Source organism: Apodemus sylvaticus, chromosome 23, assembly GCF_947179515.1.
Source record: "Apodemus sylvaticus chromosome 23, mApoSyl1.1, whole genome shotgun sequence".
NCBI classification, from domain to species: domain Eukaryota; kingdom Metazoa; phylum Chordata; class Mammalia; order Rodentia; family Muridae; genus Apodemus; species Apodemus sylvaticus.
The window spans coordinates 9318211-9448438 of NC_067494.1; the positions used below are offsets into that span (position 1 = coordinate 9318211).

A 130228-nucleotide genomic window follows, 5' to 3' on the forward strand; every position below is an offset into this window, starting at 1 on the left:
CTCTGAAACTGTAAGATAGCCCCTTAAATGTTTTCCTTTGTAAGAGTTGCCATAGTAATATTGTCTTTTCTCAGCAACCTTAAGTGAGATAGAAGTTAGGACTGGGGTACTGCTGTGATAGGTCCGACCATACTTTTTGTATGGATTTTGGGACTTAGGGTTAGGAAAGCAGTGGAATGCTCTAAGGGAGGCTTATTGGACCATACTAGTAGGAACATGGGAAACAGGAGTGCTGAGGGTAATTTGAAATGGCAGTGCCTGGCTCAAGAGGTCTCAAAGGATTTTAGTATGTTGACTAGAAAAACTTTAAGCCAGCCCCAATTAAATATTCTCTTTTATTTAAGAGTTGCCATGGTCACGGTGTCTCCTCAAAGCAATCAAACCCTAAGGCATCATCATCATCATCATCATCGTCGTCGTCATCGTTGTCATCATTTCAGTGTTTATGTTTAATTATGTGTATGTGTACATATGAACATAAGCATATGACAAGTGTATGCAGGAGCCCATAGAAGCCAGAAGGAGATGTTGAGTCCCCCAGAGCTGGAGTTACAGAGACCATTGTCAGTTGCCTGATATGTATGCTGGAACCAAACCTGGGTCTCCTGGAAGAGTATCAACCACTCTTCACCCCTTGGCCACCTCTGTAGCCTTTACTTACATTATTGAAGGCAATTTCTTTTTTTCCCCATTTTTTTGTAAGGCTTTTATTTCTAAAAGTCAACTGATTATAGTTGTTACCACAACTACAAAATACCATCGCAATAATATCCTAAATCCAATACTTGATACAATAACTGGACATTATGGCTTCTCCATGATGACAATTAAAATCGGCAAACATGGCAGAGGTTTTTAGAACCCAGAAGCCTGCAAGACCTCAAGCCACATGCCGAATTCTTATGTATTAAAATTCAGTTGCTCCTCATTTAAAAGGCACAGTTTGATACAGGCTCAATCTTTCCTATCTCACTTCTGAGATATCACTAGCCAAGAGATCTTACAAATGCTATCAAATCCTTTTGAATTTATCTGTAAAGGTTGGTCACATAGAGAGGATATTTTCTGCAGGGAGTTTGAAAGTGAACTCCATCTAAAGAAAACATCTAACCTGTTCTTGGCTATATGTAAAATCCCCGAAAGGATATTAGAAAGTATTACTGACTTTGCAAAATTCTAGAAGATTCTACTTCAACCAACAAGAAACTTGAATTTCAAAATTTAGAACAACAGTAACAAGAAAAAAACCATTAATAATAAACCAAGACACATCCACAGATATTGTCTTAGGTTTCTATTGCTATGATAAACACCATGATAAAAAGCAGCTTGGGAGGAAAGGGTTTGTTGCATCTTACAGTTGTAGTCTATGGTAAAGAAGAGTCAGTGCAGGGACTCAAGGTCTTGTCTACGGACCATCTGATGGAAACATTTTCTCAACTAACATTCCTTTCCCCCATATAAGCCTAGTTTGTGTCAAGTTGGGAGAAAATTAAGCAGCACAACTGTCAACTTGACATGACAGTAATACCAACACAACATAAAACACAGCCCGACTCTTAAAAATTCCCACAGTTTTAAAAAATCCCAATGGCTTAAACGTTGAAGGTCTCTTTACAAGTCCAAAGTCTCCCGCGTGTAAGCTCCTAGAAAATAAAAAGCTAGTTAAATTTTTTCTTATAATGGAAAGGGAAAACCAGGGCATAGTTACAATCAGGTTCAAGCAAACCCAAAATCTAACACAATAAAGAGCTGAGTGTCTGTTGTCTGGAGCTCCAAAGCCTTGCACAACTCCACTTCTTTGGCTCCGCCATTCACAGAACACAGAGCACATCTTACGGGCTCAGGCAGGCTCTACTGGGTAACTGCTGCTATCCTTGGGGCTCCCACCCCAGTCCTGCATCTTCCATAAGCTGGAGTCTTTAGAGGCTACACCAGTGCCTTCCTGGCTCCTCTGTCAGGATTCCGACCTGGCCACATGATGCTAAGCCTCAGCTTTTCTCCATGATCCTTCCAATCCCAGGATTCCACTGTAACTGAGGCTACACCTTCCCCAGCCGATGTCCTTCTCCAGCATTTCAAAGTGCCTTATCTGATCTCTATAACCCTCAACCTTACAGCTCTGCTGCTATGAAAAGCCAGGAACATGAGGAGACATGTATAAATTATTATTTATTTATTTATTTAGTTATTTAGTTAGTTAGTTTGGTTTTTTGGATTTGTTTTTTTTTTTTTTTTTTTTTTTTTTCTTCGAGACAGGGTTTCTCTGCATAGCCCTGGCTGTCCTAGAACTCACTCTGTAAACCAGGCTGGCCTTGAACTCCGCCTGCCTCTGTCTCCCAGAGTGCTGGGATTACAGGCATGCACCACCACCACCGGGTGACATGTATACATTATGAACTTCTGCCCACTTGAGATACAGGCTTGGCCCCCTCTGAACTAAAATGTGGGGAGAATGTAAGTTACTATGAAGGGAACCTGTGAAAAACCAACACGTGCTCGTTGTTTTTTTGTGAATATGATGCAATCTATCTGCAAAGAAGGAATCTCAAGAATTTGGCCTGTTGGCAAGTTTGTGAGGCATTTTTTTGATTAATGATTGATGTGGGGTGGTGCCATATCTGGGCAGATGGTCTTGAGTGTATAAACAAAAGATAAAGAGACAGGCCAGTAAGCAATACTCCTCCTGGGCCTCTGTTTCAGTTCCTGTCCTGATTTCCCTTAAGGATTGACTGTAAATTGTAAGATGGAATTAACCTTTTTCTCCCCGGGTTGTTTTTTAATGTGGTGCTTATCACTGTGATCAAAACAAAACAGGGCACCTACGTTCTAGATAACCAGTTAAAGGATGCAGGGAGTGTTTGATGGCAGAAGGCATCATTTTGATCCTATAATGAATGGATCTAAAAGAAAATGTCAGTGCCAGGTGTAGGAGTTATGGGTCAGGGAGGCTCCGAAGGCTCCTTCCCCCAAATGCAGGCCTTTGTAATTTTATTTGATTGTCCACTGGAATTAGATGAGAAGATCCTATTACCAGAAATAACAGACATCTTTAATATAAGTAATCCAAGCCGTAAATGAGCTAGATATTTCCTTTCTGTTAGATGGCTTTCAAAGTGTTTGACGGTAATATGTTGCTTGCAGGTGGGGAGGGTTTCAGGGAGGCAGATACTATCATACCCAGCTCTGAACACTGTGGACTACAATAACCACCTGCCAGGCAAATGTGCCCACGGATGCAGTAGTGACACAGTTATCACGGCAGCAATTAACTACTCTCTGATTTGTTCCCGATTTGTCCCTGATTTGACCCTGATTACGACCCGCACCACAAGGAGTCCATGCTTCTAGGCTGCAAACCCAGTCAAGAACTCATGACTAAAGAGATCTTAGGCTCTAGGGGGAAATCAACTATTATTCCTTAGCTAAGTTGGTGTAGCATCCAAGTCCCTTACAAATCTGCATTTATACCTGCGAGCAAAAGCGTTTCTCAGCCTTCATCAGAGAAGCCTCTGAAGGCAGTGAATGGAGGAGAAGGTGGAGACCCATGGCTGCACATTGATGCCACCTCTTGGTGTCAACGCTCAGGGAACATTACAAAGCAGGCACACCATTTGAGCCCGAAGACAGAGAGAAGCGTTGTGCAGTGCCATCTGCTAAGCATCACATGGTGTGGCAATCGGGAACTCATACTAGATTTGCTCATTGGGTCTGGACAAGTCAAGCCCAGCCAATGGTCAGTCGTAGGTTGGGAAGGAGCTTCTAGGGTTGTCATGTTACTGATAAGCTATCAGCAGCTAATGGATTCTGGGACAGAGGGAGGCATAATAGCTAGCAGTGTGCCTGCTGATGAGTCCAGCAGGCTCTAATGGACAGTTCCAAACCTATGGTCATACAGACAGCCCTTGTTAAACTCTAGGATATAAAACAAGGCAACCTGTCTGGAGAAAAAAAAAAAAACGACAAAATGTCATGAATATGAATAAAAAGAGACTTTGTCAAGAAAAAAGTGACTAACAATAATGAATGTAGGTACGAGTGTATTGGGGGTGTGGACAATAACCAAAATGCACTATATGAATGTATAAAATTGTCAAGGGACAGAATTTATTAATTTAAAAGTATGCAAGCCCTGGGTTTGATGATTTCAATAGGATCTTCCACTTCCGAAAAGTATTCCTTTCATTTTGGCAGTTAATGATCCTGATTCCACAGATAGGGCTTGAGTAGAAGAAGGTGGTAGGTGTGCAACAGGCCAAGGAAATGATGGAAAATAATCAGACACCCACAGAGCCAAAAAGGAAACTTGGCTTTTGTGATATAGATGTTTTGCTTGGGAGAGTGACTTGATTAACAAAAGACAGACTTGATGTGGTTCTAGGCGCTATTCTTAACATCTCAGAGCATTTGTATAGCAAAGCATATATTTTTTTCATATTTATCCTCCCTGTGTTATAGTCTCACACGTTTACCCAGAGCAGTGCTTTCCATGGGGTGTACTCCAGCTCCAAGCATTTTAAATAATCTTAATATTAGAGAGAAGTTCTCAGAGTTTGTTTGACAAGGCAAGCAGTGCTTATGGGACTAGTATTCCACAATACTCATTTTAAGATTCACTGACTTTCATGTCATCAAAACATGAAGATTTGAGCTGGGTGGTGGTGGCACATGCCTTTGATCCCAGCACCTGGGAGGCAGAGGCACGGGGATTTCTGAGTTCGAGGCCAACCTGGTCTACAGAGTAAGTTCCAGGACAGCGGAAACCCTGTTTCGAAACAAACAAACAAACAAAAACAAAACTTGAAGATTTGACTATGACTTTTGACTCCACTGTTATTTAGTTTTTTTCATTGACCTTAACCTTTATCTCACGACAGAGTAAACATAATGTGAAGCCCCAGGCTATATAGATTAGACAACAGACCTATATTGCAGTGTTCTGTTACATTCAGATGAGCCTATGGGGACCATTTCTACTCAAACCACCACAAGAACCTTTTAGTTGATTGATTAAAATAGGATTGGATTGGGGAATTAGAAGACTTGGGTTCCAGGTCTAATTCTGGTGTGTAATAAACAGGCAATACTGAGAAAGTAAATCACATCATTTAAACAACCAGAGCTTTAATGTGCTCTCTTGAGAGAAGACGAATACAATAATTATAAGGGACATGTTGTACAAGCTAGTTTTGTGTGTCAACTTGACACAATGATGTCTGATGTTATCATAGAGAAAGGAGCCTCCCTTGAGGAAATCCCTCCATGAGATCCATCTGTGGGGCATTTTCTCAATTAGTGATCAAGGATGGGAGGGCCCATTGTGGGTGGTGCTTCCCTGGGTTGGTAGTCCTGGGTTCAATAAGAAAACAGCCTAAGCAAGTCAGTAAGTAACATCCCTCCATGGTCTCTGCATCAACTCCTGCTTCCTGATCTGCTTGAGTTCCGGTCCTGACTTCCTTTGGTGATGAACAGCAATGTGGAAATGTAAGCTGAATAAACCCTTTCCTCTCCAACTTGCTTCTTGGTCATGATGCTTGTGCAGGAATAGAAACCCTGACTAAGACAACAAATGCTATTTCTAAGTACTTAAACTGAATCCAATGACTTACACTTACTACACTGTAGCTGTCCAGCGGCCATGGAGAACTGGTTACCTGAAAGGGGGGCTGGAGATGAAACGGACCGGTTGTGAGAGAAGGATGAAGTTGAGGCGAAGGTTCTGATCAAGGCTCAAAGTTTAATTCTGCAGCTCCAGTTTATAAAGAGAAGACCACAAAACCCATCCTTTGTTTCATCTGGATTATGTTGCAAAGCAAGCTCAGCGGGCAGTCTTCTAAATTCCTGTAGGAAATTGCAGTTGTGGCAAGCACCCAAGGTCTGATCCTCCTGCTTGAGGGAGGGGAAGGACACACTAAGCACTCACTTCCTAATTGAGCAAACATCCTTAAAGATGTCCTTAAGTTTGAAATCATACAACATGTATGAAAACATTTCTTCAGGTGGAAGAAGACCACCAGCATAGAGTCATCAAATCCTTCATGACAAGCGGGGCTGAGCAACCTCCAGCGGCGAGCCATGAGTATTCCTTTATCAGTCAGGTCAGCTTAGAGTGAGGGAACTGGCTTGGATCTGGGAACAGGGAGCTTCCTTTAACTGGAACTAAAGGAGGCCAAGAATTGAACTACATAGATGCTGAAGCCATTAGAGGCCCCGTGATGGCAAAAGAATACAGAGTAGGGAAGAAAACATCGAAGACTCAACTTCTCTAGCTCACAGTTGTTGAATCCAGCCTTAGCATCATGAAGCAAGTCTGTGACTCATTCTCATCTGCATTCATAGTAGCCCGGTGGGTAACGCAGGAGACTTAATAAAAACTTGGTCCAGTCCAACTTCTTTTTTTTTTTTTTTGACAGAGATTTTTTTTTGTTATTGTTGTTGTTTTAAAGATTTATTATTATATGTAAGTATACTGTAGCTGTCTTTAGACACTCCGGAAGAGGGAGTCAGATCTCATTACAGATGTGGTTGCTGGGATTTGAACTCAGGACCTCAGTGCTCTTAGCCCTTGTGCCATCTCTTCAGCCCCCAACTTCTTACTTGAAAAGCTGCTTAATACCATGGTAGTGGCTATTCCTGGCTGTCAACTTGACTATATCTGAAATGAACTACAATCCAGAATTGGAAGGCTCACCTGTGATCCAGATCTTGAGGCTGGGAGACACAAGTTTCTGACCTGGCTCTTTGCATGGAGATTTTGAGGCCTGGTGGCTATGAATCCCAGGGGAGAGTAAGACAAGGAGATATCTGAGTTCAAGGTCATCTGGAACAAACCAAGTCCCAGATCCAGTCATGGTACACACCTTTAATGTGGGCCACACCTTCTGCTGGAAACCTACATAAGGATGTTGGAAGAAGGAAGACTTTCTCTTCTTTACCTCCTTGCCTTGTGGGACCGAGCAACTGCTAGATCCTTGGACTGCCATCCACAGCTGCTGCTGACCATTGTTGGGGAGTTGGACTCCAGACTGTAAGTCATCAGCAAATTCCCTTACTATATAGATACTACCCATACGTTCTGTGATCCTAGAAAATTCTGACTAATCCAATACCATATAATGCGAAAAGCAGTAAAGACATAGTGTCTTAGTCTATCAATGTGAAGAGACACTATGACCAAGGCAACTCTTATCAAAGAAACATGTAAGTGTATGAACTTAAGTATATTTTTGGAGGTTAGTCTATTATCATCATGCTTAGGACCACAGTAGCATGCAGGCACACACAGTACTGGGGAAGAAGCTTTGGAGAGTTTTATATCCTGATCCACAGCTAGGAATGTATCTATCCCTCTATCTATCTATCTATCTATCTATCTATCTATCTATCTATCTATCTATCAAGACAGGGAGAGGAGAGACTGGGCTTTTGAAACCTCAAATCCCACCCTCAAGGGACACATTTTCTCCAACAAGACTATACCTCTTAATTCTTCTGATTCCTTGAAATAGCACCACTCTTTGGTAACTAAGCATTCAAGTATATGAAACCACCACACATACTATTTTGTTGTTTGCTTTAAAATAACTCAAACTGTAGACATTATAAAATGTAAGACACTCCTCTCATAATTAAAATTTTTCTAGTAGTTTCAGAATTTCTATTCTAATCAAACATATTTTGATTACTTAATGTCTATTCTGTGTGTGTGTGTGTGTGTGTGTGTGTGTGTGTGTGTTGGGGGTGGGTCTTATGTATGTATGAGTGCATGGGCCCTTGGAGGCCAGAGGAGGGAATGAGGTCCCTGGAGCTGGAATTGCTGGTAGCAGTCCCGAGCAGCCTGACAGAGGTGCTGAGATCTGAGCTTTCTCTGCAACATGTGCCCATAACTGCTGAGCTGTCTCCAGCCCTCAAGCACCTTAGTAAATGTACTAGTTTTCAACTGCAGCATGAACTCTGTCTGAATGTAGAAACTCCCTGCACAGGGCTTCTTGTCAGTCTCTAGAAGATTTAGAAAGGAGGGTTTGGCAAACCACCCTGGTTAACGTGGTATAAGATCCTGCCTGAAAGCACAGACAGAAACAAAACCCAGAAAGCAACCGAGCTAGGGTGGAGCTGGGCTGGTGTGAAGCCCTGGGTTCAGTTCCCAGCAGTTTGTAAATTCGGGGACACATGAGCTAATCCTGGTGCTCTGGAGATAAGAAGTAACACAAGTTCCTGCCACAGACAAAAACAAAACAAATGATTAGCTTTTTATAAGTTTGATTAATACACTATTCTTGCTATCTACATATCCTGATTAGTATATATTATTACTTCTAAGGCTGTAAAGACCAGCTGTCCGCAATGTCCGAGAAATGGACTTTATCCTGTGGGCAATACTGTTAGACACAGTTTTTTCCCCTTCAGTTAACCAATCACTACAGAGCTCTGCTTTTCTCTTGGATTTAAAAGTCAGCCACAGCTGAGGCAGTCAGGACAGTTCCTATTTCCCTCCCTAGAGGGAAAAGAGGAAAGAGCCTTATTTTCCGGCTAAACAGGTTTACACAACTCCGGGAACAATGGATTCCAGGCTAGCTTTAGCCACGGAGGAGCCCGTTAAGAAGGACAGTCTCAAGAAATACAAGATCCTTTGTGTGGTAAGTACAGCTGTTAAATTTAGTCTTACAAGCTTGGTGGCAGATGTGAAGGGCTGGCCTCCCTACGCAGGTTCGATCGTGTTGCTATTTGGTTAGAATGTTAAGTAATTGTGTCCAGCACTTGGTTTGTTTGTGTTGCTATTTGGTTAGAATGTTAAGTAATTGTGTCCAGCACTAGGGTCGTTTGTGTTGCTTTTTAGGTTAGAATGTTAAATTATTGCATCTGGCATTTCTGACAGAAATCTGAGACCATGCTGGACTGATTTTTGTTTTGCCACATGTTTATAATTAGAGCTCAAGCCATTTTTGAATGGTACAAATATCATACGAGCAAGAATTTAGCTTAACACATCTCTCTTAAGGAATTGTTAATCTTTATCAACATTTCATTGTTTATTTTCCGTGTGGAGATTATTTCTTTTGCTTTCTTCCTCACTGTCATCTTTTAATCTGATTTTTATCTTCCCTGACCCAAAATATAATATTAAAAAGCTCCTGGCTTTTATTAACCTGTTTTTTTTTTGTTTGTTTGGTTTTTTTTCTTGTTTTTTGTTTTGTTTTGTTTTGTTTTCCGAGACAGGGTTTCTCTGTATAGCCCTGGCTGTCCTGGAACTCACTCTGTAGACCAGGCTGGCCTCGAACTCAGAAATCCACCTGTCTCTGCCTCCCAGAGTGCTGGGATTACAGGTATGTGCCACCACTGCCCGGCTATTAACCTGCTTTTATCACTCATCATCAAACTTTGGAGAAGTGGGGACTCTGTCCAGCACCCTGCTTTCTCGTGGCCCATCTAAATGTGTACGCTGTCCATCCGTGTCCTCCCCCCCCCCCACCACCATAATGAAGTAAGTGTTCTTTAGCAACTAATCCACCTCCTCCCTCCATGTTTCCAATTTGAAAGTCCCTAACAATATGGATGTTGTTGAGGGTTTTATCTTATCTCTTTCTTTCTATCCCTTTTTCTTTCTCTCTTTCTTTTGTTCTTTCTTTCTCTTTCTTTCTTTCTTTCTTTCTTTCTTTCTTTCTTTCTTTCTTTCTTTCTTTCTTTCTTTCTTTCTTTCTTTCATATTCTCTCCCCTTGTTTCCTGGACCATCTTGAAATGCTCATTTCTAAGACTTAGGTGCTTTTTGGCTGTTGTATCTTTTTCCTCATTGAATGTCACTCGAGGCATCGCCCCACTTCTATCTTATCCAGTGATCTTCTCTTTAGGCAATCTGTGTGTTCTCATGAGAAGTTAATTGATACCTTCTCCCCCAACCCAAGTCACCATTTCCCACTTCTCTTTGGATGTACTCACCCAGCACCTCAAGTCAAAACCTAATGCAGTTTGTTTTTTTTTTAACCACATCTACCTGGCTGCAGCTTCCCTCAGACTCCTCCAGGTTAGCATAGTTGTTGGTCTCCTTTCTGTTTTCCCTAACAAAGGTCAAGCAATGCATGGCCATGACCCATGACTATGTAAACCCTCAGTAGATCCTCAGGCGAAGATCCTCAGTTTATCTTTGCAGGATTACAGGGACCTTGCAGCATTCTTCCTCTTAGCTTCATCTCAGTTTGTCACTCAAAGAATCAAACCCCCCGGGGGGCTAAATTCTGGGTCCTTAATGTATTTTTAGATTATTCTTTTCTTTTTCTTGCTGAGGCACCTGTGCATCAGCACACAACCTTAGGTGCCCCCCCCACCCCCCCACCCCAGACAGGGTTTCTCTGTATAGCCCAAGAACTTATTCTGTAGACCAGGCTGGCCTTGAACCCAGAAGTCTGTCTACTTCTGCCTCCCATGTGCTGGGATTAAAGGCTTGTGCCACCACTGCTCAGCATAAGTTTAGCAGTGCTTTCTTTCTTTCCACAGGACGCTTCTCTTTTTCTTTTGAGACACTGGGTTTCAATGGGGCCTGGGGCTTGCTTATTAGCATATTCCTGCCAGCCCCTGGAGCCTTGGGGATGTGTATGAGCCTTCTGCTGTGCACATGACCAGACTCCACCCTGATAATTTGGATTCTGGGAATTGAACTCAGGTCCTTGTGTTTATAACATAAACTCTGAACAGAAGAAGTTATCTCTCCGGCCTGAGGATATATATATTAAAATCTTTTGTTTCGAGACATTTTCCCAGTGTAGCCCTGATAGCCATGGAATATTCTTTGTAGACCAGACTGGCCTTGAAATCAAAGATCATCCTGCCTCCACATCCTGAGTACTGGAATTAAAGATTTGGGCCACCTACTGTTCTTAAGTAGTTTACACTCAATTGCCTCTCGCTGAGCAAATGTACCTTCCAAGTTCTCCCTGTTGTTACTGGGATGCAGTGTGAAACTTCATGGGAAAAGAAATGTTTTAATATCGTATTAATGTGTTTCCTTGGGCACTGTATTAACTTTTATGGTAAAGTTAATGCATCTTTTTTTTTCATTTGATTTTCAAAATGCAAACTCAGTCAATAGTTCGTGCAATTGTTTATGTAAGCGTTTTTGGTAACTGCATTTATTTGTTCTTTTTGCAAGGTTTGTCGTTTGCTTTTAAATTATAACCAGATTTATTTTATCTTCAAGAAGTAATTTGAACTCATGACTGAGCATTATTTAAAAAAATTTAAATTTATAGTTAATGCGAGGGGGTGGGGGGGTGGGGTGGGGTGTACTCATGTGCCTTAGCACATATCAGAAGTCTGAAAACAGAACACTTGGGGAGGGGGGTTGCTTTCAATTTTCACTCTGTGGGACTCAGGGATCAAACTCAGGTCACCAGGCTTGGCAGCAAGCACCTTTATGCACTGAACTATCTTATTGGACTCTGTCACATTCTGTATGGCATGGACAGCCCCACTAGCCCGTTCTTATCACTTGAACTCATGGCTTAGGTAAAAGAGAGAATGTAGCCACATCACTGTTTAACCTGATTGAAGCTCAGAGTCTCCTGTGCTGCACAGCTTTGCCAGCAGGGGTGATCCCAGGGAATTCAACACTCTCCGATAAAGAAGCTCCCAGATTATGTGAAGTTCAGGAACTAAAGAGCAAAGGAAACCCTTTCAGTTAATGACTGAACGTTGACATGTTTTAGCTATTTTCCTTGTCCTTGGGTAACTAGCAATGAGGCAATTGAGGATTTCACAGATCTACAGGATGCTGGAGTGAGTATATTCATTCAAATATTCTCCAAGGGAATGTCTAGTAAGAAAAAAAAAGGTGAAGATAAAGGTTTGTAGTTGCAGTGGTTTCAATGACTGCTTTCAATCAGTCTGGAGTGTTAAACTTAACATATTTGAGATATGAAAGTATTTGAATCTGGGCATCTATAGTAAACGACCTACAGAACATTTTCTCATGGGATTAGGATGCATCTCAGTTATTAGAAGACTTGTCTAGCACTCGTGAAGTCCTGGATTTGATCTCCAGGCATGGAGGCAGGATGGGTGAGAGTTTAAGATTATCCTTGACAAGATAGCAAGTTGGAGGCTAGCCTAGGCTACATGGAAACTTATTTCAGAAGCAGATATGAATAGAAACAAATAATTATTCTCCACATTTCTTTGGTTTTTTTTGACCACTAAATACTATAACATGCTTTTGTCGGTATTGAGTCTGATACCTTTGGTAATTAGCATGCTGCCACTACTGCGAATTGATTGCAGTCTAGAGGAAAGGTATGTATCTGTCATTTTGTTTCTTATTTTTAGACAACCACAGAGATGGATTTCTCCTTTCTGTAATAGGTTCTTCTTGCTTTGTTGGTGATTGTGTCGCTTGGATTAGGCCTGGGACTTGGACTCAGGAAACCTGAAGATCAAGGTACATTCCCGGGCATCTTTTTTTTTCCAAAGTACATTTTTTCCAAAATACGTTCATTCTTTTCATTCTGTGGTATTTAGCATGGGCAGCCCATTATTAATTGTGGAGCCCAATCTCATCCCTTCCAAACCGTGCCCCCCAAACCAGTCTCCTCTTCTGGCTTTAACTCCTTGTAACCTGTCTGTTATCAAGCCCCCCCCCCCCCACCTCCCTAACGATTGACGTTATTGATTGTTCACAGACCTTCCTCTTTTACCCTGACACACAGAAAGGAAAACCAGAAGTCCAGAGGAGGGGAACTAATTGCAGACTTCCTGTCCCAGGTCCTAGAGCAGCTAGACACATCTGATGGCTCCGTCCAGCCTCTTGACCCTCAAAGTCTTTGTTGCTATGGCTACCTCCTGTGCCTCTATAGCATATTAACACTGTCACATCTTTCACACCCCACTCTATGGTTAATCAATGCTAAATTCCTAAAAGGTAGACCATAATAAAACCTTCATTTTTTCCTATAAGAAGCAAAGAAAAATAGGAGATATATACTCTTAAGATTATAAGATCATATTCCCTTTGTTTTATCCTACTGGTATGGATAGCAAATATACCATTTATAAGTAATCATATAAGCATTTTGCATAGTTTAAAATTTTTTTCTTTGATTTATTATCATGCATATGTGCAGTGTATATGTGTGTGTGTGTGTCTGTCTGTCTGTCTGTCTGTGGGTCTGTGTGTGTGTGTGTGTGTGTGTGTGTGTGTGTGTGTGTGTGTGTACAAGAATCTGGGGAGTTGGTTTTCTCATTCATTATGGGTTTCTGGGACTCAACTTAGGTTGCTAGGCTCATATGAGAAACCCTTTAACATTCTGAACCAAGTTACTTCTATATTTCTTAGTAGATTGTGTTGGTAAAGTCTGACGTCTGTTTTTAACTTACTTGATGTCCCTCTCAATGTGACTGATACATTTCACTGAGAAAGGATTTAGCATCTCTGTACCATGGAGGTTCCTAGGGAGGTTAGCTGACAATTCCCCAGTCACGTTTCCATTTGGGAATTGACACGTAATTCCTCCACGTAACACGGGAACACAGAGATTAAAAAAATAAAAGTTGCCAGACGGTGGTGGCGCACACCTTTAACTTGGGAGGCAGAGGCAGGTGGATTTCTGAGTTCGAGGCCAGCCTGGTCTACAGAGTGAGTTCCAAGACAGCCAGGGCTATGCAGAGAAACCCCGTCTCAAAAAGTTAACATTAACTGGAAAGTTCCTGTCATCTTGTGGTCACCAGACTGCTATGTGTCTGGGTCTCTGGGTGTGTGTGTGGCTGTTCTTGGCTGGAGTAGGCAAGCTTTTTCAGTGGTATCATGATGTGGTTGATACACACAAATGGGCTTTAGTTCATGAAGATTTTATCCTCCAAATTGTATAGATTATTGTCTGGGTGAGTGAAATCCCCCATTGTCTCAGCATTTTGATCCTTGACTTCCTCGTACCTCCTGCCAGGGTTCCTGAGCCCTGCCTCCTTATTCTCTTCCCTTCAGCACAGGTGCTCAGCTCTCCCGCCAGCATCTCACGCTCCCTTTCCAGTCAGGGACCCTTTGACCTCGTTCATTCTTTTCATTCTGTGGTATTTAGCATGGGCAGCCCATTATTAATTGTGGAGCCCAATCTCATCTCTTGCTAAACCCAAATCCTGAACAACTTTAACCATTCTCTGCTCCATGTAATCTTTACTCATTTGCAATGCAAATCGGCAATGTGTGGGCTTTTAAACCGTTTATGTATTCTTAAAACTTACTGTCATTGTCATATGTGCATTTTAAATTATTTTTTTAAGTACTCAATGAAAACTGAACATCGACTTGTGTTCTGTGTTTTCTAACTAGGGTGTAGTGGTGAAGTAGACAGACCAAGGTCCTTTTAAGAGTGTACATTTCTAGGTTGAGGATGTAGTCCTGTTGGTACAGTTGGTTTAGTACTTGCCTAGCATGCATGAACAGCTCAGTGGTTGGTACTAAGGACCCCATGAACTGGATGTGGTGGAGCACACCCATAGTCCCAGTGCCGAGAAGGGAGCAGGCAGGGGATCAGAAGCTGAAAGCCATCATCAGCCACATGGTATTGGAGGAGCAAGGGGGTTCAAGGAAAAATAATGAGGGAAACCAAAAAGAAGAAAATATGTGTCAGGTAGTGCCATACCCATGTGTATATGGGTAACATATATTGAATTCACTGGACTATTAAAAATATGAAGCAAGAACAAGAAGTTGGGGTGGGAGATGGACCTGTGGAAGTGGTCATGGAGAAGACATGAAGTTAGTATGATCAAAATACATTGTGTGCATGTATGAAATTCTCAAAATATTAAAACCAGTATCTGTAGTTTATTTCTCTTTTCTGAACTTTAGGCTCAGCATCCAGACTCCCTAGTAGGTAGCTATTCACTCAGATATAGAGAAGCACTGAGAGCTTATATTTGAAATCCTTGCCCCCCATATTAGGAGTCATTCTTAACTTATTCCTCCTTTTCTAGTCCTCATAACAAGCGTCTCTGAAATGCACCTTATGTTGTCGAGCTACATTTGTGGACACTGCTGTTGTCTTCCTTTAGACTCTCATCTTTCTGTTTGTTGTTTTGGGTTAAAATCCCTGACTGGTTAGGCAAGTTTCCATCCAGTACTCACTTTGTCTTCTGGAGGGAGTTTCTATTTGGTTTTTATTTGGATTTGGTTTTTCGAGACAGGGTTTCTCTGTGTAGTCCTGGCTGTCCTGGAACTCACTCTGTAGACCAGGCTGGCCTCGAACTCTGAAATCTGCCTGCCCTCTCCCTCCCGAGTGCTGGGATTAAAGTCGAGCACCACCACTGCCCTGGCTGGAGTGAGTTTCTAAAATGCAAATCTACGTTGCTAATGTTGTGTGTGTGTATGTGTGTGTGTGTGTATGTGTGTGTACTCTAATGACTTACCCTTAGCACAATTGGGCCTCAAGCCTCTTAGCAGGGCATAAGAACACCTGTCCTCACACCTTTGAAAGCTAACTTTCCAAACTACTCATTTTGCTAATTTGCAAAAGCCCCGCCTCTTTCCTGAGACTCAGTCGAGTCACCTAGCTCCTTAGTCTAGGCTAACTACTTCTCTGAGTCTCACCCCCTGGGGATGAAACACCGGCCAGCTTCTAAGTGTGGCTGTCCTTTGTCTTCCCTGTGACAGGCAGCTGCAGGAAAAAGTGCTTTGACTCTTCACATAGAGGACTGGAGGGCTGCCGCTGTGACTCAGGATGCACGGGCCGAGGAGACTGCTGCTGGGATTTTGAAGATACTTGTGTGAAATCAAGTAAGGGTTCTGACAACCTTTCACTAGCATGTTAGTTATTCTGACGTCATTCCAATATCACAGCCTTCTGCTGTATGTTAGTTTCCTGGGCTAATGTAATAAAGTACCATAATCTAGATGGCTTTAAAAACAAAACAACAAACAACAAGCTGAAGTCTTTATTTTTTCTGGAGGCTAGAAACCCAACATCTAAATGCTTGCAGCATTTTGGCTGAGAAAGGAGTTTCAACCTCTTTTCTAGGGTCTGGTTTGTCACTGGCAAGCTTTGACATTCTTTGACTGGCAGTATCAGAGTCACATGATCTACGTTTCTTAGACATAGCCTTCCTCTGCCTTTACTGTCACATAATCTGTATCTCTTCACATAGTCTTCCTTCACCTTCTCTGTCACATGATCATAGAAATTAAGTCTCCATTAAATCTCAGGACTGCACGTTCTGCACATAGCATCTGTTCTGGAAATCTACACAAGGTTAATTATTGTCATTTCCCCCTTCTCAGTAAACACAGGGGCCCACACTGCAGTCATAACTGTATAGGAAATGAAACTGTAGACAATGACCTGGTTTCTATGGGGATTCTTGGATACTATTACTTCTGTAACCTCTGTTGTTCCTTGTTCTAGACAAGGCTGGGCAAGGTTTGGGCTCTTGATTAAATTCATATTGTCAGTGATGCTTTGACATGTAGAATTTAGGAAAATAGGACCAGGATCCAGAACATCTGCAAAACAGAGTACAAGTTCAACTTCAGAAGCCCCATTACTCTCCGCTACCCATACAAGGAGAGTAGAGTTGTAGCTTTTTGTTTTATTTTGTACTATGTATTTCCTTTCATTAAATCTGATAAATCAAAAGTTTGACTGTATCATAATAACACAGGGAGAAACATGGCATTGGTAGTCTTTGTATGCTGCTCCTAAGTGCTCAGAACTGCATTGCATGGTTTTTCAGCACAAATATGGACGTGCAATTCATTCCGTTGTGGGGAGAACAGACTGGAGACAGCCCTCTGTTCCTGTGCGGATGACTGTCTACAGAAGAAGGACTGCTGCACTAACTACAAGACTGTGTGCCAAGGTAAGCAGAGACTGTTGGTGCATTTGTCTCTAGGGATTCACTGAAACTCATAGGGCTTCACTGGAATTTTGTAGAGCTATCCTGAGCTACAAAGATTTTAAAAGAGAAAGAGAGAGAAACAGAACATTTAGCTATTACTCCATGTACAGGGAAAAATGGAATGTTTCTAGTGTGAGATGAAATGTGGTTTAGAAAGGAAGTTTATTTCATAAAGAGATAGAAGAGCTTTGTACACTTGTCACTATGTATGCAGCAAGGGTTTTCCAACCCAGTGATGGCGCTATGTGCACGTGTGGTTTTAGACACTAGTTGGAAGTTCCCAAAGTTAAAGCACGTGGAGAAGCTTTTATAATAGAGGTATTAAATAAAAGATCTGTGTCCTGAGTACTCTACAGACTGAGAACTCTTACAGACTTACTGCAGATGCAATGTCCCAACACAATCCTGTGACTCTGGCTACACCAGATGCTTCATAAAGATTTGATATTGTTCCTATTTGCTAATGCTTCAGCATATGTGATGATTTATGAAAACAGCATGTTACATGAGAATTGAACTTCTTTATGTTCCGCTTCCTGTCCCCGTCACTCCACGCTTAAAATTGAGGTTTAAGCATGCTAGTGAAATTAAATTGGATTCTAATAATTCTAATTTTGAAATAAGAGACAGAAGTTCACATATAAATGTTGCTAGAGCTGGGTTCTCTTAATCTAGAAATGGTAGACATGAGAACAGACCTTCATAGTTTCAAGAGATTGAATGCTTGGTCCCCTAATTGGAGGTGTTGTCTGGGGAGCTTCCGGAGGTGTGGCCTCGTGCAGGAAGAGTTTCCCTGTGGGTGGGCTTTCAGAGTTAAAAGCCCTTTACTACTTCCAGTTTGCTCTCTCTGTTCTGCATGTAAGGTTAAGGATGTGAGCTTTCAGCCTTCTGGCTGCCACACCACTTGTAAGCCTTCCTGCCACAACACATTCATATCCTTCTGGAACTTTAAGCTCAAATAAATTGTTTCTTCTGTAAGGTGTCTTCATTATAGGTCTGACCAACTGCAAGAAAGAAAAGCTGTTCTACCAGAGAGGTTCCCGTAGAGATCTTTTATGCAAACAAGGGATTTCAAGTGGTAGAGTGCCCTGGTCCCCTCTGTCTCATGTCTTAGTTCAGTTGTAGGCTGCTTATAGGTCGGCAGTAGCTATTGTGACAGGGTAGGTTTCAAGAGACATCTTTTGCTTCTCCATGAGTAGGGTGTATTTGTAACTCTTATATGCTTAGCATAGGGGAATCGGGCATTCCTTGGGTCCTTAATTAAGTCCCTAAGTCCACAAGTCCATGAGTTTTCTATGAAAGTGAAAGGGGGATTGGCTACTTCCCAGCGTATGATCATTTTCTTTGTTTGTGTGACTCTTAACTGTCTCAGAAACATTACTCTATGGTCTAGGAGTAAAGAATATCTTCTGTATTGATATATATGAGTCATAGATATTTCATATTTTTATATGAAAAATAATTAAAGATAATTAGAACCAAGCTTCCTGGGAAATAGCCTGAGATAGTAACAGTTTCCAAATACTTAATAGTAACTACTGAGCCATAATTTTTTTTCCTGAGTATTTAGAAAGCCAAATGTGATTTGTAGTTCGCTTAGCTTTCTAAATCCACTGACCATATTTTTCTTATCCTTGTATACTCCTTTCTTTTGCCCCAGTTTTGTAACTTCAGTATTTTATCTGAAGACTTGTGCTGAGGTCATGTAAATTTTCATCTGAGTTCATTGCTTGGCTGTACCGTGAGAAGCGGTTGTTTAGTCTGGTAGGCTAACCAATCAATCACTTTTTTATTTCCAAATTAAGTGTAATGCTTTCTCACTGTAAAGATACAGTTTTTTAGATTTAAATAGTTTTCAGAGAGTACTTTGTAGGAAGTTTGAATGATTTTTGAAGTAAGAACTTGCTGGAGGTTTTTATATCTTGGCAAATTTAGAAAGCTTGAAAAATTTCGATCAGCAGGGCAGTGGTGACACACGCTTGTAATCCCACTCTGGGAGGCAGAGGCAGGTGGATTTCTGAGTCCAGCCTGGTCTATAGAGTGAGTTCCAGGACAGCCAGGGCTACACAGAGAAACCCTGTCTCGAAAAAACCAAATTCAAGAAACCAAAGAAAAGAAAAAATAATTTCGATGAAGAAGAGGCAGAGAGAGGCACCTTGTGTTTCCCTCACGTCTGCCCACCACCTAGATGCAGCACATCATTTCACGGCCAATCCTTGCTGACAAAGCATAATTTTTGTAAAGGTAGCATGACTTGCAGATAAATGCAGCGAAGGCAAGGCAAAGGTAAACTGACTCAGTAAGATAAGCAGCTAGATTGTAAACCTGCGTCAGGAAGAAGAGCGTCAGGATGGAAGGAGTGTTGAAATAAAATGGCTGACTTTGTAGCCTCTGCGGGCTTGACATTACCTGTCCTCCTGCACTCTACTCTTGCTGTTAGGAAGAATTCAACCCTGTGTATCTCTACTTCTCTACTAGGAACTGTTATCTTGAGTTGTGAAAGGAGTAGGTGAGATAGATCCTGTTTATCTGGGCAATTGAGTCTGGCCTCTTAGATGATTCACAGTAGGACATAGCCATGGAGTCTAGGACCATGATCTGCATTATATTTTTCTTTCTTCTTAAGATTTTTTTTATTTATACAAGTACACTGTAGCTGTCTTCAGACACGTGGTTGCTGGGAATTGAACTCAGGACCTTTGGAAGAGCAGTCAGTGCTCTTAACTTCTCAGTCCCTTTTCTTCTTCTTCTTCTTCTTCTTCTTCTTCTTCTTCTTCTTCTTCTTCTTCTTCTTCTTCTTCTTCTTCTTCTTCTTTCTTCTTCTTCTTCTTTTATCGAGACAGAGTTTCTCTGTGTAGCCCTGGCTGTCCTGGAACTCACTCTGTAGACCAGGCTGGCCTCGAACTCAGAAATCCGCCTGCCTCTGCCTCCCAGAGTGCTGGGATTACAGGCGTGCGCCACCACTGCCCAGCCCCTTTTCTTCTTAAAATTGTTTTGTGTGTAGAAGTGTTTGCCTGCACATATGTCTGTGTCTGTTCTCCACGGATCTAGAAGAGGGTACCAGATCTGAGACTGGAATTAAAGATAGTTTGAACCTCCATGTAGGTACTGGGAATTAAAGTCTGGTCCAGTTAAGAGCCAGAGAGTGCTCCAAACTGCTGAGCCATCTCTACAACATTGTATTTTTTCTATTTTTTTAAACAAAAAATATACATTTTTTTTCTTGACATCTTCCTTGTCTCTGTCTTTGTCTCTTTCCTCCCTCTGAAAGATTATTTCAAAGCTGGCATTAGCATCACAGCATTGGAACATTTTCACTATGTGTCTAAAAAAACAAAGATTTAATACTATCCATAAGTGTAATTGAAATATTCAATCTTTGTTTCATAATAGTTTTTAAAAGATTGAAGCAAAATCCAAATAAATGCTTGTTATTATGACTGACTCATGCATTTCAAGTCTTATAAAAAAAAAAAACTGTTCTCCCTTTTTGTGCCTCTGACATTTTATATTCTGGAGAAATGGGGTCATTTGTTCTAGAGAGTTTCCTAGTTTGGTTTTGCTGATGGAACGAATGCTTTGTGACTTAAGTAATCTACCATTCCATAAATTTCCAGAAATTTAGTCGTTAAAGCCAGAGGATTGTTGAAACTGCTATTGATTGATTGTTTGATCTCTATCATGATGCACACCATGCCTGCTTGTATCTAGGGTGGGAGGTGTCATCAGGAGTTGCACGGGGTCACCAGTGTCTTCCCTCAGTTCTTCTTTGTCAGTTAGTTGCAGTGTTAAGATTCTTCAGTGTTTTACATTTGATACCAACCATTCCAGTAAGCCATTTCTTTTTTTCATGGTTTTCTTCCTCTTTAGGTTTTATTAAATCTATTGTTACTACAGCCATTATGAAAATATGAGGACATGAGAAAAACAAACATTAATGAGGAAATAATATTCTTTTGCTTAAGGATTCTGCTTTTTTTTGTTGGTTTGTTTTGTTTTGTTTGTTTGCTTTTCTGGATGGAATGGTGTCCCTTCCTGGCACTTAGCAGTGCAGATCACTGATCTCAAAGATTTTAGAACCCACTGCCCTTGTCACTACATGAGAGAGATAGAGCATGCTATGCCCTAGAAGTTAGTCATCAGTCATCAGTGTCAGTGAGAAGACACACCCAGATAAACCCTTGCTTCTCTCTGTATGTGGCACAGCTGTCTTAAACTGTATGATCTGCTTTGCAGGAGAAATCGCATGGGTGACAGAAGACTGTGCCTCATCCCAGGAGCCCCAGTGTCCAGAAGGGTGAGCCTAAATGACATGGGACTTCATCTTCCTTTAATAGCAGCAGGCACATATTGATGTAAGGGAGGAGGCCAAGGAGAATTTCCACACAATCCTCTCAAAATATAATTTGTAACAGAAGTTCAGACTCCTTGTGGATTCGCAGTCAACAGGCACTCAATTGCTTAGTTGATGATAAATTACTCTTGTGTATTATTTGATTATATCTATTGATAGTGTCAGGAGTAAGTTCTCCCCGGTGTAAAGGGTCTCAAGTTGTGCTGGTCATTGTTTAGCCGTTCCCTCAATCTCTGCTCCATCTTTATCCTTGTACATCTCGTGGACAGGACACATTTTGGGTTAAGGGTTTCTGTGGGCAGGTGGAAGTCCTGCCTGGCTGCAGGAGGTGACCACTTCAGGCTCCATATTCCCAATTGCTGGAGTCTCAGCTAGAGTCACCCCCATAGACTCCCAGGATCCCCCAACCGATCCCCATTCTCCCAACCCTCTCTCTCCCGGCCCCTCCCAACCCTTTCTCTTCCAGCCCCTCCCAACCCTTTCTCTCTCCCAGCCCCTCCCAACCCTCTCTCTCCCAGCCCCTCCCAACCCTTTCTCTCTCCCAGCCCCTCCCAACCCTCTCTCTCCCGCCCCCTCCCAACCCTCTCTCCCCCGCCCCCTCCCAACCCTCTCTCCCCCGCCCCCTCCCAACCCTCTCTCTCCCAGCCCCTCCCAACCCTCTCTCTCCCAGCCCCTCCCAACCCTCTCTCTCCAGGCCCCTCCCAACACGTGCTCTCTACAGTCTTTTGCTCTCCATCCCCTCTTCCCCCCAGACGACTATTTTCTTTCCTCTTCTGAGTGAGATTCAAGCATCTTCCCTTGGGACCTCCTTGCTTGCCACTTGGCTTCTTTGGGTCTGTGGATTGTAGCGCGGTTATCCTGTACCTCATGGCTGATGTCCAGTTGTGAGAACATACCATATGTGTCTTTCTGGGTCTGGGTTACATCACTTCGAACATATGTGTTGGCATATAGCAACGTTCCCAGGGCATTCCCTATGGGTAGCATTGGAGTGCAGACTAAATTTACTCCAGCTGGGACTCTTTTCAGTCAGTTAACATCCTTACAGTTAACACATCTTCCAGCTGAGTGGAGGGAAAGAAATCAGGGAAAGAAATGCTCCGTGTGACCATTGCTCTCATTATGCCTGAAGACATGTCCTCTGTCACCTCCCCATCAGGGTGACCTTCCTTTCCTCCTTGTGGTCACTACCCTCACTGGGCCCAGCACTTAGAGGATGGCGTGGGGGTGATAAAAGCTGAAAAAAGAATATTTGGCCTAAGAATCATCATCTTAAAAGAGCATAATTTCATTAGGAAAAATGTTTACCGAGCCAGGCACCCTGGTATATGCCAGGATAAGGAGTCCCAGCTACTTGGGAGACTGAGGCAGGAGGATCGCTTGAGCCAAGGAGCTGGATGGGAGACAGTTGAAGCAACATAGAGAGTTGTCTTCTTTCCTTCCTTCCTTCCTTCCTTCCTTCCTTCCTTCCTTTCTTCTTTTTCTTTCTTTTTTAAAGTGTGTCTTATTTTTTTAAAAGATTTATTTATTAATTATATATTTTATGTAAATACACTGTAGCTGTCTTCAGACACCCCAGAAGAGGGCATCAGAAATCATTATGGATGGTTGTGAACCACCATGTGGTTGCTAGGATTTGAACTCAGGACCTTCGGAAGAGCAGCCGCTGCGCCATCACTCCACCCAAAGTGTGTCATATAAAATTACAGCTCTTGAGACGGAGATCTTGGAAATAAAAGGGCTGAGTTGATAGTTATTAGATCAGAAAGACCAGGTTCTAAAATAATAACCCAGAATATTTAGCAGTAAAATTAGGTAGAAGTTTGGCAATCTTCACTGTCTCAGAGAAGAAGGCATGGCATTTGTAATTATACATACATATATATAGTTATATGTCTATTTAATTTATATCTAAATGACACAGATATATGGAGGAGACAGGGATAGGATCTCAGTTAATTTTATAAAATGTTTTTTAAGAATATAAATTTACCTAATGTAGTTGGAATGTATTCTTTTGGGTGTGCAAAGGTCCTGTGTGCTCATATCACTAGGGAAACCAGGAGTGTTAGACACACAGGGGCGAAGGCTGGGAGTGGATTTTGTTTTTGTTTTTTTTGTTTTTTGTTTTTTAGATTTGTTTTTTTTTTTTTCGAGACAGAATTTCTCTGTATAGCCCTGGCTGTCCTGGAACTCACTCTGTAGACCAGGCTGCCCTCAAACTCAGAAATCCGCCTGCCTCTGCCTCCCAGAGTGCTGGGATTACAGGCGTGCACCACCACTGCCCAGCTTGGGAGTGGATTTTGTTAATGACCTGGTGATCGCTTTTGCCATCTGTGGAGGCAGATCTTGCCTAGCTTTTACTATAAGAGTAGACCTCATCCAAATCTACCAGAATGTTTAAGCCACACTCTCCCTGCCTGGGTCCCAGTTCATAGAATCCATCCCCAGGGGGACTGTCCCATGAACTTTAGCCTGCTGACCTCTGTGCTAGATACCACTCTATTCTAATCCCTTTAGCTATAGAACCCATGCACACAGTTATATGTTGTGCCTTGTAAAGGAATTGAAACATTAAGCTTTATTGTGCACCTGGAATGATTGTTGCCGGACATGTTTTTTCCAAATTGTCCCTGTTGTAAATATGTTGACAGTGACCCATCTGGCACCACACTTCCCTAGTCTGATCCAGGTTGACAAAGTTGATCTGAACTCATTCTCAACTCTTCAGGGATTGCTTCCCTGCAGGGTCTCCTCATCCCTTTACCCCCCACCTTGTCTCTTTCACACCTGTTAATCTCCCCCCTTCTTTAACAGTCTCCATCCCTCTGCCCCACCCCACTTTCACATCTTTTCTCCTGAATGTACCTGACCCAGTGAGTGCCATTGGCCTGTGGGTAGGATCCTTCTACAAGAGCATTAGTCCTCAACCATGGGTCTGCCTCTGCAGAAAACACCCCTCTTTCCCCACCAACCAGTATCTGCAAGTATCCTCAGGGAAGGAATGAGGCCCCCCCGTCAGCAGCTTGCCCTCCAGGCCAGGGTGTGGTTAGGGCCTGTCCTGTGAAGATTTTGTGGAGGTAACCATGGCTGCTCTGAGTTTAAGATTGCAACCATCAGGCCTGGAAGTCAGTGTTTTATACTCACACATGCATGCATGCACACATATGCACACACACATGTATACATACACACGCACACATATGCACACACATATACATACACACATACACACATGTACACACACACACATATTTGTGTACATACATATTTATATATATGTACACAAATTCACACCTCTGGCCCCCAGCTCCAGCTGGCCTTGAGCTCACTATGTAGCTAAGGATGGCTTTGAACTTTCTACCTTCACCTCCTGAGCACTGAAACTGTGGGACACTTATAAGGCACAGACTATTATTACCCCAATAGTTTTTATACCATTTTAATAACGTGCAAGTAATAAGGTCAGTTCTGGGTTCTGGAACAATGAGATGATAAACACAAAAGGTCCTGTGATCTCTGTTTCTAGGGGCTTATCAGGATGACTAAGATGACTGAGCCTACTCCCCTGTCCTAAACTAAAGTCAAATTCTTGCCTGAAGCCTACTTCTTCATTCTTGCCCAGAATCAGATTCCTGCCTGAGTTTACTTCCACATCCTGGTCCAATGTCAAATTCCTGCCAAGTCTCTAAAAGAGGCCCCCAAAACTTCTGCATTGTATACCCTGCCACCCTTGGCTCTCTCTTGCACTAACACTGTTAGGACAGTGTTTTTGAGACTCACATGTTTTTGTAGGAATCCGATATCCCTATTCTCTTATGCAATTTTTAATGGTCCTTGAGCAATCACACCTCCTGGAAAGCCTGCACTTGAAGGCTTATGAAGAATCTGGCGTCCTTCTGTGTGCTCATCTCTGTTCTGAGGTTCGGCCCTCGGCCTGTGCAGGTCATCTCTGGAGTTCATTTCCTAGGCCTGCAGCTCCTTTTTCTGCCTTTACACTCAGCATCTGGTACAAAATCTTACTTGGAAATTTGTTGTTAATTACTCTGCTATAAATAGGTATTTGAAGCAGCCAAACAAACCGTTGTTCTAGATCCCCCTTCATGATTTTCTTCTACACTGTGGGGGTAATGGCCATATTGGTAACTTTCCTAGCTTCACTCAGCCACGTTGACGATGAAGCAGAAGCAGTTTCCTTACCTCCATGGCACCCACAGTCAGACTTGATTTCTGTCATATTTGGGTAATTCATTAGATTTTTAAGGATTTACTCTAACCAACTTTAAAAAGTATGCCTTTGTTAAATGAAATGGAATATATAGCTGCTTGTTCACAGATGTGGAAATTGCTTCCTTATACCTGTTTTTAAAGTGATATAATGAAAAACAAATATACTGTGTTCACAGTTGTTATTCATGACAAACCTACACCCAAAAAAACACCCAAATGCCTGTCAACCAGGAGCAGGACTGAGTTGTGATTCATTCATGCACGATAAACTAAACAAGCATTTCAAACCGCATTTTAAATCTTGAGGCAGATTAAATCTCAAATACTATAAATGCCAAGCAAAAGACCCTAGAGCCCACACAATATATCCTATGATTTAATTTATATGCAAATTCAGAATCAAAGTAGGGACAATTGTTCTTTTTTTAAAAAAAATATTTACTTTATGGAAGTACACTGTCACTGTCTTCAGACACACCAGAAGAGGGGTCAGGTCCCATTACAGATGGTTGTGAGCCACCATGTGACTTCTGATCACTCCAGCCCCACTTGCTCCAGCCCAAAGATTTATTTATTATATGTAAGTACACTGTAGCCATCTTCAGACACACCAGAAGAGGGTGTCAGATTTCATTATGGATTGTTGTGAGCCATGATGTGGTTGCTGGGATTTGAACTCATGACCTTCAGAAGAGTCAGTGCTCTTAACCGCTGAGCCACCTCTCTAGCCCTGAAACAATTGTTCTTAAAAGTCAAGATACTGCTCATTTTAAATTCTGTTGGAGATGGGATTTGCTGAAGTCAGTAATGAGAAGGAATCAGCATCTTATTCTCAGTGATGGCTACAGGCAGAGTTTGGCTAATAAAAATTTACCAAGGTGTGCATCTGTCACACGTGAGCACAAATATTAGGCAAGCAAAAGACAAAAAGTGAAAATAAATAACAACTTTCAAAAATATAGCCTATGGCTGTAACTCCAAAATCACTGCCCATCATTTATATTAAATAGTGATCTAAAAGAGCTTTAAGGTTTGTGGATTCAAGTTAATATTCTAAGATATGACTACAAAGTAAAAAAGAAATTAAGCTTTAGAGTAAGAAACATACCACAAACTATGTCACCAGAAACCAAATCTATGTCATGGGAACATTCAAAAGATGGCTTGACCTGGGACCATTTTCTTTCTTTATTATTATTATTATATTATTATTATTATTAGTTTTTTGGATTTGTTTTTTTTTTTTTTCAAGACAGGGTTTCTCTGTGTAGCCCTGGCTGTCCTGGAACTCAGAAATCCACCTGCCTCTGCCTCCCAGAGTGCTGGGATTATAGGCGTGCACCACCACTGCCCTGCTGTTTTTTTGGATGGGACCATTTTCTTATCGCAGTTTTAAACATGGTTAAGTAGGCACCAAGGTCAGGAATAAAGTTTCTGTTTTCCATTTCCAGGTTTGACCTGCCGCCAGTTATCTTGTTCTCCATGGACGGCTTTAGAGCGGAGTATTTACAAACGTGGAGTACGCTGTTACCCAACATCAACAAACTGAGTGAGTGTGAACACAAGGAGCCTGCTGTGCCTTTCTCTGAAAGAGGGATTTCCCCCAACAGCATCTGTGACTTGTCTTAGCCCCAGGTCTTCTCAAGATCTTCATGGCTTAGCCCTGTTGTCCATTTTTCTAGGGAAAATTTTCCTACTTGATCAATATCCTTGACCTTTTCTTAAGTGGGGTGCTCATGGGTTTGTTTATTTTGAGGGGTTCCATCCTAGAGTGCAACTTCTGAACTATGGGAATGGGTTATGTAAAACAACTCAAAGGTGGCATTTGTCAAAATTGGGTTCTGAGTTCTCAACAAAGTTGTTGGGTATATTTGCCATCTACTGATGTTCTACTAGAGGCTCTGATCTTCAGGCTCCAGATTGTGTAGAAAGCAACTCCGCCTCTCACTCCACGAGAGCTCAGGTTGGTAAGTCCTTTCCAGGTGGATAGGATCACTGTCGGATCATTGTAATGCTTTAAGTTGTGATACATACTGTTCTCATCATCACCTTTATTACAGCGTGATGCTTCGGGGTTAGGACACTTGGGCCTTCCTGAAACTCAACAGGATTGTAATAAAAGCTGGATGCCTGACATCACAGGCTGAGAGCAAACTCAGGAGGCTCCTAGCATTGGCTGCTCTGCATTTCCTGTCTTTTCATTACCTCCTGCCCAGACTCGTGTATATTACAAAATCCTCAAATTCAATCATGGTTTTATTGGTTGCTTCTTTTGATTCTTCAAATTATTGGTAAATGGCTCCTTACATTTGGGTAAGCCGATTGACTTTCCCAAGTCTTGGTTTCTTTGGTAAAATGAAAAGATTCGAGGATTTCTTCAGTTAACCTCATGCCTAGATGACAAGGAAAGGCAGCCCACGTTCCTGCAACAGTGGCCCCACAACTCCAGACATTTCCCCTCTTTTGCATCTTTGGCAAGAGAGACTGAGAACTTTCCAAGTGTGGAGTGTGCCACTCTCTGCCGAGCACCTTAGGTCTGGAGAGTGAACTGACCTCTCTGTTTTTAACCTCATTATTTAAAGTTTTTGGTAACATGGCTGTGGAAGCCTGTGTTCAAAAGGGAGAGGTTAATAGGAGGCCAGACTGAATTTGTTTTCAAGGGAAGTCCCTTCATATTTTTATCCCATTGAGAACTGGAAATGCCATTGACAAATATTGACAAATTACCTTTCTGGTTTCTGCTTAAAAGACATTTTTTTCTTTTTTTTGGTTTTTTGGGTTTGGTTTTTTTTAAGACAGGGTTTCTCTGTAGCCCTGGCTGTTCTGGAACTCACTCTGTAGACCAGGCTGGCCTCAAACTCAGTAATCCGCCTGCCTCTGCCTCCCAAGTGCTGGGATTACAGGTGTGCACCACCGCCGCCCGGCCTTAAACCACATTTTTAGCCATTTGCATGCCATCGTGAGAGTCAGTGCATTAAAACCTTACTACTTAAGTCTGTCAACCCAATGACCTCCTTGCTAGTTTCCAGGTAACTGGAGTATGAGGGTTTGGAACTGAAATACCCCTACCTCACAGGCTTATGTTTTGAACACCTGGTTCTCAGCTGATAGCTTTATTGCAGGATGTTTGGAAACTTTTGCAAAACCTTTAGAACCTACCTGGAAAAAGCAAGTAAGCAGATCCTTGGAGTATTGTTCTTGGTTTCTTCTTGTCACTTCATGTCTGACAGAAGAAGGAGAATTTCATCTGTTATACACTCTTGTATGTTCTGCTCAGCCTCACAGAACTCAGTAACCAAGGACTGAATCCCAAACCATCGAAACACATAAGCCATGCTAAATCCTGTTTTCCTTGTTTATCCAGACTCTGGTCACACTGACAGAAAGCTAAGTAATCTATGGATTAAGAACAGTAATAACCAAACAGGATGTGCATTAGAGTAGCCTTCCGGTGAAATAGGCATCACTCTTTTTTTTTTTTAAAGATTTACTTATTATTATATGTAAGTACACTGTAGCTGTCTTCAGACACTCCAGAAGAGGGAGTCAGATCTCATTACGGAGGGTTGTGAGCTACCATGTGGTTGTCGGGATTTGAACTCAGGACCTTCAGAAGAGTTGTCAATACTCTTAACCACTGAGCCATCTCTCCAGACCCAAGGCATCACTCTTAAGGAAGTCTAACTACCTGTCTCTAGTGTCCCATCAAGCTACCAAGGGTGAGCTATGATAGTTGTGGAAACTGAGTGTGATCTCAAACCACACAGCCGTGAGACCTATCAATACTTAGTGAATGAGAATATGGCTGCCGCACACATACTGCAATAGGCTTGTTGCGGTATTTCGTCTTAGTGTGCAAGTCTGTTAATGTTGACTGCCTAGAGACAAGACTTGGGACCTCCCAGTGAGATGCAACGGATCTGGCCTGGCTTGCAACCACCTCCCTGGAACGTTAGGTGGCAAAGGGAGTCTAAAATAAGTATCAAGCAGACAGTAACATAAATTTCTTTTGTAGGATTATTTTTTGGAGATATAGGGCTGTCAGTTACAAATAGTAAGCCTCTTCAGTTCTCTGTAGCAGGCCAGTTTCTCTCTGCCTTGTACTGTACTTCGATAAGAACACTTCGCACTAGATCTACCCTCACTGGCATATGAGGCAGTATTGTCTGTGAGTGCAGTGTTTATAGTGGACCTGAATGCACCCACTTCACATGACAAATTTTGTATATACTGATTCACAATTCAATAGCTTCTTCAATCTTGTCTGTGTTCTTAAATATAAATTAAGTCTCATAGTTAACATAGACTTGATTTTTAATATCCATTCCACATCTTAATATTTTTAAGATGTTTTTATCTTATGATTATAGCCATCTATTTTACAATAACAAATTTCACTGTGTACAGAACTTGACACTTTCCCCCTCAACGCAGTCACAATTTCTACCTGTGTATATTATGTACCCATCATCATATTTAGTTACACTATTGTTTTAGATCTTGTTATGGATGGTTGTGAGCCACCATGTGGTTGCTGGGATTTGAACCCAACTGAGTCATCTCTCCAGCCCCATACACTGTTGTTTTATTTTCTATGTTTATGTTGGAATTAAATGTGATTTACTACCACTTGCAGAGAGTTAAGACAGTCTGAATTTGTACCTTTGCCCATGGGCTTCCTGACTTCCTTAGGTGATTCATCTCTGTATCCTTTACAAGACAATCTGGTGCTAATTGTTGGTATTCTGTCTAAGCTCCACCCCACACCTACTTGGAAATAGCCAGGTATGCCCCACCCCAGAGATCTGGCCCACTATAAGAGGGGCTACTTGCCCCTCCTCTCTCTTTTTGCTCTCTGCTCTCCCACATACTCTCACCTCTCTGCCCCTTGGGCTCTTCCCCCCCCCCCCCCCACGTGGTCATGGCCGGCCTCCCCTCTCTTCTCTCTCTCTCTCTCTCTCTCTCTCTCTCCCACTAACTCCCATCCCCTGCTCTGAATAAACTCTATTCTATACCATGCCTGTGTGTGTTGTGGTCCCTCAGGGAGAAGAGGTGCCTGGACAGGGGCCTGCCTGGGCATCCCCTTCCCCCACACCGCCGTGCCACACTCCCTTAAGCCCCATCCTCTCTTTTTAAGCCCCTTTACTAATGAACTCAGGCTCCTGTAGAATCCTGTCTCCCCCTTTCTACCTTCTGTCTTGCCTCTCTATCTTTCCCTTCCTCTTTTCTTCATCATCTCAGAGAGGAAGTTGTTTGGTAGGTTTTTTAATCTTTCTTTTAGCACTTTGAGTTCATCATTTTACCCACTTCTGATATTTTTTAAGGGGGAGGGGAATCTACTTACAGTCCTACAGAGTCCTCTACTGATGCTTTCATTGTTATCTCTTGATAATTTTATTGCACATATAATGGTAGGTTTGCTTGCTTGGTTTCATGTCTTTTGGGTATCTGTAGATGTTCTGGCATTGGATGTGTATCGCCTTTCCCAGATCTGAATGTTTTAGCTTTTATTTCTTTGAATGAAATTTTAGGTTCCTCTTTCTCCTTTTCCTCCAGAAATCCCATAATGTGTGTATATTGGTCCACTTGATGTATTATAAGACTCTTCATCTGTATGTTCTCTTTGTCATTATTTCTATATTTTGTTCTTCTGTAAGAATAATTTCCAGTGAAATCCTTGATTTTTCTGACCTTTTCCTCTTGATCTAGTCTCAACTTGAGGAGATCTGGTGAAATCTTCACTGAAGCTATTGCAGTCTTTGGTGCCATGAGTTCTTTTTGGAAAATTTGAAATGCCTGTCCATCTATTTTATGGAATTCTGGTTTTGTATGTGTATCAGTAATGAGCCTCTTTGCAGTACCTATTTTTAACTCTCTCTGTTAGATAAATCATACTTTGCTGCTTAATTAAGGCAAGTTTCTGAAAATTTGTCTTGTTTTCTTGTTGTCTTCATTGTTCCTTTACTAATTATAGACTTCATTCATGTCTAGTATTAGACAAGACAGTCACTTCGCTTAGTCATGGTCTATTGGCCTTATATATATAAAAAAAAGAAAGTTACCAATTAGACTGATTATATAGCTAGAGATCTCTTAAAATCTCATGGTAGGTTCAACTTTTTAATTTTTTCTTAGGGTATGTGCAAGTATGAAATATATGTCAGATATCATCCAAACAAACAAGACCAAGGCACAGGCAGAGTTTCATCATCGTTAGACAGTTCTCTAACTTTCTGACTCCAGAGAATAAGTTCGACTCCTTGACTCTTTGCTTGTTTTCCTAGTGATGATGGAGAGGCGGTGGTGGCATGCTGATTGGTGTACTAGATACATCTTTTAGCTTATATACTCAGTTGTCAGATCTCAGTTGTCAACTTGATGACCCATCTGGGAGATAGGTCTGTAGGGATGCTTCTGGGGGATTCTCTTGATCAGGTGGGAAGACCTATACAAAAATGGTAGGAATATTCCCTGAGGTAGAATCCTGGACTGAATGAAAAGAAAAAAAACCTAGAGGAGCAAACGCATTCACTGTCCTCTGTTTCTTAACTTTGAATTCAATGTGACCAAGTGCCTGAAACTCTTGTGGTTTTGAATTTCCTACAACAAAGGGCTGGGAGCCAAAATAAATCTCCTTTCCTTTAAGCTGCTTCTGTTGGTATGTTGTTTCCATGTCAGGAAAAGTAACTTAGTGGGCAACACAGAGGCCATTCCTTTGCAGAAACCCTGAAAAGGCAGTGGATTAGATGTAATCCAGGGGGATCCCTGAACTGGGGTCCACTCCTTGTTTACTCACACTGGGCTTAGCAGGAGGAACCCGATGAAGGTGAATGTGCACAGACTGGTTCATCCTTCCTACTTCCTTTGCTTCCTGGGGAATTAGAATATGCTGGGTTGTCACCTCAGCCCTTCAAAACCGGTGAGAGGAAAGTTTGCCACTTGGATTCTAACTGGGAAGTTGAGCCATTAGATGTATGCTCTAATTCTCTTCCTTCCTGGGGAAAGCTGGGTCCCAGCAGATCGAGTGAGATACAGAACTATGCTGGGTGAGAAGGAATTGTGGCAGTTACCACGTGGCTGTGCCTGCCTTTGCCTCTGAAGAGGGTTCTGGAGTTCCCTCACAAGGGGCTGATGCGCCTGTTGCTACTGAATGACTTCACCTGTGATGGGACGAAGAACAGCATGACTTCCTACACCCTCAGCTTCCTAGCATCAACCTCTCTTTAATCTATTCTCTGTGTGCTATGAGCTTAGGCACACAACTTGGAGGATCAACACCCCACGGACCTTACGGGTTCCACTGAGTTCTGGATAGAAAACAGGTTAGCCAGTCTTCTCAGAAGGTATAAGCGGGGATTGTCAACAATGAAAAAGAAGGCACCATCTTGAGTCTGTGGGTATTGCTGAGCTGTTTGTGTGTCACCACTTTGTGGCAAGGTCTTGATCATAGTAATGTTTAGAAGCTCCCAGCTGCTCCTTAGGTAGTTCTCTGTCCTTGCGGTCCTGGAGACTGTAAGCCTGCGTATACATTCTTATCCTGTTTGCATTTTTGTGCTCATGTGTAGAAGCCAGAAGCTGATACCAGGTAATGCTCCTCAATCATTCCGTCTTATTTTCTGACAGAGGGTCTCAAGCTGAAGCTGGAGCACATCAGTTCACCAAGGCTAGCTGGCAGGTCCCCTCCAAGGATCTTCCCAACTTGCCCTCCCCAGGCATGGGGTTAAAGATAGATGCACACAACCGCGCCCCACTTTTATGTGGGTGCTGGAGATCCAAACTCCCATTTCTCAAGCTCAGGAAGCTAATTCGGCCATCTGCCCTCGATTTTTGTTTCTCTGAAGATGTTTTCTATAAATTACGTATACGAAATATGAGGCAATGTTAGAGAGTATGTAGTCAAAACGAAACCTTGCCCTGATTGATAGCCTTCCTTTTCCTGCAGAAGCAAGCCATCATCATGTCCCACTAGAGGCTTTCTGTTGGATCTAGATTAAACTTAAGTTCCTATTTAGATTCAGAAGAAACACACTTGCAGGGAATCCATGCTTTCTGCAGGCTGTCCTCTAGTGACACAAAGCAATAGCCCTAGTCTGAAGACAGTTGCAGGTGGGTCCTGGTTCGGGTGGGGGCTGCTCAGTTACACTTCATTCATACCCAGTAGCTCCCGGCATTTGCAAACGTGAGTCCTCCTACCCACTTTCTAAGGAAATAACACAAACTGACTCTTCATTCCTGTTCATTGAATACATTCTTTTCTCCCATGCCATTCTTTAAATGGTAAAAGCAGATTGAAGGGGGCTTAAAAAGGGAGAGTATAGGGGGTTAGGTGAGTGTGGCTAGGCGGCGTGGGGGAAGATGTCCAGGCGGGCCCTTGCCTGGGCACCTCTGCCCCTGAGGGACCACACACACACAGGCATAGTATAGAATAGAGTTTATTCAGAGTAGGGGATGGGAGTTAGTGGTAGAGAGGGAGAGAGAGAGAGAGAAAGAGAGAGAGGAGAGAGAGTAGAGAAGTGGAGTGGAGGCCGGCCATGACCACGTGGAGAGGGGGGAAGAGCCCCAGGGGCAGAGAGGTGAGAGTATGTGGGAGAGCAGAGAACAAAGAGAGAGAGGAGGGGCAAGTAGCCCCTCTTATAGTGGGCCAGATCTCTGGGGCGGGGCATTCCTGGCTATTGCCAGGTAGGTGTGGGGTGGAGCTTAGACAGAACCCCAACACAGATTAAATCTCATTTTACCATAGAACTTCATGGTAATTTGAGTTTATAATGTCTGAAGCAGGAGACACCTCCACCTCTCCTCTTTGCAATGTGGACTGTACACAGTGGACTCTGGAGATTCTGAAGGGGGAAATCTCTGAATCCTAACAATGGCTGGGAAGTAGAACAAACTCCAGTCTGTTTAGGAGAATGTTGTTTTCAGCTACAGAGTGTGCGACATTTTGGCTCTCGTTGGCTTTCACGTTGTGTATTAACTTAAGTAGGATCTATAATGGGAGAGTGGGCTTTGGGAGTGAGAGGTCGTGAGACCTGGGTGTGGAAACACACCTTTGTCTTCCCTGCTGCACAGGAAATGCCACTGTGCCCCAGCGGTCCTGACCTCTCTCGGGGTTATTGCTCACACTGAAAACAGAAGAACAATGAAGGGCAATCAGTGCCACACTCTGTGAAAAACACCTAACAGGAAGCTTCACAGTTCAGATGGAAACTGACCCAAAAATAACAAGGTGCGGAGTGAACTCACTTGGAGAATTTTTCCAGGTGGCACAGGTTTTTGCAGTTGTGCACTTCAAGTGCCTTTTGAGCTGTGAAGGAGGAGGGCTCTGATGACCTTTGTTATGCCGAAGAATATTTTAAATGTAGGACCTGGCAGCCAAGAGCCAAATTCTGCAGAGGAATTGTTATGGTGATTATCAGACTGGAAGAGAGGAACTAAAAGGAAGCACTGCCAGCTTTATCTTAAAGCTCTGCAAAATGGGGCTCCTCAGCCAACTCTGCCTCTAATGCCTCTGATGCTGTATAGGCTAAGAATTGGATTATTTTTAATGAGTTTTAAATGATTCAAAAGAGGAGAAAATCTATGGCATACATAATTATATAAAATTCAAATTTCGATGTCTACTGGTAACATTAATTGTATCTCAGTGGCATTCCTTGTGCATGGATTACCTGTGGTGTGTTTGTGCAAAGAATAGAGGTTGGTTGCTGCAGCAGAAACCACACGGCCTTGCAAAGTCTAACAGCACTGCCTCCTGGCTCATTCCAGGAAAAAAGCCCATCTGACTCCTAGAAATGGACTATTTATTATTTATAGTAAAAGTTATAGTAAAGTTTCAGGGTCAGAATTCCACCCTCTTTCCATCTTTAATCCCTTTTTCAGTTTCTTGGAAACTTGTTGGTATTTAGTTATACATAGGAAACACCTCGCTAACGTCTTCTTACTCTATTTTTTTTTTTTTTTTTACAGAAACATGTGGACTCCATTCCCAATACATGAGAGCAGTGTATCCCACCAAAACCTTCCCAAATCATTATACCATTGTCACGGTAAGTCCTTGGACCCATGGGAGATTGACAGACCACAGGCAGGGAACTGACTCTACACAGACAGGCACACATTGAGCAAGAACTGGGCAAGCTTGTGCTACACACTTCATAAGTGCACAACTGAGCCCAGGCTACAAAGGCATGGCTCAGTGTTCCCCATCCATTAACCACACATGCTTTGCGTTAGGCTAACTCACCTTTGTGAGATCAAAGCAACCTCTGCACTGTGAGCATCCTCCTGGACTTTTAGATTGCCCTTTCCTTCACTGGAAGTCAGCTGGGAGATAAGGCACTCTGTAAACACTGATACGTCCATGTGGAAAATATTATATATTATGTTAAATTATATATTTTATAACATTATATATATACATATATATACATATTTCTTTGACTAGTTTTACTTAACAAAATTTTGTTTCATAAATGGAATCATTCTAGTGACTTTTTAAAAAAAAAGATGGGTAACAAACAGGTTATTAAGTATGCAAGAGTTGTTGGTTTTTTTGTGTGTGTGTGTTATATAGTATGTTAGTTATTTTGTTCATTGCTAGAACATACCAGACAGAAAGCCATTTAAGCTAGAAAGGAAGTTCTCTGCTTATTCCGGAGTATAATGTGATGGGATCCATTCTGTCACAATGGTTGGATCTGGAGCTGGAGGCTGCTTGGTCATGCTCATGTGTAGTCAGGAAACAGAGAGACAGGGAGAGGGAGAGGGAAGGAGAGGGAGAGAGAGAGAGAGAGAGAGAGAACAGGAAGTAGGACAGGGCTGTAAAACTCCATGCCCTGGTGAGATGGTCGGCTGGTAAAGTTCTATGTTCATGACTCACATAATGAAAGGAGAGAAAGGAGCCTTCAAAGTTGCCCTCTGACCTCCCTGTGCTTGCTGAAGCCTGTACATAACCCACGACACATGTACGTGCACAGAAAGTAAATTTATAAACAAACAAACCAGGCCTGTCCCAGTGACCTATATCCCACTTCTTCTGTCCAGGCTCTACCTTCTAAAGCAGTGATTCTCACGCTGTGGTTTTCGAGCCCTTTGGGGACCACATATCAAATATCCTGCATAAAAGATTCTTACATTGCAACTCGTAGCAGAAGCAAAGTTACAGTTATGAAGTAGCAATGAAATAATTTTAAGCTCTATAGTTGCCACCACACCACACGAGGAACTGTCCTAAAGGGTTGCAGCATTAGGAAGGTTGAGAACTATGGATCTAAAGGGTCTACACTCTCCTAGAAAAGTACTCTCAGCCAGGAACCAAACAGTGTCAAACCACTGAGCTTCTGGGGGGACATTTAACAGTGTAAGCACAACAGGAAGTCAGTACAAACCATCTGCTGCTACCCCCAGCTGAAGCCAAGATATACGTCGGATAAGAATCTATGTCTTCCTGATAGCTTCAGGTGTGTAACATGAAAAGTGTACCAGTCTTCCTAGGTATCAGTAGAGATCTGTGGCTATTGCAGCCTGCCTATATTGTACTAAAGCATACTTCATAATCTTATTTTTGTAATAAAAATTCCAGGGCTTGTATCCAGAGTCACACGGCATCATTGACAATAACATGTATGACGTGTACCTCAACAAGAATTTTTCACTTTCTTCAGTGGAGAAAAGCAATCCCGCCTGGTGGGGTGGGCAGCCGGTATGTAGCGGTCTCACCTCGACTCCAAGCCTGCTTCCACTTGACAATGCCTTAGTCTTCTCAGTCCACCCGAGTTTCCCGACATTCACGTAGTTTCTAATGCCTGAAGATGTGAAGGTTTTACTACTATTTATTTATTATAACTATTTGAATTTTTACAAACATTTGTAGTTGTTTACTCAGGTAGTTTTGTGTTGAAATTTGGTCTTGTATTCATAAATGGACCAATACTCAACTTTTGTCAAAAAGATATCTAATTTCCCCCATACTGTTCTTCAGTTTCTTCGAAAGTGAAGAATTATGCAATCCTATCAGTGTGGGAGAAACAATGAACTGTTACTGCCTTACTACATGTTTTATTGTTGACGGAGATTGACCAATCATAGATTTTAATTTACTGTAAAAACAAGAACAAATAGAAAAACAAGTCAAAATAGTTGTTAGCAGGATAGTGTTAGCAGGATAGTATGTGTTTGCTCTTAAGCAATTATCATGTTGTCTTTCACTCTATAGATTTGGCTAACGGCAATGTATCAAGGTTTAAAAGCTGCCTGCTACTACTGGCCAGGATCAGATGTGGCTGTCAACGGCTCCTTCCCTACCATCTACAGGAATTACAGCAAGTAGGGAACGTTTCTTTCCAGAAGGCTCCATCTGTAGGGCCGCTTTCCTTATTTATTTGTTTGTTTAAAGACTGATTTGTGTGTGTTTGTATATGTATGTGCATATGTGTGCATGTGTATGTGTTGGTGTGTGTGTGCATGTGTATGTATTGGTGTGTGTGTGTGTGTGTGTGTGTGTGTGTGTGTGTGTGTGTGTGTGTGTGTATGTACTGTCCTCAAGTGCACCATGCAACATATGAAGAAGTCCGAGGACACATTTTGAGGGGCAGTTCTCCTCGTTCATATGGGTTCTGGATTAAGCTTGGTGGCATGCACTGTAGCTGCTGTCCTAGTTTTTGTTACTGTGGTTAAGCAACTTATGGGAGAAAGGTATTTAAGGTTGCCTTTCTGTGTCACTGAGACACAGCACAGAGGCAGGAGAAGCAGGAGACAGCTGACCACATCACATCTAGAGTGCAGAGATCAGCATGAATGGATGCCCGTGCATGCACTCACCCGTCTGCTTGTGATGATCTTGACTTCCCCATACTCAGTCCAGGAGGCATGGCCTGAGGACTCTTAGTCCTTTACCCGGCGTGTCTGTCAGTCCATTCTTTTGACTGTCACAGAAGACACAGTCTGAGGTTTTTTTTTTTTTTTTGAAGACAGGGCTTCTCTGTGTAGCTTTAGCTATTCTAGGACTTGACCTGTAGACCAGGTTGGCCGTGAACTCTCAGACATTTGCTTGCCTCTGCCTCCTTGCCTGTATTACTGGGGCTCCTCTCTCCACAACATTCTGTTTCTTCTCTCCTGTGATTTATTCTTAATCGTAGGTCAGAAAGGTAACTTTGCCAGTCAGCCCAGTTACAGCACTCCTTCGCATCAAGTATTTCAATGGCTTCTGGCACGCATGCTCTGTACATAGCAGAACCATGGAGGGGCGCTGATGCTGCTTTGCCTGCCTGCCTAGGGGTAGCCCCAACCACAGTGTCACCTTAAACCAATTAATAGTCAAGATGATGCTTGACTATTATTTAGTCAAATAGATATACTTAGAGACCAACCTGATACAGACAATTTCTTAATTGAGGTCTTGCTCAAGTGATCCCATGGGACAAGTTAACATATGAAGCCAGCCATCAGCCTACATCAGCCGGAGTGAAAGACTTCAAGGCCTGTCACTCTCTGATCAAACTATTTCAGAAAGAAAGTACACTGTTTGCCAAAAGACAACCAACACGCGGGAATGCATAATGAGTAAAAGTCAAGAGTTATCCACTTAACTTGTTGATAATCAACAGTTTTCCTTTTAGCTGTGCAAAGTTAAAGGAGAAATGAGTAAAAAGGAAAGAAAGCAACATTTTTGGAAGAGACATGTTTGTAGAAAGTCATCACATCATATGATGACAGTGCAGCCCATTGAGTGTGCCACGCCCCTTCCGGTAGAGTGTGCCACACCTCTTTCACTGTTTTGATCCTGTACTACAGAATGGATGCAGGACGCATCAACTCCTCTCTCTAGTGAAGAGTATGTTGGGTTTATTTGATTAATTTTTTTCAAAACTTTTTGTTTCAGTTCTGTCCCATATGAACAGAGGATTTCAACACTGTTACAGTGGCTGGACCTGCCCAAAACTGAACGGTGAGTGACAGCTCTGTCTGAGAGTACTCCATTGTGATAAATATATAAAACGTGTATATGTGTATGTATATGGGCGAGATTGCAACCTTCTGTACTACCACTGGTGAAAAAATAGACAAAGAAAAACCATTGGAATTACCTCTTTGTCCTGTCTGTCTTCCCAACTTCCTTTTTTCCTTCCTTCCTTTCTGCCTCCCTCCATCCCTCTCTCTGTCTCCCTTCCCTTCATGTCTGTCTGTCTGTCTGTCTGTCTTTTTTCCCTCTTATTTCCCCTGCCCTCTGCTCCCAACCACTTCTGGTAGTTTGAGCGACTTGGTTATATAGCCCTGCTAGCCTGAAATTCACTGCATAGACCAGGCTGCTGTGAACTTCTTGCAATCCTCCTGCCTCAGTTCCCTGCCTCGGCTTACTGACTGCCGAGACTGTAGGCGTGATAGACACTTCTAGAAATGTCCTTCTCACTGAAACCTTCCCCAAGGCTGACTAACTCATTAGCACTTTGTGGAGCATCGGGCCGGTTCAGAGCCAAATTACAATTTATTCTAAGCCATGTGCAGCCCTCTGAGTAGCCATCCTTTATCCAGGTCTATGCCAGACCTAACATCCAGTGACTAACAAGTAAAAAAATATTGAACTATATCAACATAACAAAACCCTAGTTTCTAACCATTGAAGAGCTAAGAATACTACCAGATAGTTTCTGGGGCTGAGAGCAGAGTTATCCCCGTTTTTGCTGTAATTCTCCTCTGATGCTCACACACAATGTATTTGGAAGTGCCTGATTTCTGACTTCCTCTGTTCTGTTACTGTAAGAGCTCCATGAATCTGCTTTTGTGTTGGAATATAGAATTTGGGGTAAACAAAATCCGAGGCTGTGGCCAGTCGCATCTGGCTCCACAGTAAATTCTATTCTCCTGGAGGTGAGAGTTGTGTTTGGAGTTGACACAGGCATGTGTCACTAAACCAGCTATTGCTACTGATTTCTAATGGGCACCACCTGAGAGCAGGTGCTGAGGGGGTGAGGCTTGTTAACCTCCACAGCAGAGATGGAGTCAGTCCCCCATTAGAGAGGCAGATAACACAACCATATTGAACTGGGGCAGAAATGACAGAGGCCCTGGCTCTTGTTTCTGATGATAGTCCAGGCTGAAGGAGACAGAGCCACAGATTAGTCAGAGCTGACTGAGAGCATCAGGTAAACTTCACATGATGATAGAAGAAGCAGACACAGAACAGAGAGTCAGCCAAAGGCAAGACACCAGGAAGTGGAAAGGGCTGGCCCATTAAGAGAGGTCTTAGCTACAAAAGCAAGCCGTTTCACAACTGAGCCACAGTAGTGCTTTTATCTGGGAAGGTCTTATTTATGTTCCTTTAGGAGTCTCATCTCTAGCCTCTAGCCTGGATAAGGAGGCAGATAAGGAGACTCATCTCTAGCCTCTAGCCTGCATAAGGAGGCAGAGGGGGCAGGGACAGCCAGCATGCTTATGAGCGACAAAAGCACGACTCTGTTTGTAGGTTTATCCCAAATTATTAATGTCTTCCTTTGTTTCCATTTTAACCTGCAGACCCAGTTTTTATACCATATATGTAGAAGAACCTGATTCTGCAGGGCATTCGTTCGGACCAGTCAGTGCTGGAGTAAGATGGGGTTTCCTTGCTGTTTCTGTTTGCTTGTTTGTTTGTTTGTTTCTCAACAGATGGAAAATCTTCTAGGCCTAACCTACAGAGTAAAACAGGATTTTAAAAATCTCTCTAAGTCATTAAAAGTCTAAGATCAACATTTCCGTTTAATCTTCTAGTTGTTAAACCTTCTAGGAAGGAGAACTGCCTAATTAACCACATCTTAATTCCTTCGATTGGCAACCCCAGGAGGACTTTGAGGAGGCACTGTTAATTCTCATACTGAAAACTCAAGGCTACATACTGCATGTCCACTCAGCCCTGTCACAGGGACATTTTAAGTGAAGTCACCTGCCAATCTCTGTGGTGTGTCCTGGGTGCCTACCGTACACACCACCACACCCCAGTGAGGTTCCCAAGTACCTCAGGCACTGGAGCGGCTGCTGGGATCAATTTCTTCATTAGCATGGCCACTCTCGTGCAACTTTTCCACACGAGTATTGTCTTTAATTAAATACTATTTTCAACCCACAAAGGCATTTTCTGCCTTTTAAACCCCACTGAAGTCTCTTCTAATTCCCACATTGGCCATAATGTAAAAGCTCCCAGGAGTGAGATGTCCCAGGAATCTCACTTAACAGTTGCCTTCCACAGCAACGGGAGCACACTTGTCTGCAGATCCTTTTGTTGCTATTTACCAGTGAAATTTCTTCCTTCTTTTTTTTTAAACCCAAACTTATTCCTAATACAAGCAAGGCCCTACTCAGTTCTCACACACTCTGTGGGCCTCTTCAGCCTCCTGGTACCATTCTGATTTTAATCTGAAATGTTACACTTATTCTCCTGGCTAGAGGGTGAAGAACTCATTACGAAAGACACTTAGTATCTATTGTCTAGTTTAACTGTTGTCTACATTTATAGGAGGAACCCTGTCTCTACAATTACATACTTTTTCCCTTTCTTTTCTGTGATCTAATTTTAAAGGTATGTGGTTTTAGGTTTGATGAGTAATTATGAAAAATGCTGCAGAACCTGAGCGCTGAGAGGTGTATATGAGATCTTGTTCCAGTAGATGGGATTGTGGTCTGCTGGGAAAGGGATTGTGGTTTGCTGGGAGAGTGTTGTAGTCAGGGTTCTCTGGAGGACCAGAGTGAAAGAGATGAGGATTATGCACACACAAGGAGAATCTATTAAGCAGGTTTTAAAATAGTAATGACAGCCAACTCATCCCCGCAATAATGCAAACACAATGGTTGCTCTATCCTTGAGGCTGGGTGCCTCAGTCATTGGAATATTCCCATAATGGGTCTCTTGCTGGGGAGCAGCATCTACCAGCTGCTCGGTTTATGGGATGGGATGCCTCAGTAGTCTCCTGGAGGAGGCTAGTGTCTGGAGCTCAGAAAGTCAGAAAAAACATGAAGGTAAAACCATTCCTTGTAGCAGCAAGGAGGGTTAAGCAAGCAAATGTAAGCTAATGTTCCTCCTGAAATGACCCCCCTCCTTTTGTCTGGCCAGCCACCAGTCAAGGTGGGCCTTCCCACATCTGTCAGGACAATCCCTCAAGTTGGGACTTCCTTTGTGAAGAAAGTTCTAATTTGTGTCAAGATGACATTAAAACCAACTGTGTTAGAAATTCTCCAATGAGTAACAAAAAGGAAACAGAATTTGTGAACGGCCAGTAAAGTGCGTATGTACTACAGGACAACACAGAAGGGCCACAAACAGATAGATTACTGGCCCCTTCCACAGCAGACATAATGATATACTAGGTAACCATTGTTGGGAAATACTTACTCTGTGTTGACTATACTCTTTGAAGTGCTGTGTGCATAGTATTTTGAACCCCTGACTAGGGCACTGGGAACCAGAGAGAAGGCTACAAAAAAAATCCTATCGCCTAATCATGTAGATCTCTGCAGGCCATAAAAAACGGTCAACAGGAAGCATTGGGGGCATTGTTATTAGGCAAGTGGAATGGCTGGTCCTGTGTGTATTTAGAGATCATTTTTATTGGGCACAAGAAGGAGGGAGAAACATTGATCTCTGCAATAGTCTACTAGAGAGGGTGGACTGGGATCTGGGATGAGTCCAGCATCAAGAGTGGAAGGAAGTGTGGTGTTGAGATTGAATCACAGGATAGATGTGGCGTGACACGTGTGAGGTAGGTGGGGGCGGAAGAGCCATGGCGCGTCTCTGCCTTCTGCCATCTGCAAAGAGGTGAGTGAGGAGGCGCCATCGACGTTAGTAGGCCCGATACAGGGGTTGGTTTGGGGAGATGCTCTTTATCCAATTGATGTAATCGTGGTGTCCAAATGGAGGTGTTTCCAAATGGTAATTGAATATATACGGAAAGCTGGGAGCAGGGAATCGGACACACATATGCACAGAAGAAGACACATTGTGAGGGAGTGAAGAGGAATGGAGAAGAGAGATTAGGACAAAGCCTGCAGTAAGACTCAGGGCAAACAGGGATAGTTGGAAGGCTTTGCATTTTTATTATTATCCTTATCAATATTTGAAATCACATTTTAGTTCAAAGTTCCCAAAATTTGTAAGCTAAAAGCACAAAAGCTATTTTAGTGTGCTTTGGCCCATGCAATAAGTTAAGCGTTTATTAATTTGTTCTAGATTTTTCACTCACCAAATCCCATCTTTCTTGGCTATAGAAAAGAGGTTCTGGAAGGCCTAATATGCTAGGTAGCTCTAGGGTTGGAAAAGATGATACCATAGAACAGAAGACTATCTTGAAAGACTAAAGGAAGTAAGGAGTTAACACCATGTAACTTTTTTTTTTTTTTTTTTTTTTTTGCTAATTTTTTAAATGTAACAAAGCCTTTAAGAATAAGATTTAACTAATAAGTAGTGGAATGTTACACTTGATTGAGCTGTGTGAAATTATGATTTGGAGGCTGCTGGGATTTGGCCAGTGAGGAAGGAGTCTACAAACTTCCTTTCCCTTTCTTACCCCTTCTCCACTCTACTCTCCCCTCCCTGTCCCTCTTCCTTTCCTCCCTCCCTCTTGTCTTTTCTCTCCTCCCTCTTGTCTTCCCCCTCCTCCCTCTTGTCTTCCCCTCCTCCCTCTTAAGGGAGGATGTGGAAATCTTTTGTGTGTGTGTGTGAAGACAGTGAATCTGAAGACAGTGACAGTGTACCCACATACATGAAATACATAGTTTTTAAAAAATACGAGTCAGTAACATGATAAGTTTCTTTGCAAGTAATATTTTCATAGGAATAGAATTATTTGGTTGTGGAATGTGCTTCCTTTTCCCTCCTCCCTCTTGTCTTCCCCCTCCTCCCTCTTCTTTCGTCCTCTTCCCTTCCCTTTCCCCTGGTTCTTCTCTTTCCTTACCCACCCTGGTGGTCTGTTCTTCCTCCCTCCTCCTCTCCTTTCCCCTTCTCTTCTTTCTTCACTCTACTCCTCTTCCTCCTTCTCCTCCTCCTCCTCCTCTGTCCCCCTCTCTCTGTCTCTGTTTCTCTTACCATGTCACTAAAAAGAAAACACTTAAAAATTACAACTTTGAAATTTCACCAAAGTTTAAGTCATTTCAATGTGTAATATTGATAAAGAAAAGTCACTGAACGCAGAGACTGTAAACAGTTAAAGAGACTGAACCCCAGTTCACTAGTCAGAGACAAGCAATGTTTATATAACTTGATTTATCTCTGTTAGCTTCTTGCCCATTTGTTTTCATTCAGAAAGGGTGATATAAGGTTGTGTAATATGAATGGTTGAGTTTACAATTCAATTTTCTTTGTTAATGTTAACATGCTATTTGAACCTTTTCCTATGCTTTTCTTCTCTATAAAAATGTTTTACGGACAGGGAGAACAGGTCAGCTTGCCTGGCATGTTTGTGGCTGTGAACATGGGGTCTAGCAGCAGCAGCAGCAACAACACACACACACACAAAAGATTTCCACATCCATCTTAAAAGTTTTGCCTAATTTATTTTTCTTAGAATTAAAATTGCAAGTCAGAGGCTCTTCCAGAGTTCAATTCCCAGCAACCACATGGTGGCTCACAACCACCTGTAGTGGGCATCCGATGGCTTCTTCTGGTGTATCTGAAGACAGTGACAGTGTACCCACATACATGAAATACATAGTTTTTAAAAAATACGAGTCAGTAACATGATAAGTTTCTTTGCAAGTAATATTTTCATAGGAATAGAATTATTTGGTTGTGGAATGTGCTTCCTTTTAACTGTCTACTATCACATGATCTTTCAGAATGTGTGCAATTCTTTGGCTCCTTTAGAATTCTGAGACTCATGTCTCTACCATCAGGTATTCTTAGAAGAATATCTATGGTTGAATGGTGTTTGTTGATTGATACTCTGATATCTTTCATATCTTATAACTGTCTGGTCAGACTTTCTTTATAGAAAACGTGGTTCAACTCAAATTTTTTTGTTATTTATAGACATTAAGAACATTTGTCTGTGTTAATTCTCCTAACATAGATGCTGTCTCTGTTGTTTTACAAATCCAACAATTTTAGCAAAGGAAATGTTTGATTTTTTTTTCTTTTGCTTGATTGGCTATTTGTTTAGTGAGCTGAAACAACTTAATGAACGATTTTAACACCCAGTTCTTTCTCTCTTAGGTAATTAAGGGCTTGCAGTTAGTCGACAATGCTTTTGGAATGTTGATGGAGGGGCTGAAACAGAGGAATCTACACAACTGTGTCAATATAATCGTTCTGGCTGATCATGGTATGGCGGTGTTTTTTTGTTTGTTTGTTTGTTTGTTTGTTTGTTTTTTTGGTTTTTTGGATTTGGTTTTTTTCGAGACAGGGTTTCCTGGCTGTCTTGGAACTAACTCTGTAGACCAGGCTGGCCTTGAACTCAGAAATCCACCTGCCTCTGCCACCCAAGTTCTGGGATTACAGGTGTGCACCACCACTGCCCGGCTTCATGCACATTTTATTAAAAGGAGGTGTTAAAAGTAAACTTTTAAAAGACTTAATTAACCAGTTCTAGAGAACATGGTGCTCATGAACTTCAAATGTACCTTCAGATGAAAATATCTTTAATCCATCGGTATTAAACGAATGATCATTTATGGTCCCTGCTGAGTTTCACTCCATAGCTCTTCTCTTTTCCTACGTCCATTTTCAAGTTCTACCATTTAAAGAATAATAACAATGAATTAAATTTCACAGATTTTCAGTTTGCCTGTGTTTGAGATTTGTAACATCTCCTATTTGACAATATCAAACATAAGACAATTGTTATCCTTTATACACACCCAACGAGGTCTTTATTTTATAATTCAGGAATGGACCAGATCTCCTGTGACAGAGTGGAATACATGACAGACTATTTTCCTGAAGTAAACTTCTATATGTATCAAGGACCTGCCCCCCGAATCAGGACCAAGAATATACCTCAGGACTTCTTCACTTGTAAGTGTGAAGGAGGCAGGGGGAGACATTGAAGAAGTAGCCATGGCTACCACATTCCGAGACCATGTTGAGACTATAGCCTTTGTCTATTTGGGGAAACCACACAGAAGCACACAAGAAATCCTGCTTTCTCAAGCCACTAGGCTAAAGCTATATTGTATTCCAAGCTTTAATTCTTAAGTAATTCCTTGATTTAAATAATTTTTATTCAATTCTTCAAGATGACAGCTATAGGTAAATAAATGTGTGGGTCAAAATTGCTATAATTATGCACATGTTTTGGTTGTGATTTATGTGTAATGTGATTTATCTTTCTGTTTTGAAACAGTTAATTCTGAAGAAATTGTAAGGAACCTCAGTGTAAGTCCAATTTAGAACATTTCACAACATATTTCTATGTTTACGATCTATTAATGAATTAATATTGTTTTTAAAATACAGTGACAGATATATTCTTATTGCTTGGAATTTATGAGTTTATTATTGGTAGGAATGACACTAAATTATTAGTATGAGTGGCAAGTAGTCAGGAAAAAACCTGTAAGATGGAGCAAACTATTGAGGATGAACACAGAATACACAGTGGTTAATAGGTTAATTTACCCATTGTAAATGCAATGAGGTGCTAGCACAGAAATCCTTTATACATAAACAATCTCACCCCCTACGGGTGGAGTGGTGAACTTCATACATTCTGTGCTCTCACACGGCATGTACAATAAATACTTCCTTTCCTCTTTTTTTTTTTTTTTTTTTTTTTTTTTTTTTTTTGGTTTTAGTTTTGATTTTTTGAGACAGGGTTTCTCTGTAGCCTTGGCTGTCCTGGAACTCACTCTGTAGACCAGGCTGGCCTCGACCTCAGAAATCCGCCTGCCTCTGCCTCCCAAGTGCTGGGATTAAAGGTGTGCGCCACCACCCGGCTCCTTTCCTCTTTCATTGATAATTTCTCCTTATTCTCCCATTCTGATATTTCTTTTAGATGAACTCTTGATTGATTTTTTTTGGTATAATTAAACTAATTTATATATGTGTCCATATCTACTAACATAATATAAACTTAATTTATATATCTACTAACATATATCAATCTCACTTTAACTCTACATATGCTTCATTTTCTAATTTAAAAAGGGGGAGGAGAAATTTGTGGAGGTTTCAGATGAATACCCAAGAATAAAAACATAAGAAAGACATCAAACTTAAATCAAAATTTAAGTTTCATTGTAATGATTGTAGTAATGATAACTATGATTATTATATTTGGCCATGTGGCCAAAGAGGGTTAGATTTCTAGTTAATTAGCTAATCTTAAAGCTACCTATTTTGAAATTTTATTTATTTTTAATTTATGGTATGTTTCCTTTGAATGAGTTGATGTGCCCATGTGTTTTTTAGTACCCCGAGGAAGCCACAAGAGGGTATGGGAACTAGAGTTATGGGTGGTTGTGAGCCACCATTTTGGAGCTGGGAACTGAACCAAGGTCCTTGACAGGCACAGCAAGTGCTTGTCACCACCTGAGGCGTCACCGCTCTTGCCGGAATCCACTTACTTCTAAAACTCGCTTAAGTACTTGCCTTAAGAAGAAATTTTAAAAGGTAGTCTGCTCATTTGATGTGTCATGGGAGAAATACTTGCATGTTTTTTCAGTGCCGAAAACCTGATCAACACTTCAAACCGTACTTGACTCCCGATTTGCCGAAACGACTGCACTACGCCAAAAATGTCAGGATTGAGAAAGCTCATCTAATGGTGGACCGGCAATGGCTGGCTTTCAGGTTAGTGTCTGCTCATAGGCTCCCAGCAGACGCCTCTGGCTGTGGGCTTCTTAAGCTCCTCCCCCAGCCCCTGCTGTCAGGGGTTCTGACCCTGGCATTTCTCCCTTAATGCTAACTCAGGACTTCTTTGCTGGTGGTATTCCTGTTAGGTAGTTGCTGTTACTGTTTCATAATACATACAGATGGAAAGATGGAAGAAGGTTGGGAATTCTTATCGCTACTCATATATATGATGAGTACACCGTAGCTGTCTTCAGACACACCAGAAGAGGGTGTCAGATCTCATTATGGATGGTTGTGAGCCACCATGTGGTTGCTGGGACTTGAACTCAGGACCTTCGGAAGAGCAGTCAGTGCTCTTACCCGCTGTACCATCTTACTAGCCCCCCTTGTTTTGTTTTTTGAGATAAAAGTCTTACTATGTAGTCCTGGCTGGCCTCAAACTCATCATGGAGACCAGGCGCAGGAAGAGAAATGGGGGGGGGGGGCTAGTAGGGTGGCGGGGGTGTTAACTGAATTTAGTCTAACCTGGAAATGCACAGCTTGACCAGACACATGCAGTTCCCCAACTTGTCACCAGATGGCACTAGTCTCTCTTTGAGTCTGTCTTCAACTTTAGAAAACTATGTTCTGTAAAACGATTTCCTGACAATATGAGCAGCAAATTAAACTACTATTAATCATAAGATTTAAGTAATGCATCTAACATATGCATCTAAATGGAGGCATTGTATTCAAGTATTACTATTCAAAGAAGTTTGGAGGCATTTGATACTGAATGATCTAAGTGGGTCCAGGCACCTGAATACCAGGTAGAGAGTCATAGTTCTATTGGCTTTGCACCCTTTTCAAAAGCTAGCAGCAGCCAGGCAGCGGTGGTGTGGCAAACACTTTTAATCCCAGCACTCAGCAGAGGCAGGAAGATCTCTATAAATTCAAAGCCAACCTGCTCTATGCTATGAGTTCTGGGATAGCCAAGGCTACATAGAGAAACCCTGTCTTGAAAAACAAAACCAAACAAAATGAACAAGAACAAAAACTTGCAGCAATGTCTAGCTAGCACCACCCTGTGAGTTTAGGGTTCAGTTGCCCAAGTAGCTACTTAAGGGAGTTGGAAAAAAAACCCTTAAAACCTCTAATCTTTTGCCTATCAAATGCTTTTCCTTTGTTGAGTAAACTTTATTAGCAACTGTATGTGCACGGTGTGTAATGCATTTGGATGCATGTTGTCTTTTATCCAGTTGTGTGTGTGTGTGTGTGTGTGTGTGTTTATCCAGGATCAGAGGCAGGGTAGAAGATCTAGATTGTGATTAAATAATTTCTACACCTATCACTGAGGACTTTTGGAGAGCATGAATGTCAGCTTTTTTTCTGTTACAATGGCAGCTGTCAAATACACACCAGCACCTGTCTAAGAACTAGAGATAAATAGGTGTGTCCTGAGGCTATGTGATGAGGCAGGTATAATTAGTGTAACTCCTGTTAGAACCAAGCACAAGATTTTTAGATACAAAAGTGACGGGTCATGCAGGTGTCCATGTCAGGGAACACAGGAGAAGTCTTCTGGATGCATGGCTTTTGACTTGAGTTCACAAGACTCTCAGAGTCAGGGTGAGTTGGGCGGAGTGTTGTGCATGGGAAATCTCCCACGTGCTGCCGGGCACTACTATACAAGGCTCTAGGAGTAGAAATCAAGTCCTTCTGTCTGAGCAAGACATAGTGGGCCCACTCTCTTTGCTGGGAAACGTCACTTGCTGAGCCCTGTGTAATATAAGATGGACTTCTTCAGCTCTGTACAGATGAGGGCAGAGAAGAGATTTCTGTATGGGAGAAGACCCCAGTCATCACTGGGGGGTTCTATTGCCTCAGAACCATGGAAGAAGCTGCTCTCTGCAAGGATGGCTTATCTGTCATGACTAAGGGCTGTGACTGACCTCGAAGAGAGAAGATCACTGATAGGTCCCGGGTGGCTTGAGGTGGCTGCAGTGAGGTTCATATTTCCTGCTATTAGGAGCAGAATAGTCTAGCAAGAGACAGGTTGGTGTCTTAGAAGTATATATAGTGTATTCAATGTTATGGCATTCACAGGGAAGTTGTGGAGTTTGGGGTTGTTGACGTTAGTTATGCAATGTATTGATTAGTTATACAATGTATTGCTTAGCTATGCAATGTATTGGCAAGACAAAATTATGGTTAATTTATGACTTGGATTTTCTAGAATAGTCTTGGTTCCTGTATTTTTTCTTCACTGTCATATATACATACATGGAATGTGTGTGCTATGTGAGAAGATTCTGGAGTTCTGAAAACAGAGTGATTGATTCAGGAACTTGTTCAGGTCAGAGTAGGTAAGGATGCAGCAAGGATGATGGCATAGGAGAGGACCAGAAGGAAAGAGATTAGTGAGGAGCAGGACAAGAGAAGTCTCCTCATGCTCCTGTGTTACCCAGCATGCTCCTGTGTTACCCATCATGCTCCTGTGTTACCCATCATGCTCCTGTGTTACCCATCATGCTCCTGTGTTACCCATCATGCTCCTGTGTTACCCAGCATACCATGCAGAGACTTGGATTTCAGCTGGGCTAATTAGGCAGGGAGGGGACAAGAGCAAAAGCATCCATCTTGTTCTTGGAAGTCACGCCAACCAACACAGCTCCCATCGCCTCATCTCTCCCAAAGGGCAGCTCGAGGTTTCCAGAGCCAGACTAGTGGTTAGGAGACAAGAATGCAATCATGCAGGAATAGAGCTGTTCCGAGAACTTTTTCTCTTTTACTTCTGAATGAAAGTTCACATACGTTATATAGGTTATTCTTTAAATGATCTCAGGAGATGGAGGCACACACACACACACACACATACACACACACACACGCACACACCCACCAATTCCATTTTTACCAAAATCTCATTTCGGAAGACCTTTTCATGTCATTGTTCCCAGAGCACTCTAGCTTCCAGCCTAGGATTAAAAACTCAATTATCTTTAGTCAAATAATTCCACTATCCCTGGGACACAATATCTGGGCAATCAGAATAAGACTGTTTTTATAGCCTTCACATATACTATCAATCCGTTTTATTGGAATTAAGGTAAGCATGTGAAGCCACATCCTACAGGAAGTCCAGTTTACGCACCTAGCCAGCCACTCCTCTGCTGCCCCATCCCAGACATTTGTTAGTTTACTTTCTTCTCTCCCGTGACGGTTGAACTGAGCGTTCACTAGTCAACATGCTGACACATTTCTATATAAACCGAGTGACAGCTGTGAATTTTCAAGCTGTCAGATGCTCTTTTTGAGATTTACTTTTTTATTTTACGTATGCTGGTGTGTTTTGCCTCCATTTCCGCCTTGCACCATGTGCATGCAATACCTTCAACGTCCAAAAGAGGGGGCCCGATGCCCTGGGACTGGAGTTACAGACAGTGGGTGAGACACAGTGTCGCTTATGCGTTTGAGCCCAGGCGGAGCAGCCAGTGATTTCAACGCAATCACTCTTAGCCACAGAGTCAGGTTTTTAAGCCATTAAAGTACTGCCTTGTCTTTAGGGTCAGCGGTTAACATAGGATGAGTATCTCCCTCTCCTCCTCTTCTTCATCCCCCTCCCTATTTATTCTGTTTGTGTGTTTGCCCCTGTGGGCACAGGGACAGGGAGTAGATGAGAGAAACCTTCCAAAGGCATCTTTTGGAAATTAACATTTTCTTCTCTTCAGCAGCAAAATTTGAACCAGTTTAATAAAGCCTTAAGTTCATTTATCACTACTTTTGTCTGACCAACTGTACATAAAATTCATAGCGAGAATTTCAAATACTTTTTAAAAAAGATTTATTTATTTTATGTATTTGAGTACACTGTAGCTGTTTTCAGACACATCAGAAGAGGGCATCAGATCTCATTACAAATGGTTGTGAGCTGGGAATCGAACTCAGGACCTCTAGTAGAATAATCAGCACTCTTAACCATGCAGTCAATGGAGGAAATCCCAGATTTGCTGAAATATACATTGAATTTACAGAGTATATCGTCTTATGGTTACTCCCAAGTAAACCTTGATCATGGTTTCTTTTTTTCTTTTTAAGATTTATTTATTTTATATGAGTACACTGTTGCTCTCTTCACACACACCAGAAGAGGGCACCGGATCCCACTACAGATGGTTGTGGGCCACCATGTGGTTGACAGGAATTGAACTCAGGACCTCTGGAAGAGCAGTCAGTGCTCTTAATCCCTGAGCCATGTCCCCATTCCATTCATGGTTTCTTAATATTCCCGTAGACTTCTCTACTGTAGAACAGGAGTTAATATTTCCTCAAGTTTCAAAGCCTTATTGCTAAATTATTGAATTCTCAATTATATTGAGCTGGGTGGGCAAAAGTGAGTTGGAAGATGAAATCTTGCAAACTGTTTACTATATTACATGTTTTGTGTTTGTATTATGTGTGTGATTGGACACACGTGCCATGGCATGTGTGTGGAGGTAGAGGATGGTTTTCATGAATCGGTGACTGCCCTGAGTTCAGGCTGAGTGTCAAGTGCCACTATCTTCTGAGCTGTCTCTGCCCACCCTGAAGGTGAAACATTTGAATCCATTCACATTACTTCTTCCTTTGCCAATGTCCCAGAGCCAACCATCTTTGAATTCTCTTTGTAAAAGCCAAAATTCTAGTTCTTTCTAATAATGTTGTGGATATTATTAAAAATGAGTCAGCATATCCTGTTTTTGTGCTGGTACTGGCAGGTCACAACACTATGCCCAAACGGGGTCCCTCTGGCTCTGTCCCACATTCCAGTAACCAAATTGAACCGCCAACCTCACGATATCACTATACCCGGTAACCTGGTAAAATCAAAACTTTTCTTTTCCCCAGAGACAGGGTTTCTCTGTGTAGACCTGGCTGTCCTGGAACTCACTCTGTAGACCAGGTTGGTCTAAAATTTAAACTCTTAAAGCTTCTAGTTAACCAATCAGATTTATGTATCAATAAAATCGCAGTTTATGAGCCGTCAATACAATAATTTCAGAGCCAGTAATGAGAAAAGATAATGATAATGATAATGATGAAAGCTTTATCCCATTATTCTAACCTTATGATATAGCTTCCTGTGGCTAGTTCAAACCGCTTTTGTTCATTCATGTACACCTCCACTCTCCTATTCCTCTTCTCCTTGTCTCTGTCTTAGCTCCGCCCCCTTTCCCCTGTCCAATCACAGGCCTCCTCTGTACTTACATAACTGGACAGGGAAAATCCTGTCTCACATACACACACCACACACACACACACACACACACACACACACACACACACACACACGAGAGAGAGAGAGAGAGAGAGAGAGAGACAGAGACAGAGACAGAGACAGAGACAGAGACAGAGATGCCAGAAAAGTAACTTCAAAAACAGTTATTTAAATCTAAGTCTAAAGCTTGACTTAGGATAACACCTCCTGTACGCAGTTAAAGGCCAGTGTATAACAATGTTGCCTTTTCGCAGGAGCAACGGGAGTTCTGGCTGTGCAGGAGGAACACACGGTTACGACAATGAATTCAAGAGCATGGAGGTAACTTGGTGCAGCTAAACAGAAACAAGTCAACAGAGAGAGAGGCGGTGACTGAAGCAGTTGGCCTTTGTGCTTTGGCATGGTGGGCGAAGGGCTGTGGGGCACGGAGAAAAAGCAGGGCAGAGTAGCCGCTGCTGGGAAGTCTTTGCCGTAGGTGCCTTTGAGGGTGGTATGCAATTTTAACTAGTGTGAAAGAACTGGAGATTCCAGGGCGACAGACATTCAAGCAGAGATTTGAAGATGCGGCAAATAATTTCTCCAATACCGAGAAACAATGAGTGTCCCATGCAGAAGTAATAGCCAATATAGAGACCCTAGTTTGGAGTTCATCATCTCTTGGGGGACAGAAGAGCCTTGGCAAGCTACCAGAGGGTGTTCAACCATGGCTGTTGCTGATTCGGAAGGAGAAAGCCAGAGAATAGCTGGGCCCACAAGTCTGAAGTGTGTATTAAATATGAAACAAGAGACGTTGAATGGCAGTTAAGAGACTATGCTGGAAATAAACTCAAGTCTCAGGCATAGACACTGTTTAAAATGGAGAGGACAAGGTTCTGTGTTTGGGGGGTGGAGCACAGATGCAGAAAAGACCTGGGCAGGGCTTCTTTACTTGAGGAAGCTGTGGAGGAAACAGCTGCAACCAAAGAGACATAGAAGTCGGTGATAGTGAGGAAGGAAGTTTGGAGCTCCTGAGCCCAGGAAAGGCACCCTGGAGAGGGAGCCACGGGAGAGAGAGCTTAACTAGCTCACAGTCCTCCTCCAGAGCAAAGCCTGGTGGCTTCTGCAACCCGCTTCTCCCACCTTTAAAAAATCAGTTTCTCCTACCTTTAAAAAATCTTTCTGGCTATGCCATTAACCAAAAAGAACTCTGTGTTTGTTCGTTTAGCTGTTTGCAGTCTTAAATTAGGAGATCTGTTAATTAATGTCAGGTTAAAACTGATGGACTAGATATGAATCAAATGCTTAGGTCTCTCTATCCCACAAGTAATTAAGAGCTGCCAGAGAAATAGAGGAGTTAGGAACTTAATCAGTGTTTAATGCTCAAGACATCAACCTTTCCCCTCATGCATTACCATCTGTTAAGACAGAGGCAAATACATTTTGGATCCCAGTTGATGTGTGATCGGTACAGGTCACAGGTGGAAACTATTTTAAAACACATTTCTCATCCCTAGAAGAAATTCTCCAATAGGCCTAAGGAACAAATAGGAGGTTGTCCCAGAATGGAAATGTGTGTCTCTTCCTAAACTCTGTGAGTCAAATGTCATTTATTAATATCATTCTTACCACACAGGCAATCTTTTTGGCACATGGACCTAGCTTTAAAGAGAAGACTGTTGTCGAACCATTTGAAAATATTGAAGTCTATAATCTACTGTGTGGTGAGTATGTTTAAGTCAGCTCACAGCAAAAGTATGGAGTCTGCAGGAGACTTCTAAGTTGTAACTGGGGATAAATGGAAGGCTAGGTGCTATATTAAGAAGATTGGAAGTCTCCAAGCCGTGGTCCTAGCACATGGGAGGCAGAGGCAGGTAGATTTCTGAGTTCGAGACCTGCCTGGTCTACAGAGTGAGTTCCAGGACAGCCAGGACTACACAGAGAAACCCTGTCTCAAACAAACAAACAAACAAACAAACAAACAAACAAACAAGTACTGACTGCTCTTCCAGATGACCCTGGTTCAATTCCCAGCATCCATATGGCAGCGCACAACTGTAACTCCAAGATCTGACAACCTCAGACAGACAAAAGACAGAAAAAAGCTTCATTCAGAGTTTTTCAGTCACATGTGTGATACCTTTTGTTTTACAATGATAAATTTTGTATTCTAGGAAACCAAGATATTTTAAAAAATATTTTAGTTATTATATAATAATTTAATAAAATTTAGAAAATCAAAATAACAGTTCTAATTTTTTAAAAGATAAGTACATTTAAGTCCAAGGAGATATCTCGGTCAGTAGGTTGCTTTCTGTATAAACATAGACACCTGAGTGGGGATCTTGAGTAGCTATGCTAAAGCCTTCTGTTATAGTTACTGATGGAACAGAGTCAGGCACATCCCTGGGATTCACTGGCCAGCCCGTAAGGCCAATTGATTCGGCCTCATTGAGAGACAGTGTCTCAAAAAAAGAGGTTCTTTGAAAGAGGTTGAAGAAGAAACCCGGTATCATTTTCTGGTCTCCACATGCACACACATACATGAGTACCTACATGCACAATGTGCATACATGCATGTGTGTGTGTGCACACACAGACACATGCATACACAAATACACACACACACACACAAAGTCAGCTTAAAAATGTTTTCACATAATTGAGAAGAGAAGTCGTCTGGAACTGAAGAAGATGATAAAGTCGTATTTAGACAGAAACTTGCTACTACACTAAGTGTCAAAAAAACTTTACAGAATTAGTGTTTCAGGAACCAGATCTTCCATATGCTTGGTTTAGTCTACCATATCAAGAGATCATTCACTTAGACAATCCAGGGAGGAAGCTGCAATTTCACTGTCAGTCAGAGGTACAGACTATGATTTTCTTAATCTTTTTTTATTTGTTTGTTTGTTTTTTGGATTTGGTTTTTTCAAGACAGGGTTTCTCTGTATAGCCCTGGCTGTCTTGGAACTCACTCTGTAGACCAGGCTGGCCTTGAACTCAGAAATGCGCCTGCCTCTGCCTCCCAGAGTGCTGGGACTACAGGCGTGTGCCACCACTGCCCAGCAATTTTCTTAATCTTGCTACTGGCTTGTCATAACCGAATATGAATTAGGAGAACAAAAAGTCACTGTTTGAAGGATGGTGGGGTCAAATAGCTCAGCAGTTTGAGGTGATGTCAGCCCTGCAACATATGTGGTATAAGGAGAAAATGAGAACAGTCCCACCAATTGTCCTCTGATACCACATGCATGATGCGCCACAGGTACGTCTCTACCATCACAGTACATAAATGAATACTATATACATATATACATACATACTGTAATAAAACCTTAAAAAGAATTTGTTCTCCTAACAACTTAAATTCTTTTAAGAAAATTATTATTATGTGTAAGTACACTGTAGCTGTCTTCAGACACCCCAGAAGAGGGCATCAGATCTCATTATAGATGGTTGTGAGCTACCATGTAGTTGCTGGGATTTGGACTCAGGACCTTTGGAAGAGCAGTCTCTTACCCGCTGAGCCATCTCTCCAGCCCCCCAGCAACTTGACTCTCATAGCTCGACCCGTGTCAGGGATTCTGGCCTTGTTGAGATGGTTAGACTGGATAGGACCTGTCTTAGGGTTTTATTGCTGTGAACAGACACCATGACCATGCAAGCCTTACAAAGGACAACATTTAATTGGAGCTGGCTTACAGGTTCAGAGAATCAGTCCATTATCATCAAGGCAGGAACATGGCAGAGTTCAGGCAGGCATGGTGCAGGCAGAGCTGAGAGGTCTACATCTTCATCTGAAGACTGCAAGCAGAAGACTGGCCTCCACGCAGCTAGAATGAGGGTCTTAAAGCCCACACCCACAGTGACACACCTACTCCAACAAGCCCATGCCCTGGGCCAAGCATATACAAGCCATCACAGGACCCAAGGAGGTCTTAGGTGGTATTATGTCACAGGAGTGAGCCTAAGGTTAGTAGTACTGGATGCTCTACAGAAAATCCAAATTTCTCTGGCAGCCCAGAGAGAGACTGTGTGTACTCTGGGTGAGGTCTTGCTCTGTCTAGGATGCAATGAGTGAACTTTGTTTCTCCAGTGTCAGTTGTCTGCTGCTGAGGGTTCCTTTGCTCTACCCAGATGGAAATCCTGGGCAGGAAGGAGCTCTTCAAACACTGGCTTCTGGTTCTACCATTGAGGAGAGCAGCCACAGTAGCAGTTAAGTCAAAACAGAGGCTAGTGGCGCCCTCTGGTGTTTCAGTCTGCACATAGGCCTTGGGCCCCAAGCCTTAGGGATGATGCTACAGTCCTCAACCAGGCGTTTGAGAGCCTCTGATGTGAGATGCGACAGCCCCCTGAGCTCACTTGTTGACCAGGGCCCCGTGCTCTCTTCTCCCGCTCCATACAGCTGCCTGTCTTTCTCCAGTATTGCGTCTCTACTCTCACCACGTGTGTCTTTTCCTGTTTCCACTACTGCTTCTTCAGCTCAGTTGGTGGCCGACTCCCCAGGACTGGTTCCCGGCGTCTCCCCCCAGCCCCCTTGAGGCGGTCACAGCCTGGTTTGTGGACTGCTCCCTTCCATTCTGTTGTCTCTAGAATTTTCCTGTCTCCGCAGCTGTTTTCTTTGTTCTACTAGCTTAACCTGCGATTGTGACAAAGGACCTACAAAAACATTCATGCGAGACAAGCCTTTCCATTGGGCCTGAATCTGTAACATTAGGCGAGACAGTGCAGGAGGAGAGTTCCCAGACCATTCTCTGAGTGGCCTGCAGATTGTTTGGACCAATCATTTGACTCTTAGCATCAATCACAATTTTTTAAAGACTTATTTACTTATTTTATGTATACGAGAGATTATTTATCTATTAAAGATTTATTATTATGGGGCCGGACAGATGGCTCAGAGGTTAAGGGCACTGACTGCTCTTCTGAAGGTCCTGAGTTCAACTCCCAGCAACCACATGGTGACTCACAACCATCTGTAATGAGATCTGACTGAAGACAGATCTGAAGACAGTGTACTCATATAAATAATAAATCTTTAAAAAAAAGATTTATTATTATATGTAAGTACACTGTAGCTATCTTCAGACCCACCAGAAGAGGGCGCTGGATCTCATTACAGATGGTTGTGAGCCACCATGTGGTTGCTGAGATTTGAACTCAGGACCTTTGGAGGAGCAGTCAGTACTCTTAACCGCTGAGCCATGTCTTCAGCCGCACCAATCAAAATTTTTGAGGCTAGTGTTTCTTACCAATCGTGGACCTAGTCACGGCATTCTCCCTGTTAGGTAGCAAGGGAAGTAGCACCTCTGACGCAGGTGTGGATGACGCAGGATGAGCTACAGTTCAGGGGGGGGTTTGACTACACAAAGTCCATTAGGAAGTATTTTCAAACAGCCCAACAGTCCATCCCAAGTCCTTGTTTACTTAGATGAAAATGAAGTATTTATTATCAATAATAATAGTGATTTTTAATAGATTTTAACAGATTTGACAGTCGATGCCTGCCCAGTGTCTCAAGATGGTTAGCCCTTATATGTCTTACCATAACTAGGCCTGAGAAAGAGTCCCTCTTCAGCGAAAAGTGCTAGTTAGGCATAGTTTCAAATTCCTGTTACCATTTGGAACTTCTAAAAAAATTGATGCCTGTAAAATATTTGATATAATTTGACTTTATAGGAAAAATAGAAAATGTTTTGTAAATAAGGAATGGAATTTACTGGTTTAATGTTTTTATTATGGTGTGTCTGTGTGTGTGTGTGTGTGTGTGTGGTGTGTATATGTGTGTCTAACTGGAGTCATAGGCATCTAGAAACAGAGATATGGATGCTGAAAATTAAATTAGGGTCTTCTGCAAGAACAACAAATGCTTCTAACCACTGAGCCATCTCTCCAGCCCAAAGAACATGGTTTTTACAAGTATTGTGTTTTACACCTTTTAATCCCAGCACTAGGGAGGCAGAGGCAGGTGGATCTCTGGAGTTCCAGGCTACCCTGGTCTAGATGACCAATTCTACGCCAGCCAGGACTACATACTTAGCGAGCAAAATAATCATTTAAGAAATGAAGCTTTTCTCTAGAGAAATAGAAGTTCATGCAGATTCATCATGCGGATGGTCCCAGGGTAGACAGACAAGAGGCTGGGGACTTTGGGAAATGAGAGTCACATCTGGAAACAAAACTACAGGCGAAAGAATTGATAGCAGGTATTACACTGTGGGTGGTTTTGTCCCCCACATCCCACAAAGGTGTTCTTGCCTTCCATTTCCGAACTATATTGAACTTATTTTTTTTTTTAACAGATCTTCTGCACATTCAACCAGCACCAAACAATGGTTCTCACGGCAGTCTGAATCATCTTCTGAAGGCACCGTTTTACGAGCCATCACACGCAGGAGAATTGTCAACGGCTGCTGGCTGTGGCTTTACTACTTCAGTGCCTCAAGACACACTAGGATGTTCGTGCGCCCTGCTACAGGCCGTGAGTAACAATTTCATGTCTTTATGAGAACGTAAAGGTGCCATCTTTCTTACTGAGTAATCGTATATAATTTCTCTGAACTACCAGGAAGTGAGAGATTATGATGTATACACTGTGTGAGTAAGTGTGTGTGTGTGTTGAACTTTCTCTAACCATTCAAATATCTTGGTTGGTGCTCTTTAAGTTCGCTTTTAAACCCCTGTCTTACAGTAACATCAGATGATTGTCATCAGCTACTTAGAAAAGAGCGGGGAGGGGTTATAATCTGGCTTTAGGCACACCCTATAGTGTATGTGCTGTGTGGCCACTTTTATTAAACAATGGTGTAGACTCTAGCAGGAAGCGTGTGAACACCACAAAAATGGCAGTGCGTGTTGAGTCAGTCTGATTAGCAGATTAAGCTCTGGGCCGAGTTCAGATCCCAGGAGACCTTTGGTAAGGCTAAGCTTCTGTGCTAGGAAGAGACAAGGGCAGAGAATCAGAAGAGGAACTTAGAGTAGAAGTGGGTACACTTAGGAATAGTTCCTTACTGCTGTGGGTGAAGACTTGAAAGGACAAAGTCCAGTAGAGCTTCCATATCCTCATGGGCCTTGTAGGCGTGTGGCGCCCGTCTCTGTTCATGTAACCTCAGAGTTCCTATATTCTGTTCCAGATCACCTCAATACAGCTGCCATAAAAATCACTAATAATCTACAACGGCGACTCTCTCCACACTGGAGAGATAAGGGGAGGCCAAGAGAAGTATGATGCACTATTCAAGGTCTTATAGGCCTAATCTATCTGACTACAATCCCATTGTCCCACTCTGTAAAGAACACCTCTTGCTGCTCAAAATGTGGTCTCAGTACTAGCATATATGTCTCTTCTAAGTCAGAAAGGCGTGCATAATCTCAGACCATTCCCGAGGCTTGCTCAGTCAGAATATGAATTTTAACAAGTCCTTAAGGAAACTATATTCACAGAAAAGTTTGAGGAGCATTGGGATTCAGTCGTCCAGGTGTGGTCAAGATGCTTGTTCCCAATATCCCAACAATATCTCTGCAAACACACACATACACACACATACACACACACACACACACACACACACATACACACACATACACACTCACACACACATATACAAATATACATACACACTCACACATACACATACACACACACATATGCAAACACAAAAACACACACACACACACACACAACAGGGCAGAAATTCCTCTGTGTGCTATTTTTTTTTAACACTGACTTATCAGTTCCCTTCTCTCTCTCTTGCAGCCTGCTCAAGAGGAGCAAGCCAACCAAATGCTGAATCTCACCGAAGAGCAGGGTAAGTCAGTAGGTGAAGGTGAGAGCTCACCGTACACAACACCACCCTTTGGAGATTTCCCAGACTGGACTCTTGAGGACTTTTTAATGTTGATTTTATGGACAATGTAAAGGAGGACAGAACCAGCCAACACAGACTCCCAAGAGCAGAGTCGCTAGCATGGAGCCACAAGGTTCCCTTTCAGCGCTGGGTCTCATGCGTGTCTGCCTGTCCCTGTCTAAGGTGTGAACAGATGGAAATGCTGGGCCTGTACCTGACCGCTGTGGCTGTCCTGCTGTCTAACCTGGGGCCGACCATTTCCATTCACTGCCTCCATCTCTCCATCTGCAGTACTCAGACCCACCTCATGCAGTTGTAAAGATTTACAAAATGTCCGTAGAGAGATTTTACACGTGTTTCCCTGCATGAGTCGTACCTTTATGTGTTATTTTATAAGTATTCTTGTATTGAACTCAGGATGCCTCAGTTGAACCTTTTGTAACATAGGAATCCAGGCATCCTTAATATCTATAGAGGATTATTCTTGGACCTCTTGTGGATACCCGGCATCTGAGCATGCTGAAGTCCCTTGTCTAAATAGTTTTATGTGCGTGTGACATCTATGTCCTCCCATAAACCTTAAACCATTTTAAAATTACTTATAATATCCAATACAATATAAATGATGTAAGAACGGTGCTAATAGTACATTGTTTGGGGATAAATGATAAGAAAAAACTTGCATATGCTCAGTTCAAATTTATTTACATATAAATACATTATATATATATGTATATATATATTGGATATTTTCAAGCTGTCTTGATTGAATTATATTAACAACATATAAATACAAACACATAAATAGAAATATATGATACAGATAGGTGGGTAGGTAGGTAGGTAGATACATAGATAGGTAGACAGATGCTAGAAGTCACCAACTCCTGCCCAGACAGATAATGGTGACAGCCACAGAAATTTACTTCACAGAGTTCTGGAAACTGAGTCCAAAGTCAGATGCCACGCCAGCAGATTTCCCGCTGTCTCATTTTAACCTTGGAGAGCAGACATCAATAAATATCTCTCTGGGGTCTCACCTCTAAGGCTCAAATCCTGTTTATGAGGATTTCACTTCATGACCTAAATCATCTCTTAAGGGTATCCCTCCAAACACCTCACCCTGAGGTTCAGGATTTCAGTATGACGTTGGAAAGGTATAAACTTTCAGACGAAAGCAGACATTTTTTGTTTGTTTCTTTGTTTTTCAAGACAGGGTTTCTCTGTGTAGCCCTGGCTGTCCTGGAACTCATTGTAGACCAGGCTGGCCTCAAACTCAACTCAAACTCAGAAATCCTCCTGCCTCTGCCTCCCAAGTGCTGGGATTACAGGCGTGTGCCACCTCTGCCCGGCTTGAGTCTTTTTTTTTCTTTTCTTTTAAGCTATATCTTGAGAGCTTTTAAATAATAAAGAGCTATAGAGAAGGCAGACTTCAGATCTTTGCTTAGCCCCTGGGTTGGCCAGGCTGAACTTTAGTTTTGTGGTGGGCATCATGAGATAATAACCTATCTCCCAGGGTTGTTGTAAAATGTTAATCCAAATTCCTGACATATAATACATACTCAGACTAGTGGTGGTTACCGATCTTACTAATTTCAAAAATGTTTTGTGTTATTTCAATTTTAGTCGCAGCAACGGAGAAAATAAATTTGCCATTTGGGAGGCCCAGGGTCGTACAGAAGAACAAAGAGCACTGCCTCCTTTACCACAGGGAATACATCAGTGGGTTTGGAAAAGCCATGAAGATGCCCATGTGGAGTTCATACACTGTTCCCAAGCCGGTAAGCTCAGTGAGCGGTGCACAGCAGAAAGATTCTGATCCTGGGCACCATAGGGGTTGAATTCTGTTTTACTGAAGAGTTCCCAACGCGAGTGTGAACTCCTGTCCCTTATAAGGAAATGCTACAGTTCGGATAGAAAGGCCTTTGTAGGTGGAAACAGAGAGGGAAGGCATTGTGTTGTGCCTGGAGAAACTGGAAATAACAATTTACGCCAGTCTGCTAATGTAAGCTCTTTTGTAATTCTGTTAGTATTACTCAAAAAAAACCTCCCAAGGTCATAACAATGTAAGTGCAAAATATGGATTTGCCATTCATAGTTAGGACCTATACGTCAAGCAGTAAGAAGAGGATGATACTGCCCCTCCATCTTCCTGGAGTATACGGCGGCAGCTGTATCTTGAAGGCGATGGTGACTTAGAAAGTTTCTTGCTGTGATTATTTAATGAGCATGTTTCTGTGTGCTGTTAGCTATGAAAGGTACAGTGTGAACATGACCCAATCCTTCTTTGAAGGATCTAACACTCTATAATTTTCTCCATTTCCTGAAGTGGAGAATTTGCTATGTAAATCTCCTTCCTTGTTCACTATCTGGCAAACTCCCAGTTGTCCAATTGGTACAAAATGGTTTACCCATCATAAAGAAAATACTAGATCCCTGGCTCACACTGTACACAAAGCTAACATGCTGATTGACTTACAGTTCTAAATACAAATGGCAAATCCACACTTCTCCTCGCATGTATTTTTATGACCTTGGGGCTTCTTGGAACAATACTAACAAAATTACAAAAGAGCTTAACTAGACTACATTAATGCTAATGTGTGTTGAAAGGAACATCATAGATTAGTAATTTGCATTGCATATAGAAACAAATGATGGATATCACGAATAGTGATTAGGATCTAAGACAGATAATCAGCCTCTATACAGAAACAACAGAGTGACAGATGAACAGGAAGAATGACTCATTAGTCATTAGCAATTCAGTCTCATTAGCAACTAGGGAACTGTAGAGGGAAGCAGAATCTACCACTATCTATCCATCCGTGACTTTGGGGAAGGCAGAGTTTTATTCGAGTCTGCAGGACAATAATGACACTACCTGAATACTGCTAACTAAATGATATGGATCTGGTGAATTAGTCTCAACATTTACCATACATACACTCAACATAAGGACAAAGCTATATATTACCAAGCAGAAGAATGACTAAATAACCAGGAAGCATTAAAGTGGAAAAATCATGACAAACCCTAGCTGTTTCTGTCAGAGCAGAGGGCACTGTCTCCTTTAAAGACAGAAAGTAACTGGCCGGATCTAGTTTATCTGCAGTTGTTGGTTGGATTGAGGCAATTTGCAGAAAAATAAGCATATTTTTCTAGTCCTCATTAAACTTTCTTCACAGCCAACAGTGATTCAATTGCAGATAGAATGCTAATGTTTGTTTCCTATGTGGGTAAATATTCTACATTTACCTGAGTCCTTTTGTAGGCTGGTGGCCTCATTGATCTCTGAATGGGCACACTATTCAGGTGTATGTGTTTTTCTTCAACAGTCCTTAAAATAATCTCTATTTTCTGTTTGCTTTGAGAGGGCCGGTTATGTTCCAGGTCAGGTTCCTCATCCAGTTCCTGAGCAAGAGAAGGCCGGGTGGGCGGGGCTAGCGCGGAGTTAACTAACGGGGATGTTTGTGTTTTAGATGCTTCCCCTTGCAGCCTGGCATTCCTGAATTCACATGAGCAGGGAGGATGCCAAGGGCGGAGAGACTGTAACTGGGTGCCGGGAAGGCTGTCCAAGCTCTTTATTATTCTAAAACTAACTTCTTTGTTATCAGAAGACCCTCATCCTGTCTCTGGTCCCAGAGAGGTGCTTGTGTGTTTCTCCATCCACGTGACAGGATGGGATTCTAGTAATTTTCTGCTTTCTAATTCAGAGATTACTCTGTGTGTGTGTTGTGGTTTGAGAAAATTACATAGAAGGATGTTTGGAGATTCACATGAAACCCTGTAGATCAGTTCTCAGTCTGAGCGATCAGGCCTTAAATAAGCTCTTTGGAGCACAGGTGCAATTGGTTGGTCTGAAAGTTTTACGGAGCTTTTGTCTCTCTGAGGTTTTGGTGGGTGTTGGTAATTTCTGTTCTCTCAAGAGCGCTCTGGGAGGAATGGTGATATGAAGGCGTGGTCCTCCTGCAACTACTTCTGAAAGCATTAAATCTGGTCAGGTTTGATTTGGGTGCTGCTTCTGGGCCTGCTTAGTAGGAAGAGCTGAGTTACTTGTCCGACTAGATGGAAAACTAAAAACAAAGCAAGAATGACAGTGGCTAGCCACTTCATGATTTAATTATCAGGAAGTCAAAGACTTTTGTTGATAAAAAATTAGCTAATATTGAAAGATACCTATCATGCTATATTATATAAATGTGTATATATGATATATATGTAATAAGTATGTATGTAATATATGTAATATATAATATGTGATATATAATATGTAATGTATATAATATATGTAATATATTTGTAATGTACTGTACATAACATGATATATTATATATATTATATCACATATATATAATGTTGTGTGTATGTGTGTGTGTGTGTACACTGTGCATGCATTGCAGCGCTGAGCTCTGTGTGGTTTCAGGGAATGAGAGCTCAGGGCCTCCAACCTGCTTCAAGTACCCACTGCTGAATCAACTTCCTACCATGAGTGGGCATTGTTACAAAACCCTCTTGGTTCCTATAAATTATGACCTAATCATGTGTGTAAGTCTTTAAATAACCAGGGACAATACATGTTATAGACATTCTTTTTCTGAACTACAAAAGTCATTTTTTCCATAGGAAAAAAATTATACGGTCAGACAAATACTCTAGGTATGTATTTATTGACTGCACCATAAGACACAGCTATAGCTTTTGTGTGACCCCCACAGTTAAGGGGCATCTGTCACTTTCAATGTAGCTGTCCTTTCTCTGACTGGTCAAGACCTGTTGGGTCTCCACCCCAGAAAGGGAAGGAAAGCATCCCTCTCTGTTATCTCTGCTCATTTTCACTTTCCTTGAAGATTTTTGAGAGTTGGGAAGTATGTATTTTCTCAGTCTCTGACCAAATTTTCTTTATTGTTCCCCCCCCCATCTCTTCGGGGTTCAGAAATCCCAGGGTCTCTGGAAAGATGGTGGGGCTTGAAGCCTTGCAGAAGTGCTTGGTGGGGCAGGGCAGAGAAGGTGTGGGGCAGGAGAGCCTCATTGCTCAGTGGACAGAGCTGGAGGACAGGACCAAGCTCTGCATCCTTCCAGGCACCACTGGCCTGTCTCTTGCCTCATCCCACCTCCAGAAAGCAGGTCATGTCCTGGTGTTCCCAGTCTTAGTGTGTGCCTCTTGGTTGGTTCAAGTTTGATAGATGAAAAACAAATTTGATTGCTTTTTCAGTTAGCAGAAAGTATATGACGAAATTTTCATGCTTTTGGTCTTCAGCCTTTCTGGTCTATTTTCCTTAGTCTGAAGTGTATTCCACTCTTGATAACATTGTAAGCACTTGGGCTGACTGAATCCTCGGTGTTTTTAACCTACAGTCTTCTTCTGAATCACACTAGCCTTCCCTCCTGATGACTGTAACTGTATGACATCCTAATAGTTCAATCAAAGAACAGAACTTACTGACTGTGGGAGATGTGAGATAGAATGGTGACCTGTAGCCCATCAATCAAACAGCACCCCAGGTGTGCTCGGAGCTTAGAGTAGTCAAGGTTGTCGCCTTTCACACTGTGGCCCCGTGTTGTCTCTCTATTGCCACCTGGGGCACTGCTCATTCAGAACCTTTACATATGATACTCTTTTTTAGAATGGTGTAAGTAAGCTTTCTAGACTCTGTATCTTAATGTAGGGGGACTGGGGAAGGTGATTGTTAATTGTCTTAGTTAGGGTTTTACTGCTATGTACTGACCCCATGACCAAGGCAACTCTTGGTCATGACACAGGGTTTCTCTGTGTAGCCCTGGTTGTCCTGGAACTCACTCTGTAAACCAGGCTGGCCTTGAACTCAGAAACCCACCTGCCTCTGCCTTCCAAGTGCTGGGATTAAAGGCGTGCACCACCACTGCCCGGCTGGCATCTCTTATAAAGACAACATTTCTTTTCTTTTCTTTTCTTTTTTTTTTTTTTTTTTTTTTTTTGAGACATGGTTTCCCTGTATAGCCCTGGCTGTCCTGGAACTCACTCTGTAGTATTAAGTTTTATTATCAGACTGATTTGTTTCCCAGAGAAAGAACATTTCTAAACAGTCCCACTGGTGTATGTGGTTTACAGTCCACATGGGGTAGAGGCACGGGGACAGTGCCTGTCACTCATTCTTGACAATATGTCATGTCTGCTTTTGCTGTGTGTGTACACTGTGCCCTCTACTGTGGCAGTTTGGAACTTAAGCTCTGCAGAAGGTAATGTCCCCTTCATAGATTCTAAGCCCCTCTCTGGCCTGCAGTCCGACCTACATATTCCTGTTTTTAGGAGACTTCATATTCTACCGTTTGGGACGCTCCCACCCCCACCCCTCTCCCCCCTCCCCCACTGTTACCTTGTGCTTACCCAGGGACAGGTTGCTGGCTCTCATTGCTCTCTGGCCTCCTCTGTCCGGTCACTGTTTAGCTGCTTTCTGACTTCTATATATTTATTACCTTTCACCTCGTTTAATTTCGCTCTCACGTTACACAGTTGCTGCATGGTGCTGTGTTTATGAGGATCTTTTCACATACATGCATATTATATACAGAGCATCTTCCCCATCCCCACTGTCCCCATCCTCAGGTTTCCCCCCTCCGGCTTGTCCCTTATCTGTCTCCAGAGCACTGGTTCTAAACCTTCCTAGTGCTGTGACCCTTTAATACAGTTCTACATGTTGTGTTGACCCTTACCCCGAAGGATAAAATTATTTTGTTGCTACTTCATGTCTGAAATGCAGGATATCTGATATGCAACCTAGAAAGAGGTCATGACCCATGTAGTGAGAACTGCTGCCGAGATAATTTGGCTTCTGCTTTCATATCATAGATATACAGATTATATATATATATATAATATATAAAAACTGTGTATGTATATATATATATATATATATATACACACATACTCATGTATACACTCATATATATGTATACACATATGTTTCAGCAATGCATAAGAGAAAACATACAATATTTATTTTTAAAGATTGTCTGAACTTGCTTAATATAATTATTTCTTGTTGCATTACTTTTCTTGCAACAATATAACTAAATAAGCCCCATTGTGCCTATGTCTCGCGTTTCTTTTTCTGTGCCTCATGTGAATCATCCTGCAGTCAGCATGGTGTTTGCCTATCTCAGTGATGCGTAGGCCAGGAGTGCTCTAGGTAAACACCCCGAGAGCAGGTGTGCTCAGGCATAGGGCAGAGTCATATATGGTAGGTCTAGCTTTTAGTTGTTTGCCTTCTAAAGGAAGCTTCATCCGGTTTTTCAACTTGTGAATATGTGTCCTCATCATTAATGATTCTTCACGAGCCTTAGAAGAAAGCAACGATAGACGTTTATATTTAATCACGATGGGAAATGGACTGAGCTCCCGGGAAATGCTTTTGACTGGAGAATCGCAGTGTGCCAGAGCGGCAGTCCCTGCCTGGCTTCCCCGGGCAGCCCCATCTCCAACTCTCAGAGTTCTGAATGGTTGGCGGTGCTTTTCCGCCTGAGAACAGTGCGGCGTGCACTGCCTTCTCTGCTGTGACCTTACCTCACCCAGGCTACCAGACAATGTAGCTAACATCTGCTGTAGACACAGCGCAGTGAAGAAGGAACCGGACAAATGTAGCATACTTTTCTTGTTAAATTATTGCAAGGTTTTTATTCAGGAAAATATCCGATACCTGCAGTGCAGAACAAGGGCCCCGAAGCCCGTGAGACAACGGAAGCAGTGAGTACGTGTCCTGCTTTTTGGTGCGTGTTCATCCAGTGAGGGACCGCATACTGCATTGTATTTACCTGCGGGCAAGGGTCCGTATTAGCCTTTAAATGTAATTTAAAAAGAACTGACAGTTTTAAAGTCTGCTGTGACTTATTTTACTTCAAAAATAAGGATGTTTGGGGGCTGGGGACATCATTCGGGGCTTGCCCAGTGGGTGCGAAACTCTGGATTCACCGTCCACTACCATCTAAACAAGACTTGGTGGAACATGCCTGTAATTTATATATTATGCTATATGCTGTATGTGTTATGAATGTTATAACATGTTATATTGCATTTAGGTAACTATAGTCTTTTTTGTTTGTTTGTTTGTTTTGAGACATGGTTTCTCTATATAGCCCTGGCTGTCCTGGAACTCACTCTGAACATCAGGCTAGCCTCAAACTCGGAAATCCGCCTGCCTCTGCCACTGCATCCCAAGTGCTGGGATTAAAGGCGTGCGCCACCACTGCCCGGCAACTATAGCTCTTAATTTTAGGCTGATTAGATTTTTTTTAACCCAGTTTAAAAACAATGTAGCTAGTTCTTTCTTTTTATTTTTAAGATTTTTTTTTTTTATATGTGAGTACACGGTCACTGTCTTCAGACACACCAGAAGAGGGCACATCAGATCCCATTACAGATGGTTGTGAGCCACCATATGGCTGCTGGGAATTGGGCTCAGGACCTCTGGAAATGCAAGCAGTGCTCTTAACCACTGAGCCATCTCTCCAGCCCCAATGTAGCTAATTCTTATCTACATATAATTTGTTTATATTTTGGTTTTCCAATTTAAAAACATGTTTATTTTATTCACTGAATTTGAATGTGGAGTTACAGAGAGTTGTAAGCCGCCATTTGGGTGCTGGGAACTGAGCCAATCCCTGTAGTCCCAACATTTCCCACCTACCCACTTATTTGCATGTACAACAAATCCCTACAGAAAAGTTCGATCCCAAAAAAAGACTTTGTTTTTCAGCAGTAGTTCCTATTATTCCTTGGTACTCGGTTCATGTTGCATTCTGCAAATGTTCTTTCCCGAGGGATATTTGATGTGTCCTCCCAGTGCCCCTCGCCCCCAGCCAGCAGAGAACCTCACCGGCAAACACAGCTGAACACATCCACTCCCGTGGCTGGGGTAGACCTGATTCACTAAGAAAATAGGAAGAGGGTAAATGAAAAACAGTCTAGGAAGTCATAAACCAAATAAGGCGATGGCGAGCCGCAGCTGTGGGTGTAATTTCCCCCCCCCCCCCCTTTTCTCTCTTTCAACAGGGAGACACATCATCTCTTCCTCCCACAGTTCCAGACTGTCTGCGGGCTGATGTCAGGGTTGCTCCTTCTGAGAGCCAAAAATGTTCCTTCTACTTAGCAGACAAGAATATCACCCATGGCTTCCTCTATCCTCCGGGTTAGTGAAACTCTTTTGGAGCGGCTGGGAAGCCCTCAGCCAGCGGATGTGGCGTGTGCGTTAAACATATATTCCCCACCCAAATGACCCGCTTGGGCGGCCGAGGAGGCTTCGGTGGTCGAGGGCTGCCCAGAGGTGGCACAACAGCTTCCTTAAAGGCTAATAAATGTTTCTGTGGGAACCACAGATCAGCTCTAATCAGACCCAGATGTGGAGAGAGTTCAGCAGGTTTAAGTTTTAATTTTACAACTGAAGGGTATTTGGAAAGAGACAAGCATCTAAGAAAACATTATCTCTGGCGCACCGCCGGAACTGAGGTCCTCACGGAGAAGGACAAAAGCTGACCCAACCAACCTCCGCTTGGCTGTGTGTTCGACAGCTTTGAACTGCAAATTAACCAGCCAAATGAATTTCATGTTGTCTATTTTTAAGGGAGGGTCTCTCCTGGGGTCACATATAAAAAATCACCAGTGTGATTTTTTTTTTCCTAATGCTCAAGTCTTCCCCGACCCCCCCCCACCCCCCCACCCCCGTTCATCTGGGAATGTCATTTTCATGTTATTCATGAGAATTTCCACAGCAGTTGCTGGGAGTGGTTTACACCTGGCATGTGACTCTAGCTGTTTTGTTTGGTTTTAAGAGACTCGCGATTTAAGAGAAGTTCAGTAGAAAAGAGGCTTTAATGAAAGCAAAGAATGGGTCACTGAAATCCTCTACTTACTAATAAAACATTTGTTTTACAGCAATCAAAGGAACTAATGAGAGTCAATATGATGCTTTGATTACAAGCAATTTGGTCCCAATGTATAAAGAATTCAAAGGTAAGTATCTATTCTCCCCCGTCCCATACTGGGCATTAAACTTAGGGGCTCACATACACTGAACAAGCGCTGTGCCCTGACCCACGAACTTGGCCCTGTATGCTCAGTCCACTGCCACTCTTTATTTTGCAATAGGAACTGGATTAAGTTGACCAGGCTGACCTTGAACTCACTTGGTAGTCCAGGCTGGTCTTGAATTTGTTATCCTTTCTTCTAATCCCCCAGAATAGCTGGGATTACAGGCTTGGTGTTGCATATGTAATTAATGTTAAACTAAATAATAAAGTGACTCCTTGGCCTGCCGAACTAAACCTATGTTTTTATTATTGCAGTTTGTTATTTACACTGAGTCACTTTATTCTGTTATTTTAAAATACAGGCACAAAACTGTGGATGTCATTTCTTTGCAGCTAACTACAATTTTTGATTCATTGCTACAATTTGATAATTGTTTTAAGTTTGTTCTTAATTAATTCTTACCTGTTAAGAGCTATTGATAGAGCTAAATTTTATTGACATTCACCATAAATGAAATGTAAATGTCTTGTTTCCAGAATGATAATTAATAAGATAGCATGTATGATCTGTCAATTGTTAATATTTACTATTGAAGGAGGTATATTTTGCTCTAATAAAATGATAGAGAGTTCTCATTAACATGGTTGCTTATTTTAGTTTCATAACTATTTTGTAGAATTATCCTGTCATTACATATAATTACTGGAGTAGAATGTGATTCTATTGTACCAACAATATTATATTATACAAACAATAGGAAATATTTCCATGTTCAGTAAAATCAGATATTTTTAAATTCCTCATTTTTTCATTTTTAGAAATGTGGGACTACTTCCATGAGGTTCTCCTTATAAAATATGCTGTAGAACGAAATGGACTGAATGTGGTTAGTGGACCCATCTTTGATTATAATTATGATGGCCATTTTGATGCTCCAGATGAAATCACACAGTAAGTCATTTAACTTTTTGATTTAGCAATAGAATATCATAAAGGAAAATCTGAACTTTAGCTAGATACTATACAATCTCAATATTACATAGTATAGGCAGAGCGTATTCATATTCAGTTGCTATTGATGCCAATTTTCAATTTAAACCCTCTAAATATTTAGCCAAAAAAGAATTATATGGCAAAAACTTAAACTAATGGTTTCTGGGTAATGGTTAACAAAAAAATTTTATTGGAAAATTTACAAAATGTGAACAAAGACAAGATGAGATTTTGCTGGAGGAAATGTAGAGTCAGAGTCATATCAATAAATATAGAATCAAACCAACTATAATTAGGAAAAACCAAGTACAGACTGAGCTTACCTTAGTAACTGTCACAGATACAGTGGACAACCCACAAAACAGTTTCTGTAGAGGATGCAAATAGAGTTCAGTAGAAATCTAGTCTAAACAAACTGTACATCTTAATACTAAACCCATTGCAACAGGCTGTTACAAATTTATTTTCCACTTTCAGCAAAGAAGTCCCAGTCCCATTGCCTCTTTTATTATCAAAATGTCAAAAGGATAAAAACAAAACAACAGCAGGATCCCAGCCCGGAGTATGCAGAGCTCCGGTTTCTACTGACACCTTTTGATAAAGTAAACCTCACACTAGGTGTACAGCCCTGTGTTTTTCCTGGTCTTTCCTGTCACTGTTCTTTGTTTGACTTTGAGGCAAGGTCAAAGGTAGCACAGGCTGGCCTTGAACTCACTATGGTGCAGAGGATATATTTGAACTTCTATGTCCCCAGTGTCAGAGGGGGTCTGGGTGGTACTGCTATACCTGGCTTTTGTTTGATTGTATAGTACAGTCTTGTCATTCGATAATTTTAACAAATATTTTAAGAGCTCTTTCCTACATACTAGGCAGTTTTCTAAGCATGTATGCAGGATTTGTTTAATCTACAATGCAACTTGATGTCTGGTTCCACTAACTCTGAGTCAGAAAAGAGGAAACCAGGGCTAGGAGAGGTTAAGTAACTTGTTTGATAGGTTTTTCACCTACTGGCAAAGCCAGAATGGAGATGCAGACAGTCTGAAACTGAATCCTATAGGAGGTCACAGGTTTCCTCCAGTAGGGTCAGCAGATACCATTCTCTTCTCTTAAAACTATTGATGTGTACATTCCTATTTGTTACTAGAAAGACATCCAGAACACATACAGTTGTCTGCATCCACTCCCAGGCAGACTCTGTGGATACTTCCATGTTAAAGTTGATTAAATGAGGGTCTTAGGAGGCAGATGACCCCCCCCCCCCCCCCCCCCCCCCGTGCAGCAGAAGTGCACAGCCATAAGAGGCGAAGTATGAAGCCATAGGACTTGGGAAACACACACAGGACTCAGAATTCCATGGCCCTTCTTTGTATTCTAATGGTTTGCTATAATGTTAGAATGACCATACTATAGATTTTGGCAAGAGCCTAATGGCTCATTGGTGTGGAAGTCATATATGATGAAATTATACTTTCCACACGATCTGAACTTTCCACCTTGTCTTTTAGTGGCTCTTCGCCTTGGCATTTCCTTATAAAGCTACAAAACAAAAAAGACATTTGTAGTGGCATCAAATCATTTCAATTATGTTTTCAGATATGTAGCTGGCACCGACGTTCCTATCCCAACACACTACTTTGTGGTGCTGACAAGTTGTAAAGACAAAACCCACACACCGGACAGCTGCCCGGGATGGCTGGATGTCCTGCCCTTCATCATCCCCCACCGGCCCACCAACATGGAAAGCTGCCCCGTGAGTATTCCTGGAGAACCTGGGGCCAGAAAATGATTATTCAGATCTCATCTGAGCTGTCACAAAAGCGGCTCTATCTAAACCATGTTTCTGTTCTTTGTGGGTAGAGTTCTATAGATGTGCAATCTGTAGAATTAATATTAAATGTGAATCTGCATATGTAAGCAAGTATTTATGAATGCGTGTGTGTGTGTGTGTGTGTGGTTGATACTCACTAAGGTGACTAATTATATATTTATATTTTTTTCTGGACACAAGCATTGAAGTTCTACACTAAGGTTGACATGAAATTAATGTTTCCCTAAATGAATATATACATAAAAATTCTAGTACCTTGAAGCATGACATGCTAGATTTAGTTCACATGTGTGTGCGCATGTATGCATGTATAGACACACAGGGAGTGGGATGGAGAGGGAATTAAAGTACAGCAATATGGGAGAGCCATTTATAATGATAAGAGTTAAAAAAACGATGGAGACTTATAGTAAGACTGCGATTTCAGACTCACGACTGGTAAAAGACAGAGACATCAGGATTCCGGAGTGGAAACTGACAAACATTTGATATTTGTAGTTTATTGCATGTGTTTAGCAACTTAGCAATTTCACTTATATATTCTCAAATCTATGCTCTTAAACATGGAAGGACATCCAAAATTATTCATCACAGTATTATTTACAATACGTAAAGTGCCCAAACCTATCAGTTTGGTAATTTTGGAAAACTAAATTAAATCATAATGAAGAAATGTCAGAGACTGCAGCTAAAACAAATTACCCATCTAGGTCTAGATTCATCACATGGATAAATTATAAACTTTGCCACAAATGAGAAACAACTGGAAGATATAGCACTCAATGTACGTTTAAGAACACAAATCAGCTCTATATACATATACTGACATGTAGTGACAGTTTAAAAAAACCACTGAGATTTACCCTGATTTATACAAATTAGTAATGTTACCTCTGAACGTAGGAACAAGAATATAACTACCTAGATGATACTTCTTTTAAAATATTGTGTCTATGGGCTTGGGAGATAGCTCTTTCCAAGCAAGTGTGATGACCTGAGTTCACCATGGATGGTGTGTCTTAAGCATGCAATCCCAACAGTGGGGATGTTGGGGTGAGGGGATCCCTGGGACTTGCTGACAGGCAGAATAACCCAATCACTGAGTTCCTGCTTCAGCGAGTGACCCTAAAAAATGACGAAGAAACTCAATATCAACATCTTGTCTCCACATGCATGTGCACACATGCACACACATGAACATGTATGCATCCACACAAGCACACAGTGGGTAGGAATTTACGGTGAAGAGTATTTCTTTTAGGACTTTTGTTTGAAATGAAATTTAGTTGTATCAAATGAAGAGCCAAGGAAATAAAACAAAAAAAAAATCATAAACCAGACACCTAAGTAGTAAAATATCTTTATGCCAGTGGACAAATAACACCATGTGGAACTGGTTTTGTGTTTCATTTTTCAGGAAAACAAAACTGAAGACCTTTGGATTGAAGAGAGATTTAAAGCACATGCTGCCCGGGTCCGAGATGTGGAACTCCTCACTGGCCTTGACTTTTATCAGGAAAAGGCACAGCCTGTCTCTGAAATTTTGCAACTGAAGACGTATCTGCCCACATTTGAAACCATTATTTGAATGGATGTATAAAGCCATCTGACAAAATGGAGGATTTCCTGTCAAAAAATTATTATAAAATAAAAATTTCTATTTTTCCTTAATCCTTGAGAGTCATATTATACATCGTCACTATAATCTATCTCATTCATTTCTATAGATGGTAGAAGAAATTACATTTAATTTTATTTATTCTGCTCCCCTCCCCTGAGTATATACACATGAGCATTGGTTCCCAAGGAGGCCGGAAGAGGGCGTGGGGGCATCTGTCCTCAGTATTTGGCAGGAACACATGGTATTGATTTGTGTGGTTGTTACAGAACCACAGTGCTCAGATGGTTGAGCTGGTGGTCACAGACTCTGCTCAGTAAACGCGGTCTTTTCCCTTTGTGATGTATGCCTTTACCTGTGAAGATTGTTGAGATCCTCATATTTATGTATAGGTTGTTCACAACATCACTAAGAAAAAGCAATGAATAACATTGTAAATGCGTACTTTTATGTTTTGGGACATGCATTTGCACGTGGATTCCCTAATTTCTATGTCTTCAACTTAAAATGAGTATATTGCTACAGGTTGAATTATCAGCTCTATTTTTCTCAATTCTGAGTTCAATGAATTGCATGGTTTTCAACTCATTCAAAAATGAAAAATTTCATCTTTAAAGTAGTATATATTCATTACAAGGTAGTGAATTACAATAATACAATATATTATATGTTATATATTAAATAACAAATTACACATTTACATATGTAAATATTAAACTCATGTGTAATCTTATTGACCAATGATTAATATCTACTGATCAGTGGCCCTTGGTGTAGCTATCCTTTGAAACACAGTTTTAAAAATATGAGATTCAGGAAAATGTCCGTTCATATTCCTACGGCTTAGCAGCAAATGTTTTTTTCCCCCTCAGATAATTTTTAGGAGGATGTGTTTTCAAGATTTAGAAATCCATTTCTTAAATAACTAAAAGGGCCTGAAAACAGAAAAGGGTTGGTTAGGGAGAGGGACATGGGGTCAGGGAGAGGAGGATGGGTCAAGAGAGGGTCACGGAGTAGATATGCTGAAAATACATGGTGTGCACAGAATCTCAAAATGAAATCTGCTCTACATAACTGATATATGCTCACTTAAAACTTGGAAAAAAGAAAAGAAAACCCATCCTATCAAAAAAACGGGACTTCCTGAAGCAAGCGCGGCAACTGCCACATGATGTCACAGTGAATGACTTGTGCTCTGCGGTCTGGTCCCCAAGACCTGTGTGGCCATAGCTCATGGTAAGTGCCTTGTGTGTGCTAAGGAAGAATAGTTCTGAGATCCCTAATGGTCCTACCGTGGTCTTCACAAGCTGGTATTTTACTTTTATGTAATAAAATTCAGTAATCTCAGACAAGGGGATTTTCCTTTTTTGTCCATTGACAGTAAAATATGCAATTAAGCAAGTTTCAAAAGGCTTAGAATTTTATTTTGTATAGAGTTTTGCCTCCACATCTGCTCATTCGTGTACCACTTGATCCCTGGTGCCGGTGATGGGCAGAAAGCCTCAATGACATCACCTGGAATTGGTGTTAACAATGGTTGTAAGCCTCCAGGCAGGTGCTCGACACTGAATCTCGATCCTCAGGAAGAGCTGCCAGTCCTCTTAACCCGGAGTCATCTCTCCAGCGCCCTTGAGATGCTTTATATACAGATGGTATTTAACACTCACAGCTGAAATTCCTGCAGTGGAATGAGTGGACCGTGTGCTACTGGTAGTTTGGGTTATATGTAGTTTGATAAGTAGGCATATATAAAAGACATATTTCTATGAGCTCCTGTTTTACTGAACCAAAATTACAGTGAAACCCAGATGTGGGACACGCCTTCAATCCCAGCACTTGGGAGGCGGGTGGATCTCTCTGAATTTGAGGCCAGTCTACAGAACTAGTTCCAGGACAGCCAAGGCTACACAAAGACACACTGTCTCAAACTTAAAAAAAAAGAATTACAATAAATTATCATTGTAGAAAGGGAACTTCTGTAACTGTTGGGAAAAGCGTTGGAAGGAAGAGAAACTCTAAGAGTTGGTTTATTTTCTAAACTTAGTTCAGAGTTTTGAAAAATGTATTTTCTTAGCTAAATTGTATCCTTAAAAAAACAAATAAGGATACATGCTCCACTATGTTCATAGCAGTCCTATTTATAATAGCCAGAAGCTGGAAAGAACCCAGGTATCCCTCAACAGAAGAATGGATGCAAAAAATGTGGTATATATACACAATGGAGTATTATTTAACCATTAGAAAAAATGAATTCATGAAATTCTTAGGCAAATGGATGGAGCTGGAGAACATCATACTAAGTGAGGTAACCCAGTCTCAAAAGATCAATCATGGTATGCACTCACTAATAAGTGGATATTAACCTAGAAAATTGGAATACCCAAAACATAATCCACACATCAAATGAGGTACAAGAAGAATGGAGGAGTGGCCTGGTTCTGGAAAGACTCAGTGAAGCAGTATAGGGCAAAACCAGAACAGGGAAGTGGGAAGGGGTGGGTGGGAGAACAGGGGGAGGGAAGGGGGCGTATGGGAGTTTTGGGGAGTGGGGGGCTAGAAAAGGGGAAATCATTTGAAATGTAAATAAAAAATATATCAAATAAAAAAAACCAAATGAAATACAAAAAACTTCCAGGAAGAGTTTTCAGTGTCATAAGTTGAGAAAAAGAGTGTCTGTTGTCTCACAAAGACTTAGCAATAACTGTCACTGGTTTCTGACCCAGGAGAGAACACCTTCCCTGCTGTGTGGTTGGGCAGACAGATGAGGAAGGTAGGTTAAGAAGTGAACATGTCTGTTCACATGAAGAAGTCTGTCCTTAGCCACCAGTGCTGTGGGAATTGGATATAAGAATATCTACTAGTGTGTGACCATGCAGGGTGTGACCATGTAGTGTGTGCTGATGGGGTTTCTGAAGGCTGTGTTTGTGCTCATAAACTGGGCTGATCTTAATGTCTATGTTCCGTCTGGTTTGGGGTCTTGAGTTTATTTCAAATTAAATTTTGTTTGAAAGAAACTCAAGTCCTAACAACATCCTCTTGCTCTGGGGAAATCTCTTTCCTTCCTCCTCGTCCACCCACACCCCCACATCGCCATGGCTGTCCTCTGTTTACTTTCAGAGGGCAGGGTATGGGAATGGAAACGGATTATAAACTGAAACAGTTGTCAAAAAACACAAACAAGGCTCTTGGAGGAAATGACTTCCTCTTTACGCTGTGTCCTTGGTGGACCACAATCGCTCCCTCAATCGGGGGACTGGGATTTGGATAAACAACCAGACAGCAGCCAACCTCAGCCTTTCAATCACAGAGGATCGGGACAATTTAGACTCATCCCAAACCCACAGGATGAATGTAGCTGGAATAACAAGTAGTAAAGTGTACCACTGGACATGGAGCTGAAGAAGCAGCTCTGGCCTGCCTTTTCATGTTTCTTACTGTGCAAATTAAGGTTCATAGGTTTAGAAGTCTGGGGAGGCCACTTGGTACAATGCTGAGCTGTCAGTAATAGCAGTCTCTAGGAGTGATGAAGGAGTGCAGGAGAATTAGCTGATTTTTTTCTTAAAGTTAAGAAAATTTGTCTATGGACCACCGCAGTGAGTCCTTCTGTTTTGTCTCTTTGACAGGGTACCTGCCCTGTTTGCTGCTGATAATCTCCTAAAGACTCATCTAGCACAGCACCCTCACTTGAGTATCGCAAGACAGCAGTGTCTACATCGGTTGTCATCAACTTTCCTAAAGCTGTAACCCTTTAATACAGTTCCTCATGTTGTGGTGAAAATTATTTTCATTGCTACTTAATAACTGTAATTTTGCTACTGTTATGGTTTGTAATGTAAACATCTTAGGGGGCCCCTGTGAAAGGGCTGCTTGACCCCTCAGGTTGAGAACTCCTGGTCTAGAGGCTATGAGTTCATCCCTAAGTTGCAGACAGTGGGGTGGGGTTAAATTCTGTCTCCTTGGTGGTGGTGGTGTGTGTGTGTGTGTGTGTGTGTGTGTGATGCAGACTCCTTACCTTGTACAGCTGAGTTTTCTCTTTTCCACAAAAGGTAATTACTTAGTACCTACTTCATAGAGAGTGAGTTACTGGACACAGACCGGGTACCACAGGTATTGAATGTACCCTTGATAGTGTAGGAAGCGCTCAGAAGAAACTAGGGAAGTCCTTTCAGCTTGGGTTAGGCACAGAGTCAGCAGATGTGTTGAAGGTGCCTCTGATTTGGAAGTTTGACTCCCTTACTTCCTGTAGGATGAGTCAGTCAGTCCATCCTAATTGCTTGTGGTTGCCCTGAGTTTTCCTTTGGCCAACCTTGATGACCATCCCTAGTCAGTGGTATATCCTTAAATCCTAAGGATGATTTTATCCTCCACATTCAGAGATAGAAAATATGGCATAATTAATCCTATTACTTGATCATATTATAAACAAGGCCACACATTTACACTGGATTGGGCACAGTGGTTCAGATAGACTGGACACAGCAGTCCCTTCAGATAGATCTTTCACCCGACCTGGATCACAGCTCAGAAAACACATTTGTTCTGCAGGGGTTCCATCTGCTCTTCCCTCAGGTTCTGCCTTCGGGCTGACAGAGTTTAAAGTCAACTTTCATAAATCAAGAGCACCAGTTTAGACTCAAGTCTTCAGTTGATGGCTATGATGAGAGAAAATCCATCCAAAGCCTCTGCTGTCCACCTCACTGCCCTTCCTGTCTGGGGCCATCTGCCTCATCCTGTCCTCCAGGGCATGTCTAACCTAGCCATGAGTTCATTGAATCTATTGCTTCTTTTAGTGTCTATTGAACCACTTGTATTCTGGGCACTAGGGTGTTTAAATGACCAGCGTGGGGAGGGAGAGGGAATCTGGGAAGTATTGGGAGAGGAAAACTAGAGTAGGAAGGCATAATACTTATGGACATAAAATATACTAGAAACGGGGCAAGCTAAATTTTAGTATTATTTCATTGTAATTGGAAGTCTTCTGGGAAGATTATTTTTAAAAATGTCTTCTGGAATTTTCAAAGTGTATTATGAAAACTATTGTAGATTGACAAGAAGTTAAAAAAAATAGCTCAAAGGGCCCAGGTTGTTCTTTGGCCAGCGTACCCAGTGTTCACATCTGATGTGCCTGTCATACAAGCCATGGAAACGACAGGGTACTGTTGACCACTCAGTGGCCTTGTGCAGATAGATGCCTTGTTGTTATACGCACTCACAAAGTTTTAGTGTCTAGCATTTACACAACACTGAGTGAGGCTCAGAAAACAGAGGACTATGCCCCTGTGTGCAGACTCCTGCACTAAGTAAGCGGATGTCCCCAAAGCAGTTTAATTTCAATGTCCTGGAAGCTTTTTCCTTGGTGACTCTTAACTGTTCCTGTATAAGGTTTGCTACATTAATTTTAGTTCTTTGTGGCCTTTTGGAAATGCATATTTCCCTAAGAAGCTAATTTCTCCAGTTCTTATCTCCACATCAGAACGGATGCCAGCTACCTAAGAGTCACAGATGAGTCCGTGAAGAGAGATGCTTCCGCCTGCGGGAAGAGTAACAAGGGTTACTCAGGGAACGTGGTAGGATAGTTGTATTTATGAAGAATGTCTAGAGAAGCCAAGCAGCCAACTGGTTTGAGAAGCAATGGCTGATAAGAAATTAGGCATTGAAATCTAAAACGTGTCTTTATTTTAAACCAGGAGCAGCAGAGATAACCTGTAAGCATTTCTCTTGAAACCCAGAAATAGTGTGTAAGAGGACAGAAGAATAAAGCCTTGCTGTGTTTCGGGGGTGGGGGCGGGGAGGCAGCACAGAGCACCCCAAGACTGGAAGCAGTTGTCAGAACTGGAAACATTGCCAAGGCGTGGAAGAAAGTTTCCATCTAACTTCAATAACCAAGCAGAGTCAGGGTGACTCAAGCCCCGTCTGCAACTCAGACGGACTGGATGGAAACACTGCAGGCAGGCTAGGTTTTCCTCCCTGGCCACCCTGACTTTACAAGCCACAGCCCACATGCTTGGAACCTGTAACTGGGCAATTACTAACCCGTTGCCGAGCGATGGCGCAAATGGCCGGAAAAAAAAGCTCGAATTTGGATTTGTGTCAGCCATCAAGGTAAATCCTTTTACCCTTTTGTTCTACATAGCTTTAGATGCTGCTTGGGCCTGGAATGGTTGCTGGTTAGAGGAAGCTGTCCCAGGCATTTACTCAGCAGCATAGACTTTGGGTATATAGGAGGATAGGGTTTTTTTTTTTTTTTTGATTTCTTAAAAAACATAATTGTTTTGAAAGGTTCTATGTGTTCTAAGAAACACTATCGCAATGTACTTTTGAAAACACTAAGTATACTGAATTGTGTATCTTTAAGTTTTGTGGAATATTTTGATGCACATATACACAGGGAAGTAGTTACGTAGGAAAGTTAAAGTGTACATTGTCTCACATGATGGGAACGTGGATTCTTTTTACAAAACTGCTGAGTTTTGAGAGGCCGTACAGGATTTCCACACAGAGGCAACTTAAGTCAGAATGCCCCATCTTGTCACTGGAGCTCCAAAGTTGTCAGCTCCAAAGTTCAGGGCAAGGGGACCCAAGGCCAGAGCTGAGAGTCCTGGTCCCTCTGCTAATTGGCATTTGTCCGTGTGTGTTTATGGGTATATGAGCGTCTGTATGTTTACCCACTTGGTGAAAGTAATTTTCTCTTAACTTCGGCATTTCATTGTCACTACCACTACACACAGACACAGACATAGGCACATACAGACACAGACACAGCATGTGTATATATATATATATATATATATATATATATATATATATATATATATGCCATACACACACACACATACCACGTACATATATACCGTACACACACCACATACAATATATACTATACCGTACACACACCACATACAATATATACTACATACACTCATACAAACACACACACACACACACACACACACACACATACTCACATATTTTTATAGCACCTATTTTTTAATTTATTTTGTTGCCTTCTCTATTTGCTTTTATGTATACTTCAGAGATAGACTTGATCAACAAGAAAAAAAACCAGTTATCAATTACTTATTTTTGTTAGGGTTCTGATGAGAGTTATCTATTTATGAAAGACACTGCTTGGCTTTCTTTCTTGCAGCTGAAGAACTCCAGCTAAAGACTGGATTTGAATTCAGTAACAGCAGAAATGATTTTCTTTTTTGATGGGTAGAGAGAGGAGGAGTTTGGGGGTGAGCAGGAAGCCTAGCTTTCTCTAGATTCTCGGGGGTGACATGGGATGTAATTTATCTGCCTCCCCCTCATCTCCCCCACCCGGCCCACCACTCATCTCTTTAGGAGTTTTTTTTTTAAGATTTATTCATTTATTATATGTAAATCCATTGTAGCTGTCTTCAGACACATCAGCAGGGGTTGTGAGCCACCATGTGGTTGCTGGGATTTGAACTCAGGACCTCCAGAAGAGCAGTCAGTGCTCTTAACCACTGAGCCATCTCTCCAGCCCTCTTTTGGAGTTCTTGATGTGACTTACAAAAGGCATAGGATGTTGGAGTTGTTTTAGAGTTATAGCAAAATGCTGAGTTTGCCTTTAGGTGGCCTCGTGGTAAAAAGGGACTCTACCAGGGAAGTTCAGGCACATCTGGGCCCCTTAGATGTTAAACCAGCATCACAATTTGTATTTATGAAGTTTATGTGGCTCTCTGCCGTTCAAACCTTCTCTCTGTATTTTAGGAGGTGACTCCTTTCCCAGTTACTCTTTCTCACACGTGTTTTACTTTATCCATGTCATTAGAAGAAATGTAAACACATGTTTAATTTCTTATGAGGAAATGATACACATTACAAAGGGTGGTCGTGGTGAATGAATAACAGGGAAAAAAATCAGAATTAAGAAGACATGAATTGGGGGCTGGAGAGATGGCTCAGTGGTTAAGAGCAAGGATTGCTCTTCCAAAGGTCATGAGTTCAAATCCCGACAACCACATGGTGGCTCACAACCATCCGTAATGAGATCTGACGCCCTCTTCTGGGGTGTCTGAAGACAGCTACAGTGTACTCACATATAATAAATAAATAAATCTTTAAAAAATTAAAAAAAAAAAGCCGGGTGGTGGTAGTGCACGTCTGTAATCCCAGCACTCTGGGAGGCAGAGGCAGGCGGATTTCTGAGTTCGAGGCCAGCCTGGTCTACAGAGTGAGTTCCAGGACAGACAGAGCTATACAGAGAAACCCTGTCTCGAAAAAAACAAATCCAAAAAACCAAAAATAAATAAATAAATAAATTTTAAAAAGACATGAATTTAGATACGTAAACTGAATGTATAAAATCTAAAACTAACATTATTTTATTAATTATTATTATTGTTATTATTGCTATTGTTATTGCTATTATTATTATTATTATTATTATTATTATTAACAACAACCAGAAGTGGGCAAAAGAAACAAGCCCTTGCAATATCACAGCAGGTCACGCCAAGGGCAGCATGCTCATCTCTCTGGTGCTGCTCTACCACTATATAAACACCTAATGTACACACCGCAGCTTTGGCGAGCTACACGCTTCTTCTTCATTTTAAAATCTATGAACTTAATTTAAATCTTAACGGACATCCAGCCTATCCAGGAAGTGTGAGGATTCCTGACGTTTTTGCCAAGGTAAACTATGAATGGCGACAATGGATGAAGTGTGAGTCACCCCCTGAGCCAGCCTCTCCTCTCTCACTCCACCCCTGCACCCCTTTCCCCCTGGTCTTCCTTACCCATCATGATTCAGAACTCCTGGAGAGTCGAGGGGACACCCTAGAGGGTAGGAGGCGAAGAGGGGAAGAACGAAGATGAGAAGGAATTCCTGCTGTTATTAATTTTTGAACATCCCGGTGCCTTGTCTTCCTTTTCTGCTCTGTGATGGGAGGTGGCTCACTCTGCAGTACAAGCCACCGGAAACCATCAGATCCCTGGAAGCCGACTCTTTGTAAGCTGCTAACGATTTTCATGTGCCTGGAGGCTTACCTTAAAGAGGCACTCTTTAAAACCTCATGGCCACAATTGAAGGACTGCTTTATAAAATGTATTACAGGCTTCCCTGCTTCTTTAAATTGGCTGTTCTAAATATACCCAAGTGTTTTTGCCAAAGCCCCTGTTCATTAACATGAGTTGATTGTGCCTTTGTTTAGTCTCTGTCTTCTACTTTGTTGTTTTTCTCTCCTATGCACACTTTTTTTTTCCTTCTGTATTTCACTCCTGCAGTTATGCCCTCTCCTTGTCTTTGGGGTTTTGGGGTATCTTTCCTCTCCTTGCTTTCGTCTGATAGCTTGTATCCTTGCTTTTCTCATTTCCACAGCAAAATCGTGCTATAGGCTGAATATCCTCTCCATCTAATTTCCTACATTAAAGTCTTAATTAACAGAACACTCGTCTGTGACTATATTCAGATACAGAGTCTCTATAGTGGGAATTAGTGACCATGAGCTCACTGTGGTGGCCCCAAGTCAGCCCAACTACTGGCTTATAGACAGGAAGTTGGACACAGATGATGCTAGATGACCCAGTACACTTCTGTCTTATAGAAAATTGACACGGATTGTTATAAGGTGGGCAGTGACGGATGACAAAGCAGTAGACAGCCATGTAGAACTCAACAGGACAGGTTACAAATGGATTGTTTTACAGCCCCCAGGAGGCACCGACCCTGCCAACAACTCACCTCACAGTGCCCCCTGGACGTGTGAGATAATAAAAATCTATTATGTTGGGCACCTTACTTCCAGAAGATCCTGCTATACCACTCCTGGGCATATACCCAGAAGACTCCCCACCATGTAATAAGGATACATGTTCTACTATGTTCATAGCAGCCCTATTTGTAATTGCCAGATGCTGGAAAGAACCCAGGGATCCCTCAACAGAAGAGTGGATGCAAAAAATGTGGTATATCTACACAATGGAGTACTATTCAGCCATTAGAAACAATGAATTCATGAAATTCTTAGGCAAATGGATGGAGCTAGAGAATATCATACTAAGTGAGGTAACCCAGACTCAAAAGGTGAATCATGGTATGCACTCACTAATAAGTGGATATTAACCTAGAAAACTGGAATACCCAAAACATAATCCACACATCAAATGAGGTACAAGAAGAAAGGAGGAGTGGCCCCTGGTTCTGGAAAGACTCAGTGAAACAGTATTCAGCAAAACCAGAACGGGGAAGTGGGAAGGGGTGGGTGGGAGGACAGGGGAAGAGAAGGGGGCTTGCGGGACTTTCGGGGAGTGGGGGGGCTAGAAAGGGGGAAATCATTTGAAATGTAAATAAATTATATCGAATAATAAAAAAAAATCTATTATGTAGGTGACTCAGTCTATAGTGATTAATACAGTATCCCTAAGCAGTTCCTTTTAGACTGTCTTAGAACACATATGGCACCTTAATGCCGTGACAGTGAACTATATGCTGACATTTTTATTGGGAGTACTGCTCTGAGTAGTTCTGATGTGCTTCATAATATGAATATTAGTGACCCAAGTCATATTTTAGTGTTTTCTTAGGCAGTGGCATTCACTCAAGCATTTTTTATTCCATCAGTGCAAACTTAGATCCTTTCTACCTGCCAGTCATTGTACTAGATGTAATGTGATGAAGAGTTGACACAGGTCCTCGTGGACTTCACAATATTGATTGTGGAGGCAGCCATGTACAAAGCTAGGTGCTGCAAAATATTACAAGCACACGGGATGGCAGGAAGGAGCAAAGGAAGATATGAGTATGTTACTGAAGTTTACTGATCATTCATGAGCACACAGAGGGAAGAGGGAGAACTGAACCGTACTCCTCTGACTTATGCATTAAAGCCCTAACCCTCCGTTGATGGTATTTATAGACAGGCACTTTAAAGGTAATCAGAATTAGATAAAGTTATGAGAGTGGGGCCTTTGGTATAGTATTCCATGACTTTATACAATGCAATACACTCCTGGCATTGAGAACATAGAGATGATGTGGCCACTGGCAAGCCACGAAGAGAAGCTTCATCAGAAATTGGTCATGCACTTTGAAATGGGACATTAAACCTCCAGGACTTGGTGCTAATAATTTCCTGTTGCTTTAGCTACCCAGTTTGTGTTATTCTGTGGCATCAGCCAAGCTACGACAGGTTAGAAGCTAAGCCTCCAGGGGAACTCATGCCTACGGGTTGAGCTCTCATCCCATTGTGTATTCAATCGCTTCAGCCTTTTTCATTTCTTTTCCTTCCTTCTAATATTTACAAGCCAACCAACCACGATCAGAAACTGTCAAATATACTAAGGCAGTAGATAAGCAGGATGTGCTCTCATGCGATGTACATTTTAGTGGAAAGTTAGACAGTCAACTTGTGTGCAAATGAACAAGATGTGTGGATGTATGTCGGTTTTGAGAGCACCAAGAACAGAGGCAGGGACAAGGTGAGGACTCTGGAGTCTACAGAAAGAACGCACAGGGTAGGTCTATCAGAGGAAGACAGTCAGTTAATCCTGGAAAATGAAGAATTAGGTGTCCGGTCATACATGGATCTGGGAGTGTTCAGGTGAGATGAGACCTGCAAGGCCCAAGGCACGGTGAGCTCTAAGTGCTCTGGTAACAAAGGCAGTTATGAACTTAGAGTCCATCAAATGGTAGGACACTGCAAAGGTGAGACTAGCCAAGTCCAGAGGGCTTTGTATGCCATCTCAAAGCATGTAAATTTGACCTTGTGGCCAATGAGGAAACTTCTAACCACATCCTTCATCCCATCATTTGAGGAAGGCAGAAACAGGGAGAGCTTGTGAATTAGGTCAAGGCTAGCTTGGTCTATACAGTGAGGTTGAGGACAGCCAGAGCTACATAGTGAGACTCTGCTAGAGAGAGAGAGAGAGAGAGAGAGAGAGAGAGAGAGAGAGAAGAGAGAGAGAGAGAGAGAGAGAGAGAGAGAGAGAGAGAGAGAGAGAGGAAGATGACGAGGAGAAGGAGGAAGAGGAAGAAGAGAAGGAGGTTAGGGAAGGGAAGAGAAGGGAAGGGAAGGGAAGGGAAGGGAAGGGAAGGGAAGGGAAGGGAAGGGAAGGGAAGGGAAGGGAAGGAGAGAGAGCCAGAAATAAATTATGGGTTGGTCATGCAATATCTAGGAAATACTAACAAGTTTGGTTATTTATTTGAAGCTCATATGTAATGAACACTGCATTTATTTGTTACAGTTGGCACAATAACAGATACAAGGGATTTCTGTGATGGCTCAGGCCAGGGATGATGAAAACATAGAAAGGAATGAAGAGAGAGATAAAATAGAAGAGAAATTATTCCAGCAGCTGTATGGACACAATGTAACATGAACACGCAGGGACATCTTACTCAAGTGTGGCCTTGTGATATTACATGTCTGATATTACATGTCTCATAAAAATAAATCCCGGAAGCGATGTTGAAAGCTTTAACAGTGGCGTTATTGAAAAAGATGCTTAAGGGTATGGAAGATTAAATAGCATGAATTAAAATATTTGTCATTAATAAAACGTGTAAGTCATGTGTGATACAAACATTTCTGGGTAGGGGGAGAAAGAAGGGGTCAAAGGGTAGTTATGAAAGTTTCTGTTATATTTATAGTAGTTTATTACCTTGATGACAAGGCAAGTGCTAAGATTTATTGAAGCTGGATTAGTATATGGAGCTTTGAGGTATGCATCAAGACTGCACTGTTACAGCAAGATACTCCCGACTGGGAACAGATGCAGAAACAAGGTCCTCACAACTCTGGGGCCTGGAAAGTCCACCATCAATGCGATGACGTTTGATGTCTGTGAGGGCTACACCTTCACAGACAGTGTTCTTCTCTAACCCTCACAGGTTGGAAGGAGCTACAGGCGGACTCAGCTGGTCTTATAAAAGGGATGGATGCTCCGCTTGTGAGGCCTCTACCTCCTGACCTAACTACATGCTAAAGGGCTCCATCTTTGAATTCCACTTCGGAGATTAGGATTGTAACTTCTGAATTTTGGAGGACTCAACATTCAGACCATTAAAAATACGATGGCGCAGACTAAAAATTATAAAGTTTACGGAATGCAAGAGGGAGTGTTGATAGCTTGTAGGAGTCCCGAGGAATGTAGGATTGTAGATGATAATTGTGTACGTAGGTGTACAGGTATGTGTGCGTGTGTGGCCAGGGTATGTGTATGCATGCATATACATGTGTATGTTCCTAGGACAAGAGAGCCTCAGGCTATTTTCATAGCAGGGTAGGAGAAGCCTGCACAGGCTCACTTGTATCAGTGGGCATACCAATAAACAATGCAACAATAGATTTGATTTCTCTATCAACTGCAGAGAGACAGGAAGACGAGTTATGGTGAAATTTAAGAACAAATTCTATTGCTCATAGAATAAGAAGATGTCTAAAGTTAAGAAATAATGCAAGGTCTTGAGTTGTGGAAAAATTTTATCATGTGGTTGAATTTCAAATACATGTAATATTATATGTGAGTGGATTATCTAACAGATCTGTCTAATCAATGTCCCTACATACCTATGTCTTTCAACACATCTTATCTTCTGCAGATTTCTGCATGGTTTCCATGCCAGTTGGAAGCTCACACAGGCAAGTTTGTAGGAATGGAGTTGAAAGCAGAGAGGAGACATCAGGCAAGCGGTCTCGCCCAGGCTCTGGAGCCTACATATGGAGGCCCAGAACCTTCAAACTGGTTGTTTTGCAGACTGAAAGGTGTGACATGGGTCAAAGTGTCAAAGAACTTAAATGTCCCACTTTTATTTATTGAGGGAACAGATGCATCTCCGCAGGAACTGGGATAGCTGAAGTTGACAGATGACGAGAGACCGGGAGGAAACTGCAAGGCAAACTGGGAGTGCATTGCTATCTAGAGCCATTTTAGTTATTTTGGGTATGAAGTGGATTTTTGTGGGCAACGTTGTTTTCCTCATGTTTTCTGTGGCTCTCCCAGTGGGATTGTGTGCTTCCTGCTCACTGGAGAATGGAGCATTCAGTACCCCTGGATGTGGACACTGTTGAGAATAATTTTAGTGTGATCGGGGACATCTAGTGGGCAAAGCAACTTTGTGGTTACACATAGGGACTCTAACTCTTACGAAGTACCTAGCCTATTCTGGAAAAAAAAAAAACAGGATCAAAACATCATCTTTATTATAGGATTATTATGAGATCAGAAAAGTTTGAGATTTATAAAACAAGCAGACAGGGGCTGGCATTTAAGCGATGAATATGACTGATATGTAAATCTGTACCTTGGGTGTGTTAGCTTTTATACCATGTGTTGGCCTTGTCTGTGACTTTTTCCTATGCTCTACACAGTAGCAATGTTGTTCAGATCAGTGTGAGCTGGCGACTGCCCTGGGATATCAACTATCTCTACCACAGTCTCACCTCACAACTTCGAGATGAGGACACCAGAGGGATAGTTGTGTACATCTTCTGGTGTGAATTATTAAGAGTCTCAGTGTCAGTGTATGGAGGGTCCGGTTATGATGAGGCACAGAAGCCTCAGCTTGCTGGCTCTGTCAGGCCTACGTGGAGACTCTTCAGTTTGCTCTGTTCTTCAGAAGGTCTTCATGCCACATTCAGCATTGCTAATGAATATCATCTTTCTCCTGAACGGTATTTCCAAAGCCTTAGTGTTTATTTTGAGCTTTGGCAATTCACCTTGAAGAGACGATTGGCTTAATACTGCATGAACAACAGTTGTTGAGATGTGGCTGAGTATAACAAGGAACCTGATGCTATGGGGTGGTCCCCAGGTTTTGCAGTTTGTAGGGCTGCAGCCAAACAAAATGTGTAGCTTTTTGTGTGGAAAGTCCTTCAAGATGTGTTGTTGTTGTAAAGTAAATGTAGAACTTGATTCAATTTCCCCCCAAAACATGTATTTAAGGGTTTATATTTTAATAGTAGATAAAGACTTAAAGGTATTGAACAACTTCTGAGAGAATTAAGCTTACTCAGGAATAAGTGACATAATTGCTTATACAGAACCAACTGATTATCTAATAGCAAGATGCTAGCTCTGGAAACATATATATGTAAGTGACAGTAAACAGACTTAGCAGGCTGTGTTTATCTATATGTATCTCTCTGTCTCTCTGTCTCTGTCTCTGTGTCTCTGTATCTCTCTCTCTATATATGTCTATATAAAGAAAAAGTTGCTATGAATTTGAAAGGGAGTGGGAAGGTACTTGGGTATGTTTGGTGGAAAAAAAGGTGTAATATAGAACATATATATATATATAATTAAAAATAATAAATATAACAAACCAAGAAATAATATAAAAGCCATATATATATATATATATATATATATATATATATATATAATTACTAATGGCAACTGCCTCTGATTTCCAATTTCCTTTTTTTTTTTTTTTTTTTTTTTCTCGAGACAGGGTTTCTCTGTATTGTCCTGGCTGTCCTGGAACTCACTCTGTAGACCAGGCTGGCCTCGAACTCAGAAATCCGCCTGCCTCTGCCTCCCAGAGTGCTGGGATTACAGGCGTGCGCCACCACCGCCCGACCCAATTTCCTATTTTGATGGTTATGTATTTTCTGTTCCTTCTGTAATTATTTCGAATAGACACATAAGAACAAGAGAGGAGAAAATGCATTGCAGAGGAATGTTGTTAGTTGGTCTAGTTCGGGTTGTCGAACTGTTTGAGGGGCAGAGTTTCCTCTTATCTGGAGGGCCTTTGATCGCCACATCGTCCTCAACTCTCAGGTGAGGGGAGATGTCTGCAGCTTGTGTGAAGGTGAGGCGAAAACACGCGCTCGCGGCGGAACAATGGACGCTCTCATCCTCCCACTGCACTCCCCCCCCCCCGCCCCCACCCCATCCTTCTCAATGGGAGAGAGGATATCTGTTTCACAAGGTCAAAAGTACTCGACTCTCTGAGGCCTCCAGGAGGAAAGAAGGAGAGAACCACACTTATCTTAACCCAACAATCAACGCAAGCTCCAAACCACAAGGGCTCCTTTGTGCTAAACCAATTATCTCGGTGGAAAGGCTACCTTTGAGAAAGGCACAACAGATGAGTCTCATTGATCCCCAGGAGAGCTTGGAGCTTTTGGCTAAGGATTCCCCGGGTGCTGCCAATACACCACCTGAGGCTGGTCTCACGCTTTTCTGGCAGATTTCCAAAGCTCAGAGTGGAAAAAAAACAGGAAGGATGTTGTCTTCCTTCGGCACGCTGATACAGCCGGAGTTCTTGTAGCCATCTGCGGCAGCTGATGCGTCATCTAGAAGGCTTGATGTCACATCTGTGGCTTATTATGATTCCCAACCTGGGTTTCTCTTCGTTTCTAGTGACTAGACATCTCAGGCTCCAGCTACACAAGTCCCACCTGAGAGTTTCTCTTTCTTTAAGATCTCACAGATTGAGTTCAGCCCATGGGTCCGGTTTAGGGAGAGGAACCCCAGGTGGGAGAAGCACGTGGGTGTGTGGCTCGACATTTCCAGGATAAAACCAACCAACAAACAAAAACCATTCGACAACCCTGATTAAAAAAAACAGTGGTTGTGGGAATCTGCTGCAGGTTTGGAGTCAAATTATCTTCAAGCTTTAAACATTTTTATTAACAACTTTACACACATGCGTAAAATGTAGTTGAGTGTACCCCATTTCCCCCCCTCCCTTCTACCACCGACCCTCTTCCTCTGTCTGTACACATATAAGTGGGAGGTTATTTACTTGAGCAAGGGCTGTTTACCAGTGACCAGATCAAGCAGGACTAGTGACTCCTACTTTTCCGTCAGTCATTAACTTCCAGTGGCTCCTCAGAGAAGGGCAGGGCCTTGTAAGCTCCTCCACCACCCATCCTGAAATGTTGCTGGACCTAGTTTTGTGAAGATCCTGTGTGGACAGCCACCGAGGCTGAGTCCATGTGTAAAACAGAGGCCATGTCCAAGAGGACAGTGTTTTATGGTATTCCTTCCCATCCTCTACCACTTCCGTTCTTTCTGCACCCTCCTCCAATCTTAGAACACTTTTAGACCCTTACACAGTTATTATTGCCCACCACGTATGCAAGATCTAACATCCGTGTAACTATTAGTAAAATACGAATGCAATGTGAAAACGGAGTCCTTAGCTTCTTCCAACCCAAAGGCTGACAATGTCATCGAGGCCTACAAAGTCATCTGAGACCCACAGTAGAGACTTCCTGTCTTGGCTGCAATCCACCTACCTCACTGTCTTAGTTATTTTTCTATTTCTGTGACAAGACACCATGACTGACATAACTTATAAACGAAAGCGTCTAATTAAGCTTACTGTTTCAAAGGGTTAGAGTCCACGATGGCGAAGCAAAGTTATTATGGTGGCGAGAACAGTTGAGAGCTCAAATCTTGATCTGCAAACAGGAGGCAGAATGGGCATGTGGGAATGGTGTGGGCTTTCAAAACCTCAAAGCTCACTCCAGTGGCACACCTTGTGCAAGTTCATACTACCTAACCCTTCCCAAACAGTTGCACAAACTGGGGCGACCAAGTATTTAAACTTATAAGCCTATGTAATACCTTTAAGCCTCACTTGTCCAAGGACCAGGTAACTTCCCGGAATCCTGGGAGTTGTAGTTCTTGGAAAAGAACAAAGCCTCCTGGGATAGTAGCGTGACCTATGGGTTTGTTCTTATTAAAAAAGCCTGCAAAATGTGCCTCAGGCCACTCAGGTGGAAGTTCCAGGGAGAGATTATGATGAAAGCCCATCTTGGCCAGTATTTAATAAAGCTTGCTTCAAGTTTGGCTCAAAATGGCGCAACAGGCTTTTCTGTGGCAAATCTCAGGACTGACACCTGTAGGAGCTATTCTTATTCAAACCGCCACATTGACATTTCACCAATGTATGTTTAGAATGCCTAAATTTTTGGCTTTTGTTAGTCTTAAAGTTCCATAAATCTATTACTATGCTGAAACGTGGTATTTTGGTTAATCCGAGTTCTCACTTCTGTGCCTAGTCATTCTTATTTGGCTCCAAATTAATGACCTTATTCCCTTTGAAGTGAGAGCCGTGTTTTTGCATGGATAGGTGTAACAGTGCCAAGCTTGCATCACCACTGACTAATCATTGTCTGCGCGGAACTCCAGGTCTCTTACTCTGCCCTTATAGAAGCAAGGGGGGAAATGGTACCCACTTCGAGGGGTTTCTGTGAGCGCTGAATTTGCTTGTGAACCTAAGGTGCTTAGCATAATATTTATTCATCAGAAGTGGCCATCATCAATGGACAACTTGGAGCAGTGAGGGGCTGACTGGATTCAGGTTAGAAACCTTGCAGAAGGATGAGTGGATGGATGGTCTATGGCCAGAATCTACCATGCTGCTGTTAGTCTCAAGATGTCCAAACATCCAGGAGTTCAACTTGAACTATAGGAGGGTTTTTGGCAGTTAGATAAAAACCAGCATTCCCCTCGGGAACTTGTGAAATCAGTTCCCTGACCCTGAGTCATCTCCCTTACCCTTGGCCAGAGGGACATACGGTACCTAGAGTTGGTACCTAGAGTTGTGTGTCAAAGCTCACGCTAGCTTCTAGCTCCCTCTGTCCCTACTCGCAAGGATTGTTGGCACCTTTCAAAGACCCTACTCCAAGCCGCTGGCCCTTCTCACCTCCCTCCTCCCAGATACCTGTTGGCTCTCCTCATGGGGCAAGCATCTCCTCCCTCCCCCTTGTCCCTGCTGTTTTTCCTTCTCTCACAGATAGCCCTGGTTGGACCCAGTCTGCTTTCTTTTCTCTCTGCTCTGCACCCTTCCAGATGCTTCTGCATATTTTATCTCTTTTGCCCATGATATGAACCTTCGCCTTAACCATACCCTGGACTGGGAATCTCAGTAGTTTCTTTACTCTGCTTCGGTTCATCCTGACACTGCCAAAACTCTCACAGAGTTGGATAATGCGATTCCCTTGCTCCACCTCTGTCTAAACAAGGTCAGTGTCTTAGTCGGGGTTTCTATTCCTGCACAAACATCATGACCAAGAAGCAAGTTGGGGAGGAAAGGGTTTATTAAGCTTACAGTTCTGCACTGCTGTTCATCACAAAAGGAAGTCAGGACTGGAACTCAAGCAGGTCAGGAAGCAGGAGCTGATGCAGAGGCCATGGGGGATGTTCCTTACTGGCTTGCTTCCCCTGGCTTGCTCAGCCTGCTCTCTTATAGAATCCAAGAATACCAGCCCAGAGATGGTACCACCCACAAGGGGCCTTCCCCCCCTTGATCAGTAATTGAGAAAATGCCCCACAGTTGGATCTCATGGAAGCACTTCCCCAAATGAAACTCCTTTCTCTGTGCTAACTCCAGCCTGTGTCAAGTTGACACACAAAACCAGCCAGTACAGTCATCTAGGAAGTCACTTCTTCGGTAAAGATGACACCTTCCCATTCCGCATCCCCAAAGCTCAGTGTCTTAGCAGCACTGCCATTTAACAAAAATGAGGGTTTAGATGTCTATTTTCTTAAATGTGTACCCAGGGGCTCTCTTTAGCCACAGCCTCTCAGACATGCAGAATCCTCTGGGGGAAGTTACCAGAGAAGAAGAGTGCTGCTTCACATGTTGCTAGTTCTCTTGTAAAGTGAAACAGCGGAAGGATCAGGATATTTGGTCTATTTGATAATAGTAGGAAAAAGTGAACTATTAGAAACCAAAAATAAAGCTAAGCTGTTTGATTCATTCGAACCAATCGCCACAGCCAACAGCAGCCACCGGAAGGCGGTTTCCAGTGCAGTGGCTTTCAAAGAATCTTTTCATATATCTCCGAGGTCTTTTTGAAAGGGTTCCTTTCTTCTCGAGCATTCCTTCTGAGGGGGTGTCTATAAACCAAAACTAATTTGAAGGTAAGCATGTGTTTTTAAAGGCACAGAAACCCAAATTTGAAAATGTTTATTGAGCTGGAGTAATCAAACTGACCTTCTTATCCAGATGTAGCAGCTTACCCATTTGCAAAGTGTAACAGGCGTTGGAAAGTTCTGGAATCCCACTTACAAAGTAGGAAACAACTGTCAGTTGGTGAGAGAGGTTTGTGTGAGGCTTCTGTATTTTGATGAGACTGGGCCACCACAGGTCTGTAAGTGACATTTATAGGCTCCACTTTCTGTGTTGTTTCTTTTTCCTTTCGTCCTCCCTCTTTGTCCCTCCTTTACCCGTTGATCCCGAGATGGACCAGAGAAATGTCAATTCCACTATTTTGGGCCAAATGTAAAGCAGGCTTTATTAACTATTAAATACTGACCAAGAGATGGGCTTTGGTCATGACCGTTCCCTGGAATTTCCCAGCTGAGATGGCCTTGAGGCACATGTTGAAGGGTTTTACAGGGACAAACTTATAGGCAACCTATTTTCCCAGAAGGCCTTGTTACTTTTCTAAGAACTACAATTCCCAGCGTTCCAGTTCCTAGGCAGGTGGGGCTTACAAGTTAATTCGGGGCTTTATAGCTGCTCCTTCTTCTCCTTCCCTTCTTCCCTTCTTGCTACCTTCAGCCCAGGGCAGGTGCTCTACCAAAGAGCAGCACTACCAACTTTGATATCCTTTCAGTTTACAAAGTCACCCGTGATCACAGGAAGTGGGTTAGCACCTCCGCCCATTGGGTAAATAAGTTTCCTCTGGGGACAGTTTATGTCTTTCTCTGTTCTGAGACAGGGACCCTTGTGTATCTTATCATAGACTGGCTCAAACTTTCAAGGTAGCTAGCAAAGGCTAACTTTGAACTCCTGACCTTCCTGCGTCCCCCTCCCCAGTGCCAGAATGAAATGTGAGCGGGACCACACCCTGATTTATGCTCCACTAGGAATCTAACCCAAAGCTTTATGAACGCTAGGCAGGTGCTCTTCCCACAGAGCCTCAGCCACAGCCCAGACCCAGGAGTTTTAACTGCTTCACACTTCCACAATGTGAGCCAAGCGACGGGCGGTGGTGGCGCACACCTTTAATCCCAGCACTTGGGAGGCAGAGGCAAGTGGATCTCTGAGTTCAAGGCGGGCCTGGTCTACAGAGTGAGTTCCAGGACAGCCAGGGCTACACAGAGAAACGCTGTCTCGGAAAAACAAACAACAAACCAACCAACAAACAAACAAGAACCAACTGAGAAGCAGTTGTACCCAGTTCGGGGAGGTGTGTCTGGATACACAAGAGAGGCAGCTTTCAAGGACACACGTGCTTTAAGGATTGGTGGTTGGGGTCTTCAGGCAGCACATGAGGATAAAGTGGATAACGCATCTGAGGCGTTCCTTCCTGACTCTGAGGACTTGGTATCTTCACCGTCCACTCCCCTTGACGACGTCACTTCCATTCCAATCACCCTTCGAGCTGCCCTCAGTCCTCCTGTGGGAACTGCTGAGGCGGCCTTTGAGCCCTCTCTGAACACAACTGCTCACACACAGACCTGAGTCGCCTTCACCGGGTACCCGCTGTACTTCCGGTCTCCGTGAAGAAGGTGACGTCGCCTCCCTGCTTTGCCAGGCATGAGCCAAGGGCTTAATATTTGCCAGGTCACTGGAGATGATACAAGCTCTCATAGTGGCTCATAAGTCTGCGTCAAATGTTTCTTCTTTTATTTTTTTCCAGCCTGATTTAGTGGCCGACAGGAAGATGTGTGAAGTTATTTATTGATGGGTAGGAAAAGATATGCGTTTTTAAAACCAAAAAAATTAATAATTTGCCCACTAGGTGAAAGCTTTTTTGTCCATTTGTTTTAATATACTTGAAATTTTATTTTGGACAATTGTATACATGTATCTGAAGTACTTGATCAATATTATCTCCATTCCCTTCTTTTAATCCCCTTGTAGCACTTCTGCTCCCCCTTCCATCTTCCTAACACACCCCTCTCTAGTTCATTTCTTGGTGTGTGTAGGTTTAATTAGTTTTCCTGTGCATGGGTGTGGGGAAGTAGAGTGTGAACAACTTGCCAGTGGCTACAACACTAAAGAATTGCTTCCCTCGGGCTGGAGAGATGGCTCAGTGGTTAAGAGGGCAAGAGCACTGACTGCTCTTCTAGAGGTCCTGAGTTCAATTCCCCGCAACCACAGGGTAGCTCACAACCATCTGTAATAGGTTCTGATGTCCTCTTCTGGTGTGTCTGAAGACAGCGACAGTGCATTCATATAAGTAAAATAAATAAATCTTTAAAAAAAAAAAGAATCGCTACCCTCTCTCAGCAGTTATTAGCCGCAGCTAGCTCCTAAAGGAGTTTTAGGAGCCTCTCCTGGGGCCAGTTTTGTGCTGGCTTTATGCAGGTAACCGCAGCTGTTGTAGGCTTATTAATGCAATAATGGCCTTGTCTAGAAGACAGCATTTTAAGCACCCCTCCCCACCCTCTGGTGCTTACGTTCTTTGTTCCCCGTCTTCTATGACCTTTCAGAAGGGGTCAATATAGATGTCCTGCTTAGGGCTGAGATTTCAACAGTCACTTATTCTCAGCCGTTTGGCTCATTATAGGTTACTGTATGGGTTCTGTACATTGCAAAAGGATGCTTCTCTGACCAAGGTTGAGAGCGTCACTCTTCCACACATGTGAACATAAACATTTTAGAAGGCAACTGTGGTGGTTTGAACATGCTTGGCCCAGAGAGGGGCACAATTAGGAGGAGTGGGTGTGACCTTGTTGGAGTGGGTGTGGCCTTGTTGGAGTGGGTGTGGCCTTGTTGGAGTGGGTGTGGCCTTGTTGGAAGAAGTGTGTAGCCACTGTGGGGGTGGGCTTTGAGAAAACTTCCTTCTAGTTGCCTGGAAGCCAACAAGATATACAACTTTCCGCTCCTGCTATACCATGCCTGCCTGGATGCTGCCATGCTCCCACCTTGATGAGAATAGACTGAACCTCTAAACCTGTAAGCCAGCCCCAATTAAATGTTGCCCTTTATGAGAGTTGCCTCAGTCATGGTGTCTCTTCACAGCAATGGAGACCCTAAGACAGTGACCTAAGTGGTTTTCAATAAATACACACTTTACTAGTTCTGTGGGCTTCTGTTATACCCTCTGATTTAACACATGACTTAAAGCTGAACTCTCTTGGCTTGCAATTTGGGACATTGCTACCACAGCTTTAGCAGTTCTACTGTCCTTGTTTACCCCTGGACTCATATATCTCAGTCCAGATCAAAGACAACAAGAAACTGGGGCTAGAGAGGTGGCTCAGCAGGTCATAGGACTTGGTGGTTCCCAAAACTCATGTTGGCTCACAACTGTCTATGATGACAGTTCTGGGGGATTTGACATCCTCTGCTGGCCTCATGGGTCAGTATGTACATTGGTGCACATACATACATACATACATACATACATGTAGGAAGACACTTATACAAGTAAAATAAGAAATGATTTTTAAACATCTTTAAAATAATGTTGATGGATTGGAGATCTAAGGAGCACAGTCCCTGCAGCCTCCACCTTTGCCTCTTGCAATACCATACACAATACTCTTCTGGAGCTACCACTAAAGTTGGCGAGTAGCCATCTTGGCCCAAAGTCCACTCTTCTTGAAATGAAGCTGAAAACCAAAGTTGAACACGCCTCTCTCTCTGCTTCCTCTGTTGCCCATCAACATTGCATAGCTTGCTGCCTAGAAATAGCCCTGTGTCCTGTTTCTCAAACACTGAATACTATTATTAATGACTCCAGTTTGTTGCTGCAGGTATTGAGGACTTGAGTAAATCTCTCATTAGATGATTGTGTCTTCCACCTGTAGTCACTTTCCAGGAGTTCCTTGAGCTGCCTAGACTCTCTGGGGAATCTGGAAGACTCTGGAAAGACCTGTGCCATTGCTGAATTTGCTGATCTAAAGGGCAGCTCTTGTGCCAATGTGAGTCATTTTGAGTACTTGAACTACATTAACTTGTAGAAACTAGTTTGGAGGAAAAGGTATAGCATTAGATGCTTTAAGCAATCATTTCACATAAAAATATTGTGTTATAAGTAGGCATGGTATAACAGACCTGTAATCTCAGCACTCAGGGGGCTGAGGTAGGAGGATTATAATCTTATTTTTAGCCCAGCCTAGGATTACATAATGAGATTCCGAGGCGTCAGAATATGTAGTCATCTACCCAGCTCGTCCAATTGGAAAATGCAGAGGCAGTATTTGGACTGAAGTCTGCTAACTCAAAGTTTATACTTTTCTACTATACTACTCTGACTAATGTTGTTTATATTCTTTTATTTGATTGTGTGATGTACACCTGGTATTGTTCTATGTAGCCAGTGATGACCTGGGACTTCAGATTCTCCTGTTTTCGTATCCCAAGTACCAGGTTCACAGGCATGCATCATCCTGTGCACATTTAATGTGGCATCGGGAATGGAACCCACAGCTTTGCACACTTTACCAACTGAGCTACAACCACAACACAAAGCATCATTTCATTTAAGATTATATGTGTGATAGTGGGTATTGAGCCCCAAGGAGACGGGTGTGAACACAAGAGGAATCAGGGATTGGGCAGTGTGGGAGTATATGGCCATGTGAGCCAAGGTAAGTAAGCCTCAGTGGAAACGCATCATTTCAGTGAAGACTTGAAGAACTGAGGGAGGGAAGAGGGAAGCAGATCTCTCTCGGGTGACTGTAGGCAGATGAGATAGATGGTAGGGCAAAGCTTCTTAACTCCTTGACTCAGAGATATGCACGCCTCTGTCTCCTGAGTGCTAGGACTAAAGACATGCACCACCTCACCTGGTTCTAAGCTTTTCTTTATCTGAAACTTGCTCTATACCAGGCTGGCCTGGAACTCAGAGATCTGTTTGCCTCTGTCTCCTGGGATTAAAGGCATGTCTGTACTCCAGTGGGATCACACAGACCTAGGAAGTCTTTGGATGTGATCCTTTCCAGGGCAGCCATGATGCTGGATAAAATTCCTCTATAGGGCCATATGTGGGATCTTTGAGAGAAGAGTGACACACTCTGATTTAGCGTATAGCAGGTTCAGTCCGTCACGTGTTAACAACAGATTGCTCTCACAGGAAAAGCTAAAGGCAGGCGGCACAAGGTGCAAAGCTACCAAGATTTAACACCAGACCTCAGTGGCCTAAACAGAAGAAAGGAAAGGGGGCACCATCTGCATGTCCCACGGAGAGAGAGAATGCCTTGGAGCCACAAAAGAATTAGGTGTGAGGATGGAGAAGCAAGAGGTGTCTAGGGGCACAAGGGCTTTGTCCTGGGCAACTGACGTGATAGAGCTGGTGCCAGCTAAAGACAGAAGATCAAGGAGTTCAGTCTTGGCATTCAAGTTTAGATGATAACTAGGCTTTTAAACAGAGATGTGGAGTGATTAGTAATGTCTAGGACAATGTGTATGCATTTAATGATTGTTAACTTTTATCCTATTTTATTTTATTTTATTTTATTGGTTTTTTGGATTTTGATTTTTTCAAGACAAGGTTTCTCTGTATAGCCCTGGCTGTCCTAGAACTCACTTTGTAGACCAGGCTGTCCTGGAACTCAGAAATCCGCCTGCCTCTGCCTCCCAGAGTGCTGGGATTACAGGCTTACGTAAGCCACTACCACCAGGCAAGATATCCTTTTAAAAAAATGTGTGTGTGTGTGTGTGTGTGTGTGTGTGTGTGTGTGTGTGTGGTGTGAGTGTGTGTGATGTAAGTATGGTTTGTATATATGTGTGGTGTGAGTGTGGTGTGTGTGTGTGGTGTGAGTGTGTGTGGTGTAAGTGTGGTGTGTGTGTATATGTGTGGTATGAGTGTGGTTTGTGTATGTGTGTGATGTGTGTATATGTGTGGTGTGAGTGTGTGTGGTGTAAGTGTGGTGTGTGTGTATATGTGTGGTATGAGTGTGGTTTGTGTATGTGTGTGATGTGTGTATATGTGTGGTGTGAGTGTGGTGTGTGTATGTGTGGTGTGAGTATGTTGTGTGTATATGTGTGGTGTGAGTGTGGTGTGAGTATAATATGTGTGTGTGGTGTGAGTGTGGTGTGTGTGGTATGTGTCTGTGGGAGTGTGTTGTATGTGTGTGAGAGTGTTGTGTGTGTGTGTGATGTGTGTGTGAGTGGGGTGTGTGTGTGGGTGTGTGTGGTGTGTGTCTGTGTGAGTGTGTTATATGTGTGTGAGCGTGTTGTGTGTGTGGTGTGTGTGTGTGAGTGTGGTGAGTGGTGTGTGTGTGTGTGTGTGTACAGGCATGCCATGCCGTGGTGTGCATGTGTAGGCTGGAGCACAGCTTTGTAATGCTGGTTCTCTCTCCTCCTGTCTTTACATGGGTCCTTGGGATTCAACTGAAGTATCAGGCTTGCCTGGCAAGTAAGTTCACCCCATCCCACCAGCCCTGCTATCATTTCTTCGTAGCCACTAAAGTTTATATGTGCTCCTTTGATTTCTTAATTAGCAGTGACCACCTACCAGCATGGCTAGACCTCCATGGGGCAAGGGGATCACTCGGTTGTCCATTAATCATTGTCTTTTTATTGCATGGCATCATACCTGGGAAGAGGTAGGTACACAGCACATGCCAGCAACCCAGTGAGTATCTGTTAAATACATATATATTTAATAAAAGAACAGATTTTTTTTAAAATTAGCAGAAGGGCACTAACATATTTTGAGTTATTAAAAAACTTTAATTTGGGGCTGGAGACATGGCTCAGTGGTTAAGAACACCGACTGCTCTTCCAGAGGTCCTGAGTTCAATTCCCAGCAACCACATGGTGGCTCACAACCATCTGCAATGGGATCTGATGCCCTCTTCTAGTGTGTGTCTGAAGACAGCTGCAGTGTACTCATATAAATAAAAATAAATAAATGGATAAATAAATAAATCTTTAAAAATATTTAATTTTTTAAAATTTTAAAATTATCTTCCTAGAGGTCTCCACCAAATTAAATTCATAATTAGAAAATTATTTTATCAGAAATTACATTCTTAGCCGGGTGGTGACGGTGCACACCTGTAATCCCAGCACTCTGGAAGGCAGAGGCAGGTAGATTTCTGAGTTCGAGGTCAGCCTGGTCTACAGAGTGAGTTCCAGGACAGCCAGGGCTATACAGAGAAACCCTGTCTCGGAAAAAAAAAAAATCCAAAAACCAAAAAAAAAAAAAAGAAAGAAAGAAATTACATTCTTCTTAAATATCAGATAGGAAAAGATGGCGTCACACAGAGGACTTCATGAAGCCCCACCCCTCTCTGGGTAGCTGTGGTAGTTGATTGTTGCTCAGGGAAAGAGAGTTATTAGTCAGTAGTAGAGCCAAAGGAAAGTTGTCCTGACTTAAGTAAATAATTCCTCACATATGTTCATGCGAGCAGCCCTCATGACATACAACAGGACACACATACACACACATGTAACAATGATGACTAAAGGAAGAGAGGACATCAGCTGCAGAGTAGGGTAGGGAGTGACAGAGGTTGGACACAGGGTACCTGGAAAGAGTTGAAGTGAGTGTGTGTGTGTGTGATGTAATTCTATTTCATTTAAAGACATTTTTTTTTTAAAAGAAAAAGACATTAAAAGAAAGGGAAAGGGGAACATGATCAGGTATGGGTAGGGGAAGACAGGAGAGGCCCTGAGGGCCACCAGAATGAATGGAAATATGCAACCTTGAGGGCTGGGAGGCAGCAGGATTGGCTAGAAAGTACCAGAGACCTGGAAGGTGAGAGACTCTCAGGACTCAAAGGGAGAGGGAACTTGTAGAGTCCACCTCCAGTAGAAAGACAAGGCATCAAGTGGAGGGATGGGTTGCCTTTAGTCAAAAACCCCTGACTCGGAATTGTTCCTGTTTATAAGAACTGCAGGGACAAAAATGGAGAAGAGACTGAGGGAAAGGTGGTCCAGTGACCGGCCCAACTTGGGATCCACCTCAAGGAGAGGTGTCAAGGCTTGACACTATTACTGATGCTATGTGTGTGCTTACAGACAGGAGACTAGCATGGCTTCCTCTTTGAGATCCAGCGATTAGCTGATTGAGACAAAGACAGATTCTTATACACAAGCATTGGACTAATGTTGGGGACCCCTGTGGTTGAATTAGGAAAAGGCTGGAAGAAGCTGAGGAGGATGGCGACCCCATAGGAAGACCAGGAGTCTCAACTAACCCGGACCCCTGAGATCTTTCGGACACTGAGCCACCAACCAGGCAGCATACAGGAGCTAGTCCAAGGCCCTCGACATATGCAGAAGACTGCTTGGTCTGGCCTCAGTGGGAGAAGATGCGTTTAACATGAGGCCCCAGGGAGTGGGGAGTCCAGGGAGGGGGGTGGTGGGGTGGTGGGGTGGTGGGGACATCCTCTTGGAGACTGGGATGTGGAGAGGAGGAATGGGATGAGGAAGTGTGGGAGGGTGGATTGGAAGGAAGGGGGGCAATGACTGGACTGTAAAAAACAAAAGTAATAAAAAATACAGATGAAAATAAATAAATGAGTAAATAAATAAAAACTTCCCATTATACTCGGCTGTGTCGCTCCGTGACATATGCCCAATGGATTTGACATTCTACTTCACAGAAAGTTGTTCGGCCGTGATCGCTGCTGGCGTATTCACAACAGCTAGGACTTGGAAGCAAACTAAACGTCCTTCAACGAATGAATGGATGATGAAACCATGGGACATATGTAATACTGGAAAGAATTCACATGTCAGTAAAAGTGACATCATGAACTTGACAGGTAAATAGATTAAGTTATAATAGGTAATATTGACAAACATAACCCATACTCAGAAAAATAAATGTCAGAGAATCTTGCTTATGATAGTTCTAGCTCGATTCCCAGAATAGGGGAATGCAAGTCAGGAAATTGAGGGGGGTGGTGAGCAGGGGAAGGGGGGATGGGATAGGGAGTTTTCAGAGGGGTAAGATGGAAAGGGGATACCATTTGAAATGTAATTAAAGCAAATATCTAATAATAAAATGTATATGCAAAAAATGATCTATTATATGTATTACTCGGTTATACCATTTCTGGACATATGGATTCGCTATCCTAAGGATTCACTATCCTAACACAAAGGATTGCTTTGCATGAATGTTCTCGTTGGTTCATTGTTAACTTCCAGGACTTGGCCATTTTAAGCGTGATCTTCAAGCTTATTACTCCTTTGCTAAAGTGTATAATATGTGTTAGCAGTTCCTGGGACACATGAGCTTTTCAGTTCCAAGTTATTCTGTCATGTGTATGAAACATTTTAAATATGAATTAAAAATAATCTGAATTTGTTTTTTGATTAACATAACTTCCACAGTTTAAAATAAATGTAAAATAAATGTGAAGTAATAAATCAGAGGAAAAATAAAAGGTGAGAAATGGTTGTTAAGTTATGTCTAATATAATCACATTTATTAAGAGTGTAGCCCAGTATCAAAAGGAAATTTCCAACAATAAAGGTACCGTGACTGACAAAAACATGAAATATCAAAAAAATTAAAAGAAAAAGTTAAAAGAATGTGTATATACTACACACAAACACATATATACAAATGAATTATATCCTCACTATAGAATGAATTTCTGAAATAAATGCCAATGGAAATCATTCATTCAACTTATAAAAAAAAAATCACAAGTAAGCAATATGGATCTTTTTAGAATGTCACAAAGTCATATGTGAGATTTAGTTTCCTGTGACTGTGATGAATTTCAGTGGAATTCAGTAAACAAGAGAGTGAGGAAAATTTCAGAGAAAGCGTGTGGATGATCTTGTGGCAAAAATTCCAGGAGTTAAGCGTGACGGTGGTGGCGTAGCCTTTAATCCCAGCACTTGGGAGGCAGAGGCAGGTGGATTTCTGAGTTTGAGACTAGCCTGGTCTACAGAGTAAGTTCCAGGACAGTTAGGGCTACACAGAGAAACAATCTCGAAAAAAAACCCAAAATAAATAAATAAATAATAATAATAATCCAGGAGTTTGCATTCTGAGATGCTCAAGTCCGTTATAGAAAAGGGTGTAGCATCTGCAAAACAACTGTTGAGCATCCGCAGGTGCAAACCATCTCCGTGTTACCTGTGATTCCTAATGAAGTGCAAATTATTGCTTAGGGAATAACGCGAAGGCAAGTATCCACGCTTACTCAGCACCCTTTTCTGGGTAATTTTAACACACGGTTGGTTGAATCTGTAGATAGAGAAGCTGCAGATGTAGCAGTTCGTCAGGACAGCCCTGCCCAACCAGGCCACAAGGCTAGCGAAGAAGTGTGTGTCTTGCAGTTGATCAGTGTCTCCCACCAGGAGGGCGTCTAGAGTCTCGCCACCGCTTGTCCTGCATCTACTGTGGTTGAGGGGAGAAGCATTCTCACCCTGAGTACAGGAGAAAGCTGAATCGCGGATCAGCCTCCCCACACACTGCAGCTGTGCAGTCGGGAGCGTCCCCAGTCCATTTAGCTTATTTCCATGATTTTTCTCTCTCTGGGCACAAAATTCGGAGCTTCTTGGTTAATACTGGACTCAGTAATGGAAAAACTGAAATAATGCGTCTGGGTCTAATTTTACAGGGCTCTCAAGCCAACTGCAGCCTATGAACCACAAGCAAACCAAGGTTTCCTATGGCTTTGCAGCCATCACTGAGGAGAATGTACCCTCACCCAGCATCCAACAGAGAAATCCGCTAGGCTCTAACAATGGTTCTGATGATACCTTGTTGCACCCAGCAGAGACATCCGCCAGGCTCTAACAAGGGCTCCGATGATACCTGTTGCATCTCAGTGCTTTGCTGTGTTCCTCTAGTGTTTTTCCAAGCCTCCTTCCGAAAATCGGTGGAAATGTGTGATTTTAACTATATGCAGAGACGCGCTCAGTACTATGGAGTCCTGTGAACATTTCATGAACATCCAGACGTCACTGTTTTCATCTGTAAAGTGTCCTAGTGATACCTAGAGGCTGTTTAAATGAGTTAGTACACACGACGAGTTAACACATGCTTCACACAGCATCTGGGACAGAAAAAAGTATTCTTCATAGTAGCCCCAATGGCGGACAAATTTTATGAAATGTTTGTGATTGTAGAGACAGTGAGGTAGATTTATAATCCAGAGCATGTAAATCATTACTGTCTGTCTTCTAAGTTCAGTGTACGACTCAATGTATTCTAAGGCTCCTTCCTACAGGCACATGCCACCCACCTACAGCTAAGAACGGCTGAGGATGTGGCCCAGTACAGCATCATAAATGTACTTAGAACTTTGAGTTTTCTTTTGACTGTGTGGTTCTCAAGCATGGACTTTATAGATGACAACATTGTGATATCAGAGGGCTGGACATGCTTGGGCACTGTAATGTTATCTGGATACAGTGAAACATGCCATCAAAATCCCTAGGCTTCAAAGGGTGTTGAAAGATAACAAGACTTTTTATTTTTATTTTTTTCAATGAGACAAGATCCGGTAATGTTTCCCCCTCCTGGTCCCATACTCCTGGGCTCAAGTGATCCTTCTCCCTCAACCCTCCAAGATGGGACTGCATGGAGCACAGCAGCAAGTCTTAACTACTAAACGTTCCATTCCTATTGTCTGGGAAGCACATATTTATTCAGTGCAATGGCAACATAATGGCTGTGAACACCAGGGACACCCTCCTTGTCACAGATTCAGTGCAACTGTACTGAGAATTCACGACTCGCACCTCCCCTCTGCTGTGCGTCTGTTATCTCTTGTTGATTCTCTGAATGACTTGATAGAATGTGCTTATCTCTAGTTGTAGATTCTCCCGAGCCCCCTTTCTGCCCTTGGATTAACAGGATGAAACACCATCAGGAAACACGTCTCCACAGGCTTGTATCTCCATAGCAACTGGGAGCAAATAAGAAAATACTTGTAAAAACTTGACCTCACTCCTATTGAGGGAACCAAGAAATAAAATTGCCTTAAATGGGAAGAGGGTCCAGTTAGGGGAGGTGATCTGGATGCGTACAGTGAGTCCTCCGACTGTTCTCTAAATAAAGGATGGGCTGTCCTCCAGGCTCCTTAGGGGAGAGTCCTGAAGAAGTATTTGGAGTATTCGAGATTTAGGAGGAGGAATGGGAAGGTCAGGTTGCTACCCTTGCCAGTCAGACTGTCTTCCAAGGCCAGCCTTTATCTCTTTCATCTTATCTATCTGCTGTCTGTCATTCCAGCCCACACTCCTGACTATCCTGCGGCTGCGTTGATCATCTGGGCGGTCCTCGGAAGACCAGGCTGTCTGCAGCCTTAGAGCTGTGCACCTGATGGGTATGGCTTCCTGCAAGTCTTCCCTCTCTGAGCCTCTCTCACCTCCTTTGAGTCTTTGATATCACCTTCTCAGTCTCTTCTGACGGTCACGACTAAAGCTGCAACCATCTCCAGGCAACCTTGACTCCCTCCTATTTAATCCATAGAATTTACCACTTGTTCCATGGTATGTATTAGTTGCCTTCGTAGCCACATCTCCTCTTCCCCAAAAGAGCAAGGACTTGATTCTATTTAGTCATTGCAACACTCAAAATGTCAGCCAACGTTAGGCCCTATTCTTTATCTGTCCGATGTATGGTTGGAAACAAGCGTAAAGACTTGCCGGTGATAGAGCTATAACGTAGGAGGATTGGAAGACTGAGAATATCTGATGAGCGAGATTAAACCCGTTTCCAATCTGCTAGTTCTGAGTTGGGAAGAGATTCACTCTGAATTGAGGGCAGGTTACATTCTAGAGAGAGGGCCATATCACCATGTCACCAGTGCGAAGTAAGAGCTCAGTGTTCTGAAAACAGTCTCAAGGCTGATGAAAACAGTCACAAGGGGCTAGGATGCAGAACTACGGGCTGTTAGAATGAAGGCAGCACAGCCTTGGGATGGCAGAGGGCAGAGAGAACGCAGCAGAAACCAGGGCACACATGACCGCTAAATGAACTTGGGGACGCGCCATTTCATAGACATTTCTGTATTCTAAAAGCTGTTCTGCATCCTTCCGGGACACCTTTGTCCTGATCATACCTGGTGGCTTCCCTGAAGCTCCTTCTACCACTTGCTTCACTGGACCACATCTGGTTTTTATTTCTTCTCGCTTGCTACTGCTATTTTCAAAGGAGCGTGCTGTCAGTGAAGTCCAACACAAAAGTAAAACCAAATGTGCAGACTGACCTCGTCATCCATGGTGGCCCCATTTGTGAGTTAAAAACCCAATGCTCTAAGTTGTCATAATCTTTTAGTATACAGAACAAGTAGAAAAGATATCTCATATCCCAATGGAGGAGGATTTTTTTTTTTTTTTTTTTTTTTGCATTTTGTAGGTAAAGTGTCACAGCTAATCAGTGGCATTTGTAACATAGCAATTACAAATAGATGCTGTGTTCCCAGCATCCATGGGTTGCTAATGGGCTACTGGAGCCAACTTTGGCTTTTAGATCTACGCCAGCGTGCTACATAGACGAGATGAAGCCAGCCTTGGCTTGGAAAGTTAGACCTGTCCTTTTTGAGGTTGGAGGTCTCTGTGCAGTAGAAACACAGTTTCTAGTCACAGAATGATAGAGACACTTCTAATCATGGAGGAATTTCAGGCTTCAGTAAGTCTTGGTTATAGCTTAAAAAGCTATAGAAAAAAAATCATACGATTGGCTAACTAATCATCCCTGTTGTTAACCCTAATCGATAATTTTGGTGGCAGACAGTAAAGATGTCCATCTTGATTCCCCTGTAGTGACTATAGAATATAGAGAATATAGAGAACACATATAATATATAAAATAGTAGTACAGATATAGAATACATGGACAAGTCTTTTCCTAGGTTTCCTAGCAGACATGACTTCAACTTTCCTATGGTGTTCTGAGACATTAGTACATTCTTATTCACAGGGCTTGCTTCCAGGATGTGGACAGCAAAGAGAGATCCGAGAGTGATTAATCCTGCACAAAAGTTTGAAATCTGGGTTTGATGGATTTCTTTACAGTTACTTAGCAAAAGGCTTGAGGTGCTGACACATGTGCGCCCCTCCCTCTCTTCCCTTCCTTGCATTCTTTTCATAGGAGATTGCCATGTTCTAGGAGCTGGAGCTTCCTCTGTTTGCTCTATAGGAGCACAGACTAGCTTCCTGTGTGACCCAGAGGCACTGGAGCCACTGAGCAGCAGAGGGGCGGTGGGGGAGACATGGGGGGGGGTGAAGAGCATTGCAATACAAACCCGGTCTCTGGGATGAAAACCAAGCCATTCGCACAAGGAACTGAAAGGAGGGAAAATGTGAAGAGTATCTCAATGTTCCAAATGTCAATAATAAATAACACGAACATTTTTACTTAGTTTCTCAAAGGTAGGACTGTATTACATAGAATTTTTTTTCTGCAAACATTTGGTACCGTTTACATTCTTTTCTGTAGTCTAATATACACAGTACTCTACATGAGACTTCCAGTTTAAATACACATGATCTCAGTGTGGGCCCTGGCTGCCCCTGGGATCCTGGCCACGATGAGGACAGCTTGCCAGTTTGCTGCTCTCCATCCAAGCCACCTTTATTAACTCTTGGCATCTGGGTTCTATCATGACCGTGTGGGGTGCCAGCCAAGAAGAGGGACTTGGCTGTCTCACCGACGATTGGGTTAAGGAGAGCCACCAACTGGAATAATTCAATTTGGTGCACATATTTCCTTCCTTCCATTTCCATTTGCCTACTGTATGTTAAATAAAGCAGATGATCCCCAAGTCCAAAACATGTAGATACATTGTCCCTAATAATGTGGAAAATGTAGATGGAGAAGATGCTATGTAAACAAATCATGCTTTTGCTTAATAATTTCTCACGGCAAGCTTCTTTTAAAACTATCTACATAGCCTCTGTCTAACTGTGCATGTGTGCATGCATGTGTGTGTGCATGTGTTGAGTGTACACACATTTGGTGGAGACCAGAGGAGGGTGTCAGATAGCCTGCTCTGCAGTCTCTTACAGAGGTCTCTCAGTGAACTTGGAGCTAGGGGGGGGATTTGAACTCGTGTTCCCATGTTCTTGCAGCAAGTGCTCTTACCCAGGGAGCAGCCTCTCTAAACTTATTTTCATCTCCTGATATAAGCAGGAGAATAATGTCAGAGCACCATTTCATTAGCAAACCGGTAACTTACAAGGACTTCTTTCTACTCCAACAATTGTTTAAAGTTAGCAAAATCTTTAGCTATTCGCAGTAATATTACGAACAGCAAGCATCTCTATTGTTATGCCTAGCATACAAGTCACATGATAACAGGGTATTTGGAAAGAGGCAGAGGGCAGCTAAAGAGAGGCAAGGAACATGAGAATTTTTCCTAGGGAAGGATATTTGAATGTTGCTTATTATCTGAAAACTCTATGTATTGTAGATATGGTTGTGTGTGTCTTTAATACCAGGCTGAAGGCTGAGGAGGAAGGATTAAGAATTTGAGACCAGGCCAAGCTACTAAGGTCTCAAAAAAAAAAGCCACAGAAAACCAGAAAACCAGACCAAAACACCAACACGCAAGGCAGCAAAGAAACAATGCGCAGGGCCCCCTGGGAATAACAGACCCAAAGGAAGTGAGAACAGGCCAGGTTGGGGACACAGCCAGACGGGCAAGCAGTAAGTTAACTTTATGTTCTTTCTTTAGGAGTGAAGATAATTATAGTGTGTGTGTGTGTGTGTGTGTGTGTGTGTGTGTGTGTGTGTGTAAATGGGGGTGGAGAGTGGGGGTGGAGGATGGGGGTGGGGGTGGGGGCAGCTCTTTATTGTAGCACCGATCTCAGAAGAAATCATTTTTTAAAAAATGTTCAACATTTAAAACACAGGATAATTTTCTTGCTCAGCGTTCCGTATAATTATACATTCACTTTGACTCCTCAGAAATGTCACATTTACACTACCATCACCTCAGGGTAGAATTGCAGTTTGGAGCAATTTAGAAAAACCAGTTTACCTCCTTTATAGTTAGGATGTGTAGAGTGTATAACCAGGGCATGGCAGCACAGGCCCATAATCCTTGTGCTTGGAGGGCGGAGACAGAAGGCTCAGAAGCTGAGAGTCATGCTCACAGACCTTTTAAAAAAGTTTTCGTAGCATGATAATAGAAAAAGACTACTGATCTAAGTGACATAACACGTACACAATCCATTCGCCAACATTTATTTCACTTGAAACAGGACAAAAATTCAAGGAATTTTAGAGGAGATCTTTGCCACACCAGATACCTTAACTTGAAGTGCTCGGTAGTGATTACAGCAGGAACTCCATGGCTAGGCAATGGGTTCTTAAATTTACAAAGCTGGGCAAGGGTAAAGTCAAGTCCTTGCTGTGAAATCATACGAGGACTCAGGAGAAAGCTGCACATGGAGAGACTCTGGTTTCAGTGAGAGATCTGTCTCAAGAAACCAGGTGATGACCCTGAGGAATGACTTCTGAAGCTGACCTTTGGCCTCCAGATGTACTCCCCACCCCCACACGATTTACAAAGTCCTTTCATATACCCAGATCTTTTTGTGTAACTGCTGTTCCTTATATGTGCTAGGTAAATGCTTTCCTGAGCTACATCCCCAGAATCTTAATCATTCTCCATTTTCAAAATGTGGAAACCAAGTGAAGAATGAAGTTAGATGCCCTGCTTCTGGGCTTGCAGGTGCTCTAGAGTATGGAATATTAACCCTATTCTGACTGCAGCTCTCACTACATCTGTGTAACTTCCTACTGACAGCATTACCAAGGAAACCTTTAAAACACCGATGGTACCAACTGGAACTCAGGGACACTGGTTTCAATTGGTATACACTCCATCACACTGGTGTAATGGTTGACACTGGGTACAACGTAATAACACCCTTTCTGAACCTACCTCTCCCTCTGCACCCACTCCTGAAGTAAAATCCCCTAATGAAATACATATAACCAGGCCAGTGAGATGGCTTCACACAGGGGCATGTGTGGACCTGACCTGAGTCCAGTCCCAGGAAAGGGGGAAAGGAAGGAACTGAATGTCACATGTCCTGTGACCTCCAGGCTTGTTCCTTCATATTTATACACACACACATGCACACACATAAACACAGAGAGACACATACACAGGCACACACACTTATACATAGAGAAACACATATACATAAACACACACATAAACACATAGAGACACACAGACACATAGACATAAACACACATACACACAGACTTGTGAGCACACACACATAGGCATAAACACACATACACACAGATTTGCTAGCACGTACACACACCACACACACACACACACACACTATCTTTTTAAAGATATACAATGAAGTGAGTGCAATTGTCAAGCGAGCAGCATGTAGGAGTAGCAGCCAAAGAGTTCACTCCACCAAGGCCTCTGAAGGTGGAGTTAGTGGAGCGTGGTGTTCCTGGAGCTAGGCAAACAGTAAAAGCAATCTATATCTGAACTACAAAGAAAACCAAGGATGAATAACCCCAAGGATGAACGCAGACACCCCAGACATGCCACATCTGATATAGTTGCCAGATCCAAGTTAACTTTAGGAACATAACTCACCGACTTAGGGTTAAGCTCGGCCTTTCTTTTAAAATGTTTCTTTGACAATTTCATATGTGCCTACAATGTATTTTGATCATGTCAAGCCTGCATTCCCACCTGATTCCTTCTAGACCACCCTACTATGTTCCCCTTTGTGTTCCAGTCAGGGCTGTTCATGCGTATGGATATAAAAATCATCTATTGGATCAGCTTACCAAGGGCCATTTCTCCCCACCTGCCCCAGAAACCTTCAATTGCTGAAGCACTCCCCTATCCATGTTGTAGTTTTGACTGGTTTAGTCTAAAGTGTCTCCCCCATGCATGTGGCAATTTTGATTAGTTTATGGCTACCATGAGTTTGTAAGTGCAGTGGCCTATTGTATCTACACAACACTGTTTAGGAGTCTTTCCCAATTTCTGCTTCTTAAAATATTTCTTCCCTCTTCCACAATGTTTTCTGAGTGGGGAGGATGTGTGATAATTGATAGATCTCCTTTATGAGTGGTGAGAATATGTGATTGACAGGTCCCTTTATGAGTGGGAGGATGTGTGATGATTGACAGGTCTCCTTTTGAGTGAGGGGAGGATGTGTGATTGACAGGTCCCCTTTATGAATGGGGAGGATGTGTGATTGACAGGTCCCCTTTATGAGTAGGGAGGATGTGTGATTGACAGGTCCCCTTTATGAGTGGGGAGGATGTGCGATGATTGACAGTCCCATTTAAGGTCAGCACCCAACAGTTACTTGTTCTGTGCATTGTGAACGGCTGTAAGTTTCTGTATTCATCACCATGCACTACAAAAAGAAACTTTTCTGAAGAGGATTGAAAGCTGCAGCAATCTGTGGGGTGTACTGATAAATATTTAGAAAGCTGTTTGGTACTGTGTGCATTGAACCAAATAATCGCAGTAGATTTTCTAGCAGGTAGTCGAGGGCCTATGACTTCCTAGTCATGAGTTCTCAGTCAGGTTTATAGTATTGGGCATGGGTTTTATCCTGTGGGTACCTTGTTAGATCAGAAAGTGGTTGGTTGCTCTCCTTAACATTCATGTCACTGTTGCAACAAGGGGATATTTTGCCAAGCTGGGCATAATTATAGAGTTCACAACTGGATAAGATTGTTGATGACTATCTTAGAGTTTTACTTCTGTGAATAGACACCATGACCAAGGCAATTATTATAAAGGACAACATTTAATTGGGGCTGGCTTACAGGTTCAGAGGTTCAGTCCATTATCATCAAGGTGAGAACATGGCAGCATACAGGTAGGTATGGTACAGGAGGAGCTGAGAGTTCTATATCTTCATTTAAAGGCCACTAGGAGAAAACTGTTTCCAGGCAGCTAGGAGGAGGGTCTCAAAGCCTACCCCTACAGTGACACACTTCCTCCAATAAGGCCACACCTACTCCAACAAAGCCATACCTCCTTTTTTTTCCCCCAGACAGGGTTTTTCTGTGTAGCCATCCTAGAACTCACTTTGTAGACCAGGCTGGCCTTGAACTCAGAAATCCGCCTGCCTCTGCCCCCCAAGTGCTGGGATTAAAGGCATGCACCACCACCGCCCAGCAAAGCCATACCTCCTAATAGGGCCACTCACTGGGCCAAGGATATTCAAACCACTACAAAGACTTTCTCCCTTAGCAACCTGTATAGCAACTTTTAGACAAGTAGGAAAGAAGGTTCTCATCAACACCAGACTACATCCTCTCCTGTGATATAGCCATGTCTATTTTTTAAAATATGGTTACTTTTTTAAACTGGGTAAACTTGGGTCCTGATATTTGCAGGGCAAACACCTTACCAACTAAACTATGTCACAGATTGGGTCTCTCTAAGTTGATGAGATAAGACACCGGTGTCCCGTCACAGCAGGTACAAGTGTTAATGGTTTTAGTTGTCTTCTAATGAATTCACAGCCACTTAGTCTGGGGAAACAAAAACACTCAGGCTTCCCAAGAGCAGTCGGATCTGTATCTTACTTGACACTGCTATGCCAGGCCCCATCTCTTATCCAATCACATCAAGGCCTTGCCAAAGTCTAGAGCTCATGGTGCCAAACAATAAATGGGGTCTTGGGTCAAGCCTGGTTCATGGGGCCAGTGGATTAACAGAGTATATGTTTCCAAGTATCTTAAAGTTTAACAGGAAAGAACAGATGTGGTTGTCTCATAATGTTTATGGGAGCTCAATTTATGCAGAGAAAAACCATCATACAGTTGTAGAGCCAAGTGACAACCTAGGAAGCTACATATTTACATTGATATTGGGCACCCCAGACATTGTAACCTCCTAGTAAAAAAGGGCAGAAATTAGGGACCAGAGCCAAAAGATATCTGGGTAGTGAGTGATCTCTTAATGGTTTTGACTGATTCATGAAATACATAGTCCAATGTAAACTAGATAAATCCTAGTACAAAATATTCTCAACTGCATTTTCTGCTTTAATTGGATAGGCAGCTAGTGGTGGCTTCTTTGGGTGCCTTAAAGGATGTTGAGAGAGATTAATTGAGAGGACAAGAAAATTCAAGTGTAGGACACTGAAAAGTTCACATGCATCTACCATGACAAAATATGGATGGATATTCCAAACAGTAAAAAGTAGAAAAATTTAAAAGTAACTAGCATAACACTGGTGAACTAAAAAACAATTCAGAGGGAAGATTCTTTATAATAAAGTATGATATAAAAACCAGAGGCCATAAAACTCAAGATTGAAAAGTATGACCATGCAATAATTAATAATAATGATGATGATGATGATAACTTAGTGAAAAGACCAAAACAAAAACATGTGTACATAGAGTTCATAATCCAGTCTAAAGAGTTATTTCAAAATGACTAGCTATTCTACTCCTCATAGAAAAGGTGATGAACAGTAACCCAATTCACAGAAAGAGAAATACAAATTCTTGCATGAAGGTTACTCCTTATACGCCAGACTCACTTGCTAGGCAACAAAAATACTTGACCAGGATAACAGCAGAGTTGAAAGAGCCAGATCTGGAGTTTGAAGCCTGCTAGACCAACTCATCCCATCGCCCTTGACGAATCTGGTTTCTAAAACTGCATTGTGGTTATCGCGAAGGGTGTATGGGTGTGTTCTGTAGCACTCACATGGAGGTCAGAGGACAACGCTGCGTGGTTGGTTAGCTCTCTCTGTCCACTTTTGGAAAGGTTTAGAGAACCCTGCTCAGCCCATTAGACTGGCAGTTGGTTTTGTTTTGTTTTGGTTTGATTTTTTCCGAGACAGGGTTTCTCTGTATAACCCTGGCTGTCCTGGAACTCACTCTGTAGACCAGGCTGGCCTCAAACTCAGATATCTGCCTGCCTCTGCCTCCCAAGTGCTGGAATTAAAGGCGTGCGCCATCACCACCTGGCTAGACTGGCAGTTGGATGGTACGTGCCTTTACCTGCTTAGCCATCTCTCTCTGGCACTGAAGACAATTTTGTTAGTATTTATTTATTTCAGATTCCTCATCCAAAAGTGATGATGACAACAAGTTAATGTTGTACCTATCCCTCAGATGTTTTGGTGGGAACATCATTAAAGTGAGTTAATGGGTATTGGCCATTTAGGATAAATACAATGACGTAGAAAGCACCCGCATTGCCATTTTGCCATATTGAAAACTGGAGGGGGGGGGGGGCTGCTACAGAAACCCATTGCTTATAGAAATGTAAACTCATTTGCTGTATACAGAGGACTACTTTCCTTAGAAATTAAAAATACAATGGGTTTTATAACATAGACATGTTATTCATACATAGACATGCTTGTAAATGTGGATGCCACCAATGACGTTATACATGTAGGAGATATAGCAGGCAGAGGGGGATTATTCTAACATGATACTCCTGGGAGTCGAAAGAACCTAACACCCGAGGTTCATTGGTACCATGGATTGCTGTGACACTACTGAGTGCATTTTGTTCTCTGTCTGAGATGATGATCCATGCTTTGTGACAGCCACTAAAACACCAAGTATTCCCAAGCAGTGTCTCATCCCACAGCCTGGCCCCAGTGTATTGTGGGTGCCTGACTAAGTGGTAGCTGGTATCGGTTTATTATTTATCATTATCCCACAAGGCTCTTGGGAGCATTTGTGGTCATTTGTATCAGTTCCTATTAGAGTCACCCTTCCTTGGCTTTGCTCCCAAACAGAAACTCTGTGTGTGTCTCACGGTTGCTGGCCAGACTGCCCTCCCACCAGTGGCTGCTTTCCAGCGGACTCTAGCCGTGGCTCATTGCCAGAGAGCATGCTCGAGTCAATCCTCAGACTCTTTTCTGTCTCCGTTCACCATTGTTTACATCACTGTATCTGCAAGAGGCAACTGTTGAAGGGCTGCTGGCCGCCCATCTCCTGCAGTGGCGTTGTCTCTCAACTGTGAGTCAGTCAGACTGTTGCTGTGTGGACAGAGAGAAAGTGGCCCTGATATTGTGACCTACATTCTCCACAGTCTATGTTTTGAAAAGCACATGAAAACAATTTATTCTAGAAGACAACACAGGGAACACGCTTCAAGAGACTGGAGCAGACAATGTTTTGAACAAAACACCAATAGCACAGGAATTAACCCACGTGTCAACAGATGAACCATGGGAAAACAGAAAGCACAGCAAGGGTTAAAAATCAACAGAGTAAATCGCCCACAGATGGGAGAAAGTCTTAGCAGCTATGCGTCAGAAAAGGGGCCGTCATCCAGACTTTACACCGGGTCTGGAAATTATGCCTTTAATCCCAGCTCATGGAAGGCTGAGGGAAGTTAATCTCTGAGATTGAAGCCTAGGAACACAAAGTGAGTGCCACGAAATCTCAGGTTACACAGAGAGATCTTGTCTCAGATGAACACACACACAGCACACTCACACACACACAGCACACTCACACCACACACACACAACACCACACACACAGCACACTCACACACACACACAATACCACACATACACACAGCACACTCACACCACACATACAACACCACAAACACACACACACAGCACACTCACATCACACACACACACACACACACACAGCAGCAACATCAGCAGCAGCAGAATCCACAAAGAATTCCTGAAATTAAATACTAAGATAATAAAACTGCCACTAACAAATGGGCAAATGAACCAAAAAGTCAATTTAGAAAAAAGAAAAAAAATATACAAATGGCCAATAACAGGTTTGAAAAGTGTTCTAGGTCTCTATCAGGGATATACAAATTAAAACTGCTTTTAGATACCCTCTCACCCTAGTCACCACGACTATCAACAGATCCGACAATAAACGCTAGAGACAGTGTGGAGAGGAAGGAAGGGACTCTTATTTATTGTTATTAAAGGTGCAATTAACACAGCCACTGTGGACATCAGTCTAGAGATTTCTCAAAAATTTAAAAATAGAACTATTATATAACCCAACTATCACACTCTTGGGTATGTGCCCAGAGAACTCTATACACTACCGTAGAAATATTTGTACCATGTTATTGCTGCTTTATTATTTATAGCAAAGAATTTTATTACATCTAGATGTTCAGCAAGAAATAAATGGATAATGAAAATTTGGGTGCTTTCCCTCTGCTCCATGTGTGTGTGTGTGTGTGTATGTGTGTGTGTTTGTGGAAAAATAGGTGGATTTAGGATGTATAGTATTGAGGTCACACAATGCCAGAAAGAAAATAACACAATACCACATGATCTCTTTATATGTGGAATATATATATATATATATATATATATATATGTGTGTGTGTGTGTGTGTGTGTGTGTGTGTGTGTGTGTGTGTGTGTATAGCATAGCAAGTAGAAAAGAGAGCAAGAAAGGCTAAATATTAAGGAAGAGGAAGGACTGAGTAGTGGCCATGAGTTATCAGAGAGGATATAAACCTAACTGCTTTCCTAACTATGCTCATGGAATTTTCTGAGGTTGGTGGTAGGCAAGTGCATACAAATATATTCAGTAGTGAAGTGTAAGACCCACTGTGAAACTCACAGTTTCAGAAGCCTATTCCAACTGTACAGATTCTGAACCTGACTAATTTGTATGTACGTGTTTTATTTCCAGGTCCTTTAAATTACAAAATTAATTAAAATTGCTAAAATATAATTTTGATATACTTTACAGTTTGCAACCTATAAGATTCAAATATTTTTGTATGTCTAACTTTTCTTGTTGTGATTGTCCATGGTTTCAAAATACACTCTTTGGACAAAGGCAAAAAGCAGCATCATTCTTCACCAAAACCTCATGAGAACTCTACAGAGTTCAAATCATCCTCAGCACCAATGTCTTCCATATTCCTACTAGGATGGCCCATTAAGTCTCACGCAAAGCACTCCACAGCTTTCCAAATCCAAAGTCTCAAAACCTACATTCTCCAAACAAAAACATGGTCTAGCCTGTCACAGCAAAACCTCAGTCTTTGGTACCATCTTCTGTCTTAGTTAGGGTTTCCATCACAGTGAAGAGACACCACAGCCAAAGCAACTCTTAAAAAGGCAAACCTTTAATTGGGGCTGGCTTACCGTCTCAGAGGTTTAGTCCATTATCATCACAGCAGGAAGCATGGCGGCAGGCAGGCAGACGCGGCACTGGAGAAGGGGCTGAGTTGTGCATCTTAATGTGACCGGAATCAGGAGAAAACTGTCTCATGGGCAGCCAGGAGGAGGGTCTGTCTGTTCAGCACTGGGCAGAGTCTGAGCATAGGACCTCAAAGTGACCCACCTACACAGTGACACACTTCTTTCTAATGACACCTCCATCTCCCATGGGCCAAGCTTATTCAAACCACCACAGGTAGCTCGTATGATTGTTAGTTTCTATCCTAAATCCGAGAATTCAAGTTTGTTGAACATACGGCTGTGATTTCAGAAGTTGAAATTGTGTATTCCCTCAAATATCAGTGTTGCTGTATTGTTTTCTCACAGTTCCATTTTTTCCTGTGTTGTGTGAAAGAGAGACTGAGAGAGAAAGACGGTTTGCACATTTATGAGCAAATACTTGAAGCAAGGGAGGGAACTTTTATTTTGGATCAGTTTCAGAGAGACTTTGTCCCATCGTAGCTGAGAGAGACATGGGTCTGAGGCAGCCAGGGATTGTAATAACCAGATATTTTGGTGGAAACTTTCTTCACAAGGCAGCTAAGCAGGAAAAAGAGAGCTGGGTGGAAGCAGGCTATCCCTGCAAGTCTGAGCCCCACCCTGCTCCCCCCCCCCCAACCAGGACTTTCAGAAATTTACACAGCCTTTTAAACTGTCCACCAACTTAGATACTCAAATCATAAGACTGTGGGGACCTTCTAGAGGCAATCCATAACAATATATGGTTATGAAGTTGAAGCATTAGATAGAAATATAAGTGAAATAATTCTATACATATTCTTAAATAATATTATACATTGAAATACATTATTTGCTTGAGTTTATTTAATTTCACTAATACAGTTAAATTTTTTACTCTGAATTTTCTGTTTTCACGTGCTGGTGTGTGTACATGTTTGTGTGGGTGCATATGTGGGCTGATGGGTGTGAACCTGGGTGTGCATGCGTGTGAAACCAAAGGTAACATTGGGTGTCTTTCCTCCATTGCTCCTCATCGTAGTGTCTGAGACAAGATCTCTCACCAAAGCTGAAGCTAATGGCTTCTTTCATGCCGCTTGGCTGATGAGTTGCAGACATCTCTCGTCTCAGCTGTCTCAGAGCTGGGCACTGTCATGCCCATGTGGGTGCCTGAGGATCTGCACAGACCTTGTGCTTACAAGGCAAGCACTTCAGGGACTGAGCCACCTTCCCATCGCGTGTTTTATACGTTATGGTAAGTACACCCTTACTTTCCACACTCCGGAGGCAGAGGCAGGTGGTTCTCTGTGAGTCTGTGGCCGCCTTGGTCTACAGAAAGAGTTCCGGAACAGCCAGGACTATACAGTAAGATCCTTTCTCAAAACAGATATGGAGAGATCAGGAGAGATTAGGAGAAATTAGAGAGAGAGAGAGAGAGAGAGAGAGAGAGAGAGAGAGAGAGAGAGAGAGAGAGAGAGAGAGAGAGAGAGAGAGAGAGGAGAGAGAGAGAGATCAGTAACTAACGGTAATTGTGAACTTTTCACGTAAATTTGGTATTTTGATAAATTTTTTTTGCAACTTTAAGACATCTTCCAAAAAATATAATCATCCAAATTATCCAGAATGGGAGACTTGTAGATGTTTTCTGTTCCATTAGATTGATTTTTAAGTTTCTGTCTCAGTGTTTCTCTTTCTGTAATAAAATGTCATGAGCGACCTGGGGAGGAAAGGGCTTTCTTTCTTTTTTTTTTAAAAGATGTATTTATTTTATTTATATGAGTACACTGTAGCTGTCTTCAGGTACATCAGAAGAAGGTGTCAGATCCCATTACAGATGGTTGTGAGCTACCAGGTGGGTGCTGGGAATCAAACTCGGGACCTCTGGAAGAGCAGTCAGTGCTCTTAACCACTGAGCCATCTCTCCAGCCCCTGGAAAGGGCTTTCTTCATCTCTCACTTCCACACCACAGTCCATCCTGGAAGAGGACAGGGCGAGTGCTCATGGCGGGAACGCAGAGGCAGGACGTGAGCTAGAGCCTAGGGAGCAATGGCGTCTTGCTTCCCATGGCTTGCCCGGCCTGCTTCCCATGCCCAAGGGTGGCACCGAGTGAGCGCAGAGAGCTTGCTCCTCCGTTACCAGCCACTGATTAAGAAACTGCTCTGTAGGCTTGCGCACAGGCCATTTCTCCTCAAATAACCTTCCTTCTTGCCAAATGACTCTACCTTGTGTAAAGTTGACAAAAACTAACCAGCACAATCTTGATCTGTAATTTTTTTTTGATACCTAGTCATCAGAATCTCCTGATTTAGATCTCCATCGAAGACTTGCAGCCTGCGGATGATTACCATTACACTTCCCTAATATTTATTTTTAAACGAATTTACTTATGGCTCTTTAAGAGCGATAGCTTGAAAGCTTACCTTTCCTCATTGAGATGATCTTCAAAATGGAGTATCTACCCGTGGCAACACTGACCAATCTTTCTTGTGGAGTCAGATCATCACAGCTCATCTTTTTATCCACTTACCAGACCCTTCAGAATGCATACTTCAGCCTTTGAATGGTAAAAGACATGTGAGGAGACGGATGGCCTCATTCCATTACTCTGTTCATTCTGTTCCCAGGTGCCAGCTACATGTTCTGGGCTCTTCTGTGAAGTGGAAACCTGCCTCAACTGGGCCAAGTGTTGGCCGTGCAGTTCCCGGGGAGCCATGTCACCTCACTCCTCTGAGTCTTCCTGCCCGTGGTCCCTTCCTTCCATTCTTTGACTAATTCTCATTGTCTTTTCAAACTTACCCAGAAGTCACTGCCCCCAGGGACTCTTCCATGATCTCTATTGTATTTAATATTTTTAGTTTGCAAAGGAATTAATCCAATCAAATTAGGCCATGGTAAAAGAGAAGGGTATGGTTGTAGGAGTAAAGAAAGAAGAAAATCCAAAGACAAGAAGCAAGTTAGAGCTGAGTCCTGTCGGATCTGGGTAGAACACTGGACATCAAGGCTCTTCCTCGTCTGCTCTCACGCCGAGGGCCATCTGTGCCTCCTGTCACGTGTCTGTGAGACTCCTTTCCTGATTCAGCCCAATACTGTTTTCATTTGCCTCGGTGTCTACATTTTGTCTTGTGATACTTTACAGAAAATGATCAGGGGACAGCAAACCCCACAGCTGAAGACAAAACAACAACAAAACTTAGTCACAGCCAAGTCAGTCAGTTGTCCAGATCTGTGAAGCATTCTGCAAAAGTGAAGGCTTTTCTACACCTCCCTTAGCTTTGAATAATGACACACAGACCTGTACATTTATTAATAAGCTTCAGGCATTATAGCTGGGCAGGTTCTGAGCCATTCTAACTGGATAGTGCTGGTCTTAGACTATAGCTCAGCTTCCTTCCCAGCCACGAGGTCCCAGTATCGGCCATCCTAGTATCTCTTCTTCATTCATGACCTGATGGCGACTCCCCAGGTCCCTTTCCTGGGCGTGGAGGTCCCACCTTCTCCTCTCCTGTTCAGCTGTTGGCTGTCCAGCTCTTTATTTGATCAATAGAAGATGGTAGAGAAGGACACGGAGAGCTTGATGAGTGGATACCAAGTTACAGCCAGGAGCAAGCTGTCCTCACCAGCCCTGCACAGCAGGGCGAGTGCACATAACAATAGTCAACTGTATAGGTCAAAAGAAGTACAAGAGAGGGTTTAAGTTTTCAACAGGAAATAGACATTTTAACTGATTTAAACATTATACAATAGCTAATGTTTCAATGTTAACTAACTTAAACACTGTCTAAACTCATACCGTATAACATTCATTAAAGTGGACAATTTTCATGTTTTTATATATCTGGTAAAATATTTATAAATTCAGGGAGAGAGACAACACTTTGTCACCCATTCTGTCAAAATATTTGTTGGAATGGAACAGGAGTGATACGGTGATTCTTAACAATTACACTTTCTTTACACAGAGTTACATTTTCTCTGTGTATATTTACATTTTTTTCTTTCAAAAGTTTATTTTGTCACTGAGTATGAGAGTGCCTCCTCCCTTGCATTTTGTTTTAGCAATATTATTTTCAGGATGTAAGGAATGACACGCAGTGAGTTCCTGCTCTGGTGGTGCGAGGGACAGCTGAGTCTTCACTGTGTGTAGTGTGACAAGCAGACAGGTGAAAAGAGTTAGGGACACCCTCGGCTGCACAATTTTATGGAGTCTTTAAGTAAGATGAACTATTAAATAAGCTGAACAGAAATCCAGGGCCAGACATGTTTTCTCTCTCATTCTGAATGAGCGCTCTTGGAGGATCTTCTATTCCTGTCTCCACAGTGAGTGTTTGCTTCCTAATACACAAGGTATAATGGTCCAGTGTGCTCTGCTCTCCTGGTTCCTGAGGCAGAACTCTGAGATGCACAGGGTGCTCTGGAGGAAGAGAGGAATCTCGAAGTTCCCGTGTGCAGTAGAGGATTTGGAACGCTCTTAGTTAAGGGCTTATGAAACAAGACTGTGGATCCCAGTGTTCTAGGCTGTGACTCTTGCACCAAGGGTCAAACTTGACCTCTGAATAGGGTGGGATGGAGGGTGTGGCTTTACTCAGAAGCATGCGCAGCTCTACCACAAACTGAGGGGGAGTATAGTGAGCTATATTCCTCAACAGAAGAGTGGATGCAAAAAATGTGGTATATCTACACAATGGAGTACTATTCAGCCATTAGAAACAATGAATTCATGAAATTCTTAGGCAAATGGATGGAGCTAGAAAACATAATACTAAGTGAGGTAACCCAGACTCAAAAGATGAATCATGGTATGCACTCACTAATAAGTGGATATTAACCTAGAAAACTGGAATACCCAAAACATAATCCACACATCAAATGAGGTACAAGAAGAAAGGAGGAGTGGCCCCTGGTTCTGGAAAGACTCAGTGAAGCAGTATTCGGCAAAACCAGAACGTGGAAGTGGGAAGGGGTGGGTGGGAGGACAGGGGAAGAGAAGGGGGGGCTTACGGGACTTTCAGGGAGTGGGGGGCTAGAAAAGGGGAAATCATTTGAAATGTAAATAAATTATATTGAATAAAAAAAAGTAGCTTTTACATACTTTTAAAATATCATGGAGGTCCCCAAAGAATACCTATAACAGCAACAGATCCAGATTCACAAATGTCCAACTCTGTCTTAGGGATGTACCAGGAGGACCTGCAAAGAAACCATGGCCCCTTAGTGTTCATTTTAACTCTAAGCTAGAGGAATTCTCTGCCTACATCTCTGTTCTGAAACCATGTGGCACACAGTGAATTCCTCCTCTCACTCTTCACTTGATTCTGTGAAGGGATCAAGGTAAAGCCCACCTACTACTGCATGAGAGCCCTGGCCAATCCTTGCTCGAAAACATCAGGGCATGGTAGAGATGGATAAACAAACAGGAAGGACAATCATTTATTTCCCTGAGTGAGTAACTCCAAAGAGACCAACAGAGTTGAGGTAGTGATGCAACTCTTAATCCCCACTCAATCTGTGGTGATTCAGGATAGGGTTTAAAAGAAATTACTCTGTTGTATGCAGACTCCTTAAAACTTCAAAGCATTTCCAGAGAATGGGCACTATGCCCACCATAAGTAGAAAAAGAATGGTCCGTTGCTAGCAATTTCTTGTCCCATGTAAAGCTACCCGTGGAGACTGAATGCTCAGAGAATTCCGACATTGAATAAGGAGTCAAAGAGATTATAGCTGTCTCTTGCTATCTTTGTTATCTAGAATGACACCCTCATGGTTTCAAAATAACACATCAATTATACAGCGGAGAACGGATCCCTCCGCAGTCATCCCAACCTTAACTCACGTCTACACGCTTGGCTACTTAATGCCCGTGAGTCATTCTAAAGACCCAGAAAGTGATCACGACAGCCTGCCCTTTCAGAGCAGAGACCGATGTAGGCAGAGAATCCCCAGCCTAGAGTTAAAATGAAGACTACGGGGACATGGTTTCTTTGCAGGTCCTCCTGGTACATCCCTAGGACAGAGTTGGACATTTGTGAATCTGTGGCTGTCATAGGTATTCTTTGTGGACCTCCACGATATTTTACAAGTATTGTCTCAGTTTTAAATATTTAAAAATTGAAACAAATATAGAAAATGGTCTGATATTCAATATATAAATTTCTGTTGAGGATTTCCAACTATACATGTATGAAGAGATCAACAAATTCTCTCCCCCAAATCCAATATAAAAATGGACACTACTCTCAGCTGGGCATGGTGGCACATGCCTTTAAATCTTAGCATTTAGGAGGCAAAGGAAGGCAGATCTCTGAATTAAAGGCCAGCCTGGTCTACAAAGTGAGTTGGTTCCAGGACTGCCAGGAATACATAGAGAAACCCTGTTTCAAACAAACAAAACAACAAACAAAGACAATATTCTCAGTATCTACTATTTTCTCTTCTAGTTTGTATTATGTATACTATATATATATATACATAATATATATATAATATATGTAATATATAATTATACCCATGATATATGTAATATAACATTATATATATATATGGGTACAGTGTATCTCTATGTTAGAGATAAATGTATAGGTACAGATATTTATAGTTAGGAAATTTTGAGACATCTATTAAACCAAACCAAATAAAACAATCAAAACCAGTAAGTCACAGGTTACAACATAAATACACAAAACTCTTGGATATTGAAAATGAACACTTAGGCCATTCTGGTCAAGTGTGCAACTACAAAATAATTCCAGTTATAAGAGTGTGAAATACTTCAGAAAACAGTCAGACAAAAGGGACAGAGAGCTGAAGGCAGAGGGCCTAAAAGTCATGTACAGCCTGAGAAAATCTGAAGGTCACCTGAATAAGCAGAGGCCTGTGCACTTCCACAGATCAGTTGACACAGCAGTTAGAGGACAGGTCCCCTCAGTATGATTCACAGGGTAAGTATAATCCCATCAAAATAGGTAGACTTCTTGAAAATAAGAGTTTGTAGTGTGTTCTTACACTTTGTGCACTGATATAGACACTTTCACTTTAGTAAAGTTTCCCAGTGTGCTGATTAATCTTGAGTGTGTAATTATCTAGGTACACTTCTGGCATATGTATCTGCATTTTTTTTCAGAGAGGTTTACCTAAGGGGAGATCCATCCTGAATGTGGGAAGCACCTCTCATTGGTTGGATGGACCAGATAAATAGGAGAAAACAAATACCATCCTTTCCCTCTACGGATACAATGTGACCAGTGACCTCCTGTTCTTGTGCCACACACTCTCAGCCACTCAAACCCTGACTCCAAATAAACTCATCCTTTCCTTGTCTTTGTCGGGAATTTTGTCACAGCCAGGAGAAAAGTAACCAACCCAATGAATTTTTCAAAACGTTAAAACCAGGTTTGACATCTAGCTCAGCAATCCCATTTCTACTCCCGGTTGTTACTCTTCAGAGACAGAAGTACCAGTTCTCCAGAACACACAGCAGAGCTCAAACTCAGAGTGATACAAACATTCAATGGCTGGTGAAAAGATACATTGTGGTACATCCATTCAGTGTAAAGAACCTCTGATACATGTGCAAGCACAGATGGACTGTCAAGTGGTCTGCAGAGTGAATGAATGCACAAATTCACTCTGCAAATTACATAAATTTCTTAGAAAAGACAGGCTCATAAATGAGAAATAGAGCAATTTTAAAAGTTTGGGCTGAAGTGGAAGCAGTTTTTTTTGATTTGCTTTATTATTTTTAAGTGTGCATATATGCACATGTGTGTATGGCCAAGTGTGTGTATATATCCATGTGTGCATGCATGTATGTGTGTGTGTGTGTGTGTGTGAATGTCAGAACCTTTGGAACCAGAAGCATTTGGCTTCCCTGGAGCTGGAGTTATAAGCAGATGTAATTTGGAAACTGAACTTTATTTTTCTGCATGATCAGTATGTGCCCCAAACTGCTGACCCATTACCCCTGCTCAGAAGCAGATTTTGGACTATAAATGTGTAGAAATGAACTTCTTCAGATGCCAAACAAGTTTCTAAACTGGATGTTTTAATAGCTACTCAATCATATGGATAAATGTTACAATACATATACTATTAAGACTATATAAGTTTTACTAATAAGTTATTTGTCAATAATATTAATAAATATTAGTAAATTTTATAAAGTCAATAAATTTTAGTTATCTACCAGTGTCAGCTTTTGTTTGAGATATATGAGTAAGAATGGGGATGGGGTGTTGGTAGTGGCAAAGATTCTGTACAGCCTACTGTGAAGAATTGCCTTCCCCTCCTTGTTGAGTTCATGCCCCTAAGCAGCTCTTTTCCTTAAGATTATGTATAAAATACACATAATTTATGAAATAGTTCTGGATTCGTGTCGACATGGTGATTGGGTTATTTAACTACGGAAAGAATAGACTGGAATGCTCAGATAAGGTCGGGAGAAATGCAGAACAATCAAAAGGCACTTAGAGACAAAAAGTGAAATTTATAAGTGAAAGAATTTATAAGGTCAGAGACTAGGAATACGCTCAAAGTCACCCAACCTTTTCTGTAGAGGGTTGAATTTTAAAAAATAAGAGAAAGAAAAAATGAGGATGTTGTACAAAAATTTTAAAAATAAACAAAAACCAAGATTTTTTCCCCCCTGGGTCTCGTACAGATGAGAACCCTCTGTGGCCTTCTCCTTTTAGACTTACCTTGATATTTTCAGTGATAGATTGGCCAAGAGGACCGAGCTGGAGGATGCAGCAGTGCTGCTAAACTCAGTTGAAAAGCGAGGGGTGTTTCTCAGCTTTGAGGCAGCACAGTTCCAGTGCAGAGGGATTGGTTTGGTTTGGTAGTTTAGCCTTAGCAACAGCTATCATTCTGAGTACCAAGATGGGCCAATTTAAATATTTACAAGTTTTATTTCATGTTTTATTTTATTTTATTTTTATTCGATACAGTCTTTATTTACATTTCAAATGATTTCCCCTTTCCTGGTTCCCCCCTCCCCGAAAGTCCCATAAGGCCTCTTCCCTCCCCCTCCCCGTTCCCCAATCACCCCCTTCCTGCTTCCCTGTCCTGTTTTAATATAATAAAAATCGTTTCCATTCTTAGAGTGCCATCTCTGCTCTGGTACTAAGCTGAGTCCTTTGCCCTGGAAGCTGATGATGCAGACCTGGAGACCAAACACTAATTTCTCACATTTGGTGTACCCGGAGAAGCCATGTTGATGCTTTATGTGCCGTGATCTTCTTATACTGTGGAATAGGATGCTGTGGCCCTGGCCATTTAAAATAGACAAGACTGAGGCAAAACTTTATCAAAAGCAGGGTAATGTGTGTGGGCAAACAGCATGAGTGGCATGCTGGACATGGCTGTATTCTTCTGACTTTAGAATTTTAATTAGGTTTTCATAACTACCTATAAAAACCCAAACGGTGCAGGCTAGGCATCAACACATTGCGGAAGCCACATCCTGATGGCCTGTCTCCCAGGTCCACCCTGCAGATGTGCTACACTGTGTTTGGTTTTTAAAGTGTTTAAAGACTGTGTGTGTGTGTGTGTGTGTGTGTGTGTGTGTGTACACAACATTTCTAGAAAACTTACAAAAACGTTTGAATGTCCTGCTTGTTTTTAAAAAATCTGAGTCTCCACCTTAGATGTGTAATGCTTGTATAACCCTGGCAACTGTTGTTAACAGGCCAGTGTGCTCACTTTCCGTCTTGTCTATAGAGGGCTGTATTAGTCCTTAATGGTTCCTGGTTGTCCTCAGATGCTTGAGACATTGTAACCTTGCAGATAGCATCGGCTTTTCCAATGAGGACGGTATAAACGTCAGTAATTGCTTTGGGTTGCCGACAATACACTTATTCCATTTTTCTTTCATACTCAAGGCCGCTTTGGAAAGTGTCTGTTGAGGGCTTTCAGAAAATTTGACGTGTATTTGGCCAGTTTCAATGGAGCAAAACTTTGGCCTTCAATCTAGTTTCTGGAAACATTCAAATTAAAAAACCAGAACCAAGTTTGGGGTTAAAAAAAAAAAAGTATGTTTGAGTATGAAATGGTGTACCTGTTTCTTGTGGGTGGTTTGTAAGCTGACTCAGTGGTGATGATAATAAAAAATAAACTAGAAATTGCTTTTGGGGGTGGCCTTTCCTCCCCCAAATCATTGGGGGGAGAAAATCATTGGTCCTACTGTTTGACTTGTGCACCTATGTCCATATCTGTACACATTAATCCTACTCTAGCCTTTGCTGACTGACCCCATGGGGTCAGTCAGTATGTATGTATATATATATATGTATACACACACACACACACACACACACACACACACGCACACACACGCGCGTGTGTGTGTGTGTGTGTGTGTGTGTGTGTGTGTGTGTATACTGTTTTAGACTTCCAGGACTTCCGGAGGCTTCTGGAATAAATAAAAATATATCATGTTATTATGCATTTGGCATTTAAAATGTTGGAAGATTCACAAGTAAAAGATGACTTGTTAATTTGTGATTTTTCTTAGTTACTGTGCTCAGTCACATCCCTTCTGCTTTTGGGTTCTGGGAGGTGCGGTTTGGTTGATGGGAATAGGCGCTTTAAGCTG

The 130228-nt window shown here is 42.3% G+C and overlaps 1 protein-coding gene across 1 annotated transcript; it reads left to right on the forward strand.

Annotated features, from left to right (window-relative positions):
• Window positions 1-8558: 8558 nt before the first annotated feature.
• On the forward strand, window positions 8559-75712 carry Enpp3 (ectonucleotide pyrophosphatase/phosphodiesterase 3). The gene is made up of 25 exons (XM_052169626.1): window positions 8559-8636; window positions 12350-12425; window positions 15633-15755; window positions 16709-16834; window positions 21110-21170; window positions 26909-27006; window positions 35421-35500; window positions 37036-37155; window positions 37669-37778; window positions 39334-39399; window positions 40965-41037; window positions 45628-45736; window positions 46300-46428; window positions 46757-46788; window positions 48077-48204; window positions 53698-53764; window positions 55056-55143; window positions 59725-59903; window positions 61179-61230; window positions 62896-63050; window positions 70298-70433; window positions 71177-71254; window positions 72091-72223; window positions 73859-74015; window positions 75511-75712. Exons 1-25 carry the CDS (start codon window positions 8559-8561, stop codon window positions 75679-75681), a joined length of 2625 nt encoding a protein of 874 aa, XP_052025586.1. The 3' UTR covers window positions 75682-75712.
• Window positions 75713-130228: the final 54516 nt, after the last annotated feature.

Bases quoted from the DNA above. Each gene is read 5' to 3' on its own strand.
- Enpp3 (XM_052169626.1), top strand. From the start codon at position 8,559: ATGGATTCCAGGCTAGCTTTAGCCACGGAGGAGCCCGTTAAGAAGGAC. The intron at 37,156-37,668 runs GTATGTAGCGGT...TTCACTCTATAG, and splicing joins CCTGGTGGGGTGGGCAGCCG to ATTTGGCTAACGGCAATGTA. The intron at 74,016-75,510 runs GTGAGTATTCCT...TTCATTTTTCAG, and splicing joins CCAACATGGAAAGCTGCCCC to GAAAACAAAACTGAAGACCT.